The 141261-nt window shown below is 41.1% G+C and overlaps 6 protein-coding genes and 1 long non-coding RNA gene across 38 annotated transcripts in view; 5 read left to right on the forward strand and 2 right to left on the reverse strand.

Moving 5' to 3' along the window:
• Positions 1–287: 287 nt before the first annotated feature.
• Positions 288–20422, forward strand: TPM1 (tropomyosin 1). Of its 23 annotated transcripts, none has more exons than XM_032122768.1 (10): positions 288–639; positions 1309–1434; positions 1614–1739; positions 7911–8044; positions 9266–9383; positions 9822–9892; positions 10713–10788; positions 11335–11397; positions 11658–11727; positions 19479–20422. In XM_032122768.1, exons 1-10 carry the CDS (start codon positions 526–528, stop codon positions 19559–19561), a joined length of 981 nt encoding a protein of 326 aa, XP_031978659.1. In that variant the 5' UTR covers positions 288–525; the 3' UTR covers positions 19562–20422. The 23 variants fall into 23 exon arrangements, with proteins under 23 accessions (XP_031978659.1, XP_031978655.1, XP_031978652.1 ...); XM_032122764.1 differs by lacking the exons at positions 1614–1739; positions 19479–20422 and adding exons at positions 13014–13092; positions 14531–14736; XM_032122761.1 differs by lacking the exons at positions 1309–1434; positions 19479–20422 and adding exons at positions 13014–13092; positions 14531–14736.
• A 13719-nt stretch (positions 20423–34141) lies between these two features.
• On the forward strand, positions 34142–47406 carry LACTB (lactamase beta). Of its 3 annotated transcripts, none has more exons than XR_004242766.1 (8): positions 34142–34387; positions 35337–35403; positions 37664–37854; positions 38197–38542; positions 39848–40013; positions 42340–45406; positions 45957–46045; positions 46777–47406. XR_004242766.1 is itself a non-coding variant. In XM_032122736.1 (6 exons), the coding sequence occupies exons 1-6, from the start codon at positions 34142–34144 to the stop codon at positions 42881–42883; spliced, it is 1560 nt and encodes a 519-aa protein (XP_031978627.1). In that variant the 3' UTR covers positions 42884–45466. The 3 variants fall into 3 exon arrangements, 1 of the variants encoding a protein (XP_031978627.1); XR_004242767.1 differs by having other exon boundaries at positions 42340–43500; XM_032122736.1 differs by lacking the exons at positions 45957–46045; positions 46777–47406 and having other exon boundaries at positions 42340–45466.
• Positions 46043–58431, reverse strand: RPS27L (ribosomal protein S27 like). Of its 2 annotated transcripts, none has more exons than XM_032122779.1 (4): positions 58349–58431; positions 50008–50116; positions 47606–47716; positions 46043–46540 (listed from the first exon to the last, which is right to left on the reverse strand). In XM_032122779.1, the coding sequence occupies exons 2-4, from the start codon at positions 50024–50026 to the stop codon at positions 46512–46514; spliced, it is 159 nt and encodes a 52-aa protein (XP_031978670.1). In that variant the 5' UTR covers positions 50027–50116; positions 58349–58431; the 3' UTR covers positions 46043–46511. The 2 variants fall into 2 exon arrangements, with proteins under 2 accessions (XP_031978670.1, XP_031978669.1); XM_032122778.1 differs by lacking the exon at positions 58349–58431 and adding an exon at positions 50442–50597.
• On the forward strand, positions 58253–87977 carry RAB8B (RAB8B, member RAS oncogene family). Of its 4 annotated transcripts, none has more exons than XM_032122777.1 (10): positions 58253–58457; positions 74715–74775; positions 75811–75871; positions 77254–77331; positions 77738–77827; positions 78632–78697; positions 80784–80834; positions 81311–81335; positions 83751–83823; positions 87778–87977. In XM_032122777.1, the coding sequence occupies exons 1-9, from the start codon at positions 58334–58336 to the stop codon at positions 83798–83800; spliced, it is 606 nt and encodes a 201-aa protein (XP_031978668.1). In that variant the 5' UTR covers positions 58253–58333; the 3' UTR covers positions 83801–83823; positions 87778–87977. The 4 variants fall into 4 exon arrangements, with proteins under 4 accessions (XP_031978668.1, XP_031978667.1, XP_031978666.1 ...); XM_032122776.1 differs by having other exon boundaries at positions 87817–87977; XM_032122775.1 differs by lacking the exon at positions 87778–87977 and having other exon boundaries at positions 83751–85469.
• A 7345-nt stretch (positions 87978–95322) lies between these two features.
• On the forward strand, positions 95323–98734 carry LOC116450356. Its single transcript, XR_004242769.1, has 4 exons — positions 95323–95406; positions 97434–97529; positions 98217–98286; positions 98676–98734. It is a non-coding gene; the product is annotated as an uncharacterized LOC116450356 (long non-coding RNA).
• CA12 (carbonic anhydrase 12) lies at positions 95354–119935 on the reverse strand. Of its 4 annotated transcripts, none has more exons than XM_032122769.1 (10): positions 119692–119933; positions 116522–116542; positions 110279–110458; positions 106643–106785; positions 105731–105826; positions 103996–104059; positions 103387–103544; positions 102211–102337; positions 97747–97831; positions 95354–97063 (listed from the first exon to the last, which is right to left on the reverse strand). In XM_032122769.1, the coding sequence occupies exons 1-10, from the start codon at positions 119780–119782 to the stop codon at positions 96979–96981; spliced, it is 1050 nt and encodes a 349-aa protein (XP_031978660.1). In that variant the 5' UTR covers positions 119783–119933; the 3' UTR covers positions 95354–96978. The 4 variants fall into 4 exon arrangements, 3 of the variants coding, with proteins under 3 accessions (XP_031978660.1, XP_031978662.1, XP_031978661.1); XR_004242768.1 differs by having other exon boundaries at positions 96985–97063; positions 97645–97831; positions 119692–119934; XM_032122771.1 differs by lacking the exon at positions 110279–110458.
• Positions 119936–133081: 13146 nt separating this feature from the next.
• USP3 (ubiquitin specific peptidase 3) overlaps positions 133082–141261 on the forward strand; it is a 40977-nt gene continuing 32797 nt past the window's right edge. The window contains exon 1 of the mRNA XM_032122735.1: positions 133082–133277. Within this exon, the coding sequence (XP_031978626.1) occupies positions 133187–133277 (91 nt within the window). The 5' untranslated portion in view covers positions 133082–133186. The remainder of the gene's footprint in view (positions 133278–141261) is intronic.

Raw genomic sequence — 141261 nt, forward strand, 5'->3', positions numbered from 1 at the left:
CTCCTCCGCTCCCCGCGCTCTCGCTTGCTGGTTTTTTTTTTTCTCCCAGGAGTAGCAGCGAAATGTCCCGTCCTGCCTATTTGGAAATGGGAACAAATTGCTCCCCCGCCTTACCTCGCCCATCGCATCCCATATATAGTCATATCTACGGTCAAATGGCAGGCGGCAGCGAATGGGAAGGCTGTGCCTCCCAAAAAAACCCGGGGGGCAGTAAGAGAGGGAAAGGGGTAGGGACGAAAGGAGGAGGGAGGAAGGGCAAAAAAAAAGCCCTTTCCAAAAAAGTATTGGATGTCTTGAGGAATGCAGTCAGCCCCCTGGGAAAGTACATATCTGTGAGGCGCTCCCTGCCCGCCGCTTGCACTCGGCCGGCGCCCCGTCCCGCACGGATCAACCCCGCCGCCCGGCAGCTCCGCTCCGCTCCCCCGGGGGCCGCGCCTGCGTCCGGACTCGGGGCTGTCCCGCAGCTTTTCAAGTTTTTCTTTCGGGAGCAGTTCGCGCGGGGACGCGCCCTAGCCCACCGCCACCATGGATGCCATCAAGAAGAAGATGCAGATGCTGAAGCTGGACAAGGAGAACGCCTTGGACAGAGCCGAGCAAGCCGAAGCGGACAAGAAGGCAGCGGAGGAGAGAAGCAAGCAGGTCTGCACCGAGGGCCCGGGCACAGCCAGCGCCGGGGCGCAAGTCTTTCCAGACGACTCATCTCTTTTTTTTTTTCCCCCCCCTTCCCTCTTCTTCCCCCCCCTCGCCGTACCTTGTGTTCCACCCCTGCGCCCTGCCGAACTGGTTGAACTTTCCCTAAGGCAGAGCTTCAGCCTGGCAGCCGCCGGCTGGAGGTTCCCGGGGGCGCGGCAGGAGGTCCTTCCCCCGTCCCCACATTCCAGCTGGGGAGCAGGGCCCTGGGACAGCCTCGTGGCCTCTGCCTTTGTCATAGGAGCACGGCTTAGAGAGGCTGCCTGGAACACCTAGTTAGCACTGGACAGATGTGCTGCGATTTGGCAAAGGACAGTTAAAGCTGTGTTCCCCACTCCAGCATCACTCAGCAGACTTGTCCGATTCCAGCCGCCCCCCCCCCCCCCCCCCCCGCCCTTCTCCAGACTCCTGTCCTCTTTTTTTATCCTTCTCCAACCCCCCTCCTTTACACCTGGGGCTTTATTCGATTCGGGGAGGGGAACACATTGTTTGCTCGTTTCTGGGAGATCTGAAGGAGGAGGGAGGAAGGAAGAGAGAGTGATTTATGAATTAATTTCCCACTTTTCTAAGCCCAGGGAGAAACATATTTGTGTGTTATATTTCCTCTTGTGCACGTAGTTAGAGGATGACATTGTGCAATTGGAAAAGCAATTGCGTGTGACGGAGGATTCAAGGGACCAAGTGCTGGAAGAGCTGCACAAGTCTGAGGACAGCCTCCTCTCCGCAGAGGAGAATGCTGCCAAGGTATCGTGCCCTTGCTGCAAGCAAAGAGGATCTAACTGTCTCTCCTTCTCTCTCTCTCTGTCCATCTGTCCTTTTCTGTCTCTTCTGCACTTGCACCTCTCTGTTTGCACGATCACGCTGCCTGCTGCACCTTTTCCTGCCCGCCCTCCCCTCTGCACCACTTTCCACCCATATCACAGCTGGAGGACGAGCTGGTGGCTCTACAAAAGAAGCTGAAGGCCACTGAGGATGAGCTGGACAAATACTCGGAGTCCCTTAAAGATGCACAGGAAAAGTTGGAACTGGCTGACAAAAAGGCCACAGATGTAAGTTACCCCCATCCCTTTCACCACAAGCCCAACAGAGAAACCACACTCTTGCTCTGCTCAGGACAGCCTGGACTCCTACCCAGCAGCACTCCAAAGTTTGGTGATGGCAGGGTCCAGGCACCTCCTGGGCAGGGAGGTGGGAAACAGCACTTGCCTCCCTGCATGAGGTTTGCACACTATCAGAGGCGTTTGATTGGGTTTCTGCTCACTTGACATGTGCTTTTCATGTGTACTTGTCACTCTAGACACAAAAGCAAAGAACTGGTGATTCATCTGTTCAGGTGATGGGTGAAACAGCTCAGGCTGGAAGAACACTGTCTTGATAGTGAAACAGAATCAGAGAGTTAATAGCAAGTAAGTGCAGAAGAGGGAGATCCAGAAGAGCAAGGGCTGCTAGTTCTGTCTTCAAGAGAGCTGTTCCTAGGTATGCATGTGTTAGAACTGCTGCTAGATACTAGTTTGGCTCACTGGTCGCTGAGATAAAAGGTCCTCTCCTACTTTTTTTCCCTTGGAAACCAGTGGAACTGCTTCACTTGTCAAAGAAAAGTTCAGTCTTGTGTGACAGAAAATTACCTGGAAGATGATACTTGCTAGTTTTGCCATTTAGAGGACAGGGATCCTGGAAGCAAGCTGGGAGATATATATAGCTCAGCACTTTATATGGTAATAAGGCAAGAGCTTGTGCCTCTCCCAGGCCCTCATCCCACCCACCTGTCTATCCCTGACATGCATTTAATGGATTGTATGCATGGAGCCGTAAGAGTATGTTGTCTGTTAAGGTCCTGGTCTCTATCACTGCTCTTGGACAATGCAATTCTCCCTGAGTAAATCTCAGGTCTGAATTACAGGATTTGGTGAAACTACAGTATTTCCAAAGCAATGACCCTCCTTTTCCTTGTAGCTCAGCTTTAAAAGCCAACCTCAAAGCCATAATGAAAAGGAGTTGCCACGAAGCAAGCAAAGTATTTCAGGGGGAGGAAGGATAGTTTCAGAAAGGGAAATGTTACAAACAACAACTTTGCATGAAAGACAACATGCTTCTATCTTATTTTACTTTTAAAAGGAAGAAAGGATAAAAAAAAGGTTTAGCTTTAGTATGGCAATTAAGTTATATAGCTTTGAAAGAGAACCCAAGAACTTAACAAACAGAAGTGTGTGAAGGAACAGGGGAGAGGGTCCCGTGTATAATGTGGATCAGATGTCTGCTCTGTGCATGGCAGCTTCCTAGCAAGACGTTTAGTTAGCTTTTTCAAAGGAACTGCATATAGATCCAGGGGAGATATTCCTTATATGGAAAAGTATGCAGACTATTTGGAAATAGCTTGCCTAGGATGAAGGCAGGAGAAATGCTACTAGACTCCCATTCTGAAACTAAGGATCTTCCTAACTGATCCCCATGCCATCTTCCCCTGCTGGAAAACAGCATTTGGAAGCTAGTTGAGGGCAATTTTATTTGCAGTCTTCCCTCAGGTGGAGGGTGGGAGAGTGTCTGGCTTGTTTTCACCGAGGTAAATGCCATATTGATTTGTAGGCATGGAATATGTCTGACATTTTAGGGACATGTTTCTTTTTTGGCAGTGCAGAGTATCTTTGGGGCATTGCAGTTGACTCAGTATTTGCCTTATTGGTTTGGATAGTTCCAAGACTTAGGAAAAGGGCACGGGCAGGAAGGGAGTGTCGGCTCGCTGGGATGGACTCGCCTTACACTGGGATGTGGAAATCTTACCTGTCCGGTGTGACTCATCTCCCAAAAGCCAGGCACATCCGCGGAGCCACCCCACCTGGGCGTGGGCAGCTGCAGCCCCCTCTCCCCTCCCCGTGTCTCAGGAGCCAGGCTGGGTGCAGCAGCATCTGGCGGGTTGGTTGGTGTCAGTTTATGACGCTCATACGGGGGCGGTTTGCGGGAGGAAAGGTGAGTCTTGACCCCGGGTCGGGCCCGGCCCGGCCCGCGGGACCCCGCGCGGTGTGCCGCCAGGCGGCACTGTTGCCCCGGCCCATCCACCGGCCACGGCCGTGCTGCCGGTAGGAGCGGCCCAGCCCCGGTCAGGAGCGGCCCATCCCCGGCCGGACCTGGCCATCCCCGGCCGGACCGGCCCATCCCCGGCCAGGGGCGGCCCAGCTCCGGCCGGACCGGCCCATCCCCGGTCAGGAGGGGCCCATTCCCTGCCATGACCGGGTCAGGACCAGCCCATCCCCAGGACGGCTGGACCGTCCTCCGTGCCCGCCCCGCTCCCAGCCCGGTGCCGGCAGCCCCGCCCCGGAGCTCTGCGGCGCGGGGGTACTTCCGGGGCTGCGGCGGGCGGAGGGCGGCGGCGCGGGCAGGGCGAGGCGCGGGCATGGCGGCGATGAGCTCGCTCGAGGCCGTGCGCAGGAAGATCCGCAGCCTGCAGGAGCAGGCGGATGCCGCCGAGGAGCGGGCGGGACGGCTGCAGCGGGAGGTGGACCAGGAGCGGGCGCTGCGGGAGGAGGTAGGGCCGCCCCTTGGCCCGGCTTGGGCCCACGGCCCGGGGGTTGGGGGCGCTGGGCGCGGGTCCCGGGCCGCGGCTCCCTCGTGTTCCTCCCCGGCCGGTGGGGCGAGCGGCCGCTTCCTTCGCCGCCGTGTCGGACAAGAAGGTTGTTACCTGCCGGTCTGGCCGCAGGGTCGACCCGCAGTGTTGCACTCCCCGGCTCGGTAACCCGAGTGCTGCGTGGGGCGGGCCCAGGTGCGGTGCGCAGGGAGACTGCACTACGTGTGCTGGCCAACAGCAAAACCCCGAGCTGGAATGAGGTTGGACTTAGGCGAGATGTTTGAGATTACGTGTTTTGTATTAGGCTGTGAGCAAGGTTTTATGGGGTTTTTCCCTCCACAAGTCCTAGTTCTCTCATCCCAACCAGACGAGTTCATCTGTGGGTAGTCAGCATGGCGACTCTTGGGAAGTTCGTAAGACTGAACCTGAGATGGGCCGTAGTACCTGACAACCCCCCAGCAGTGTAAGCGTACAGCCCCAGACGCTGTACATCTGTAGCGTGTTTTGTTCATCAAAGCTGCTCGCCAAGAGGGGAAAGGAACAGTAGGCTTGGTTTTAGGCAGAGGCAAGATCAGTTGTGAGCAGCATAGGCTTACGTAGCAGAGAGATGTAATTATGGGCGGCAATCACAATAAAAAAAACCTGATAGGGCTGTTTGTCTTACCACCGACCTTTGGGAGTTCCAGCAGTTGTAACTTAATGTTTCCTGCTATAAAATGTAGTATTCTTTGAGGCAGTTTTAGTGTCTTCAGTGGTTGTATAAAAGCGAAGCAAAATAACAAATTTCCTGTGTAGTTTATTGCAATAGAAAAAATAGCAATTATTTGATTTCCTTATAATATGGACCTTTCTGCACATTCTGGGCAGTAAGTTCAAAGGAAGAGCCTCCTGATTACCTGCAGGTCATCTTCCTTATGGAGCAAAATATGGCTACTTGTGCTTGTGTAACTGCTGCATTCTTGCAGATCACTCGGCATATCCATTTTTTTTCAGTGTATGATCTAAGTCATTAACTTATTTCATAAGGGTTTCTGTTTTTTAAAAACTTGTTTTCTAAGCTTTGTGGAGTAAAGGACACCGATGTTCCTATTTCCAGTAACATGCGTTACTCTGAACAACGTACTGAGGAATTTCTATTGAAACGGGAAGTTTTGCTGTTACCTTTTGTGGCAGAAGGAATAGTGCTGGAGGAGTGATTACAGCTTTCTGGTGAAGTCTTCCCTTAAGAGCTCAGCTACATTGCAATAAGGCTTAGGACCCCTAAGGTTAATGTTTGTCTCTTCCCTGGAGTTGGTTTATGTGGATGATGTAGAATTGTGCAGAGTACGTTTACATGTTATTTAAGTCTTTGTGTGGAGGGGTCAGTGCTGGGGTGAATAAAGGCTGAAAACTGAACTCCCAGGCACATGTAGACGTGTGCTTTTTCTACAGTGCTGGCTACAGATGTTGCAGCTGTATTTCTGCATGCTTGAGGAGGAAGGCTTTGAGAGCACTACAGCAAGCAAGCTGTGTGAATCTGCCTCTTCCCTCAGTGTAATGCCTTACATGTATAGCATGTGACCAGCTAGAGCTGTTATGTGAGGTTTTTTTTTTTCTTCCTGTGCAAGGTACAGATACACAAACAATGAAAAAACTACAGCTGTGGCCAAAAAGTAGCGCAGCCTCCAGCTTTTGATTGTTAAACCAGATTGCTAAAAGTTTCAAGGCTGTGATTAGCAGCCATTCCCTTAAAAAAGAATCTTCTGTTTTGAGTATGTACATTTTAAGGGGCTGTTGGTCATTATGTTTTCAAAATGCATTTTTCTTCCTTCTTCTGAAAAACACAATCTCCCTTATAATAGTAATAATTAGCACCCAATGGTAACTTATCCGTGTCATCGCTCATTGTCAAAATATGTGGTGTATAAGTGCTATGGCAGAGATGCAGGTTATGTTTGCATGGTAGCAGTGGGAGTGCCTAATGTCACTGGGGTTTTTTCCTTCCTTGCCATATAAGGAGAGAAGTCCTGCTCTGCAGAAGAATAACTGGGGCCATATAAGGCTGGTTGGTAAATCCTTAGTGAGTTACTGGAGCAGGAAGTGAAAAGTTGAACTTTAGTCACCCTGTGTTTTTGAAGCACATTTTAAGCTCTTATCATGACAAGGAGTCTTGACATGATAATAATTAACTTGTAACATTACAAATTTCCCTAGGGTAGCCTTTATGAAAGGTTATTTTCTTTCTTAAATCTGGAAGTTCAAATTCTTACTGTTTTAAAGCCAGAAGTCCAAAAACACAGGTTTGGAATACTACTGCATGATTACATAGCTAAATATTTTATATTTGGATTAATGTGGATCTCTAAGGATGAAGTCTCTTCTCCTTCTGGGTCTCTTATGTTCACTGCCAATGCATATTAATGTTCAAAGATACAATTGCTTACCTGTTTATGTGTTGCTTTCAGTCCTTCTGGAGGACATCGTTATTTTCATGTCAAAGGTTGTTTTACTTGTCTGGCCTGTGAGTTTTTTTTTTCTTGTGTTATGTACTGCAAAATCTTTGCTCTGGACGGCTGTATCCAACTACCCCTGGTTAGAAAAGAAAAAATACCAAACTGATACTTTTGGTATCTGCTTTTGCCAGAGGATTGGTTCCCCCCTCAACTAGGCATTGTAGGAAATTCAGATGTGTACTTCCTCACACATAGCAAATACATATCGTATATGTTAGTGTTAGCACTATTTAGGTGTTATTCTCTGAAATCATTAACTTTTTAGAGTAGTTACCCTTTTGTATATACTTCGTGCTTAATATAGTTTTGAAAGAAGGTTTCATAATGAGGTTACCACAAGAAGGCCGTTTCAGAACTTACTCTGCAACTTAAGCAAGTGTAGATTTGAGATGGTCAGAAGTAAGAGCTTGAAATGGTAAGAGGCAGATGAGTTGCAAGTGTTATACAGAAGGTTAAGTAAACAGGTAATTCAGGAAAGGCAAATTTAGGGGAAGAGTGAGGATGGAACTATTGGAGGAAGAAAAAAAAAAAAGCTGTTTTAAGGGATTGCTGCCTGTACCAGGGCCCTTGCTGGTACCTTTTTTGTCAACTCTTGCGCAGCTTGCCTGTAAACAAAACTTCTGGGTATTCGGGCACTTCTTAAATGTTCTCATACTCTCTCTGTGTCAGCTGTCTCATTGCAAATGCTGATCCAGGTGTGTTTTTACATGTTTACACTGAATCCTTCTTATGGAACTCAAGGAAGTGTTGGGACAAATATTACAAAATATGGTGAAAGGTCATAAATAAAGGAATTAGGGTAACAGAAGAATTGAGTAATTAGTTTGTGTTGATTTGATTTAAAAAAGGCGAGGTGTGTAATTAATGTCTGCAAATACAATAACAGAAAATATTTGGGTAAAGGTGCATAATTCTTCCTGTGCAGCTCTTTCTAGTACAAATTGTACAGTCCTTGATGTGCTTCATTGAAAGGAAGCATTAATCACTTTTTTCCTCTGTTAAGCAATAACCTCACAATTTAATTATGTACGTCAATGATGCACTTTTAGTGGATGAAGTCAGAAATTACAGAAGTGCTGTTAAATGGCACTAGCAGGTAATGGGATAACCTTTTACAAGGGAAGATGTGTGCCTTACTATGAATTAATTTCTGTTCTTCCTGTGCTTAGGCTGAGAGTGAAGTAGCTTCTCTGAACAGACGCATCCAGCTGGTTGAGGAAGAGTTGGATCGGGCTCAGGAGCGCTTGGCTACTGCCCTGCAGAAGCTGGAGGAGGCTGAGAAGGCTGCAGATGAGAGCGAAAGGTGGGTGGGGCCACGCCTGAATGGATTGTTACCCTTATGACAAAGATCATAATTGCCAGGGTGTGGGTTAGGGAAATAAATTAAACCACTCCTAGGTCTCTGAATGTGTGTAATCTGCTCTTCTTTTGCCTACATGGACTTCAGTTACAGCTTGTCTGTAGAAATGTCTTAAAATATCTGGGCTTGGATTATTCTTCGTTGTGAAGACGAGATTTGAGTGTGGTAGGTCTTTTGATGTATCATGTCACATCCTGGGAAAACTACTTGGCCCAGCCCAGACTTCTCTCATTGGGTGACAACTTCTTGTGATACTCTTGTGCTGTTGGATGATTCTTGCTTTCATTGTGGGTAGAAAATCTCACCTGGAGAATAGGAAAGTGCTGGAAGAGGCTTTGGTTCTCCTGTTGGCAAGATTGGTACATAAAGGTGAGCGAAGGAAAGAGACTGATAATTCCTTCAGACCTCCAGAAGTCTGTAATGTAAGTTAGGAACTCAAGATTTGTGAGGTTGGAAGATCTTCTCTCTTCTCCAGTTGTAATACTGTAACACAGTTGTAACATATCTGTGATAGTACCTTTTATTGTGAAAGAAACCCACACATTCTGCATGTGTATTTCTAGGTTACTAAGGATGCAGTCTATTGAAAAGAAATGTGCCAGACACTCACAGTGTGTTTTGAAACATTTAAGATAATTTTGGATCAGATGTGTGCAACGCACAGTGTTTCTTGTTATGAAGGAGTTAAATTTTGCTTATGCAGAGCACAGAGAGCTTCTAGGGCTCTGACATGGTAAAACCCAGGGGAGTCTGGCCCATAAACATGATTCTTGTCAGTCCTGCAAGGGTTGTAACATGCTGTTGATGAGTATAAAAGCACAGATGTTTTCAGTCTCCTTATTAGGTCTTTATAAGTGATACCCTTAATTTACCTTTCTGTAAGATGAGTTTTTCCTCCAATTTAAAATGAAAAAGAATACTACAGCTGAACTACAGTAAGAGTTAACCAATCACACTTTTTCTTCCTTCCTGACATGTGTTTTGTTCCTTGAACTTCTGAAATGTGAATGCTCAGGACTAATCTATGGGGTGAAGACTCAACTGTCTGATGTGCTCCATTCACCTGAATACAATTGTCTGAAAGTCACATACCACGAGTAGTAGGGCTGGAGATAAAACTGGCAAGCCCTGAACCTTGCATTTCCTGTTTTTCACGTTTTTCAGAGGAATGAAGGTCATTGAGAATAGAGCCCAGAAGGATGAAGAGAAGATGGAAATCCAGGAGATCCAGCTTAAAGAGGCTAAGCACATTGCTGAAGAGGCTGACCGCAAGTATGAAGAGGTCAGTTCTTGAGTGCAGGTCATCTCTTTCTAAAGCCCATTAGGCTGTGCCTGTAATTTTGTTTTTCTCCTTTGCCTTTTAAGTTCAAAAGATCACAAACACAACTCTTCACAGCTGTGGAAGGAAAACTGGGCACCCAGATACCTCAGGGGACAAGGTGACAGGAGATCTCTGCTTAGATTTTCACACTAAAATGTTTGAGAGTATTCCCTAAGCTCTTAGGGAGAAAAATAGTTTTCAGTTGCCTTTTGGTGAATGAAAGGGAGGTCTTGGAAAATGTCTGATAACTAAGTCTCAAATGTAGATGTCACATAATCAAAACTCATGTGTTGACCAAAAAACAAAGACACCCAGCCCCCAGCTTTGTAGGTTCTAGAAACAGGTGATGTGTGGTGCAGCAATATCATATCCCTGATTGTCCCTTGCCTGTCCTTGTAGGTGGCTCGTAAGCTGGTGATCATTGAGAGTGACCTGGAGCGCGCTGAGGAGCGTGCTGAACTATCAGAAAGGTAAGTGTGGAACTGCTCTGAGACATATGTGAGGTGCTGGAAGAGAACTATAACTGCATGAAATGTTGGCAGTATACCGTGTGTTCAGCTCAAAGCTATATTTGTTCATTTACTGTAATCGTTGCAATAAATGATCAGTGCTGAAGTAAATGTGTTCCTATGTGTGTGCGCGTGTTTTGTCACTGCATGCTGTACCTGCACACTGATTTTGTGAATGGCTTTTGTGCATTTCATGTGTTCACTAACAGCCAAGTCCGACAGCTGGAAGAACAGTTAAGAATAATGGATCAAACCTTGAAAGCATTAATGGCTGCAGAGGATAAGGTACTGATACTAATAAACAGTTTTTAGGTTTAACTGCAACCCAAGTCTTTCAGCTTCCATAGCCAGTTAGCTCACTCAATAGTAACAAATAAGTCCTTGCTATGCTCTTTACTCTCTTTGCATCTTGCTTTGGTGGTTTTCTTTGGTCTCTTTTTTTTGTTTTGTTTATTTATTCATTTTTGCCTTTAAAACTGATCTCCTGTGCAGCCAAAAGAAGCTGAACTGTCTCAAGTGTAAAAGCTCTAAATGTTTCTGTGTAAGCCAAGAGCTGTAGATAAATTTCTGTCTGGTCATCCTCTTAATGTGCACTTGAAATGGTATTCGGCATCACAAAGAGTTGCTTTCAATCTGTGATGGATCAGCTGCTTTTGAGGCCGTTCTTTTGCCCTGTAATTGTTTTCATTTTTCTCTATCTTTTCCCCCTATTTTCTCCTGTTTCTTTTGCTTGACTGAATCTTCCATCCGCCCCTTTCCTGCCTTCCCTCCGAAATAACAGCAAATGTGCTGAGCTTGAAGAGGAGTTGAAAACTGTGACCAACAACCTGAAGTCGCTGGAGGCTCAGGCTGAGAAGGTAGGCTAGAGACTTATGTGAGAACGTGTCCCTTACGTTGCCATCTGGCCTGTGGGGTTTTCTTTGTATGCTGATTGCTTTGCAGCATTTCAGCAGGGCTGTTGTCAGTAGAGGCATTTGGATTTACTGCTCAGTTCGTATTTGGCTCCTATTGGAACATAGCATATCTTCTAGTTCCAAATAGGTCAGTATTATTTGGCCACGTGTTCTGTTGAGTATTCTGACAGGATTAAGTATTACTTACAGAATGTCCCTCAAAATGGCATTGTGTACTAACATTAAATTTCTCCAAAAGACATCCTCATTAAAACTGTAGTACTAATTTCTTCTCAAAGTTCCTGCTGTATTGCACTAGAATGTAACTCAAGGGAAGTTTGACTCTTGTAATAAACCGTATTACCACAGCCTTGCAAGCAGAATTAATTTAGTTTTACCTATAATAATTTCTTGTGTACAGATGATCTACTACAAGAGTTTCGAATGCGGGGGTTTTTTGGTATATTTAGAATACCTGTCTAATACCAGTGATCCTCTTTCTAATTACAGTACTCACAGAAAGAGGACAAGTATGAAGAGGAGATTAAAGTTCTGACTGACAAACTGAAGGAGGTAAAATTAGAGCTGTTCTTTGCAACATATCTTCCAATGCACCTTTGATTTTAGTATAAATACTACTTTGATGCTGTTAGGATTGACATACATTTTGGAAACAGTATAATGTTAAATATCTCCCCTAGAAATTAGTTTATACTAGCCTTATTATTTGCCTCCTCTCATTGTACTTCTTTCCTCATTGGAATTATTTCTTCTCAATTCCTAAGTACTCTGTGTGTGTTTCCTAAAGTAGTCTGTGTTTGTCCTGACTTCAGGCTGAGACCCGTGCTGAGTTTGCTGAGAGGTCAGTAACCAAGCTGGAGAAGAGCATTGATGACCTAGAAGGTATGGGGGTTTGTTTTTCTACTTACTGTGGAAATACGTATCTCTTATTCTTCTCTTGTGTGGAGGTTTTTGTTGGTTTTTTTTTTTTCCAGTACCCAGTTCTACTGGGCTGACTTGTCCCACTTTATATAAATGGGTCTGCCTAAAGAGTAAAGTAGACAAAATATTTTCCAAATGAAATGTATTGATAACTTAAATGCTTCAGATGAATGGTGTTTTGCTCTTGCCTGTTTCTTTTTCGCTCATTTTCTCAAGACTCCTTTCATTTTTTTGTTTTATACTCTTCTATTTGGAGGTATGTAAATGTATAGGGTAAATGATCACATGACAAGTGTTATTGTCATCTTAGCAAAAAGCTCATGAAGAGTTGCATTATGTTTACAGTAATTAGGAATGTAGCAAGCTAACCTAATTTATTACTGTGATAAGTGTGGGTCAGGGCAGGCATTTTGTGGCGTAGACCAGTTGTTGGGTTTTGGTCAAGCTAATAGATTGTATACATAGTCAGAAGGACAGTTTATTTAACTTCAGAGGGTTTGCTTGTAAGGTTCTGATAAATCTATCAGAGCTGCAGCAGAGTAGTGGAATGTGCTTTCTGCCTCTGGAGAAAATAATTCAGTAGGACTTTTTAATTAGAAGTTATATGAAGTTCACTATTTAGATGCATTACACTAAGTCTAGGATTTTAAGAAGCTTAATTGCATGGTGTGACGGGCTGGATTCTGCGTGAAGGTGATGAAATGCCTAAGTAGCTGCTGAAAATTTATGATCCCTGACTCAGGAAGGAAGCTGAGAAGAAAGATAAGTGTTTAGAAGGAACAAAAATTGCTGTAAGGAGCTGAGTTTGACATGACACAAACCAGAGTGGTTTAAAAAAAAAAAAAAAGTGGTAGAAAATGGTAACATCCTCCTTGAGCCCCGTTTTTGAATCTTTTCTGCCTAGCTCCTGTGTGCCTTCCTAATGTGCATTAAAACAAAAATCCAGGGCAGTGAAACATGGATTTTTGCTTCTTTTGTACTTTTTCTTTTCTTGGTTTTCTGTGTATCACAGGTTGCTCCACTGGCAGTGCAGTTAATGAACTTGTTGCATAGAACCGTTCACTCTTTTCTTTCTTTTATTCTTCTCTAACTTCTGTCTCATTTTGTCTGTCACAACCCTTCTTTATGTGCGTTCTTCCCATTTCCTACGGCTTCTGGATGGTATCCCATGCCGCCACCTTCACCTTCCATCCCATGATCCTGCTCCATTTCCTTGCACACTTCTGCCTTCCCTGCGGGAACATTAGATGAGCTCTATGCTCAGAAACTGAAGTACAAAGCCATCAGTGAGGAGCTGGACCACGCTCTCAATGATATGACTTCCATGTAAATGTCTTCCCAGCTTGTGCCCGCTCCTGCTTCCCTGCCCTCACTGATTGCGTGGTACCGGCCTTGTGAAATGATGCTCCCTGTGTAGTGGGAGATGCTTTCCTTTAGAGAGAATAGGTGTACAAAATACCATGAACAATTGCTTTACCCTGGCAAAGTGTGGGTGAGTGTTGTGCCGAGCCTGGTAAATACTCATGGTGATTTTGTAAGCTTGTGGTTACTCTTTCATTATGTCTGCAATCCTTGAGTCTTGTGGTTGCCCTTTGTTTGTAGCTCTGTGTTTATCCTTTCAGTTCACTTCTGTTCAAACATATCTACCAGGCCCATCATGTTCATTTTAACAAAGAAAATTGCCTTGGTACATGTTGCATTCAGATTGTATTCCTTTGCCTGCTGTCAAAGTTTTTGCTCTGGCAAAATTCCTACAGAAACCTCAGAGAAATTTAGGTTTTGCGATGTTCTCTATTAATGACAGTAGGAAGTGTTTATCTAAATTTCCATAGCTGCTCTGAAAATTTCAGCTGTTATCACTAAATTACAAGCGTGGAAATGGATTTAAAATACCTTGTCGCTTAAACCCATAAAGGCGACAATTGAATTGTAGGTTGCTGCTGCATATTTTCTGGATAGCAGTACTAATTTCATTTGCATACACCAAAAATGTGGTAATACCAACTTTAGTCATAAGGAGAAAAATAAAGAGTGGCAGGAAAGCAGGAGAGTCAGCAGCTGTAAGGTGTGACTCATTCATGCGGTGTTTGACACAGACTGGACTCTGAACAGAGGTGAGCTGTGTTACCTCCCCCTTCCCGTGTTCAAACCCTTCCCTCGCATGAACACTGCAGCTGGCACGGGGGAGGGGAGGAGCTGTGGCTCTCAAGTGCTTAGGAGGTGCAATGTTTGGTCTCAGCATTCTGTTTTGGAAGCCCAAGCATGCTTTCAGCAAGACATAAGGTTTGCTTAGAGCTTGAAATTTATTTTGTGTGCATCCGTATTTTAAATGTTTTTTTCTTCATGGTTTTTTTTGTCCCCATGTGTGTTCATTACTTTCCTCCCTCTCTCTTCCAACATTTTAATAGAGGTCTAATGTTGCCTGCTTTGTATGCTTTGGTTTTTTGTTTTTAAATTCCTTCCCAACATGTGGTTTTATTCAGTGGCTTATCAAGCAAATGGATTTCTTTTTTCCTCCTCTGTATACAGAGATTACAATATTTCTTCAATTTTGGATATTTCTAAGTGGAAAACAGACTTTAAATTGTACTCTACTGGTACATGAGGACATGACCGTAGCATTCCAGTCCCAGCATGGTGTGCTGTTTCTCTAGCATAGTCATCTCAGCATGCTGGGCTCTGCTGTGCCATTGCTGCTTTTTTGGAAGTCTTTACTGCACCTTTTTTCATTTTCTACCTTATCTCACTTTTTCTTTTTGTGCAGATAATTTTCTTTGCTTCACTTCTCCAAAGACATCTTCATCGGGTTGGATAAAACATCTTTCCAAGCTTTGGATGTTTCATGGGTTCATTGTCCTGTCTTCTAGCTTAGTTGACACTTCCTCTATCACCTGTCTCAGAACATGCTCTGTTTGTGCTCTCCTGTACAGAAACTACATTTCTCAATGTAAAATAAATATCCCAGCTGTATCCCTTTTGCTATTCCTTTGCCTTTTATTTATTTAAATAATTATTGAAGTTATTAATAAAATTTGCACTTTTTTGCCATTAGGGATTTCATTTTTTGGTGTTTTCATTTTTCAGCTGAAAGCACTTTTGCCTGAATGTTGACAATGCCAAGCCAGTGAGTGCAGTGTGTGGGATGGTGTGAAAACTGACCAGTTATTATCTTAGTTTTTCTAAAACTCTGCTGCAGATAAAATGACAAATAGCTGTAATAGGAATTTTTCCAGTTGTTATTATTAGGACAAAATTTGCAAGGACACTACTTCCTTGGGGTCACTTGGTCGTGGGAGCATGGCTGAGAGAGCAGTTACATCCTTGATGTAACAAGATTTTTCACTTTAAAGCCTGAAATCTTTTCCTGGCTTGATGCTGAAGATATCTTTATTTAAATGTATTTGTTCATTAACTTACATATTCGAGACAGATTTAAAGAGGCAGGATCAAAAACTCGGGATTCTTTTTTTCACCCAAAAATAATCCTTGAAATGTCTTGAAAAAAAGTTTTCCCATTTTTACACCTCAGTTATTCAGCAAAGATGTTGCTTGCTAACATTTTGGGGGTTTTACGGTATATTTTTCTTGAGTGGCATGGTAGGATTGGAAGTTTCATTGGGGAGGTTTTGGTAGCTTTCCACTTGTGCTTAATTCAGACTTGTGAGTTTGAATTGCAGACTCATGAGAAATGTTTCAAAACTGGAGTAAGAAAATTCTCATGATTATACTATTAATGAAATTATTCTGCTGCAAAGTGGAACATCATGGATTTCAGGTTTCAGCTGATCTGTCAGTGTCTAATTAAGGATGAAACATTAAATACTGACATCTGGTGGTTTTTTGTATTGTTATTTGAAACTAGAGAGTTGATTGCCTTATTTTAACTTTATTTACATCACAGCGAAAGAAGTTATTTTCCAGTTCACATTAAAGTGAAAACTGCATTGGTTTCTGGTGATGCTGTCACTCTATATATTGCTAAAGTTCCTGAGTCACCAAAGCTAAATAAACTCATTATACCATAGCTGAATTGTAGATTTTAACTTGCAGAATAATGTAAATGTCTCTTTCTTGTTCAGCTTCAAGATTATTCAGCAGTGCAGTCTAAACTAGATTTTCTACCCTCCTCAGAACTTGTTTTCCAAATAAGGCTTGCAAATGGATGCATTCCCTTCCTGGCCTGCCATCCTTGGATAACTTTGGCATATCCCAGTTTTCTAGCCTATGACACATCCTAATGTTCATGGCTGTGGGGAGAGGCCCAAATACAGGATATGTATCAGCAATCACAGATAGTTCAAGTAATAAAGTTCAGTAACTTACTACTGCTCAGCTGACAAACAGTAAATGGCTGTGTGTGAAGGGTAACCAAATAGAAGGGGATAGATGAAAGTTACCCAAATACAATGGGATGAGCATTTTTAAAATGACTGAGGCTAACATGGTTAACTTCGCAAATGCGAGAGTTAGGGGAAATGTGGTCAACTGTCACTTGTCAGCTGAGCCAGAGTAAAATATGCTACAGTAACTCCAATTTCTTAATCTATTGTGTTTTGGGTCATTGTTTTAGCAGTGTTTTTTGTCCACTCAATTCCTTGCAATACTGGTGTTTCTTAAGAAAAGTAAACAAAAAAGCAAAATCCATTGTAGGAACCTGTCAATTTTTAACATAGTGATTTTAAACATCAGTATTAAAATTTTGCCTTTTGTGTCAATCATACATGATCAGCTCTGCACTGGAGGATGACAGATTGCTGGACGTAGTACTGGAAATGGGCAGTGCAATGCAGATCCCCAGGTAGCTGCATGCAGAATTCCTGGCTGGTCTTGCTGCACTAATCTTCATTCCAGGGAGCTGGTGTGGTTCCCCGCTGCAGTGTGGTTCAGCACTCTTGTCACCCTCAGTTGTGCTGTTCTACCTCCCATGTCTGGCTGTTTCTGTGCCTGAGGCTTCTTGCTGGGAGTGCAGGGCTGGCTCTGGGCTCCACTGAGCAGAGGCTGAGCTTTGCTGGCTCTGCACAGAGCCAGAACTCACTGCTCGGCTGCTGGGGCTCCTGCAGTGCCAGGGTCTACCTCTGGAGCAGATGGATGCACAGCCCAGGCAGAATCAAGGGCTCACTGTACACTTGGGAAGTGCTTTCCCTGCTTTACTGGGGGATTTAGTTGTTTTGAAAGTTGAGAAATACTGTAAATCTCTGCCTCAATCAGAGAGGAGATTTCTGTGATGATGGTAAGTGTAAGTTCACATGATTCATTTTTGAATAACAGCTGTATACACTTTGCCTGACAAAGTGAAATTTTAGTTACTTTAAGGTTTTGATGGTTTTTTTCCACATATATGGGACATTATCATGATGAGAGAGACAAGATCCACTTGTTACTGGTGCAGGATCAGAGCTGTGAAATGTGCCCTGGCTTTACTGAGCTGGCTGTGGGAGTTTGGGCTGGGGAGGAAGCTGGGAGGAGTTGCTCACCACACAAGCATGTCCTGCAGACCAGCTCACTGCACAGCTTTGCCTTTGCTGTGTCCAGTGCCTGCAGGGGAAGAGGATTCCTGTGGAAGCTGTTAGGCAGCTTGTGGAAAAGAATCAGAAACAGTCATTTCCTGTAGGGGAATAATCTGGGATCAAGAGGTCAGGAGTGTAGTTAGGCTTTTGAGAGGAGCGTGGACAATTTGAGAACACAAGATAGTCAAAAGCCATTGTGGAACATTTCTTTCACTCTGCAGAACAACTCTCATTAAATGTGCTGTCACAACATGGCTGTGGCTGTTCTGTTTCAACATGAATTGTCCTCTCTGTTTGCTGTTTTTGAGCAAGGTGTTCACCCTTCCTTTTCATTTTCACCAAATGTGAGTCTTTTTTCTTACGAAGTAGAACTTGGAAATTTTAAAGGTATAAAAATATGTTGATTCTAGTAACACAAGTATATTTTCCTACCAAAAATAACATTTCAACCCATCAGATTTCCTAGGAAAGGAGTATGGGCTGAGTCAGACCTGGCAGTAGTTGCCTACTAGCGTCTTTCCTGCTGTTACTTGTGCTGGCTGTGGTGCAATTGCTTTCTCTCTACTGGCAGATGAGGTTTCACCACACCTTAAATAGTTTGCAAAGAAAAATGGCACTCATAACTGTACAGAAGACTAAAGCAGGACTTGGTACTTCTAGGAATATAGCTGCAGTTCTTCCATTTCTATTAGTGTTTGTGTCTCACAGCTGTTCCCCACAGCAGGATTCTTAGCCAGTTCTTCATATGGTCCCATAACTGTTCCTTGGAGTAGCTATTTAATTACTAGAGTTCTAGAAACAGAGGTAAAGTGTTTCTCTGTATGTTACTGAACTGTCTGTCATGTGACCAGTTTCTTTATTAACTCTTATTTAACTGTTTTCTCTGTCTAATCTGTCTTCATTCTGCCTCTTTTTTCCCTTCTAACGTGCTTGCTGCCTGTACAGACCAACTCTACCAGCAACTTGAGCAAAACAGTCGCCTAACTAATGAACTAAAGCTGGCATTGAATGAGGATTAAACTTTAGTGTGACTATATTGTTAACTTGTTTCAAAACACCTTCTTTAAAATTTCCTTTAAGAATGAATCAGTAAATGTAGAAATAAGCAAGAAACCTAGATTTTTTTTTTTTTTTGAGCTGTTCATTCTGTGATAAATTAATGAAAGAAATCCTCAGTTTCTCTTGGGAAAATATGGAAATGCTTCTTCTGGATGAGGCTTTTCATTATGTGTCTGCACACCTATTTTGGGGGAGCACTAAGCTTTTCAGCTGTGCAGTAGCTTCTTTCCACATGGGTAAAGAGCTACAGCATTTCGCTAACAGTATCCACAAAGTAACAGCTTGCCTTGCAGAAAGGCACTCAGTTTATCTGACAACATGAATTGGCCCTAAGATTTTTACCACAATGAGAGAAAAATATTCACCAGGATTCATATATCTGTATTTCAAAACCAACTTAAAGGATACTTACAGCTGTTTTGTCTGGAGACTTTGATGTGATAATTTTGCCTTACTATGAATTGGGCTTGTATTTGACAAAAAAAAAAAAAAAAGAATGGGCTCTCCATCTGGCAATACCCGATCAGTTCAAAGGTATGCTTGTGTAGTATGAAGTTACTATTACTGGATCCCAGTAGGATGCACCACCAGAACATTATGCTCATTTATTGTATCAAATACGTGTGTTAAATGATTGTCCTATAAAAGTGTGCATGCAACATAAAACTACTAACTTTGAGTCTATTTATTTTCTAGAAGAAATAAATTTCTTAAAGGTCACTTCACTGAAAACTATAATAGTTTTTAATTTTTTTGTTCTTTGTGTTCCTGAATTCTATGAAACTTTTAATTGTGTATCTGTAAAGAACTTACTTATTTTCTTTATTGCCTACCTTAAAAAAAGAAAAAAGCCACTTACGTTCCTACAAGCAAAGAGCTTCCAGAACATAGTGTCTCTGTTGGCAGTGCATTTTCTTAACAAGTGCAGCTGTAAACAGTTCTAAACTTGCATTACTTGCTGTTTGTTTTATTAATTTGGAGTGTGCTCTAGTTGTGTTATTTGGGAACATTGGTATTTATGAGCATGCACATTTCTTAACTTTCTAAACCCTCTGAGAGAAATGATGATTGCATGCCTTCATGTTCTGAGAATCAGTACCTCCGAAGAACTGCTATTCATGTTTTAATTTTCTAATCCCACAACAGAGAAAGTGGCGCATGCCAAAGAAGAAAACCTTAGTATGCATCAGATGCTGGATCAAACTTTACTGGAGTTAAACAACATGTGAAAACCTTCTTAGCAGCAACCACACTATTTGTTTTATTATTTTTACACCTGCTTGCCGTGAAGCCCCATAAACATGTCTTTATTTTAGTTTCACCACAGTCACAAGAACATCTGCTAAATTATGAAGCAGGGGTCAGGGAAACACCAAAATGGGCAAGCCATATGCGGGTTAAGCTACATTACATTATGGTTTAAATGTGCCATTTCCCAACAAAAATGTTACCTACACTTTGTAGAGAGTTCAGCAATTCGGTCTGCTTAGTGTTTGAAGAATCCTGGCTGTGGCAGAAAGTGTCCCACCTCAAGTGCCAACTACAGTTTTTACACGAGAAGAATGATTCATGTTCAAGAGAGATCAGGTGGAAATGGTGCTATTTTGAACAAAAGCTTCTACTTGAAGTCTTTTGTTTGATATCAGACAAGTTAGAAGTTGTCCAGCACAGTAATTTATTTTTATTAGAATTTTACTGATCTGTGAGAATTCGGACTTTCTGTGCCTTCTAATTCAGTAAAACAAAGGTATGTAAGCAAAGGAGACAAGTGAAAGCTTCTGAAGGTTTTAAATTGTATTCTTGCAACTCAATACAGAAGTGTAGGTCAGCATTTCACTTTGAGTATTCATTCGATTGTATTTTTCATGTTGAAATGAAAGATTCAATAAATTCAGGACAAAACATTAATTTGGAAGAGATTGTTTTAAAATGTATTTTATTTGTGGGGATTTGGGGTAGGGGAGGAATTTTTAAACCGGTATTCGCCTCACTTTTTTCACACTTTCTTTGAGCAGTCTTAAAAGTATACCTGTATGTAAACATTGTATAATGATAATAAATAAAATGCACATTTTAGGACATTTTTTAAATTTTGTTCTCCTGTGGTTTTTCATCACATCAGTTTCCTGTGCATCCCTGTGTCAACTCTGCACATGTGCAGTGTCTTTAATTGTGATACACTGTTAACACACTGGCTCTCAGTCTTTTCTGTGTTGGTGGCCAATGTATAGAAATGCAGTGGTTTGGACAGATGTGGATCTGTAGCTGCTCAGAGGGGCCCGGGGGGGGGGCTGTATTGCAAGAGCCTGTCCCTGTTACTTGGCTGCATGCCCAGGTGGTGCAGAATGCAATTATCCCCCTAGCAGATCAGAGAGCCTTCCAGAATTGCTCATCATTGACCAAAATCTTTTTGGTAAGACCATTGCAGAACTCCCATAGACCTCTTGAGGAAATGAGTCCTGAAGGCCATGCTCTTGGAAACACTATCATCTATTTGTATATCTTACCTGGTAATATGTGTTGATTTACTTCAGTGCAGTGATAAACCTTCTAAAATCATGTGTCATGTTCATAAGAGATACTTCCTCTCACTTCTGATTGCTAGTTTCTACATATGTAGATGTCTTTATTTGAATTGTGAGGTCTGTTGATGGGCAGCTTCAGGATTTGAAAAGTAATTTTTATTCCTTCTTTTTCTGTAGTACATTGCTGAATGCTGATGCTGTCCATCCCTCTAGCAGCAAGGAGCTTGGTAGGAGACAGGTGCAGATAATCTTCCAGATCACCAAAGAATTTCCATTAGTGGACCCTTAGCAAGCAACTGAAAACAGGTGACTTTATCAGCCACTGCTGTAAGCTGGTGAAAGGGTAAAGTAATACATAATAATTTCAGGTTAAGTGGGAGTCAGAGAGGGAAGATGTACTGGTACAAGTCTGGCTTTTTTTGATTGCATTTTAAAGGGAGGAACTTGGTAACATTACAAGCTTTTGTGTGATTTGTTGGCCAAGACTTCCTGATGCTGCCAAGACATCCTAAATGGAAAGGATTATATCCCTGGCTTTATGTTTCTCTTATAAGTGTTTTTGGGAGCAAAATACATGTTACAAGGCTCCTGCAAGGCCTTAGTTTGTACTAGAGGCTGACAGATAAAGCTCCAACCACACTGTGCACAGGTACGTTACTCTCATCTCTTGCTCCTTCCTTGCTTAGCACAAGGATGGTGTGTCAGGTAGTTGAGCTCCAAGCGTTCAAGTCCCCATGCATGTGTGGCTTCCAGTGGTGCTGCTGTAGTCAGGAGGGCTTCCCATAAGGAAGTGCTGTGCTGGGAATTGTTTGTAGAGTAGGGCTCAAGGCCACCCAGGGAGTCAGAGGCTGTGCAGGAGTAGAGCAGAGGAGCTCTTGGCACTGGGCCACGAATCTCACACAGCTGAGTGTGCTGCCAGCTCCACTGGATTGCTGTTAGGGTCCCGTGATATGTGCTTGAGTCCTTAACAATGTGTCTGGGTGAGGTCAGACCCTTTGTTTGCTGCTTAAAATTGCTTTTCAGGAGACCACAAACTGCTTTGTGGTTTGGGGAATCTGAGTTCAACTCTCACTGTGTCTAAGGGTAAGAGGAGGCTGTTGTTTTCATGTCTCTTAATATCATGTCACCATTAATAGGGCAAGCATGTGCAAGCAAGGAGATAAGAATTAATCTGAAAAAAATCTGTTTGCAGAGTAGACTTGCCCAAAGTGCACTGTTGCAGATGAATCCATAAAGCTTCACGTTAGACTAATAAAAGCTTTCCAGTTTTAAGGAGAGCTGAATGGAACAGTGAACATGATGATGATGAATCACACCAAGTGGCTTTTTTGCTGACTAGCAACAGACACATGAATACACATAAGGGTGTATTAGCTGGAGCAGGAAAACTGTTTCTACCATATCTCATAAGCCACTACCCCTCATGGGTTCTTTGCATGCAGTGTCTAATCAGACAAAACCCGGTGAAGCTACAAAGCATTGGCTTGTAAAAATAAGTAAGTTGAGCCCTGATTTAACCCCATTACAGCAAATTTGCAGCTACTTTGCTATGTTAACTAAAAATTTGTTAAATCACAGAACCCTGCTTCCTTCAGCATTCCTCAAAATGTGTGTCCTGGTTTGGAGATTTACTCGCCCTTTTTTTCAATGCAAAAACACATTTGGCAGTTTGAAATATATCCTAATCGTGCAGGCATGCTCTGTAATTGTCTGGGTTGGTTTTTGAGCTGACCTCTGAATGAAATGAGTAGTTTGGAGAGCATCAGAACTGGCAAAACCTGCCTTCTTGCAGATTCCTGTCTCATGGTTGGCTGTAAACTTGGAATGAATTATTTTCCAGATATGGAGACATTTGTGTTGCCTCCCGCTCCCCTTGGGATTTCTCTGATATCAAATAATATACAAGGCATGCAGCAGGGTGTGCTTTCCTACCATCAGAACCCTCAGAGGCATGTTCTATCTTAATGGTTCCTTATGTTCACAAAACTTGCAGAAATGTAATTTATCTTTTAGAGTTTGATCTGGTCAGTCAGTTCAATCAAGAGTGATTGAATGGGGTGAGAGATAAGAAAGAAAAGAAACTTAGTTTAAGAAATAAGGCTAAAGGAGTGGGCTGCACCTATAGAGCACTGCCTCTCAGCTCTAGCACCCAAGTGAGAAATGTGGATCTGTAAGGTGTTATGTGTATTAAATGCTACTCAAAATCTGTGTTGTCAGACTTAACTATACTGTTAATATCATAGGAATATCTGTTAACTGGGCTGTCTGCGACTGCTGTAATGTTTGTTAGTGGCAGCAAAGAAGAAAGTGATTAGCCAACTAAATTTTAAATTTGGGGGAGGAAATACTTTTTACATGTCTCAGCACATATTAAAATATAGTACTTTTTTCCTCAGGTGGGCTTCTTTTAATAATAAAACAGGAACATCAGTGAAAGATTAAGTGGGAATTGCTGAAAAAAGGTCAAAGCAGAGGAAACAAGGATAATGCTTTTTATCTTTACAGAGGGTTTTTTGAAAGCGTGCACAGGAATAGCTGTTTTAATAGAGGGAAGCTGTGTAACTTACTGTCTTCAGTGTGTGTTGTGTTCTTTCCAAGGTACAGGGAATCTGTACAAGTTTGCATAATCTTCTTGGCTTCATTTGCAAACCCATCTAGTTTTCTGTAAATCAGAGCCTTGCCAATTCAGCTGCTGCTGAGAATTGCATAAATGCAGGATACCTCTCAATGCCATCTAGATAATCCAGGTGGAAACAATGGGAAACAGAAGCAGATAGAAGTCTTACAGACACATAAAACCCCTCACTCCTTTCCGTTTGTTATTTCCTGACTCATAATGCACCAAAATAAAAGGACATTATGTAGTATTTTGGATTTGAGTATTGTGGACCTTAAGGACACCACAGCACTGGGTTCTTCCTGTCTCTGCTAGTTTGAGGAATAGGTGGATAAAGATTAAACAGCATTTTTTTTCATTAAAAAAACAGAGCAAACACACAGAAAAAAACCCCCAAGTCTGCAGACCCAGCTGCAACTGCCAGTACTGCACATCATAACACACTGACATGCAGGGTTGTGAGAACATTCATCTATTCTTCACAGCAAGAATATATGGATCATGGATATAAAGGGTTATGAATGTCTGAGGCCATAATCCAGCAAAGTATTTTGAATGCCTTCTACTCCAGGGCCTCACCTGCATCTCCTTCTTGGGGTTGTTCCTTTCTTTGATGTAGTTTTCATTCTCTGCCCTGAGACACAAAGAGAAATGTCAAGGAAGAATCCATGTGGTCTGTCTCAGGCAAAGCTGAGACAGCAGCTGTGGCAAACAGTGTTTTTCCTTGGCTTAAACCTGCAAAGTGCTACAGCCAGTGATAGCTGGCTGTGCCACTGAGGAAAATTATGCAGGTCTGGTGTTTCTACAGTACAATTTGTGAAAGAGTAATCAGGCTGGTGCAACTTGCAAAGCTCTGATAAGTTGTTTTAACTTGGGACACATTGGTATTGGTATTAACATGGAGATCTGTGTGAGTTTCCAGTTTAAAAATAGAGCATTTCTTTGCAGGCCCAACTGGTAGTTTGTTATGTTTTTCTTGACAACAATATTAGTTGGAGAAATAGCCTGGGAAAATGCCTCAAAATCTTTCCTGGATTATGATTTTTTGCAGCCAGCAAGGATGAGCCTGCCAGACTTCTTTCTACTTAATCTGGATTGCTGTGCTACTTCCCTATTTTTTATTGTACACATGTAGACTATGAACTAGAATAAAAGGGTGATGTAATCTGTGCAGGCTGTCCAGAAAAAAAAAAACCTGGAAGATTAGTTAGGTGAGAAAGTAAGAAGGGAAACAAGAAGATAGAATTGCATATGGGGGCTAAAGGCCAGTCAGGAGGGTATAGAGAACATGAAGGTGATCTACAGAGGGATGAATCCTCCCCTCTAAATGCTGCTGTGTTTTTATGCCTTATCCTGCTCCTACAGCCTCCATTTGTCTGTGCAGCCACCACATTCCTTTGCCACAGGGGAAGATGTTTGGCAAGGTCTAGGTAACAGGAAATTCTTTGTCACCCTTGTCTGCGTTTAAAGTATGCAGGAACTTTTTCTGTAAAAATCCTTTCAGTGGTTCCTGCCACACTGGCAGAATCTGGGTTAAATTTCTCCATGCTAGGACTTCATTATCAATTATCTTAACCAGGAAATTACGACACTTCAGAAAATAAAAATAAAAATGCAAACCCACCATTTTTTGCTGCTTTTCAGCAGATAGCAAACATGTAGCACACATGTGTGTGCTTTTATTACATTCACATGCTGCCATGTCTGAGTGCAAGGCATTTCCAGGAAATTAACAACTGCTGGGAAGGACTGTGGATACAAGAGACAGCCCAACTTACAACCCAAACTGGTTGTTAGTCCATGGGAGGTGCTCAGTGCTGAGACTTAGTGTCATAAATTGGAATGAAAAGCACACAGGCTTACATGTCTGCGTGCAGGAGGTACAGACATTATTGCCGTTTTGTGCAATTAAGGTGTTGACTCCTCCCTCTGCTTCTCCATCAGTGTATGAGCTGCCAGCATTAGGAACACTACAGCTGGCAAAAGGACTGTTAGGAAGGGTTTACTCTGGTTCCATTATATTTGTGAGTCACAAGCTATTAACAGTTTGGATTTAATTAAAGAAAAATTCTAAAATCCAAGTTTAAATTGAGTGCAGATTGTGTAGGGATTTGTGCCATTTCAGCTAAGTTGTTTTAAAGATCATTTTACCAACCCACCCAGGTGCATACACAGCTTTGGCCATAGACACATATGGAGTACATACAGCTAAAGCCTGCCTGTTTGACTAAGCCTTAGTCAAACAAACAGTTCCATTAGAGCAAAGTCTCAGTGTTGCAGAATTGAGCTTTAATAGCCATTGCACAATGAAAAGTTCTCTCTTGTGTCAAAGCTGCTGGGTCTTTAGCTGCTGTGACATTTGGTATGAAGGTTTAAAAACCAAACAGCTGCCCACAATGAGCATGGCAATGTTATTTTTCAATTTCTAAAGAAAAGGCTGATGTTCAGAGGTGCTGAGCATTTCTTTTTGATCTGAGTAGGACACCTGCATACTGTATTAAAGGTGTGAGATGGCAGAAATTCCTTTTTAAACTACTTTAAACCCAGAAAGCCCTGAAATCTGTTTTCCCAGTTTCTCTTTTGCCCATGTCTGTTTTGCCTGTGAATCAATAGCGACAACATTTCTCTTTAACATATGTGTCACTGTCAGTTATAGATACATTTCTCAGACAACATGGGGATTTAGCTTTGCTTCTATTTTATTTTCCTGGTTGAGAATTTACAAGAACACAACAGTCCACATAAAAAATGCTTTTTACTCACACCTGTTGTTTAAATTTGCCAGGCACTAAGTTGTGCAGGAACTTGTTAGCTTTCATTACAGCACCTGGAAAAAATGTCGTCATTCTCTAAGTAGAGCACAGCCTACCCTCCAGCACCAGCACACCTTGAGCTTGATTCTCCTATGATGGATGTGTCCTTATCTTGCTTACCTTCACACTGCAGATTGCTTTTATTGGTGATGAAAGGATGGAAAGAACCTAAGCTGAGTGGCAGACATTGAGATGAGTGTGCAGGTAGTAAAACTGTTCTCTACTGAGTAATGTTAATCACACTGAGGCGTAACTGTAAGGTAAGTGTGATGTACATTGCTACACACCAGAAAGTACAAGCATCTGAAACAAGGAAACGGTCCTGGTTTCATTCAAGGTAAAAGAAATAAATGATAGTATTTCCAATTCAAGCAGCTGTTGAGTTATTCCAAGTCACAAAAGAGATGAACTGTGTTACACTTAGTGCTTACTGGGGAAGTCACTCATCCCAGGCAGTTGTCTTCCCTCAGCAGCAGTTTTAAAAATTTTCTTAGTTGTTTCCCATAGCCCTGCTTGCAAAGATACAAAACAAATACCTACTTTAGTTTTTGCAAATATCCTATTGCAGTATAAATCTGTGCAAATATCAACTTGATTTATCCTGTATGGAAAGGGAATAAAGTAAAATCCCTGCTTACTGATTTCTGTAGCATATAGCAATTGTATACTTAGACATCTTTAGAGAGGCTCTTTTGAAATATGTCTGAGTTTAGGAAGAAAAATATGAAGAAAAGGAATGGACTTTGTAGTATGCATGGACTCACTCCAAAAAGAATATGCAAGCCCAGTGCCAAATGCCTCCACCCAAATACCCGAGACGTTACTAATTTGATAAGAGTCCTTTTCCTGTTTTTTACTAGCCTGTGCAGTTTCTCAAGCTATCTGTACTGTGTTCCCACGAAGAGCAATTTTAGTGGCATGGAACATCTCTGCAAAGCGAAATGAAGGTGTAGTTGCAGCACAGGTAGGTGAAAGCACACGGGAATGGATGGTCAGAGCAGTAAATGTGTGGAAAGTGGGCTGGCAACCAGCCTGCACGTATAGCTGGGTGAGTATTTGGCATAAACTGCAGAGAAGCCTTTTGCTTATGGCAGTAGATATTAGTAAAAATATATGCTGGGGCTTCAAATAATGTTGAATGGCTTGGAAAAATTGCTAGACTAGGTACTGAGCAGGATCTAGAGTCTTTTCTCTAGAAGAACATGTAAGTACAGTAAATGCAAATCAGGACTGTATTCTTCACACGGGGTACGCCTGAAGATTCACACAGAAAATTCGGAACCACGTTTTCCCTCCCACTGCTGTATCTGTCCAAGCAAATGTGCCTGTTGTCTTTCTTCCTGACTGGTAGACACCTGCTGTGGAGGTGGCACTTGGTGCTGGCACCTGAGGATGGCTGAACGCAGTCGCCTGGCCCACTTCTCTCACCAGTAAGTCAGTGTCAGGCTGTCAGAGTTCTCACAGCCACATCTTTGACTCACAGACTCTGGGACATGTTCATTTCATTAAGCTTTGTATTTTGAGGAGAAAGGGTAGAAAGAGAGGTAGTTACCACCCAGTTGTGAGGAGCTCTCCCTAGAGCAAGCCAGAAAGCTTTTCCCAAGTGCCTGCGCACGTAATTCTATCTTTGGGCATATGAGCCTCACAATACCTTGTGGTTAATATGTTTCATCTTTCTGGTGTTTTACACTTTCCATGGTTTGTTACTTTGTTTTGAACAACATAGTTGAGTCTCAAAAGATACACATAGAAGATTAAAACTCACTGATGCTGTGTGGTCCCTCTGGCACTGTGAGCAGTGGTGATGCACACCATCGTTTTCCATGGTGTCTTGTACCTCTGCCCAGTAAGTGAGAGAAAAGCTGGAGAGGGTAAAAAGGTTACACACAGCAACTGAATTCTAATGATAAATGTGAAGACATTCTCAGGCACAAAATTGTTCAGTCCTCTCTGTGTTGTTTTCCAGAAGAGATTGTTACCTGGAGAAAAACTTCAGGAAAAACAGAAAAAAATTCTGCATGTTTTCTTTTCTTTGGAGGGAGAGTGTGTGTGTGGTGGTTTTCTCTTTTTTACACTGATGTATTTCACAAATGTTCCTTCACCACATACTTTCAGCTGGTGAAAATTATTTTTCTTCTGAGTCCCAAAAAGTTTCAAGTAGACCCTGAATTGAAACTATGAGGAAATCACCACTGCAAAACTGGAATTTTAAAACTAATGTTTTTGCAAAGAAGAAAAATAAATGTGTGTGCCCTTTGGCTGATCTGTAACCACAGCATGGTCTTTTCAGCATTCCTTTTCTTAACATGCAAAATATTTTCCAGACTCCCATCCTGTTTTTTTAGGAACTGTGTCAGACCGCATGCAACTTCTGAAACTAAGGCAGTAACGGTATGGCACTATAAAACTTTCATACTCTATTTTATTGAAAGTATATAATGTCCAGGTGACACATCCTGAGTACACAGGAAAATGGAGTAGATTAAGCAGAGCTGATGATCTCACTGTCTGAAGACCCACTGCTTTTAATCCTACTCTTTCTCTTGGTCCAGACATCTTACACGCTTAAAGATTTGTTCCTGACTAATGTTTCTCAGCTGAGCTGTTGGGAAATTCACCTACCTATGACCTTAGTTTGGAAAAAAACCCAAACCAGCCCAAACAACTCAGGGAAGATTTTAATCTTAAACTCAAGCTGTGAGTATGTCCTTATTTCTGTACCTCTAGGGGGAACGTGCCTGGTTTTATGGCTGGGTCTGACTGTCCTAGCATAGAATGTTACTGGTGCACTTTGGTAGAGCAGCACTGTTACTGCAATGGTACATACATTGAGATCATGCAGCTCTTACCTTACTTGATAAATAATAATACTCTGAGAACTGCTATACTGACCAAGACCAAGCAAAAAAATGTATGTGGGTGAGAACGTAATAACTGAGTTAATTCTGTGACAACCAAGAAAGCTTCCACGGCAGTGGAACCGCTCCTTTTGCTAGCAACTGGTTGAATGGGTGAGGGTTTTTACTGCCATCTACTGTACAAATGCTTCAAGCCAGAGGGAAATAAAAATTCTGTCTCTTGGCTCTCAGATGAAATTGCTTCTGAAAAGCGAGAGAAAGCGGAGCTTGATTTCTCTCTACATCTAATATTCCCTTTATTTACCTTCTTTTCAAATTCAGAAAGAATTTGGGTCTTTTATATCCTTCCTGTGCTGAGAGTAGAATCATCAGGTTTGATCAAGGGAATTGTTATCCCTTCAATCTTTGCATTTTCCATCAACATAAATTTTCCAGATACCTATGTATATATAGATAATATTTTTATTGCTGTTTTCCTATTTTTCTTCATTTTATCTAGTACAAATATAAATTACAGTCCTTTTTGACAACTTTAGCTCTTGTCTGTTAATTATATTCCATTAGATTCAACATTTTAGATCCAGAAATCTTTACAAAAGTTAGTCTTTAATTATTGAAATCCAGTTGGAATAATGGGAATCCATTGGATTAATGGACCATTTCATTGTTCCACAATAAATCCAAAAAAGAAGACAAAGGAGCTTCCTTATACTACTACTTTCTTCATTTTTAAAAGCCCTTTCCTACACATTCAACCTACAAGCTTCAGTCTGGGTATTTAATAATATGAAAGAGCAGAGATGGGCTCATGATTTCAGGTCTGACCAGCCCTTTATCAGGGGAATACTGATACTAATCACTTGCTTTCTATCTTTCAAACCTTACATGTTTTTTGTTAAAAACATTACCCATTTTTTTCAATGGAAGGGTTACATTTAGGGGCACATCACTGGAGAGTTTGTCAGTGAACTCAAAAAGCAAAGGAGATCATCATAGCAAAAAATAACGTGATCAAAGTCCAGACCCTACAAGCAGGAACAGTCATAATAACATCTGTTAAACATTGCTGAGACATCAGAATCCACAAAAGCATTTGCAGAAATGGAGGAGGACTGATGGAAGTGATGAAGTTGTTTTCAAAATTCCTGATTTTTTTTTTTTACCCCAAGAGTTATGTTTTAGGAAATGTTGATGAAGCCTCACAATTTGCAAATGCCTGATGTTTCCACAAACTGGTGACCATCAGCAGCAGAGTGAGCATATTGCACCTTTTGCTGGTGGGCTACACCACGGCAGAACAGCACAAAAGCTGCTGCCCACCTTCCTGTGGTTCCCCGGCTCACATCATCACAGTGTTATGAAAAAGCCAGTGAATGCTGTAGCATACAACTGAAGAGCAAGGTAACTGGGAGGATACATCAGCACTTTGTTTGAAGATCTTGTATTATTGAGCACTTGGTGTTTGCCTTAAAGGCTCTAAAACCTTAAGGGATTCTTGATGGTGAGACTCCAAAGCTGGGCCCAAGTGGAGGTGAGTGAGCACAGCCCTGACCCATTGTGTCACACCATTCTTTAGCGTCTGAATAAGGCATATCTCAGCACAAATCCAGCAAGTATAGCCTGGCAAGGACGCAGAGCAGGGGAAAAGTCAGCTGGTTTAGTGTTAAACCAACTACGTGGAGTTTTTACGACCATGCCAAGGGGGTGTCCAGATTGACTTTTCTGGCTGTATTACATAAAGAAGATGGATTACAGGTGAGACTCTGTGCCTATACTTCTGAGTCACTGATGGACAAGAATAGAAGAAAAACATTGTCTTTTTTGTTAAATTAGAATTGGATCAGCCTCATTTTCTATTGCTATCAGTAGAAAAAGAGTAGAAAATCCTCAAAACATTGTAAGCCTGATACCTCAACTCAAAGTTAGCAAACCCAGCAGTTTAAAGGAAGATAAAACAGATGACAGCAGGCCAAGTTGTGCTACTGGACTTAGCACAAAGCTCTCCATTAAGGCAACCAGATTAAAATGGCAAACTCTGTTTCTGGCCCATTCAAAAGTGTGATGTCAAAGAGTGTTTGTGTGAGCAGGTTAATGTAAGAATGCAGAGAATCCTGCTGCAAAAAGCTTCCAGAGACAGTCTAACACAGTGAAAATGAGTTACAAGAAAGTAAATATATCATCTTGTACCAGTTGGGTATGAAGTTGTACTGTGATAAGCAATGGAGTTTTATTGGGAAACTATTAATGAGCAATAAATGCCTGCAGTGAAAAGGGTAACATCTGGTCTGCAGTTGATTTCACACATGAAAGCTATTTGGCCTGACTTTCTGTCAAATCCTGCAATTTTTGAGATCATCGGACATGAAGAAGATTGAAATCCCTAGGTTAGCATCTCAAAACAGTAAGCCATGCTTGTAAGCAGAAGTGGGGAGTCTGTCCTTTTAGAACTCTGCATATGCCAGCTGTGCCATCCGCACTGCTCCAGGCTGAAACCTGACACTATAGCCAGCGCTGGAAGATTCAGCTTTTGTAAGTAATTCCTGACAAACCTAGATCAAATGTACTCATCTTGCAGTTAAAAGGTTTTATCTGGGTGTTACCCTAGCTTGCTGTACTTCTGCCCTGCCATATGTTTAACAGCAGGCGTTTTTCATTTGATTCTGCAAACATTTGCTGGGGAGTGCAGAGTTAAGAAATTATTTTGTGGCTTGAAGTATTCTTCACCTTCTCTATCTTTTTCGTATACATCAGTGCAATGAAAGTGTTGGTTAAAACCAGGTTATTTTGTCAGAGCCACATTGGTGCTGGTAGGAGTTACAAACTCCATCAGGAAGAAGAGTGAGTGGTGCTGAGCCTGCTGGGGGCTCTGGGCATTCCAGTTACCCAGCAGAGAGGCATTATGCTTCAAAAACCTTTATTTTCAAAGAGTAAGACTTTGGGGACAATTCACAGGGATTTGGCTCATTTTGCCAAATACCACCTGTAACTGCACATGGACACAGCTGGTGGCTTTTAGTGGTTAACTAAAGGAGCCAGCTCTAAGTCCCCCGTACTTGGCACTGGTGAGGTCACCTCTCAAGTGCTGTGTCCAGTTCATGTGACCCTTCATGACGAGGACACTGAGGTGCTGCAGTGGGTCCAGAGAAGGACAATGGAGATGGGGAAGGGTCTGGAGCACAAGTCTGATGAGGAACAGGTGAGGGAGCTGGGGGTGTTTAGCCTGGAGAAAAGGAGCTTTCTAGGGAGACCTTATTGCCTTCTAGAACTCCCTACACCAAGAGGGTGTAGTCAGATGGGGGTTGGGATTTGTTCCCACGCAACAAGTTACAGGATGAGAGGACATAGTCTTAAGCTACGCCAGGGGAGGTTTAGGATGGACACTAGGAGGAATTTCTTCACTGAAAGGGTGGCATAGGAGTGGGCTGACCAGGAAGGTGTTGGAGTCACCGACCCTGGAGGTGTTCAGGGAAAGACTGGACGTTGCACTTGGTGCCATGGTTTGGTTGATAAGGTGGTGTTCGGTCACAGGCTGGACTCACTGATCTCAGAGGTCTTTTCCAACCTAATTGTTCCTGTGATTCTGTTCATCGCCCTGGCCGGCCAGTCGTGCCGAGTCCCGGGGAGGCGGCCCGAGTGCCGGGTGTCCCGCTCACGGAGCGAGCCCGTTTGCAGCCCGCGACGAAGGCGGCCGAGCTGCCCTGCGCTGCGCTGCCCTGCGCTGCGCTGCGCTGCCCTGCGCTGCGCTGCCCTGCCCTGCGCTGCCCTGCCCTGCGCTGCGCTGCCCTACGCTGCGCTGCCCTGCCCTGCGCTGCGCTGCCCTGCGCTGCGCTGCGCTGCCCTACGCTGCGCTGCGCTGCGCTGCGCTGCCCTACGCTGCGCTGCCCTGCCCTGCGCTGCCCTGCGCTGCGCTGCCCTACGCTGCGCTGCCCTGCCCTGCGCTGCGCTGCGCTGCCCTGCCCTGCGCTGCGCTGCCCTGCGCTGCCCTACGCTGCGCTGCCCTGCCCTGCGCTGCCCTACCCTGCGCTGCCCTACCCTGCGCTGCCCTGCCCTGCGCTGCCCTGCGCTGCCCTACCCTGCGCTGCCCTGCCTGCGCTGCCCTGCCCTGCCCTGCGCTGCGCTGCCCTGCCCTGCGCTTCCCTGCCCTGCGCTGCGCTGCCCTGCCCTGCGCTGCCCTGCCCTGCGCTGCGCTGCCCTGCCCTGCGCTGCGCTGCCCTGCCCTGCGCTGCCCTGCCCTGCGCTGCGCTGCCCTGCGCTGCGCTGCCCTGCCCTGCGCTGCGCTGCGCTGCCCTGCCCTGCGCTGCCCTGCCCTGCGCTGCGCTGCCCTGCGCTGCCCTACCCTGCGCTGCCCTGCGCTGCGCTGCCCTGCCCTGCCCTGCGCTGCGCTGCCCTGCCCTGCGCTGCCCTGCCCTGCGCTGCGCTGCCCTGCCCTGCGCTGCGCTGCCCTGCCCTGCGCTGCCCTGCCCTGCGCTGCGCTGCCCTGCGCTGCGCTGCGCTGCCCTGCGCTGCGCTGCGCTGCCCTGCGCTGCCCTGCGCTGCGCTGCCCTGCCCTGCGCTGCCCTGCGCTGCCCTGCCCTGCGCTGCCCTGCGCTGCGCTGCCCTGCGCTGCCCTGCCCTGCGCTGCGCTGCCCTGCGCTGCGCTGCCCTGCCCTGCGCTGCCCTGCGCTGCGCTGCGCTGCCCTGCGCTGCCCTGCGCTGCGCTGCCCTGCGCTGCGCTGCCCTGCGCTGCCCTGCCCTGCGCTGCCCTGCGCTGCCCTGCGCTGCGCTGCCCTGCGCTGCCCTGCCCTGCGCTGCCCTGCGCTGCGCTGCCCTGCCCTGCGCTGCCCTGCGCTGCCCTGCCCTGCGCTGCCCTGCCCTGCGCTGCCCGCTGCGAGCCCTGCCTAAGCCCATCCCGCCGCCGCGGCCGCGCTGCTCCGTGAGGCGGCGGCGCTCGATGCGCTCGGGGCTCGGCCCGGCGAGGCGGTGCCTGTGGCCCGGCGGTGCCATGTCCGCCCCGGCCATGTCGGGCCTGGCGCGGGCCCTGCGGCGGGCGGCGGCTCCCGGGCGGGTCCCCGCGCCCCGCAGAGGGGGCGGCGGGGCCGGGGCGCGGCCCTGGGGCTGGGGGCTGGCGCTGGGGCTGGCGCTGGGGGTCCGGGCGGCGCCGGCGGGAGGCGAGTCTGAGAGCGGGCGGGAGGAGAAGCCGCCGCTCCCGCGGGGCTTCGGCGCGGCCGTGGAGAGGAGCAGGGACCTGGTGCGGAGGATCAAGGTGCTGAGCGGGGGGACCGCTGGAGGCTGCCGGTGCTGGCGCGGCTTAGGCCAGCTTGATACAGGGGTCTGTGGAAGTGTGGCACAGTATGGGGTATCTGAGAACAAGGTGGGTCTTAAAGGCTGTAGGAAGGAGAGGTAAGAGACATACGAGGAGCAGCCGAGGGCACTTTTTTCAGCCTGGAGGAGGGGAGACCTCACTGCGGGCTGCAGCTTTCTCATGAGGGGAAGCGCAGGGGCAGGGACTGATCTCTGCTCTCTGTGACGAGCGAATGCCAGGAAATTATGTCTGGAGACGTTTAGGTGGATATTAGGAGAAGTTTTTTACTTAGAGGGTGGTCAGGCACTGAACAGGCTCCCCAGGGAAGTGGTCACGGCTCCAAGCCTGGCAGAGCTCAAGGAGCGTTTGGGCAACGCTCTCAGGCACAGGGTGGGATTCTTGGAGTTCTCCTGTGCAGGGCCAGGAGTTGGCCTCGATGATCCTTGGGGTTTCTTCCGACTCAGGCTATTGATATTCTGTGATTCTGTTTAAAAAACACGTTGTAGTTAGTTTGAAAATGCAGCTGAAGCTTCTATGAAATCTTGCCTGCCACTAGGTGATGCAGTTTGCCGGTTGCATATTAACTCGGTCGTGTTTTGTTTCTTTTGAATGTCCTGTTCAATTTAGTTAAATCCTGTTAATTTAGTTGCATTATTAAAGCAAAAATATTACATTGCTATTCTTGTTAGTTATGTTTTTCCCAATGGCTGAGTTAAAATGTCAGCTTTGCAAAAGCAGTTTGTACTAGTTCAGCCAAACGGGTACATAACAAAATTTCAACTATAATTAGACAACAATACACAGGTTTATTTGTAGTTTTTTTGTAGCTTTTGCAGTTCAAGGGTTTGGGAGGAGGTGTTTGTTAACTGTAAAGATCCTTCTAAATGTGTTCTGTCTGTTTTTTTGGCAGGATGAAGCAGGAATCCCAGGTATATTAGTTGGAGTTTCTGTAGATGGAAAGGAAGTCTGGTCAGAAGGTTAGTATGTAGGAGTAGTAGTTGTGCATGCTGTCAAGCACTGATCAACATTTGAAAAAGGAACAATTCAGACAAGCTAATCAGGCTGGGATTTCATCTATGTTCCATCTCCGGACAGTAGGCAGAAACAGGTGCCTGGGGAGTATCAAATAACACCTTCCTTGGTAAACTTCAGTCATTTCCCGGAAGTAATAATTTGTTAAGTTCCAGAATATGCTAGTATGTCTCAACAGTTAGATTGGAGAAGCTTTCTTCCATTAATTTTTCAGATTAGCCTTTGAATGTATTCTGGGCATAGAGCGGTACAGTGGTCTGGTAGCACTGTATGTAGCAGGTAAAGAACTGTTCTCCCCACAGGAACTTCCTTAATAGTCAAAGGAATAATGGCTCACATTTGGTGACCTGTCTCCTGTTTGTGGGCAGAGGTGTCGTTTTACTGGGAAGGTACTGGGATTTGATAGGTGCTATCCTTTCAGAAATTGCAATGGATTTTTCTGGTTACACAGTTTAGTTTTAAGTAGAGTCTGTTAGTACTTCTCCTGTCATGTAGACATTTGATGTTTAAAAAAACATCAAAATCTGTATCTGTTCTCAGAAATATTTTCATGAGTTTCAAAAGATCCAGTGTGTTTTGGGTTTTTTGGACAATGAAAATGGTAGTAGTAAATGGCAACATCTTTCATTTATGTTTTATAGAATTTGAAGAAAAAAAATCTTAGTAAGTAAGATTGTAATTTTCTTTCGATAGTCTGCTGTTGCATTAATTTTTACATATGTATAAAGCTGATTATGGGTTTTAATTGCTCTTTCACCATGACAGAAAGCTGGAGAGACTCTGATACCTTTTATAATGTGGCCTAAAAAGAAAATTGTGCTAAAACTTCATCACAGACTTTCTCAAATCAGATAGCTTTTTCTGGTCTCAAATTATCTAGCAATGAAAAAGGAAGTTTTTATAGGACTTCTGCAGAATCCCCTCCTTGACAAGCAGGAGAGTGCCTGAAGGATCGAGTGCCAGTGGTTTATCAGCAGGACTGCCAGATCCACTACATGTGGGAGCATAAGCCGTGGCAGAGCTTTCTGCTCCCTGCTGCACATGGATATAGAGAACAACAGGGCCTTGATAAGGCACCTGGGAGTGGTAACATTGCTCTAGCAGAGTTCTGGGTTGTTTGGGTCTCATCTTCCCTTCTTCATGGGGGGCAAAATAGGAACAGGTGTAAGTTGCATGTATTCAGTGACCACAGTACTAAAGCTGCTTTCTTGCTGATGGGAACAGGTGTGAGGTTTGGAAGGTTTTCACTGGGGGAACAGCATCTGCATTCACAAGCACCATGCACTTGAGTAGCATCTAAGTAAGAGAAAGGGTCTTGGGCAACTGGCATGTCATCTGTTTTATTTCTTGTATTTTGTCAAGGTTTGGGGTTTTTTTTGCCTGAGCAGTTCATTGTTAGACTGCAGTTTTATATATACAGAGGTGCTTGCATTGCTTGCAGGCCTTTCTTATGCTGAAAACTGCAAATATGTCATTGCTGCATTTTCTTGCTTTTATGCTGCAACATCACCTGCACTTTCTTCAAACCTGGCTCAAACTGAGGACTAGTTTGGCAGCTTGATAATGCCTTATTAATTCCAGTTATTGCTACCAGACTTGTGGGTTGGTTACATAGGAAAACACTGTTACAGAGACTGTTAAAGCTGCATTTTAATTGAAGTCCTGCTGATTGATGTTGAAACATTGTGTGTAACACCTCTGTTTTGTGAAACCTTACAGATCAGGTAATTGCTATGAATTTGTGAGTGATTTCCTCTCTCAATTTCTGTATTGATAAAATAAGACCCTTTACTGCTTCAGCCATTAATTCAGAACAATAAAAGGAGTGTTTATGACTGTTGGTCAGTTATTTTATAGTCTAGGTTTTGGTCTCTTCAGGTTTTCTACACTGAATATTTGACCTCAGGAGTATAAATTTTGGCTTAATCTTCAATCTCATTTATCATTATGTTTGTTGTAGTCTTAATCAGCAACTTGGGATGCCATTGGCTAATCCAGTGGGCTCTGATTAACTGCTACTACTACAGTATGTAGTATGTTATTAACTGAATTGAAGCAGAGGCTGGGATAGTCCAATACTTCATATCCCAGTTTAGCTGGAGGAAAAATATTTTAAAGGGCCAGTAAATCTAATTTATTGCAAATAATTAATTCAGCATATCTCTGTGCAAAGTACTTACCAGAGTGCTTTTATTTTCCTTGAAGGCTTGGGCTATGCTGACGTAGAGAACCGCGTGGTGTGTAAGCCAGAGACCATCATGCGCATCGCCAGTATCAGCAAGTGTCTGACAATGATGGCTGTTGCTAAATTGTGGGAAGAGGGGAAACTGGATTTAGATGCTCCAGTGCAGAAATATGTCCCTGAATTTCCAGAAAAAGTCTACGAGGGTGAAAAGGTATGTAGTTTTTTATTGGTAAGAGTTTTTTTGAATTTTTGTTCCTGTCACTACGTAGCTATTTGTGTACCGGTGCCTGATCTGGACCTATTCCTATAAAACACTCAAAATAATTTAGACAAGTACTGATGTTTCCTGGTCAAAAAAAGCAAATTTGGATCTTCAGTTTTATGTTGAGTGTGTAGTGTCTGCATATATACTCTTTTTTTTAACTGCGTTTAATATGTGATATTTAAAAGATCTTACACCTTTGTCTCTTCTTTGTCATGGTGAATTTTACTTTTTTGGTGATTTAATGTTCGTCTTTTAATGAAGAGAGCTCACATTATCCTGTCTACCTAGGTCACTATTACCACAAGACTGCTAGTTTCACACTTGAGTGGGATTCGTCACTATGAAAAAGATATTACAAAAGTAAAAGAAGAAAAGGAAAAGGCAAACAGAGCACTTAAGCTAACAAAATCCCATCAGGATAAAGAACAAAAAGAAAAAGAAGGTAAAGGGATGGAAAAAACTGATTGTGTCAAACAGAAGAAAGAACATGATGGTGAGACAAAAAGCCGAAATTCAAAGCCTGGCAGGAAAGACAAGGAGTTTGAACAGGAAGAGTACTATTTGAAGGAAAAATTTGAAAGTGTGATTGAATCACTGAAGATATTTAAAAATGATCCTTTGTTCTTTAAACCAGGTGAGTTTCTATTAATGTAGACCAAAATGTGTTCTTCTGGTGAGAATTTTGTTTCAAATAGTTTGACAATAAAGAGGATAGTAGAGTCCAGTAAAGAGTGTTTGTGTGAGGGTTTTGGTTTGTTCTGCTTCCCTTCCCTTTTTTTTTCTTCATGTGCCCCATTAAAAGCTCAGCAGAGAAGCACTTGGTCTGTTCTGCACAAACCATCTGGTCATGTAATATATATGTATAAGACTTTTCTCCCAGGAGCAGTAAGTGCTCTGAAACATACTAGTTACTGGATTTATAAATGCTAAAGCAGAATATAATTCTGGTAAGAAATTTGTATCTACAAAGTATTTTGTAAGCAGATACCAACTTGCTGTAGTCATGTTCTGGGCCTTCTAGATAAGAGCCAGAAATAAAAAAATTGACTGAGGCACTAAATCAGACCTAAAAAAAAAAAAGTCTACAGAAAAAACATACAATCACAGAATTACTGAAGTAATTTATTTTTGGGATTATTTAAATTAAGTTTAGAGAGGACTTTGAGGAACTTCAGGTGTAAGTTTTAGATGAGTTAGGTTAAGGTAAATTATATACATTGCTGATAAACAATAATGTGCATTTAAGGGGAGAGGGATAGGAAGAGGGAGAAGTTAAACACTGTCTTGGAGAGCTCTAGGAACCACTTCAAGTAAGAGATCTGTCTCAACTGTAGGCACTTCAGCAGCTGCTCAATATGTAGATGTTTCATAGAAGGCATTAGCACAAGGATGAGATTTTTAAAAAATGAAACTTTGTTTTGTAAATAAATTCTATTGTCTTAAATTATATGCATCTTTGTGTTCATATAATCTTTTGGGATATTCTAGAACTGGAAACACTGTGCTAAAAGTGATGAATACCGTTGAAAAACGTGAGTACTGCTGTTGTCTTCCCTTCTCCAGGGTATAGACACACAAACAGGTCACAGTAGCTGAGCGTCTTTTAAGCACTAAAACACAAGTCTTTTATGGCTTATGTCAGCTTTCCAAATCCAGACATCCTTGTGAGACCTGGTGTGGTAAATCTTGTGGAAAGGATGTTAAATGTCAGCGTTGATATCTTGGCATGAAACCTGACTGTGCATACAGATCCTGGAAGGTTTTAGTGCTGTTCTCATAGCAGGATCTGTGTCTGCTGCAGTACAGAATTTCCTAGGCCTAGGATGAACAATGGTTGATTATTCATTGCTATATGCAGTTTTATTTGCAGATATGATTCTATTTAAGCATCATGCACCTAATGTGTGTTTTTTTCCCTTTCTCATTGTGTTTCTTCAAGGTAGTCAGTTCTTGTACTCAACGTATGGCTTTACTCTCTTAAGTGCTGTTGTGGAAAGAGCTTCAGGACAAAAATTTACAGACTATATGCTGAAAATGTTTCGTGATTTGGATATGCTGTCAACTGTCCTAGATGACAATGAAGCAATGATATATAACAGAGCAAGGTAAACAAGGGTGGAACTCTTAATTTTTCCACAACAACTGTTGCCCTTTCTATATTAATTAAGTCAGCTGAATTAAGAATGTGTGATTTTTTTTTTTTCCCAGGCATTTGAATGAAGTGTTGTATGTTACCTCAACATTAGTCATGTAGCTGGTTGCAATGCCATGGTATTGGTTCTGTAATTAGCACGTAAAATTACAGAATAAGAAATAAGTATTTTCCATTCTAAGTTTGAATATGGGGGGTGAGGGGAGTAATAAGGGTGACTTTGAAGTTTATATTTACTTTGGGTACAAGTAAGCACGTAAATGCAAATAAAGTAAAACAAGGAGTATTAGGAGATTATATTGGAATGTATGGTTTGCTTAATATACTGGCATTTAAAGAGTTCCATGGAATTGTAATAGTCTCACAATAACACGAGGTTTTCATAAATCAAATTGCAGTGTGAATCTTGGCCAGAATTAAAATTCTGTTTAACACAGAACATCCTTTACCAATTGATTTTTAAAAATAATTTAACATAGAAAAGAAAAAAGAACACCCCCCTCCCCCAAAACTCCTACAAAAACAAAACAAGGCACCCACACAACAACAAACCCAGAAAAATTTATGTAACTGGATAATCCATTCCAATACAGTGGATCAAGCTAGGGTTTCTTGTCTGGCTCTCTCTTATTTTATTGACCTTCCTGTCTGGGCTTTGCAATTGGTTATTGACTCCCCTGTTAAATTTTGGTGTGGGACAAGAATTCTGTTGAATGACAAAGCAGGTTGTCGTAAAAGTCTCATGAAAATGACACTCAGACTTTTTAAAAGTGTGGCTTCTAAAATGCTCTCAAAGAATGATGAACATGTTGAATCTGAGGTTTGTAGTACATACAAGTGTATATTGAAAGTGTGTGTGTGCACAGCTTTACTGCTCTATTCTAAGATGCTTTGTGCTGGTGTTTAGTTTGCTTGCAAAATTTCAGAGGCTCTCTGGGTATAGACTCAGAGGCTCATCTGGATGATAGTGATGTTCTCATAAGTTATCATAAGTTGTAAGTTACCTTGTACAGTCAAGGCTTTTTAAAATGTGTGTATGTTCATCCTTTTATAAACTGAAATATGGGAGGGATCAAAGAATTGGGACAGGTGCTGTTCTGGGAGTCTTTTTATAGGTACTTACTGTTAAGCAAAACTGAGATGCTGATTGATGCTGAAACTGTGGGTTTGCTTCCACAAATTGGAGCTTGGTGCCTCAAAATAGAATGTATTGATGTGTTGAGGTTTGTTTAATGGTTTGGTTATACTATATTTATCTAATAGGAAAATGCTTAAAAATCCATGTTCTAGATATTTAGAGGTATAAGTCAATGTCTTTGTAACAGACTTTTTCCGTGATCAAAAAACTCATTATGGGGATAATAATACACAAGATAGTAAATATAATAATAACAAGATACTAAATCACTGTCAGAGTTGATGATAGTCTTGCATCCTGGACCATTCATCATTCTTCCTTTGTTTCAACCTCTGACTTTCAGTGTTATAAGTTACTCAGAAGTCTGTTAAAAAGCTTTCCAATACAGGCACAATCTAGGTAGGGCTTTTCCTTTTCGTAATTCTCCAAGTAGTACATGGACCTTATTTGGTCTAAAGACCAAAGGTTGAAATTCCTTGGGTTATATATTTATTCAACAGTCCTTTCCATATGTTGTATGAAATTAATCAAGTCATGATTGGATTGTTTCTTTCAAAAGCATAATTTGTTCTGCACTTCTGTTGTATTTTTCCTGATAGTTTGTTCTGCAATTCTGGTTGGCAGTTTCTAATTTGTGTTATGCAAGACTTTAATGCTCCTTGCTTTGTTGTAGAGTATGGCAACCATAATGGGGCAGTGGGGGGAAATCAGCCATAAATGGAAACTACTGTCTCAGAGCAGTCACCTAAGCCTTAGTTGTAGGATTCCTTGTTCTTTAAAACACTTAATATCTAGTACAGGGATTTTAAAAAAATCAGTGTTGGCTGATCTATTTATTTCTGTCACATCTCTTATTTGTATACTGTCTTTATTCTTAGTATATCCTAAGATGCAGCAGGATTAGTACTTTTATTGAAGTTAAGCTTCTAACCTAAGAAATCACCTTAATTTTTGTTTTTCTGTCTGAATTCCTTGTTGATTTTTCTGCAATAAATATATTTTAAAAATATATTTTAAAAACTCTCTAAATGTTAGTGAGAACAAGCTAATACATGCTCAATTTGCTCTTTTAAGGTAGGGCAGCTTAAAACAGTTGTGCACAGGATATGAGAATGACAAGTTGAATTTTCTTGAATTTTAGGTGTTACGTTTACAACAAAAAGGGACGGCTGGTAAATGCACCATATGTGGACAACTCTTACAAGTGGGCTGGTGGTGGCTTTTTGTCATCAGTAGGTGACCTCCTGAAATTTGGAAATGCCTTGTTGTACAGTTATCAAGCCGGACAATTTAAAAACAGGAATGACCAACTTCTTCCAGGGTACCTCAAGCCAGGCACAGTTGCAATGATGTGGACCCCAGTGCCAAAAACAGAAGTGTCGTGGGACAGGGATGGTAAATATGCCATGGCTTGGGCTGTGGTAGAGAAAAACCAACAGTATGGCTGCTGCAGACAGCAGAGACATTACGCATCTCACACCGGGGGGGCCGTGGGGGCCAGCAGTGTCCTCCTCATTCTGCCTGAAGAGCTGGACCCTGAAGCTCTTGGGACTTGGCCAGTGGCACCCCCAAGAGGGGTAATTGTCACTATTATCTGTAATATGCAATCGGTTTCCCTCAACAGCACTGCCTTAAAGATTGCAAGGGAATTCGATAAAGAAAAATGGGCACAGTATACAGACTAAAAGAGATGTATGTGACTCAACTCACTGAACTGAAAAACAAAGGAAGAAGGGTGTAATTGGACTTCAGTATCACTAAGAATATGGGAAGAAAAAGCATAAGAAATTCACTTAACCTCTGCTAGTGGTGCTAAACTTATGTCTAACTGGAATTCATCTCTCAGGGAAATTCCTAACTTACAGAAAATGAGAATGTAACAGTCAAAGTTGACTTTCTGTAGTACCTGTGTAAATTATCATTATATTAGCAGGTTATTTTTCTCAACTAGTGAAACACTTGACAAAGATTTTAAAAAAATAGCTTTTTTTTGCACTAAGAAGTACAAATTATTTACCATGAATGTTAAACTTTAGAAATATTTCACATCTCAATTTGAACACACAAATATGTTGCTTGTTATTGTCACAGTTCCAGTCTGCCAAAACTGTTCAGTATTACTTTTTAAAGAAAAAGTGTATCACCGTTGCTTTTTGTTTTCACATAGCACTTTCCTTACTTGCTTAAAAAAAACAACAAAATCCAAATCCTGAAGCTACCTCCAGAATGCAGAGTTATACCAGAAGCAGGCTTTTGTCAGAGCTGTGGATTAAGCATTAGAAAAGAATTAATCTAGAGCAATGTAAGTAAATATCTTTTTGTTGTTTAGATGTTCTCCCATCCATTTTTATTGGACACAGAGAATGTGTGAAATTAGTTTACTGTGCAATGAAGGTATTATTTCTAGAGCCAGATCCACCCAAATAGCACAATGTGGCAAGCTGTCAAACTGTCTCATTGTTTTTGAGTGATACACATGCTAACTTGGTAGGCAGAAATGGCACTGTATTCTGTAGTGTCAATATTCCTTTATAAACACAAATTAGGAACTTAAATAACTCAGTACAATTTAAAGCCCATTCTTGAAGCCAGGAGTAGAAGTCTCACCAACCAAACATGGTCGTGGCAACTGTCATCTCAAAGATTTACCTCCACCTCACTTCCCCTGTGTTACATCAGACAATTATTTCCAGGCTGAGACAAAGTAGAAGTATCTTTCAGGAAAGGTTTCAATACTTCCTTTCCTGCACTGTTTAGCAGCTCTGCTTCTCTGAATTCAAGGAGCAAGATGTTTTGGACAGCAGCTAGCAGAAGGTAGCCCTACCTGCCTCTTTCCCGAACTAATGCTTTTAGTATTATCTTCATAGTTGTTACCTGCCCTGTGATGATACAGCATGCTGCCATGTCTGTTCCCACTATGCCTATGGTAATATTTATTACCTAAGACCAAGAAACCTGGAAATTTAGTATTTTGAGGGGTCAGTGTTTCACCTACATTTTAAATTGAAGCTAGTAGGACTAGTTTAGTATACTCTTCATAATTATAACATTTTGTGCCTTAAAAATTGTTTGCTTGGGGTTTCTGGCCCACTCACCAAAACTTCACTTTTTTGTTCATTAATAATGTATTGTCTTTATCTCAAGAGTATCCAATCAGTAAACACAACAAAGAGAACCCTTCTGAATGAACTTTCATTGGTCAGGCAACAAATTATCTCCTCTTTCTGTGAAGTCTTTGGTATTGTCTGACAGTTCCAATACAGAAGTACTGGGGTTCTTCCCCCAGTCCTGAGCACCTGCTAGCTGGGGAAAAGCAGGAGTGCTAGCTTTAGGCAGGGAATAAGAATAAGAACTTCTGGTTTTGTGTTGAACACCTGAATAGAAATAGATCAAACATAATGTTTTAAATGCAGAAAATCTGAAGAGTAACACTTTTAGGATTTTTAACATATTTGTCTTGTACAATACCCTATTTTGCAAATGGTATTTCTTGTTTTTGAAAAACATTTTGTATACTTGGGAGAAAACAAGTTTCACTCACTGTTGTGTGTGAATTTAGACAAAGGCTGAGAATGTAGAAGGTGTAGGTTTACTGTTACGCTTGTTTGCATATGAGCGAACACTAACAAATGTAAATATTTGATGTATGAAAATGAGTAAGGGTAAAAACTAAGGCATTGCTAATACCACTATATTAATGACAGTGTCTCACTCCCCATTTAGAATATGTTTAGCCACCAATTTTTTATTTGCATACCATGTTCTTTATACTTGATCTCCTGTAATAAGGCTTTTAAAAAGCCTCTGATGTCACATGCGCAGTACTGGAGATGCTCTGATTTCATCTTCCAGTACCTGGAACAAAATGGGTCCCTGACAGTCTCTGCTATGGTATTAAATTAATCATGAGTTCTTATCTTTTAGGGTAGAGAAAGCAGAGATATGAGCGAGTAGGAATCAATCTGGCCTTAGCGTATGTATTCAGGTCAAAATTAATATTGCTACTTTGTTCTAAAACCAGTGATTTGATGGGCTGGCATTTCATGTGGGAAACTGTCTGGTCAATTAAGAGCAGCTTTCATGATAGACTTAATTGTGAGTGAACCTTTGTTGTGAGTGGCACTGACATAAACCCCTATTTTTCTTAGAAGGCACGTGTATTCCATTGGTACACCTGTTTCTGTATCAAACACCTCCTTCTGCATCTGGTAATTACATGTTCACTGTTTGAAATAACTGAAATAAAACTTACCTTGCAAATGCAACGAGTTGCAGTATCAGGTTTTTGGTTTATTTTAATGACTAGACGTATATGAGTTTTCAGAGTCATAAAAAGAATACTAGTTAATTAGAAAATCCCAACAATAATTACCTCACCAAGACACCTGATACTTTTAAAGAGATGTTGATACATAACTTGAGATATTATTTAGTAAAATAAGATATACGTAAGATTTTGTTTGAATGTTTTGTCATGGTTAAAAACAAAATCCATTTTTACCAGCAATTTAGAAAGGCATGGCTTTCAAAAACTAATTAAACCCTTTTCCTTATTGCAAGAAAGCAATTATTTAATGCCAGTATTTAATACTGACAATATGCATGGGTTTGCTGTACTGGTTTTTTAATGACTAGATACCATTCACATCTCTTAGTGTAGTTGCATGACTTACAATTTCTTATATGCCAATTGCCTTCTCTATACTGAATGCTTTCAGTGCTTTGCAAAGGATTCCTTTTTTTTTTTTTTTGGGATAGAAATCTCAGTTTAGAATACCAAGTGCAGTCCTGAGATCAAATTAGTGGGAGGAAAAATCCAGGCATTCCAGAGAAACAGCTGAACATAGGTAAGTAACTTTACATTTTTATTTATCACCATATTACCCAAGATGGGGAAGGGACTACAGCAACATTGAAAGCAAATGAGCCATTTAAGATCCTATCTAGCTTTTGCAACCCTTGCAGTTAGGGTAGTTGCAGTAATAAAATACACTAAATGTGTTCTTAAAGCAGTTTCTGTTGCTATATGCATTACGCTGCAGTAGTTTATGATTAACAAGAGCAAGGATGCAGAAGTCCAAGGTTTTTACTGTTTAAATGCAAAATTATAAAAATAGAGCTCAGTTGTCTGCAAACTTACAGGAAAAACTTGCAGTTCAAATCATTTATTGAGAAAGAGATTCCAGCAGATTAGTCAGGAGTAGCATGTAATTTGTACAAAATCAATCATAATTACATTGTTGTTGTAACAGGCGTTTTTAAACTGGTAAGGCTTTCAGGAGCACAGATCCAAAAAATCACATGCTGAACCATTCAGTGTTGCTTTCTTCTAAATGAACAGCCTGCAAAGAAATCACATGAGTAGAGATATGAATAGTCTAGATATTAAAATTGTTAGACTGCCTTGAAAAATTGTCCATCCAATGAAAGGAAAATTCAAGGATTAAATTTAAATTTCATGTACCACAAGAGGAGAAGATTTAGCACTGTAAGTCTTCTCTAGCTCAACCTGAACAACATGGCTCTCATGCAATTCATCTTAAAATAAGACTAAGATGTACCATTTCTTTTCTTCCAGATGCCTTTTAAAATTTCAGTCTACTGTTCCATTCCTTAGTGACAAAACCCCCAAACTGAAACAGCTGCTAGGTGTGTTGTTACCATTTTCAACTGCTCAACAGCCTTACTTCAGGTATTGTCCTCACATTTACTACCCCTGTGTAGTAGCACATTATATAAGCACTGCTACGTGTAATTTCTATACATGTTCACCTTTTGCACTTTGAACAAGAAATTAGTAAAATCTGGATTAGTTTTTACATTTTTTTAAATCCTAAAGTGTTTCCAGTGCCTTTCATATACCCCAGACACTGGGCTGCATTCAAAGATACTGGTGTTATACCAGTTATCTGTATATACGAGTTATCTGTTTATAATTATCAGTGGTTATTTATTCCCTTATAATTTATACAAAACAATTTTTTTTTTGAGCCAGAGAACTGCTTTACAGTAGGGCTGTTTAAAAACAAACAGGCAAGCCATTAGTGACTAGAAGTGGCACAGAATTACTTTAGCCTGGCAAAAGTACCCTACTCCTTTCATGGTGCTTTTTAACGCTCTAAACATAGCACGGAGTTAAACAGCAGTATTCATCATATAAGCTGAAGGAAATGACAAGTCACCTAAAATAAAGTGTGTTTGATGACAATGTAGGTGTTTAGCTGCCTGGCATATCTGTATAGCCATTTAAAAACAAAGAATCTGAAGAAAAATTCACAATTCTGGGCCCATTAACAATGTTTCTACTAGCCAACTCTAAGCAATTTGCAAAGTAAGTGTTCCAGTATCAGTTTCCAAAACCAAAGCTAAACTATTTGCAGGTTATAAAATGCCTTAATTGCCCTTACCTTCTGTGAGCCTGGCTTTGCCCCCAGTTGGCTGACACAGGACAGTTGAGCACCCTACACACAGGACTACTGTCTGAGCATGGCTGAAGACAGTGGTGATCTTGTAGCACCCTGAAAAACAGCATTATGAACCTTTCCACTGGGTATTTCTAGCGTCATTTTTTTATGTGTTAATTGAATCAGGTACTCTAACTACCCTTGTCCAAAAATACATCTGTATTTCATGACACAACACACCAAACCAAATGAAGCAAATAGTTGTGTTCCAAAGTGCTTGCCTTTATTTAAATGCATAGGAAAGCAAGTTAGATAACTGAAACTGGTATGACCCCTATACAAATATCAACACAGCCTGCTGGCTGACAAGCCCTAATTTGCTTATCACATCTCCTGCAAAGAAGTTGAGCAGCTCTAGATTAGCCTTCTCTGCTGAACAGAAGAACCCATGCAGCTGGAGAAATATTTAACTTGTAACAGTAGAACACTGCTGTTGACAACGCCTGGCAGCTCGGAGTATAAATACTGCTGTTCCAATCTATGTTTGCTTTCTGTTTAATAATTGGTACATGTAAGGCCTGTGCTTGGTTGCATTCTATAAAACTAACATAATATTTAAATGCAAAGACTGGCACAGAATAACTTCACTAATTCCTTATGCAATGCTTTTGTCTACAACTTATAAATTCTACAACTTAAGAAAGAATTAAATCACTCATACATGGCTTAAAAATGGAATTTTCACTGCTTTTCAATTTCTTCCCCTGAAAAGTATTTTTAATTAGCCAAGAGGTATTTTTGGAGGGAGAAAACCTGTAAAGGGTTTAATCTGGATGTGGATATACAAAATAAATAGGCAAAGGTGAGCAGAGATTACATTTTCAGCACATGTAGATCAGAAAGCTAAGATAGAACATATGTTGCGAGGAGGGTCCTCTGACAAAAGGACTGCTTGGTAGGGAGAAGTACTATTAGACAGAACAACAGATCTCTGCTTTGTTTAAATTACAAAGAGTAAGTGTACAAATCTTTGTGAAAAACTGCTAACAGCTAAAATTTAATCACAGCAAATGTTGTGTTCCCCCTGTTGAATGTGAACTTCCATGTTGATGAGTTTTTAACGTTTGTGGGTTTGGCAGGGAAATGAGCCCAATCCAATTCAGTAATGAGGCAGGAACTTCCAATACCACTGACCCAGGGACACATAAGGCCATCTGCTGTTTTCAATGCCTTGTGCATAGGATTCTATCATTGAAGCTCTCCTGCTCTGCTCGATATATCCCTCAAACACAAAAACCAATTAACCCAACAATAATGAAGATAACCAATGACCTATGGGCCTATGTTGACACTAACTGTATCACAGTGTATGCACTCATGTATACTGCTTTGAAGAAAGTGTAAGAAAAAAGCAAAAAACCACTAGAGGCTTAGCCTTCAACTATGTTTAAAAGTTTACTTTCAAGCTGTTTAAATTAATTTACATCACTTTTAGATGGAATACAATGTCTCAGAGCTTCTTAGAAAACTAGGCTACTAAGATAGAATAAGATAGTAAGAAAACCTGAGTACATCAACAGTTCCCTGCTTCTAGTGAGGAAGATCACTATTGTAAGCAAGTCTATGTGTTTTCTTACTGCTACAATCTTCTTAGGCTACAGCAGTTTCTAGGAAGTTGCCACACTGGGCAATATGGATGTAACTGCTGAACAAAGAAGCTGTTCACTGGTAGAGCACATTCCTGTAATGGTGCTAGAAAATCCCATGGTTTACTTTATAAAAGAGAAGTTGACTATACAGATGTCTCTGAGCCAAAGTAATGAAGATCTGTGAAAAGTGGACATAGGCAACATCTTATTACCCTTGTATGTGAGCTAGACGGCAGCTTAGTTCTTAACAGCAATATGCAAAAAAGGCAGTTGTTTATGTTTTACTTTCTGTGCATATGTGCAGGATACCTGCATATATCCTTGTCAAAAGTTTTTCCAGCTGCTCTTCCAGAACTAACTTACAAAAGGAGGAAAACAATGTTGGCTTCTGTTTGAAACTTGTGCTATGGATGCTTTAAGGCCTCCATTTAATCTCACTTTTTATACGTGCAAATCTGGGGGGATGGGTTTTTCCCTACTTGCAAGGGTTTTATAAAGGAAAAATCCCAACTAAAGAAGGTCTCATGCCATAACCTCCAGAAAAGAAAAGGCGGATTGTTTGCATTAACTTTTTCCAAAGACTGAAACACTTCTATTGTTAAAAAACGGAAAGCAATATACAGACCCTTTTCTCTACAGAATAGATAAATGAAACTCAGATAAAAAAAGAAATAATAATCAACCGTTATATGAAGATGAACAGTATACAAAATTAGTTTGTTCCTTCCGTAACATATGAACATTTAAAATATTTACCTGGACATTTTACATCCATGAAGTAGGAGTTTGGGCTCTGCACAAGACGTTTCTTTTTGTGCTTTCTCTTCTCATCCTCTAAGGAGGGATGCACTAGGTCTTTGGCCAGCTAGGTGGGGCAAGAGGAAAAGCGCACTGCGCGTTACGCGGCCACATGGGAGCCGGGCTGGCGCCCCGGGGCTGTCCCAAGCGCGGCTGCAGCCAGGCCGCAGGGCCGGGGGGCCGGGCCCCGCCGGGGCCTTCGCGGCCGCCTGCGGGTCCCGGCGGCTTCCGGGGGCCGAGGACAGCAGGGAGCCCGAGCGGCCGCAGCGGCGGCCGGAGAGCGGGGACAGTCGCGTCCGCTCCGCTCCGTTACCCCCCGCGCCTCAAGGTCCCCGCGGTGCCCGAGGACAGGCGGCACCGGGCACGGGGGTGAAGGGCTGTAAACAACTCACAGGCATGTCCGCCGCCGAGCCGCCCCTTCTGCGCGCTCCCGCCCGGCGCAGAGCCGGAGCCGCGCCTGTGCTGCGTGTCGGGGGCGGGACCGTGCCCGCTGCAAAACAGCTGCACATGTGCCTCCAACACGCCAATACGTGACGCTGGCCTTTTCAGGCTCTAGATGCCGTTTAGAAGTGCATCGACTTCACGCTAGATGCTGACTAAATCATCACTCACATGGCACAGAATCATAGAATTGTTAGGGTTGGAAGGCACCTCTGGAGGTCATCCAGTCCAAACCCCCTTCCAAGGCAGGGTCACCTAGAGCAGTGACACAGGAACGTGTCCAGGTGGGTTTGGAATGTCTCCAAGAGAGGGAGGCTCCACAGTCTCCCTGGGCAGCTGTTCCCGTGCTCTGCCACCTTACACACAAGTTCTTCTTCATGCTGAGGTGAAACTTTTTGTGGTTTAGTTTATGGTTATTGCTCCTCATCCCATCACTGGGCACCACTGAAAAAGGTCTGGCACAATCCTCTTGGCACTCGCCTTGAAGACACTTATATGCATTAATTAGATCCCCTCTCAGTCTTCTCTAGTCTAAACTGGCCCAGCTCCCACTGTCTCTCCTCATAAGAGAGATGCTCTAGACCCCTCGTCATCTTTGTGGGCCTCTACAGGACCCTCTCCCTGTCGTTCTGAGGATCCCAGAACTGAACATATGTATGTTGTTTCACACTAAATGATGCATTGCATGAAGCTGTACCTGTGAGCATATTCTTTTGCAGTTTCCCGTCCCAGTCAAAAAGAAAAAGGCAGAATAATTTCTGTTAGTTGTCATTCATATACTTAAATCAATTTAGACAACTTATGAGACATAAAAATATTGCAGATAGTGGAAATTTTTAAAAAAATCACTAATTTTTTTAGTAAGAGACTGAATATTTTTTCCCATAAGTCAGTAATCACAAATGTAGTCTGTAAAATCACATGTATTTATCCTGGAACACTTTTAAAGTGTAGTTCAATAGAAATCCTCCTGGTGGCACAATAGACCTTACAAAAATCACTTGATATGAAGGCTCCCCAAACGTCCAAAGGGAACATGCCTTTCTAAGAGGGAACTGATGCATTTAGCAAAGATTATTTGAAAAGTTTGCCATGAGCACAAGTGAGGATATAATTTCATAGAAGCATACCTTTCTGACAACAATATTCTCAAAGCTGGGCTTGGTCCCTCCAGTGCTGACACTGTAACAACTTTCAAAATACTTTCCACCTCAAACTCTTCCATTATTCTGCCAGAATAACCCCATGTGTTGTAGTGCTCCAAGCCATTATATTGTTTTTCCTCTTCTCACTGTCACAGCCTTTTAACACTGTAATGCTGTGTTAGCACTTTTTCCTTATGCGCTGTTGTGGTGATGACACACAGATAGAGGTATTTTGGAAGTATTTCTTGTATCATGGGGAATTTAATAGGAAGGGCTCTGACTCATACTTTCCTCTGCATGCTGTCCTGTGAAGCTAAGAACATAAACCAGTTACCAGCACAGAGTCAGTTCTTGGGTCTTAGCTGTTCCTACTACCTTCCCATCCTTTTCAAATGCATGTTATTTATCTGCAAGCAGAATGGAAAGTGGATAATCTCTTAAGGCTTTTGATTCAGCATTTGAAGGAGAATTATGTTTTCCTTTGTTAAATAAAATACCTTCACCATGTATAAAGCACCACCTGCAATAAAATAGCCCTTCTTCACCTCTTCCTCCTAGCTTTCCCTTAGATGTCTTTCCTGCAAAGAGCCTCGGTGGCTGAGGAAGACTTTAAAGTCACATTAAAAATTGGCTTCATTGGAAGGAGGGGCACACAGGATGATCTGAAAACAGGATGTGTTTTGGACACATTCCTCTGGTTCTCTATTTTGGTTTTGCTTGGAGATTCATTTCCTTTTTGTAACTGCTTGTAGTTCAGTGACCTGCTGTATGAGTCAATTCTAATGCATTACCTTTAATCTTACAATTGAAGCTTTTTTTGAAGTGCACTCTTTAGAAAATGGAAATGCAGTGCTGAGTTTAAGTGTCAGTTAGCAAGGAGACAAATGCTGCTGTCTGCTGTCTGTGGCTTGGCCTACTGAGACACAGATAGATTCAGGTCTAAGAGAACAACTCTTTCCAGCCTTCTCCCAGCAAGCAAGGACTTTGATCTCATTTTAGAGAAAAGATCAAGAAACTTTATCTGTCATAGAATGACAACAGAAAAATTCCAAAAGCTGATCTGGAAATGTTTAAAAACAACATAATGACAGTTGGGTTTTTCCTGCATTGCGAGTATCAGTCTCTTGTGTTTGAAAGCTGAATCTGTGTCTCTGAGGACATGCATTGTGGGTGGGTTCCTGCTGGGCTGGGACAGCCTGCAAGCCCTCACTGTGATGAGCACCTGCTGTCCCTGGTACTGCTTCGTTCTGCTCCATTTGTGGCCTTCTGCACCTAAATTTGGGTGGCTCCTTAGGATCTGCTTTGTCATTGTGAGAAAAATGGCTTTTAGGAGGTTTTACTACAGAACCTTGTATAAACTGCCTGTGGTCACTGAAGAAGTGTGTAGTGACTGATTAAAAAAAAAAAACAAATTCACCCTACTAATGCTTGTAGTAGTTGTCTAGAATACTAAAATGGGGATGGGTGTCTCTGTAATACTATCGTTAAGACCATTTAGATTTCTTTTCACTAACCACCTCGAAGCTGCACTCAAAAGAAGTAGGTTCACTTCAAGTGGTATGTTTGATCCAGAATGTGACCTGTCTGTGGTTTTGCCTGTACTTCAGAATTAAGAGTTATAATTTTAATTGATTGTAAACTAATGGTGTAAACTGTGGCATGTAATAATTTGGTTTAAATATACTTATGCTCAGACAGTTTAGATTAGCAGTGGAAACTGAAGAAAGTCCACTTTTAGTGCTATTGTAGTAGCAAACTTTGAAATTAATGGATTTTACAGATAAGAATCTTACAGTGTTTTTTCTTCCTGGAATTGAACTGTACGTACTTTGTGTAATTTCTTTTCCCAATAATGACTTGATTTAACTTCTTCTATATAAAGTTCTGATATATACATTGGAAAATTCGTACATTTAGATCACTACAGTAGAGTACTGTTCTTTGTAAATTAAACCAATGCATTGATCTTAAAACTACGAGTTAAAAGCAGGACATATCAACCTATCAAATGCAGTAAGACAAAGTGTAGAATGAGCACAGAAGTATCTACCTTCAGTCAAAGATTTATTTACTGGAAACAGGGAATAAGTGACTTTTTTTAAAGGAGTGTCACATGATGGTCATCAACAGTAATGAATTCCAGAGGTACCTGCCAAAGTCAGAGTTGTTAGAGATATGCATCAAAAATATTATTATATTGGCTAGCAGAGTTCAAAAGCTAAGGGGCAAAGCTCATGTTAATGACTTGTGGTTAGGTGGCATTCAGGGCAGGACTACCTCATAAGATTCTTGTTTGTAGGACTTGGACCTGTTGATTCCAGTTAGTGCCAAAATAACAGGCTCTTAGTTCTACCAACATGTTTTAAACTCTATTGTTTTTTTAAACCTTATACTTAAGTAATTAAGATGCAGAATTTTCTACAATTTTGTATGCATTGAGCCGAAGAGCTTCACTGAAACCACATTTTCACACAGTTGTCTTTTTACTTAACCAGTCTCACCTTTGAACTGAGGGGGGAAAAGACTTTTTGAAAGCTAGAAGTAATGATGTGTATTATTTGAGAAACTAAAAATGAGAGTGGGAATGAAGTAGCAATATAATCTGGTTTTTTCTTTAAAATGTAGGCATTGGTAAACAAGAATTTTCTGGCATTTTTTATGTGTATGTAAAGATTTTTGAATTTACTGCATATGAATAGCAGTAGTAATTACATTTTGCTATTCCTGTTAGTTCCTTTCTTAAACTGAGGGCTTTAACAGATGCACTTTACCTACACCCCAGTGACTAAAGGAATTCTGCCATAACTTGATTAGGACTACTTGTTTATCGGACGAGCTTGAACTGTGGTACTGATCTCCTTTTATGGCCAGGCTACCTGCCTAGTGGGTGAGAGAAAGGCTGTGAAATCTGCCTGGACTTCAGTAAAGCCTTTGACACCATCTCCCACAGCACTCTTCTGGAGAAGCTGGCAGCCCATGGCTTGGATAAGTGCACTCTTTGCTGGGTTAAAAACTGTCTGGATGTCTGGGCCCAGAGTGTGGTGGTGAATGGTGCCACATCCAGTTGGGACCAGTCACTGGTGGTGTTCCCCAGGGATCAGTACTGGGCCCAGTCCTGTTTGAGGTCTTTACTGATGATCTGGATGACAGGATTGAGGGCACCCTTAGGAAGTTCATGGATGACACTAAGTTGGATGGGAGTGTTGATCTGCTGGAGGACAGAAAGGCTCTGCAGAGGGATCTGGACAGGCTGGATCTAGGAGCCAAGGCCACTTTCATGAGGTTCAACAAGGCCAGATGCTGGCTCCTGCCCTTGGCTCACAACAGTGCCCTGCAGCACTACAGGCTGGGGCAGAGGGGCTGGAAAGCTGCCCAGCAGAAAAGAACCTGGGAGGGCTGGTTGACAGTGGCTCAACATGAGCCCAGGTGTGCCCAGGTGGGCAAGAAGGCAAATGGCACCTGACCTGCAGCAGCAATGGTGTGTCCAGCAGGACCAGGGCAGTGACCATCCCCCTGTGCTGGGGGGTGCATCCAGTTCTGGGCTCCTCAACTCAGGAAAGACATTGAAGTGCTGGAGTGAGTCCAAAGAAGGACAACAGAGCTGGGAAGGATCTGGAGCACGAGTCAGATGAGGAGCAGCTCAGGGAGCTGGGGGTGTTTAGTCTGGAGAAAAGGAGGCTCATGGGTGAATTTATAACTCTCTACAACTACTGAAGGGAGGGTGTAGCCAGGTGGGGATCAGGCTCTTCACCCAGGGAGTAAGTGACAGGATGAGAGCACATGGCCTCAAGCTGCTCCAGGGAGGGTTTAGGTTGGACATGGGGAAGAATTTCTTCACTGAAAGGGTGATTAGACGTTGGAGTGGGCTGCCCAGGGAGGTGATGGAGTCATTATCCCTGGAAGCATTCAGGAAAGGAATGGACATGGCACTTTGTGCTCTGGCTTAGTTGACAAGGTGGTGTTTGGTCAAAGGTTGGACTCAATGATCTCAGAGCTCTCTTCAAACCTTAATGATTCTATGATTCTATTCAGGCAAAATGGTAGTAATTTAAGGATCGTAAAGGCTTTTAAAATTCTGCTTTTTTTGAAATGTACAAAACAGAATCAAACTGTTACAGTACCATCTGCTTTTGCATTGTGACAAAAGGTAAACCATAGTTTCAAATCTCTTCTATTTCCTACATGTTCAGTGTTCCCCTCAGTGGTTTTCCCATGCCAGAAAAGAAAAGAATTTTTGATCTATTTGACTGTAATGCAACATAAACCAAATGTTAACTTTCCCAATTTGGTGCCATGACAAAGACTGGGTTCCAAAGTGTTTTCATGGAACAGGTATCGTAGAGGTGTGGTTATTGAACCTTAACAGCTTTGATAGTACTCCTCAAAGTTTTACTAACATATTACAAGGTATATAATTGAACAATTTCAGTTTTTTCATATTCTAGAAAATCAAAAATTGTAACTTAATTTTTATATCTTGTTTTTAAAGTTCATAGTTAAGTAAACATCTGTCCCTTGAATGTGGCAAACTGGCACTTTTTCAAATCAGAGCAGAACGCACTATTGCAAAGCACCAGTGTAATTGAAGAGGGAAGTAATTTGCATTATTTTTCTATAAAAATACTCTTGAGTAACAGATGGCATTCGCAAACATATTGCTCCGGAGACATATGAAAGCCTATGTGTTCCATAAAACTCAAGAGTGAATATTAACCCCAAAATTTCTCTCTTCAATGCTGAAATGTGTTTGTGTAGTAATCTTCAGCATGGCCATAATTACAGTACACAGCAACTCATGTCTCAGAAAGTACAGCTACATGGAAATGTTTCAGAGATTAGTTTTTCATTTTCAGTTTCCTATAATCCAATTATTCATGTTAGACTGAATAATTAAGCAATTTGGTCTGTCTGCTTCAGCTGCCAGGTTGCCATTATAATTTATAAACTCAATTCCTGTAATAAGTAGTGTAACAACTCATCTTAACATTTAAACAGCCCAACTGCTAATTATACGGTACAAAAACGATCCAAGCAGCCATGTTTCCAAATTCTGGCCTGAACTAGGCAGAGGTCCTCAGGTGTGTTAAAAAAAAAAGAACCGGCAATTCCCCCCATCCTTGTTTTGCGGCTTTCATTCTCCTCTATCAGATGATATCCTGGTCTTCCAGAGGTCTCAATCAAACAATTACTATAAATAAGAAAAAGAATTTTTTTCACTTGAATTATGATGAAGCATATAAAAGTATAGATATAAAATTATATTGTTATATTTTGATCCAATTAACTGAAAGTTAGATTAGCATTCATGACAAGCTCTTGCTGAATTCACCTTGTACAGAGATTTACATCCCATCTGTCAATGGATTTTTCATGATTTGCTACCAAAAACATATTGGCCAGGAATACCACCAAACTGAGACTCTTAACAGGGAAAATTTGCATAATTAATAACTAGGAGCAGAATACGTTTTGCTTTTTCAAGGATTATAATGGCTGAAGGTATTTGTCTGGAGTGATTCCTCAGTGCACAAATATAGCAGTAGCCAGGCATTAGACTAGCTTAGCCCAATTTCACCCCATCAAATTGTTGTTTAATGTCATGAGGTGATTTTTTGTGTGCTTGCAGGAGGCTAACCATGTATGAGAGAGCTTTAATATTCAAAACTAATTTTGTTTGATTATCTATAGAACTCAGCATATATATTTGCCAAATTAACATACATAAAAAAACCCCAAAAACAAAACAAAAAACAAACAAACAAACAAAAAACAAAAACAAAAACAAAACCCCAAACCAAAACAAAAAAAAACCACCCCAGAAGTGAGAAAGGACCTTTTACAGTCGTCAGCTGGGTTATAACTAATAGAAACTTTGATGAATGATTTGGGGAAAATGTCTCTTTTCCCTGTTTTTGCTAAGAGGAAACCGAGCACTGTTCTAGTGATTTATAGTGTTAGAGAGTTCTGTTTATAGCTTGTCTGAAGGCTACAGTCTTTAAATTAAATTAAAGCAGTAACTCTTTGTTGTCATTTCGAAGTGTTTCAGTAGTGCTATTTATTTTTATAGTGCCTTGTGACATCCTGTGGGGAACATACTATAATGAATACATAATGAGGCTGCCTCACACCAAGAGATAATTATTAGTGGAAAAAAAGATGGGGGAAAGTGTTTGAACTGTTCTAGAGTAGATATCTTGTAGAATATCCCCATTTCCAGTGTTATGTGAGACCGCATGAAAATAATTTTTGTGTTGTGTGCATAAGTTTCTTTCTGAGTTGACATGCCCAGGGCAACATGTAAACTTCTGAGGTCACACATTACACTCACTTATTGGTGACGTGGAGTATTATGCCATTATTTAATGTGCCACTAGAACACATAACTACCTGACGCTTTTTACAACTCTTGTCAGGATCCAGAGAGAATTGAGCCCCGTGGGACGCGGCCCTGTGACCGCGCAGTGACAGCAAAGCCCCAAACGTCCCTCAGTGAGTGCCGGGCCCGCGCACCACAGCCCCCGTCGGGCCCGGCGGTTCCGGCGCCGTGACGCGTCCGCGGGGCCGCCTCCTCCCGCCTTTCCTTCCCTTCCCTTCCCTTCCCTTCCCTTCCCTTCCTGGCCCTCCCGCCGTAGTCCCGCCCTCCTTCCCTCCCGCGTTCGCCCCCTCCTGCTGCGGCGGCGAGCCGACCCCAGGCGAAGATGGCGAAGACTTACGACTATCTGTTCAAGCTGCTGCTGATCGGGGACTCGGGCGTGGGCAAGACCTGCCTGCTCTTCCGCTTCAGCGAGGACGCCTTCAACACCACCTTCATCTCCACCATCGGTGAGGGGCGCTCCCGCGGCCGGGCGCCGCCATCCCGGCGGGCGAGGGGTCCTGCCCGGGGCCGAGCAGGGAGGGAGGGAAGGAGGGAGAGAAGGGCGGCGGGCACCGCCCGTCTCGCCGCCCGGGGTCGGGGCCGCGTTTGGGCCGTGCCCGGCCCAGTGCGGGAGAAGGGGCCGGGGGCAGCGGGAGCCCAGCGCCGCCGCGCTTGGGAGGGATTATCCGGGGGGGGGAAGGTGCCGCGGCCCTGGCGGGGCCCGCAGGGTGCGAGCCGGTCCCGCAGCGGCCCCGGCGCCTGCCGTGCCCCGCCACAGCAACAGTTGTGCCGGGTCGGGCCGCGCCGCCGCCGTTGTTGTGCCGCGGGCGGAGCCCGCAGCCCCTTCCCGGCGCGATCGGGGGGGCCCCGCGCCGAGCCCGCAGCGCTGCCGGCCTGTGGCAGAACGGCGGCTTCTCGGGCTCTCCCGTTGTGGGGCGTCTCGTGTTTAGGTGCAGATTTTCGGAAAGTGGTGGAGGGCGGGGGTTGCTCGAGCTGCCTGTGGCTCATGCCGAGCTGCGTAGTGACACTGTCTGAACGCTCTAGGCAGGTGGTTCAACTCTCAGTTCTTCCCTCAGCACTTCCAATGCATGCGTGTGTGTTCGTGAACATAAAGATCACGTTTTTGAGATTTGGAGTAGTTTCGTTCGTGCTCCTCAGTCGACTACAGAAGCCCCTTAGTGACTAGGTGGAAGAACCTCCTTGACGAAAGTTGAGTTTTGTCCTAAATTTGGTTCTGAAAAGGGGTTTCTAAGCTTCACTAACCTTTTTTAATGACAGTGAGGTGTGATATATCAAAACAGGTTGTTGTGACATATTTTTGTAACATCTGTCAATTTTAGAATACTCTGCTGAAATAAGCAAAATTTTTAAGGCCTTCGCTGATACAGAGTTGAATTGAAATTACAGTGTGGCAAGACTTGAGATTTATGGTTAGCTACTTGTAGCTGAGGTCACTTTTAAAGTGAAGTACACTGTTTTGGGGATGAAGGGATAAACTGCAGTGGAGGTTACTAGTATTTAGGAGGGCAAAACTAATGCTGACTTTAAAAAATAACACTAAGAGAATGAGTAGACTCTATTAAAAAGAAATTGATTTCAAGATGAGGTGGAATAGTGTGTAACTTGTTTTATGATACCCTAATGCCCTATCCTTTTCAGACATTTTATTGTGCGGAACTTGGTGCACAAGGAAGAAACAATATTTAGGCACATGTGATTGACTAAATTAGGTGTGCTGTCAGTTCTAATGCTTTAAGAACAGTTTATCTGCATTTTTCTGGCACATTTCTTCTCTCGCTGCAACTGTTTTCAAAATGCTGTATCAGTAACACCAGATGATTAAGGCCTGAGTAGCATTTTACCTTAACTAGTATTTTTCTGTACTTGTGGTACAATAAAAGGCTTAATAAACATTAATAAATGCTGTATCATTGAAAAAAAAACCTACTTTGGTACTGTGCTACTTCTTTATACTTCTAAAGAGACAGCTAACATAAATGGGTGTGTCTGTCTTCCAACCATTTTCTTGATGTTTCTTGAACTGCTTAGCCCTTGATATATTTTTTTTCCCTCACTGATTCACTTTGAAGTCTTGAGGACTGTGAATATGCTGTTGTTTTTTCTTACTGTGTTCAGTAAATACGGGATTTGCTCTCATTTCCTTCCTTTATATTTGCTTTTGCAAGGGCCTTATTTTCAAAATGAATCAGCTTAAGAAACTTACTAATAACTGAGGCATACTTCTAATTCCATAGGTAGTAGTTGTGATTTCACAGTTACGTTTTCCTTCTTATAATTCCAGTCCCTTTTTATTTTTCAGCAAAGAACCTCCAAACAGGAAAGTTGACAATGCAGGAAATAGTGAAACTGTTCATAAAAGTGCTGACATATGCTTGAATAAAAATACTTGGGTTTTTTTTCAGTCTTCCTCGTGTATTGTGTATATTACTCGTAGGTCAATCATGTGGCTCTAACCTGTTCTTGAAGATGTGCTCGCATGCCCTTTCTTTGTCTTTTAGTGGCTTCTCAATAGTAGTTGGTTTTACAGTCAAAACTGGTCCATCTGATGAGCTTGGGGGAATTCCATTTTTAACAGCTCTGCTTTTTTTTTCCTTGACTGATAAGTCATAGTTAACCGTGGTGTGGAAGGAGGTGCAGGGAAGCAGCATTTTTCCCAAACAGGCTGCTCTGCCAGTTCAAGTTTTAAGGTCCCCAGATTAGCATTCCTCATTGAGTACACTGAGTGTTCCTGGAGTATGAGCTGCTAGGCTGTTTGGTTTGTACGTTGTCCGTGAAGTGGATTCTTCAGTAGAATGGTACCTAGGATGTGTGTTCAATTAACAGTGATTTTAATTAGTTTGTGTGACATTATGTGCCCTCAGTCTCCTCTGGTCTGTCTCTGCTAACAAGATCAGACTTGGTTTTACTGTAGAAGTCTAAGAAGGTGTGTGTTTGAGATGTGTTGACATCAAATTTTATCATTTAATCTTACGTACTTACATGCTATTTGTGAGTGAGGCAAGTAATTTTTTTTATATATAAAGACTTTTTTTAACTATGCGGGGTTAAATTTTTGACAGTTTCAGCTTTTTCTTACATTTTAGGCCCAAAAGTTAAAACAATCTCTATTGCCATGATGAAAGGGCCCACATCATATCGAAGTACCAGATAACTTCCTTGTAATTTCCCACTCCTATTGTTCTTCAGTAGTTTAACCAGGGTTAAACTGCAACACTCCAGTTACCAGAGCAATGGAAACAATTTCCAAAAGGAAAAAAGTAAAGTAGGAGGGAGATATGGAAATACTGTTTTATTCTAAAATAATTGTTTTACTTCTCAGTGCTCATATGATAGAAATAAGTCAGTAATGAATTGTAGTTACTTTGTCATTGTGCATGGTATACTCCTGCCGTACTTTGCAGATTCCTTTCTGTTTTACTGTCTTGCAAAGCATGCATGTAAGGCTACAACATCCATGTAGATTGCTTGGAGGTTGGGAAATGCTTCTTTGACTTTTCTCCTCAAGACTTTGGTCATGCTCATAATCGTAATCAATGTTGTACTGATTCAAAGAGCAGGGACTTCCAGCCTGGTGTCCTGTGGCCAACAGTTGCATAAGAAGTGTGATAAAAGTGCAATGCATATGTATTTGTAATTCATCAAACTTCTTTTATTCTTTTTTTACTGTTGGTGCAAGAGCTTTCATGTCTCTTTCTTCACTACCTGGCATAACTAACACCTTCAGGAGACTTTGCTGCCCATTATGAGAAGTGAACCAGTAATCTTTGGGTTACTCAAAGTGAAGCATTTTTACTCTGTGAAAGCACAGATTGGCCTTGAGCAACTTTAGACATGACAGGTCCTTGCCCTTCAGCAGCTTTTAATTTTTTATACAGGGCTCGGGAGCTCTCTTAGGAGAATTTCTAAAAGTGCTGCTGTGGTCCCTAGTGAGGATCAGCTTTTCACTGTGAACATGGGATAAACCTTTTTTTACAGTGGGAGTGTATTGTGTAAGGTTGTGTTGTTTGGTTTGCTTCCTGAGTGGAAACTTCTGCTTTTGCACACTTCTACATGGAAAGTAAAATGCAGTTGAGTCAGCTCATTTTCATACTTAACAGCTCCTAAAGCAAAACTTATCTTGGAGTATCTCGTGTGCATTTTGCTAGTAGTTTCAGTACGATACACAAGAATCAGAAGCATTAATTTAGCAGTCTTTAAGTATCTTAACTTGCTGTTCAAGTAGTGTGGTCTGGTAAAACTGGATTTGGTTTATAATTTCAAATAATAAGGTTTCTTTTTTGCAATCCTTTCAATTTTTTTTTGTATCAACTGGTTTCTCTGAGAGTAAAGTCGAATCTTTGTAGCTGATAGTATTTCTGATTTAGTAGAAAGGCTTGCTGACAGAAACAAAATTTGTAGTATTTTTTTTTTTTAATCCAGGATGATATCAACATTTGGCAGGAAGTTGCCCACAAGATAGTACTGTATCTGAGAGTTGAAGCCATTTGTTGATTTTACAGAAGTAACTTTTCCTTAGCCTACATCTTCCAAAATAGGACACTACTCTGACAGGCAAGCACGTGTGTGCTGACCTTTGAACACTTCGATGAAAATCCTTTGTCAAGCAAAATTATCAACTTCCCTTTTGCAGTGAAATTTCCATGTCTGTAATGTGTAATGGAAATTGTTTTAGTGTATTCAAGTCAAATCATGCCTCATTGAATATTTCTACTCTTCTTCTCCAGGGTTACTTATTTGTATGATGGGCAAAGGATTGGTTGTTGCTTTGTTGGGGTTTGGGTTTTTTCCCCACCCTCCCAATTAAGCTTCAGCATTTCCTATCCTTATTCAATCAATTTCTTTTGGGCTTCTCCAGATGGTTGGAGCTGTAGAAGAAAACACATCAATGATAGATGAGCAGAGCCAGGGAAGCATCAGGAAAGCATTGTCAGGAGTACTTTATTAATGGTCATTACTACAAAGAGATTGTTATTTGGACTTTGAAGTGACTGAGACGAGTTCACTCACACTCAGGTGGCACCGTTACATGTATCTACAGAGTGGAAGTGTGTGTTCAAGGCTTGTAGGATCTGGGACTAGAGTTCCAGGACAGGGTTTACATGGAATAGGGAAGACAGTTTTGTGGAGGTAAGTATGAAACTGGAAGAATGATTCTGTTTTCAAGGTCTGTGGTGGGTGGTCGGCAAGATGATATCCTGATGTTGGACAGGAAGTTTTAGCTGAAGGTATCGCAGGTTAAAAGCATTAAAGTTTGTGTCTCTTGTAACTTTAAATTTGGTACTAACACATAGCTGGTAACAAAGGACATCTTAACTTTGATTTTCATCTGCTGATGAGGTTGCATTATCTTACTGTATTCTGCAACAAGCCAACAATGGAATTGAAGTTGTTTGGCTTTTATTAAAAATGCTGCTGCTGCTTTTGTGTTTCGTGTTTTACTGTGAAACAGTGTGACAGATGTCTGACTGTTGATGCCTATTCCTAATTGGCAGATGGAGGTCTGTCTTGGTTATGTGTTATTGGTTATTTGAGTGACAGGAGGGCAGTTTAGAGCTGGTTTTGTGACTTGGTTTGAATGCAAAGTTAGGAACACAGACTAACATTGAATAAGTGTAGGAACAAATGTCTTGGTTGATGGATACAGGCTTTGAGAGAGGTATTGAAGACAAACGGCTTTTGTTTGGGAATTTTTAATGTACTTTTTAGGAAGGATTTCCTTGTCCTTCTGCAGTAGGGCATCCTTTTAGTAGAAATACATCTTGGACTATCTTATTTCAGAATTTACTGAAATTAATAATAATAATAATAATACATGCGGTGTTTATAACGATGCTTTATTTCATGTTTTGTGGTGGAAGTTAGGTGGTTTTAATTCAAAATATATTATATTGCTCTTTAATTGGATGTTATGGTAGCTTAAGTGCCAAGTCATCAGGCTGACTAGATATATAAAATAGCTCTGATGCTTTTCTAATGTGGGCAAACTAGGAATAATAGTAACATCAAAAAAGTTGCACTGTGTACGGCTTTTGCACAGTTAGAATCATAGACTCGGGATATCCTGAGTTGGAACAGACCCACAAAGATCTTCGAGTCCAGCTCCAGGCTGAACAGACCAAGTGCCCTCAGCTGTTCCCCATAAGGCTTCCCCTCCAGACCCTTCACCACCCTCATGTCCCTCCTCTAGACCCTCTCTAAAGCTTTGTATCTTTCTTTTGCTGTGGTGCACAAAACTTGACCCAGAGGCTTCTAGTTACCAGACTTGCAACTCAAAACTTAGGTCGGCAACTTCCTGTCCCAACAGAGGCTGCAGTGGGTTGTAATTCAGTGCCTTTTACAGGGTTTTTGACCAGTAATTGCATCTAATATCAGTCTAATCATGTGGTTTATAGTAAACTTTCCTGTTAAATGTAAGCTATGACACTTCTGATTAGATTGGATGTAGGTAAAGGGAAGTAAAGTACTGTATGTGTCAGAAGGCTTCTCTTCTAGGGAGAACAAACAATTGACCAAGTTTAACATGTGTTAATTTTGCTGCCATTGCACACTCTTCTGCTTTGGGCACCAGAGAAAAAAATCCTGATGTTGAATGTCAGTGGTATCCTCTTATATGTATGGCAACATTGAAGAACATGTCAAGCAGGCTGGTCACTAGTAAGAGTCTGGCACCACATCTGGACCCACACCTCCCAACAAAATCCTCCTTTCTTTCACCTACCAGAGAGAAATAGCTTTCCTTTACTGTATCAAAATATCTTGTCTGTATGGGGAGACTTCTGATGGGGTTAAAGATGGAGTAAATTCTCTGTGTCAACCCAAGCATGGAAGGGAGGAGGAAGATACAGTTAGAATAAATGCCTGGGGGAACTCTGGCTTAGCAGAAGTGATGTAGTGAGGAGTACTTAGAACATGCAAAGCAGGAAAAGCAGATGAAGAAATTAAAGAATTAATTAAAATGAATTCATTAAAAGAACCTTGTGTGATGCAGGAGAAGAAAACAGCTATGTGCCAGAAAGACAAGTATGACCTTTCTTAATAAGTTAGGTGGCTTTGCCCATTAATATAGGTAGTAAAAACCTTTCAAAAAAAGGCCTGTTTTGTCATTCATGTAAGAAGTTAAAGCAGCCCTTCTTCTCTCATGTCCTTTACTTCCCAAACAAACAAGCAAAAAACAAACCAAAACCCCCACATGCTTACTTACTCCATGTTAAAATATGGGTTTAAAAAAGCCTTTGATGAAAATGATGTTTTGGGGCTGTTGAGAGTGCTGTCGATAAAAATAACTTCAGTAACTTTAAACCTTCTGCTTTGACTTTTTGGCCTGATTTTGCTCCCTCACTAGGTACTTTCTACACTTGCTTCTAAAACACAACTATATTTCAGATTCTAACTGAAATTCCTAGATTAGATTATTTATTTTAACAAAGGTAATTCTTGCTGGATGAGACATTTTGCTCTTCTTGGATCCTTTCGGACAGAGTATCAGTTAAAGCCAAGAACTGTCTTACTGATATTATTGATATGTGCTTTTTTTTGTTGCATGTTTATGTTCCTGGTAATACCCTCGTTCTCTGTACTTCTTCTTCCAGTGTAAGCAGGTCTGTACCCTCTAAAGTGAGTGCAGTGTTTGTGCATTCCTGTAAATCTTCCAAACATTTAATCGCTTCTGTCTTTACTGTGGTCACATGTCATTTATACCTGCTCTAACATTGTCCAATTTAACTTCTTTTTACTTCTCTGATGCTCTTGTGGCATCCCTGAACCTCTCAAGGAAGTGCTTGGCAGTCTGAGTTGTTGGGCTATAGCAGTGATCACCTGTCCATACCAACTGTTCCCATGGTGTCTTCCACACCTGTGTTAAATCTGCAGCTGATGGGGTTTGTATGTGGTGCCACTCGCAGGCACAGCTGGAATAGAAGGTACAAAGTGTTTTGTTTGTACTGTGTGAGGGCATTGTATGTGTAAGTAGTCATGGACGTCCCAGTTCTTGCTTTGCTTTGTGAATCCTGGGACACTCGCTGTGCTTGTTTTTCATGTAACACCTCTTCTGTTTTAAACAAACAATGTTCTGGCCCCCCAAAGTCTTTATTTCTTCACTCTGAATAGCCAGTTCATGTAGAGCCCTGAAATTTTTAAGAGGTTTTTTAAAAAAGAAGTGGCATCTTTGTTTCTCACTGGACAGACATATAAGTTTACCGGGACCCAAAATTAGGGAACAAAACCAAACCTAATCTTTTTGGCCTGTTCTTTTTGTCACAACTGGAGCTTGGTATACAAATAATAAACAATGAACTTTTAATGGTGGCGGCAAGGCAGTATTAGTTGCATGGGACTTCTTTAATAAGACGTTTTTTCAACCTTTTGAATTCTTCAGATGCTGACTTTGGACAAAGTAATTATTTTGTCTTTTTGTCTTTTTCCTGCCAGCAATATTCAGTTAGAGTTATTTTGGTTAAAGACGTAGTTTTCTATGTTTTCTACACTTACAAGCATAGATCATTTATGGGCAAGAGTTTTGGGATCATTTTTTCTTGTTCTTGGGGGTTCCACTTTGGGGTTGGGGTTTTTTTGTGCCTTTTTTTTTTTTTTTTTTTTTTTTTGTCTTACCTATTAATTTATGCTTTTGATAAGGACCAGTCACATGTCATCTTGTATTAAGCACTAGACTTCTGAAAGAAGAATCAAATATTTGTATTCATAAGCCATCTTCTGGATGGGGAAATCTGGTGTTCTTATGCGTTAAAGCACATGGCAGAGGTATTTTTTCATGTTGTAGAAAGCTGTACACCACACATCCTGGAGACCTGAGGCAAAGAAGAGCTTCAAAGTAGATGAGATATGCACAAGTCTCCCATAGCTGCATTACAGGTTGAGTGAATGTAGGGCTGGGTCCCTGGGAGGTCACTGCAGCTGTTTCTCTTCCATACCTAGCCCTAGCTGAAGTGTGACATAGAGAGCAATTCCTGCACTGCCATGGAGCTGCAGCTGGTCAGGTGATAGCCTGCTCTAGAATCCACACTGGAGCTACTGGCAAGCTACTTGTGGGCTCCCTCTGGGTCTCTGTTAACTAGGGCTTCAGTTTGCCTGGTTCAACAGAGTGTGTGCTCTGCTACTCACAGGAGGAGAGATGTGGCTGGGAGTACCTGTGCTCTCAGCTTATGCTATCAGCTGTTGTTACAGATGGTGGTAAACTGAATTATGGAACTCACACAGATGAGTGAGTTCAAAGGAGAAAAGGATTTGGTTGTGACACCTGGTCCTGGCAGTGCCTACCCCAGTTTCAGCGGTAAAACTGTAGCCTCAGTTCAAGTCTGTTGGCCAGTTTTAACGTTTGCTGCTCTCCAGTTGCATGTTGGCTTGAAAGGAATATGTTCTCTAAACAGCGAAGTTAATGCATTCCTCTTAGAGACAGGCAGTCTATAAATAATCCTTAAAATAAACAAACTTGGGTGTCTGTATCAGTAGTACAATTTTAATCTATTTAAAAATTATTTTAGATGAAACTGAATTACCACCAAGTGTAGCTTATCTTACATTCAAAACAGAATGAGAGGTAGACCATAAGTTAGTTTCTGTGCGCTTTCATTGTATCTAGATTGTAAGCTCTAAAATACATTCTGCAGGGACTCAGCCCTTTTAAAGTTGGTCTCCTGTGACAGATAATAATTTCACTCATGTCAAGTAGTATTAAGTTTCTAGTGTTATGTTGTTTTGTAGTGTTGAATTTTATATTGAGTATTTTTAGTGTTTAAAATCATGCATCTCAAAGGTTGCTCAAAGCAATCTGTAAATTGAATTCGAAATGTTGAAAAGAGAGTTTTGGTGTTGAGGATGTTGCTGTGTCCACACTGGAGCACTGCAGTGTACTGCTGTCGTGGTAGAACTCACAGGAGCACTGGTGTGAACAAGTGGCTGGAGAGCACTGGATTCAGATCTTAATGTGGTAGTCAGATCACACTGTAGGTTATTGAGCTGTCAAAAACATGGATGTTTCAAAGGTTGTTCTAATTCTGTTGATTATAAATTGTATTCTGAGTCCCTTGTTCTCTTTTAAGTAGAAAGTAGCTTATCTTAAGAAAGGAAGCTTAGGGTGGCAGCTGTGCCGTAGCTGGGGGACACGTGCTGGAGGAAGTGGCAGTTTGCTTGGCACCCTGAGTATTGAGCTGATCTTGGTCATAAAGTCTCCAAGGCCTTAGGAGCAGGAAACTGCCTTATGTTACACATGCACATGGCATCCCCATTCTTTATTGCCTTACCTACTTTAGCCATTTATTTGTATATATTTGTTTTGCCAGTGTTTAAACTTTAAGAGCTTTTCTGTATTAATAACTTCCAAGGTGCAAGACATTGCTCTGTGCCTTGTTGTGTGGGACACTGGTATTGGGTTCTTTGTGTGGGTGAAGAGTTAGATGAAGAAAGGCCAGTTAACCTGAAGGAGCCTATTCAGCCCACTCGAGGTTACTAGTGCGTTGTGGATTCTTGTGGGCTGCCCAGAAGGAATGGAATACAGTTTGTCCCTTTAAGTTGTGAAAGAGTAACTAAAACTGGTTGCACTTGTGTTTAATTCTAAAATAATTAATTTTACTACTTTTGAAAAAATGTTGACCTTTACCCTGTTGTATTCCCTCATGCTAGTCTCCTGTATTTTTGAATGGGTGCAATGAAAGACTGCTGCCTCTTTAATTTAGGTACTGTTACAAGACATTGCTGAGATCATCTGAAAATTCTTTGCAGATGTTACTAGGGACTAAAGCCAAACGTTCAAGTTCAAAATGATTAGACTTTGTTCTTTTGTATGAGGCTGTATGACACACTGGTATGTTGCAAGGGTTCCCCACCCTGCCTTTTACAGTGATCTTGACTCCTACTTTGTCATTTTTTATTTTTTACTGTAATTATTCTAGAAAGATCTAATTTAAAAGCAACTTTCTGAAGCTTCATTTATCTACCTTTGTAGATTGAGATAGTATACTGACGTAGCACAAGAAAATTTTCTCTTGAAAACCACATTAAACAATAATTGTGTATTTAATCCAAACCCTGCAATACCTCCTGCTGAGAACAAAAAAAAAAGGAGTAATCTCTGGGTAAGCTTGTGGGGAAAATCTGTGGGAACAAATTGATGTCCCTCAGCTGTTGGATATAAATGAAAAGAACAAGTTTCTGCAGTACTGATGTGTAGATCTGTCCATGGAAGATGATGAAACTCTTGAGCTCTGTTCCTGTGCTCACGAAACTTGTGTGTGATCAGTGCTGACATCTGGCGTGTGTCACCTGGTGGTGGCAGAGGTGTGTGACAGGGCCCTGAGTGCTCACAGCCCCTCAGAGTGTGATGTAAATGCACTGGCAGCAGGTGATGCTGACACTGCTGCTGTGTCTCGGGGGTGACAGGCTTGTGCTGTGCTCTCAGACTCCAAGGCACCCTTGGAAGGATGAGCAGGACAGCAGCAGCTGTAGGAGCTCTGCCATAGGAGCACTGCTGTTTCCCAGCTCTGCTGTTCAGCCGTGCAGCTTCAGCCACTTGCTGTTCACAAGCAGCCTATAGGGAGAAGCCTATAGGGAGAAGTATTTTCTGAGTAATTCTCTCCCAGGATTCAACAAACTGAGGATGAAGCATATTGATTTTCAGTTATGTGCCTCTTCTCACTTCCTTTTTTTTTGAAGGTAAGTTACAAATCTGCTTGCTTGGTTCAAAGTCTATTTTAATTCACTTAACTGGAGTGACTGCAGAAAATGTTTTTCTTTCCTTTTGTATATCTTAAGACTCTTACATGTCTTGCAGTAAAGAATTTGTAAGATGTTCTCATTTTCTAGCTCAGCCCGTTGAAAAAAATCAAAACCCCACAACCTCACATATAAACAAAGTAGGCTGGGAAGGACCAATGCTGTGAAGTTGGATCAAGCCCAGCTTGAAATTTGATGCATAAATTCCAAGTTTTCTCATGCTGATTTTCTCAAAAGGGTAACAAGACTTTGTACCTTGACTCCTCCCCCCATCTTTTAATGCATTCCTTTTTATTGTAGTCTATGTCCCGTGGTGGTGAGTGCCACAAAGTTCTGTTTATCAGGGAATCCTATTTTTAAAAAATGTTTTATTTCATTCTTCCATTCTTACTTCAAAGGAGTAAGGTAAGATTTAGTCAAGTAGGAAGAGAGCTTCTTTAAGAGGGTGAGGCTTTTATTTTATGCAAGTCATGCAAAACAGTTTCCTTTTTGTTTTAATAAATTATGGTGCATCTTTTATGTTCTTTGATAGATGGGACTAAAATAAGACTTTTCTAGCAAGCGAATCTGGTATTCCTTTTTTCACAGCTTCTTTGCCAATTTTTGTGCTCATTGACTTCTTAAGATTTCTTTGGCTTATATATTAAATAAAACCAACAGGTAAACAATTTAAAATGCTAGTACATTGGATATTTAAAAAAAAAAAAAAGTATTGATTTATCAGAGATGGAGCAATACTCTGCTGGGGTAGGTATATGGGCTGGTGTATGCTATCAGAGATTGATGTTTATTTACATCCTGAATGGTGCTGATTTCCTGTCTGATTTCTTGCTCCAGCTACACATGTATGGTCCTGGTGCTGCAAACTAGTGTTGAGCCACGTGAAAAATTAACTTAAAATACTGGTGAATTGGGTAATAAAGGTAAAGATTAAGAATTCTAATATTTGCCCGCCAGTGGCAAGATTTTTTGTTTTGGTTTTTTTACACTAATTTGTATAAGTTTATTTTCTGTCTGCCTTTTACTGCTTGTACAAAGCATTCAAGAACGTTGCCCTTCCAGAAGTATTCTGCTAAGCAGACTGAAGTCCCAAGAAACCTTTACCTGCAGGAATTGTTTTCTGGTACAGTTGGAACAGCTTACTGGCTCCAACCAGTATACTTTGGTTTGGTTTCTTTGTGCTGTAGCATTTTCTGCAACAGCAATTTTGTAGAAAAGAAGAAACAAGACAATCTGTCCAAACACTGGTACTATGTAGGGAAAAGTTGTAGTGGAGTCCTAGCTGAACAGATACTGTAGCATGAAAAACCTGAGATACTGGCTCTGATGGCTACAGGGTTAAAATTGGGGTGAGGGGAGAACAAAAGAGTAACAGTGATGCCCTGAGAGCAAGCTACTGTTCTAAAAACTAAAGTAACAAAATGAACTTTTTCAGCCTCCCTGCTCAGTTCGTCCTTACATTCCTGTAAGAATTGCGTCAGGCTCGTTTGTTAAAGTTCATGGTAGAAAACCACAGGTACTAGACCTGGAAAAGGAACCTCTCCATATGTGTTGCTGGGCAGTCCCGGCTGTTTACTATTGTAGTATTGTGAGCTCTTTGTAATATTTCACAATGTCTCTTTAAAATGATTGCATTGCAGCTTGATTATGGGTAAAATCTGCCCGGGTGGGTTGAAATAAGAAGAAATGTAGCTGGCGAGTGGAGTAGGGGAAGAGGTAGTGGCAGAAGAGCTTTGGGATATGAAATGGGCATGACTTCTTGGCTTAAACCAAAAGAGGCCAGGTGAAGCCAGTCCCCCTGGCCTGTGGCATTTGGCTGTGTGGCCTTGAACAGTGGCTTGCCCTGAATTTTATTAGCTTTGCATAGCAATGCAAGGTAGACACAGCAACCTACAGCTCCCATGGTTTTCTGTGAGAGCCTTTGTGTGGCACTGCCCAGTGTGTTCTTAGACACAGTTTTGTTGGAAGCTATGGAAGCAAATACCCTCAGTAAAGTGAGGAGAGAGGATGCATCCCTGGCCTATAGTTAGCAAGGATCTGGAAAGGATTTTGGAGAATAATAAGCCCTCAGCTACTTTTAGCCCGTGCTGCAAGGGAAATGCCAGCAATTACAGCCCTAACTAATGTGCAGTTCAAATTGCAACCCGGGCTCCATCCTTGCAGAATGCAAGTTTGTGATTCCTGCAACAAATGCTTCTGTATAGCTCTGATCTAATATTTACTGACACGCTAGGTGGGCACCAGTGTGTCAGACTTTCATGTGACAATTCCACTTAAGCAGTTAATTATCCTGTTAGCATTTGCACTCTTAAGAATTAATCTGGGTCTGTGTTTTCTAAAAGCTTCTAAAACTTAACTTCAGATGGACATCCAAATGTTTCTGGGCTTTTTCTCCCTACTGGAAAAAACAGCATTTCATGTTGCATTTAAAACTGCAAGCTATGTGATCCTTTGCAATCAGACTTTAATTCACAAATGATTCCTCTTTATTTGGCCTGGGTAACTTTTCAAACTTTTGTATCCCAGTGTGTGGCTGTGCAAAAGAAGAATGGATTAATAAAGGAAATCTTCTGTCAAGAATTAGTGTTGAAAGGCTATAGTTGTTGGAGTGTTTTTTCAATGGTGTAATTTCAATGTAGCTGTAACCAGATCGTGGCTTGTACTTAGCCATGCAAGAGCACTTGGCCGGAAGTGGCAGCACATGTCACCAGGCTTGCTCTGAACGTGTGTAGCTCACCACTTCCTCATACTGACGTGAAGGAACAAAAGAAACATCAGTTTCTAGTTCATTTTAACCTCCAAAAAGTTGCAGTGGCAGAGGTACTTACAGCCTTTCCCTTTATGTTCTTTTTAGCTTTGAAATGAATCTTTGAGAATTTTGATGAAGTTCATACTAGAAATCTTAAGTTCTGAGAAGATCTTTTTTGTGCAGGTCCTGACTTTTAGAAGTGATCAAAGGAATGGTTGTATAAATCATTTCAGTGCTGCAAGGGAGATGAGTAACCACAAGAAACCAGTCTGTGCAAGACCTGGATTGGTGCACATGGAAAGTTTGCACTGCATTCAGGAGTCCTTCTCAGAAGGCCACCCCTCCAGAAGTCTGTCACTGTCTGTGCTGCTGTGTCTTAGCTTCAGCAGTTCACAGGACAGGCAGAATTCTCTTTAAACCACAGCAGTCTCTGAATCTAGTTTTCCTGATAGTTGTTGTACTAAAGCTTCAGGCCTAGACACAAATGAACTTTTAAAACTGATTTAATTTGCTGTTGCCACGATACAATGCTCTTTCCAGAGAAATCCCTATTTGTGCTTTATAACCTTTGAGGCCAAAACAAAATCTATTCAGAGCAAAGGTTATTTGTTTTCAGACCTGAATACAATTATCTGTGGTTTCAGCAGCTGTGATTGCATCTAGTTAAGAGAAAAATCTTTACAACAAGGGAGGCAGATTCCTCTCCAATGTGAAATGGAAACACTTGCCAAACTTACATTACATAGAATAGGGATTTTTTGAAAGTACATGTAGTTCTCATGTCATTTTTAGAAGAGTGTGAATTAATGAAAGTATCGTTTTTCCTGTAAATCTACCAGTGAATCTTGTGAAATTGCAATTGTAGTAGTAATCATAGCATTTTAAATTAATGCAATTAATTTCATACGCTGTTAAAGTGCTGATGTGATATTTTTGCTCATAATTTGTATTCTAAATAATGAGCTGAACTACATATCCATGGCACATTAAGTGGCTGAAACCTGTTATTTTCAGTATATTAAAATAGTAATATTGCATGTGAGAAGAATGAAATTCAAGTAGCTAATGAACATTGATATTTCATATTCAGTTTCTACTGTGGTTTATTAAAAACTCCCATAGCTTCCTGTTTAATGGATAGATGAATTCTTAAAGCTAGAAACAGCATTTTTCCAATTAAAACTCTTATAATTATAAAACTCTTGATAATTATCAATTAAATTACATCTTAAGAAAGTTTATTTAATTTTTTCTAACTTACCCCCATCTTTTACAAACTACAACTGAATATCAAGTAACTATTTAGGATGCCGTGAAGAAAAGTGGGCCATTTGTTTCCAAACTGATTAATTTGGGGGCTACTGTCACAGGATTGAAAAATCTGGCAGTCATGTAGTAGTGAGACTTGGGAAGTCTCAATTTGACCTGTGTTGTAATACAGATTTAGAGATGCAAAAGTTAAAGTAGTTAGGATTAAGACTAGTCTGTTTGGAAATCCATTTCACCCCTCTAAACCTTAAAAAGACATTATTAAGCCCTTCTGAATTTATTTTAAAAATCTTTTTCTAAAACCTATGGCTTAAAATCTGAAATTTGGTGTCAAAAACAGTCTGAGAACTGGTGGCTACCATGTGGAAGTATAAGGGGGAAAAGGAGAGAAGTGTTTTCTTGATGCTTTTTGGAGCTTCCTAGAAAATCTTAATTGCTCCCAAATGAGTGTTCTTTAAAAAGGAGTCCTATATGTCCTGTGTTGTATTGCGATTTACTGTGATGTCTGATTAGATTGCATCAAACATCAGTTTTCAAAAGTAGGTGCTGGCTTTGAAAAGGAACTAAGGGGTCACAGGATGTATTTTTAACTCTGAGCCAGAGGTACCAGGGAATTGACTTGAACTGCAGGGACTAGTCAGAAGTTCAGGAGAAATGCACATTCAAACTAATGACCTTATTAGTGTAAAATGGAAAGATTTGGAGATCAAGTCTTCCTCTAATGACCTTGACTAACTAGTAGTGAGTCTGAGTTTCGTCTGCTTTCATTGTGCAGAATAATTTATGCTTGACATGTTGGATGCAGCTGAAAACCTTTGTGCATTCTCAGCACTTCCAAGTGTGTGGAAGAAATGGCAGCTTCAGAATAGTTCTTTTGACTAAGTTTGCTCTTACCAAATTGCCAAAGGAAATGGAACACTTCATTAATTGCAAAACTTAAGAGTATCTCTTTCTCTGGCAGGAATCGATTTTAAGATCAGAACGATAGAATTAGATGGAAAGAAAATCAAGCTACAAATATGGTAAGTATTCCAAAGTAATTCAGGTTTTCAGTGACTTGAATTCACTTTGAGAAAGAATACTTCATACGTTTTGAGCTTCAGTGTACCAGAAGTTTCATACCTTTTATTCATTGATTGTCCATAAGTTTTATGCTTTCTTCTAGCTTGCCCTTGGAGAAGTTCTGCTTCAGTAGCACAGGAAATAGCCTGTTCACATGCAAGCATTACAGCAACTTCCTATTTTATCAAAAGCTGTCCTCTTAAATGTGCTTTTAGCTTTTCCGTGTGGAGGAGAAATATTAACTCAATAGCTGCAAGCTAAAATATGCATGCCAGTAAAATGTAATCTCCTCTGATACTTTGATACCTGGTTGTACTCACCAAGGCACAGGTGAATGATAATGCTCCCATTCCTTGCATGGTGGCTTAGTAGAAACTGAGTCTCCTGAGCCAGAATCCTTGTGACTAAGGAAGTGCAGTGCCAGAAGTGGCTGGTAAAAATTTCATGTCTGCAATATAGGTTAAAAAAGCTGGGTTTTGTTGGGCCTTTGGGGTTCAGCTCCCCTGAGGTGTGACTGGTAGCCAAACACTTGAGTCTGCTGGTTCACTCACAGACAGGTACTGCTTTCAAGTCACCCAGGGCAAAACACCAGCACACCGAGGTGTAGTGGCTGACCTTAGCAGCAAACTGTATGCAACAGTGCACCATCCTGATGTATTTTATTGCTGTGTGTTTTAACTTTTGTTTAAGATGGGACTTGGATGGATCAGAGCTTTTTTTTTAATTACTGGAGGGCAAGCTGTGTGGTGCTGAGTTTTATTGCTTGCATAAAAACTGGAGTGGTTTTGTGCTGTGTTTTTGGTGCTGCTCTAACTGCTGATGTAAGGAGGGTAGCTTGGGAGTGAGGAAGCTGCTGAGGGCTGAAGAAACTTACACAAACAGCCAAAGGTGTGTTTTCCTAGTGAACAAGTATCAGTGCATTGTTACTCTGTTTAGTAAGACATCTCTAAGTACAGATGAATGTAAAACAAATCCTTTTTTTCACTGAATTGTAGGGATACAGCAGGCCAGGAGAGATTCCGCACAATCACGACAGCTTACTACAGAGGAGCCATGGTGAGTGCTCACACTTGAAAAAACCTAAACACAACTAGTGGAACTGGTTTGCTGTTCCTAAGGTTGTGTCGTGTAAGTCTTCCACTGGAGGACTGGATAATTGTGGCTTGAGATGTGGGGAATGAGGTCTGTGGTTTGGTTGGGGGTTTTCTGTTTGTTTGTTTTTTGTTTTTTTAAACGTGCTGGTACTTCGTCTAGGCCTGGTTTTTGTGATGAAACTTCCAGCCCTATTGTCTTTTTTAATATAATAAAAATTTCTGCAGGTTTTAATAAAATAAGTTGCCAAGCTTTAATCAGATAGGTTTGGTTTTTTTAAACGCAGTCAAGCCCTTTAAACACTTGAAGTGTTTCAAAAGTGGATAATGAATTATTTTAACATTAAAAGTGTGTTTCACTGAGTTGCTTTTCCTTCAGCCAGTAGAGCATGCAAAGTCTGGGCTAGAAATACAATCACTTGCAATGCCCGCTGTTACTTTTTCCTCCACTGACAGTGACTTGAAGTCAAATAACTGACTTAGAGCCTGCACCCTTGTGGTACAACGCTTCTAATGGTTCTTTATGCTATGATTTGAGATATTTTATGTTGGGACTTCTATAATTTTGACTTGGTGGTTGCTACCTGTGCTGCTGTTACAGGTTCTTGCTGCTTTGCATGAACAGATCTGTGACATTCATAGGCTGTGGATCCAAATAACTCCACTGTTATAGAAGACAGGGAGAAATAATAATGGTTGTGGCTCTGTATTAGAGCTTTCCAGTGCTTAAAAAGGCTTTGGCAGTGACCTGGTCTTCTCCCCAGTCCATGGCCAAGGACTTCTATTTGTCCTATGAGGAATGATTGGAAAGGCCTTAGGAAATGGAGGTGAACCTTGCAATCTGTGCTTTATGCAGTGGCTCTGTGGCTTCCCATGCTTTGCTAACTGTTGAGGTCCCATGCCAGTGTATGTACAGAACTGGTGGAAAGAGCTAAAGCTTCTGGGAGAGCCCCAGGGGCAGCTTTGCTGGAAGTGTCTGCTGGCCCCAGGAGACTGGAGCTCACAGGTTTGATACCCTGGACTACTTAAAGCTGCTGCATCTAAACCTGACTTTAACCATAGAGTCCTGGTTGCTGGTGTGGTAGAATTTCTAAACTTATCCCGACTATAGGCTAATAATTAAAAGCTTTGTATAGGTGGTGTGTTTGACATCTAACAGTGGCAAAAGATGTTAAATAGTAATGTTTTGGGTAAATTCCCAGCCATGGCATAATGCCTGGAGAAAAGATTTATACACCTGTAATACTATGTTGAATTTCTTTGGAAGTATAATTAAAACTACAGCATACATCAAAAGTCAGCCAATAGTGCTAGCTCATCTAACTAGATTTTCCTAACTTTATTTAGGGAATTATGCTGGTGTATGATATCACAAATGAAAAGTCTTTTGACAACATAAAAAACTGGATAAGAAACATAGAGGAGGTAAGTGCTTCGTTCCATCTTATGATTTCCCTGGGACAAATAAAAGTCAAGTAATTACTTTCATTACAGTAGCCAACATATATGGCCATGCACCACTTGCAAGTAAAGTGTGTGCTGTTACATTTCCAGAATAGCCAAATGCCTGTGCATGTGTGCAACCTGCTACAGAGCTCATGGTACACATTTGATCTATTACAGTATTTGGGCAAATGTAATCTAGGAGTATTTATTCCAGCCTATTTTAATATTTTATTGCTTGTTTCAAAAGTCAGCATCTCTCAGTAATGCCTTCACATTAGATAATTTCTCTAAAATAAAATAGTCCATTGTGGAGGAGTTTGATACACAAGTTTCTTTTCAACGATGATGCACTTTGTTCCTGAGAGATTACTTTCTCTTCTTCCAGCATGCCTCTTCAGATGTAGAAAGAATGATCTTGGGTAACAAATGTGATATGAATGAAAAAAGACAAGTCTCAAAAGAAAAAGGGGAGAAGGTAAGATTTGGTAACTTACCCTATTTAGAAGCCTACTTCTTGTAGGATTCTAACTTCTGGATGTTCGGTATGTTTTAGGCATGTGAGAGAGAATGGGTCTCAAGTCTCTTGTTTCGGAAACTTTTATACATATAGGATACCAGGTTTGGGGTTTTTTGTTTTTAAATAGCACTTAACTTCTTCAGGTTTGAATAAACTTCATGGTACTTTTACCTTGAGGGCAAGATCCTGTAAAGAACATTGACCTTTGCTATAGCATGATGTATTCTAGATCTCAATATAAAGTTTTGTGTACACTTTGATTATGTTGTACTCAATTCACTGTAGTGGTCACTTATTCTTGTTTTAAGTACTGTTACTAAAGCTTAAGTAATTGATTGGTTGTTCTACAGAACAAACAAGCGAGGAATAATACTACAAAATCTGTCGTGTACAGCTGAAGTGGTGTAGCTGTTGGTAACACAGCTTATGGGATGATTGTATTGTAGTTATCTGGTCCACAATCCATATCAATTAAGATTCTACCTTAATGTTCTTTTAGAACCTAAATAAGTATTTTGGTGAGAAATTAATGTCTTTTGTTTTGTTTTGACTTTATGTGAGGGTATGACCAGTTCTAATACTTTGTCTAATTGTCTTTAATGTTCTTGCAAGAGAAAATAGAAGTGAAGCTTGCTTGGTTTTCAAAGCTTGTTGAAGCATGCAGCATCTATTCTGTTAAGAACCTATTGTGAACCTATGTGTGAAACATTCCCTTTACAAAGGAACTTCAAAACCACTGAAAAACTTTAACCTCTCTTCCAGTTAGCAATTGATTATGGAATCAAATTTTTGGAGACAAGTGCAAAATCCAGCATAAATGTGGAGGAGGTAAGAGATGGGTGCTACACTTAGGTGCTTCTTGAATTACTTCTGTGGAGATATGTTCCATGATCTGCTGGGCTTTCTCACCTGACCTGGGACCTGAAGTCCCAACTGTGCTCCTGGCTCTGCTGCTACAATCCAACTGTTTCTGATTTTCTGGTAATGTCTGGAATTGTTTTATAAATGGGTGCTCACAGACTGGTTTACTATTGCTGTAGCAAACAGTTGCTTTAGTGTGTGCCGTGCTACTTAAATTTCAAGTCCTTTTGGACAAGGAATAGGTGTAATTTTAGAACAGTGCTTTGTGCAGGAAATGGGATTCTTTGCTGTCAGGATAACATGCTACTGTGTCACGGAGCCTTCAGGTTACTACTAAATATGTGCTGTGCAGATGAGACTGAAAACTTGTGTATTAACCTGGAACACCAGGTCATAAGCTCATGTTCAAGGAGGAAGAAGACTTACAATGCTATCTATAGATTTATAATCTGTTTTCCTGCAAATAAATTTTGCACTAAAACCACAAGCTCTCTATTTATGAGAGCATAAGGAAATAGAGTCGGAAGGAAGAGTGGCTCAAGTCCAGTCTATCTCACCATAAATCACTTGTGTCATCTCAGGGAGGGTGGGGGGAGGATCTGAGCTGTATGAAAAGTGTGGACAAAAAAATAACTTTATCAAAAGGCAGTTAAATTAAGATTCATTCATCCAACAAGGTAGACTTGTTCTTAAGTGTTGCCCCTATACCTAATAATTTAAAAGTCTTTCTATGGGGTACTCTTTAGAAGTCCTGCAAACACCTACGTAATTCAGATCAGGCATCTGACAAATTAACTAGAAACTGAAGACATCGGTTCTTTAAAATAACAAGAGGGACGTTGTGCCAGCCAGATGTGGTTTTTTCTGATTGCAGGGTGATTGTTACACAGGATAGAGTTAGAATGGACTGATCTGCATCATGCTGCACCTGGACTAGCTTGACCTGATTTTCAGAGTGTCCTTGTGATTCTTAAAGCAGACACTGGAAGTGGGACCATGAGCAGTTAATACCAGAGTGGATAGCTGAGCTCCTCTGGAGGGCTGACTTGCTCTGTCATGTTAGGGCAGTTTCATGTTAACCCCTGCAGGTCATGAAATGCACAACAGTAGTTTGTGCTTACTCCAAATATTTGGCTCTCTGAATATTTTTTTAAATATTGACACGTGAATGATGAAGAAAGCATTAAAAAATGCAGCTGGTGTAGGCATTTGGCAATCACTAATGATTTCGTTTACTTTCCGCCAAATACTTCACTTTCGGGGAATTACACAATTGTGATATTCTTGGGATCAGAAGTGAATTAATTTATTTGTTGTGATTTATTTACATTAAATGAGTGTCTGTCTTTGGATATATTCCAAACACAATGAGAGGGGAAGTGTTTATACTTCTTACAGTCTGGAACTGTCCTTAGATTATTAGGGTCTCCAGATAGCCTAAAGTCTTGCTTTTTCCTGCTCCTGGAGAATTGCAGAATTTTTCTGCTACAGAAGTTTCATTGCTCCTTTGTACATTGAAATCTGGGATGCTGAGATTTGCCAGAGTAATTATTTATGGGTTTTTTCCTGTTTTTAATAGAGATACTGGAAGCTTAAATAGCCTTATAGGTAGTCCAGGAGTAAAGCTTTTGGAGGACAGAAAGCGAGCTAACCTTAATGTGAATTCCCAGGGTTTCCCTTCTCAAACCTCTCTGGGTTTCTAATTGTGATGCACAGTTCAGTTTGGGGGAGAAATAAAATCAGGATTAGTATATGCTCTTCAGCTGATTTTTTTTTTTCTCCGCCCAGATGTATTCAGTGGGAGGGTCTGTTGACTTGCTTCAAAGATTGGTGAGATGGAGACTGAAAACATAGTCTTTTCTTCTAAAGCATGTTTACTGAAGTTTTAAATGTACAGCTATTGTACATAGAGTGTCTTGCAACTCAGAGTGCTTTTAGTGGCCTACAGAACACTCTGTTGTTAATGTGTCTGGCTATTTCAAGTTTATCATGTCCTTCATGTGTCTTGCTCCTAACTCTTGTTTGTTTTTTCTTTATTTCCACTCCTCACCAGGCATTTTTCACACTTGCACGGGACATTATGACAAAGCTCAACAGAAAAATGGTTTGTATTTCCAATTAGCATACAAACTAGTTACAATGAGAGGGCAGCTATCATAATTGGCTGAGTAGTAGCCCTACCAAAACACTCCTGGGGATTACAGTAGTTGCTAGATCAAATTTGAGCAAACAGTGATTTATCACGCTCTATTACACATCAGTGCATAACTACTCAGTATTTTGCATGAACATTAACATTGGGCAGCCTGAAACTGATGTGTTGTTCCAAAATGCAATAGTGTGATCCGTCTTTTGTTACGTAGCCTCTTCTCCAGCTAATTCTTAAGATCTGGATTGTTACGTAAATGTTTATTTTTTTTACCAAGTGATTAACAAAGTCTGGATAACTGAGGAGGTCAAGTTGCAGCAGATCTCTGCTCTGGTTATTGCCTTGCAAGCAGGGGAAGTGGGGAGGAAGACTAGAAAAGCTGGAGATCTTTTTTCTGCATTTTATGATGTTGACACTCTTTTCTCTTTCAGAATGACAACAGTTCATCGGGGGCAGGTGGGCCAGTAAAAATAACAGAAAATCGATCTAAGAAGAGCAGCTTCTTTCGATGCACGCTACTTTGATGAACTTCTAATGATAGACTGCAGCACACTTAGAACCTTTTCTGCTTCTTTGAAAGCACAGGGTCACAAAGCCTCAGAAATAATACCACCAAGCTGCTGCTGAGAGCTCCATTGAACGTAGACTGCGATACACAAATACCAAGTGGATTTTGCTCACTAAGCCTATTGACCTGTCAGGCTCTTCTTTCTCAGATATGGAAGCTATGAAGTGGAGACACAAATGCAAGATTTAACTTGTTTTCCTTTTTTTACTTTCTGTTTTATTGCCTGTTGCAAAAGCTGCTATGTTTCTTTTAACTTTGCACATCCATATTGGCCTCTTACTGCCTGTTACAGCACAATCTTACATTTGTATTTGCACAGTTTGACTTGTAAGTAAGATTCTTAACAGATTTGTGCAGTTTTCTTTCTCTTTTTAAAAAAAATTGATTTTCAAGCAGAAGAGCCAGGGGAAAAATTAAGTCTCATTTCCTTTATTTTCTATGCTGTATACTTGTGGCCATGCAGTATGGATGTTGTTGCTCTAGTAATGAGAATCAGTGTAACAATTGGCATTTAACAATTTGTACAGATTTTGTCTCTTAGATGCACAAATCTGTTTATGCAGAAGCTATGGCTTCTATTCTGAATGTAGTATGTTGCTTTTCTTTCTTTACCAGACTTAGCAAAGTTGTGTTCTGAATTGCCAGTCACTGTCTGATTCACAGATGCACCTTTCAGTTATTTGAATAAACACAGTGTCTTTCCTCACTTAACTTCCCTTTGTTAGCTCAGACTGTCTGCACTTTTTTTTGTTTCTGATGAGGAAGTACACTCTGGATTTGAAATCATCACCACAAATTGGCCTCGTCACTATCACTTAAGTGGCTTGTGGAAGCTGAATGCATGAGTTCTGAGTAACCTCTTTGTGGATTCACTTGTTCAGAAATGACTGCTTCTAAAGGTGACTTCCATTTCTACTCTTAATTCTAAGGGTAGTTCGTTAACGTCTGTAAGCATCGACCCTTGACAACGGAGGTGTCCAAAACCAAGCTTCCTGCGCAGTTGCTAAAGTAGATCAAGTTTTGGCACTAAGGAAGCTTTGCATTAGGGCTGTAATGTACTCCTAGTTATGCAGTTAATGCTGAACGTGTGTCTTTGGTCTGCTCGAGCAGTTGTTTTTTCATCAAAAACTGGTACAGTGACCTAGACTGTTAGAAGTAGAGGTGAAACATAGTTGCCTTTTTTACTCAACTGAGCATTGTATAACCTAGTCTTTGTTCTACTACTTTTTTATTGTCTTCTGAAAAATTTCCTCAATGAGCAATTAAAACAGGTGCTTTAGTTCTGTTGGTGTGCCAAACGTGGACCATTGTAAGCTTTAACTACAAGTTTGTGTCCAGCATGTTTGCTGTTAGGGGATGGGTGTGTTCTGTCATTGTCAAAGGAAATGTCTGACGTGCTTGCTTTTGCTTCACTTTGTTGTCTGGAGTTGTAAACAGTGAGTTGGTTGTTACCACAGATAACCACTTCATTTTGCTCTGTCAGGTACTGAATTTGTCTGGGTCTGTTCTAAATAGTTTGAAAGGGAACAGGCCAATAGCGTTAGACGTAAAGCTTTTGATTTTAAAAGGTTTAACCTTAGTAGCTGGTTCCATAGTTTTAAGTGGTTATCAGCCTGTCCTTGTGTGTAGTTTAATAGAAGTAGTTCTTGTAACTAGTTGGTGGATCTCATAAACTGCTGTTGCTGCACTAGAACAGAGAAACCTTAATGGCAACAAGGTTTAGTGAAAAAACAAAGCAACCCTAACTGCTCTGGTGTCTACCCTTGATGTTTTTCTTGGACAGGCTAAAGCAGTTATGTTTTCTGTATGGTTAAAAAAAGTGCTTCTATACAGAAAGTGTTGTGACACCAATTATGAATGTTGTTTATTTTCAGTAATTTACCTCTGACTTATTTGGTGTCGTAATACTTTGATTTTTATCTCAGGGGTTGTCTGCAAACCAAAACTGACATGTTCTGTGTTTGGCACTGTTTACAGAATGCTTTGTATTGTTTTTCCTGTCTTCACTGTGTGGTAAATGTTCATTCAATATTAGTCTCCATGAACTTCCCTTTGAAAGAGCCTGTAAGTAGTAGAGTCTATGAAGTGCTTCTTGAAGCAGCAGCAAATTGGGGTATCTGCTCTGTATGGGGGAGGGTGGGAGGGAGAAAAAAACTTGCTATTTTCTTACACTTAGCTGTGCTAAACTGTACATAAATGTGAGGTAAGACCATAGGAAATTCACTTTATGCATGAGAAAGTACTGCAGTAAATATTTCACTTTGCTTATTGTTCATGTACAGTTCATCTTTTTCTATTTGTAGAAGAATTTAATGCAATTTTGTTGTCATCTGCTGAAACTGAAGAATTCTAATTTCATGTGGTCTTATGGATAAGGTAAAATGCAGATTTCTTTCTGTCTTTGCCCCCACCCCACTTCTCCAGCAGTATTAGATGGCTGAGTGGCTGCACTTTATCAGTGTGCTAACTTCTGGTCAGTAGAGACCTTTCTGTGTACAGTCTGCCCTGTCAGACGTGGAAAAATGTGCTGTATCTTAGCGTGCAAATCAGCTGTATGTTCTACTGGGATATTTTAGCTATGTTTTCCTCTAGTCAAGCAGGTGATGATAATGGCATGTTCTGCCTACGCATCAGATGCTGGGTATTACAGGCTTTTCTAATATCACTATGATTGTTTTGTGCAGTCTCTGTTGCTACTTTGCTCAAGACTATATAATCCTAAGTTTTGAAGGACTCTTAACTATACCTCAGTCAACTAGTTAGTACTCTAATGCCCATTAGAATTAAAGTCATATACTTATTATTCATTAAGCAGCAAATGTATTTCTGTTTTCTTCCAGAAATTGCCATTAACCTTTCAGGAAACAGACATTTTTTGGTGGATTTCAATAAAACAAAAATGCTGCTTATTCTTTGGAGTTTTAGGAGAAGTTCCCTCAGCCCCGTGCCTGTGCGCTCTATCTTGACCAATATTTTTCTAAGTGGTTTTTAAAAAAAGTCAAATGAAAAACAAACTGATCTCAGTGCTTTGCAATATTAGCTTTCAGTCTGCTCAGCAAAACATGCACAAGTAGTTTTTGTTGAGTGTATATAGAATATGTAATTGACTTATCTGGGAGTTCTAATATTGCTAAAGCTTAAACCGCTCACGAAACGTAATGCAGCTCACTTTTCTCTTTGGGGGACAGTCTCAAAAATGCTGATTGACTTTTCAGACTGGTAGTTCTTTTTACAGAAAATATTTCCCATTGTAAGTAACTTTCTCATACTAGTCTGCTGAAGTTAAGTGAATTACGTGGATCATTTTCACAGGTGAATAAAGGAGTCTTGAATGTACATATCACATTAAAATATTGTGAATGCATAATGATTTGAAAGTACATCAATAATATGTAAAATGCGTAAATGTGTTATTTGTGAAAATGCATCTGTTGTTTGGTTACCTGTTAATGTAACAGAATTTTTGCAATGTTAAACTTGCTAAGGATCGGTCTGTAGGTGATAATAGGTCTTTTTTCTCCTCCATTCACTGAACTGCTTATACCATTCTCATTCTTAAAAATAAAACTCGTATTTCTTTCTTCCAAAAAAAGCAGGATTTACATTGATTTTTCTTGTTTCTGGTGAATTTAACTATTTCAGTGCATTCCTATGGCCTTACAAACATTTTTGCAAATAAAACTTCAGTTACCATTATTTTAATGCTATATAGCTACTAAATTCAGAATAAAAAGTATAGTCTTTGAGAAAATGCTTAATTTTGAAACAGAAGTGTTCTACTGTGTGTGTTTAAGCACATTTTACCTCTGGTATAAAGGTGTAATGTGAAAAGCTCCTGCAGATAAAAGTGAACTTGTCATGTGGTTAACTTGTAAACCTAATCATTAATCGTGTATTGATATATATAGACAGAAAAACCAAACCCAGCTCCTAAGAAAACCTTCATAGTCCAATAGTTTTATTATTTCATGTGAACTTTTTTACAGTGTGTGTCTCAAATAAAAGTTACATAATGAAAAGCATTTTGGAGTATTTTGTACGAAATATTCCATGTAGTTTTTATACAGTTGGCATCTCCACTCTACTTTTGATACATTTGTGGAAAGGTGTCCAGTTGAGTTGCATCTGTAAAACTTAGTTTAACTAGTGATAAACCACAAGGGTTTTTGTCTGGCTTTGCTTGTTCCTAAACTTGACTCTTCTTTAGAGTTGTCCAGAAAAATCCTTTATTTCTGTAGTGATTGCTTAAATCTAAGTATATTATTTTGATGAGCTTCAGTTTCCTAAGAAACCATTTTTCCAGACATTGAGTGTCATGAAATGCCCTTTCAAAGTAACTTTTGAGCAATGCCTGTAAAGGTAACATGAGACACCATTTCCAATTTGATTAAGAATTAGCTACTGACTTAAGCTGTTAGCATTTTCTTTTTTGTTGTTGCTTTAAATCAGCATTATATGAAAGGTATGACTCTGAAATAACCTGGAGCACAAATATCATTGCATCAATATAGCACATATTGTTTGTCCAGCGTCCTTCAACACTGAGGAATATTCCCAAATTGAGGAATTTGACAAATACTTGTTAGCTGTTACATTAGTAATAGTTTCTGCCTTTCAAATTATTGTGGTTTGGCAGTAGCTTGCAATTGGTACAAAAATTAGCAAACCTAAGGAAAGAAGGGTTTATCTACCCAAGACAAAAGCAGGTTAATAGTTGAGACATCCTAAGGAATAAATGGAAAACTCATGGATGACAGATAGCTTCTAAAGTGTGTTTTCTACATGTTCATCTCACCAGCTGTATTTAGCCGAAAGGATATATAGCAACACAAAGCTAGAGTTCCATCCTTGTTACACCTTACTATTTCTTGATTCTGGTTTGCTTTGTTGTGCTTGTTTTCACACTTCGGCAGACAAATTTGCTGCTTTAGGAGCAGCTGTTTAAGCATTATCTTACATATCCCCTAGGTATGAACTGGGTTTATATGCTCAGCAGTCCTTAGGTCCTCGCAGTAGTTAGTGACATTTTAAGTGCATTTGCATTCTGCATTTGTTAAAAGGAAATACCAGGCATGCCTACACTACATAAAAATGGTGATTTATTACAGCTTCTGTCTGGATCTATTTTTGGTTGCAGATTAGCAATTATGATACGAATACTGCACACTTGTAGATCAGAGGCAAGTTGTTGGTACACATGTAGAATGTATCCAGTTTTTATAATCTGGTAAATTGCCTTTTTCATAAATTACTCTTTTTCCTACTTGGTTGACTAGTGGCTCTTAAGAATTCTTGAACTATACCAAAGTCATCAATATAATAAGATTTCATAATTTTTCTTTAGAAAGATCTAATCTTCAAGAGATGAGATACATAAATGAAGCTTTTATGCTGCATAATGTTCTCACCATCTGGAGGTTTAAAGAAAGGGCATGGCATGGAATGCGAAACATACTGAAAAGTTGTGCTCTTGGATGTGTTGTAGTTGCTTCAAAAATTTTTTACTGTCTTCAGCAGAGCACATCAGCAATGAGCTGCCGGTGTGAACAAATGCTCCATGAATTTTCTGAGCACATAGTTGGTACTTGTTGATAGTTCAATTTGTGAAATTAAGTTGTAAGTTATGAGCAGGATATGAGAATTTTCCCCATCTGAGGAATGAACAGATTAATGAATTGTGGAAAGTTGTGTAACTTAAACTATGCTAGTGAATACACTGTACTGCCTTCAGAGTGACGAAGAACTCTGAACATGGCACTAAGTCTTGAGAATTTCACCCTAGTTAATCTTAAATACCTTCCTTGAGTAAGTGGCTGAGATGACTTACTGCAGTTGTGACCTTTTCTGCCTATGCCACCCTCCAGAGGCATGTCCATGACACACAGCTCTGACTGGTGTTCCAGGGCCTTATGTTTGGCACTGGGCAGTCAGATCCATGGACTGGCTTCAAAACAGGTTTTGATTTCTCAGGGAAATGCTACCATTGTGCTCACTGACCTTTCTGACTTGGTTTAACACCTCTGCAGAACAGCATAAAGCAATGATGCTCCTGTGACACTTGTTTTGGGACAGGAGCTGGCAGAGCCCAGGGCTGATACCCTTCTCTGCTGCATCCTCACTTCCAGTTCTGCCTCACCCACACACATATTTTTGTATGCAGTGGGAAAGTGCAGACTTCACTTACCCAATTAAATAGAAGTGAAGTGGAAATTATATTTCTTTTTAAGAAAAGTTGAATGTTTATTTTTGTGCTGTTCACAAATCTGTACTGCTACTTTTACTTACTTTTTTATTTTTCCTTTTTTTTTTTTTCTTTTTCTCCCCCCCCAGGCAACATAAGGAACTAACTAGCTCTGGTCTGTATTCTAGATGAAGGACAGAATTTCTTCAACAAGGCTGAACAACTTCTGTCCCTGTCTTAATGCTGCCGAATGCTGCTTCTGAGCTTCCTCACCCAACTGCAATGACTTTGTAACCCTCATCCTCACAATTGTGCTCTGAACCAATAAAACACGGGCAAAAGGCAACCACATGTGTCTTACATACTGTTTATATGTAATTTTCCAGAATAGCACTGGTAGATGTACTTGAAATTAGGAAATGACTGAGCAGCTCCTTGTGCCAAGTGTGGGGAGGGGACCGGCCTTTAAAACCAGGTCTTGATTAATTAATGGAGTTCAATGTGCTGTTTAGGCAGACAGGGCTGCGTTACTCTGCGGCTGCTTCGTCTGCTTGAAGGGAGGGCAGGGGCAAACCCGATGCTGCACGAGGCAGGGCTGGAATCCTTCCCCTTCCTTGTCTCCCGTTTAGGAGCAGCGAGCCCGCGCTGCCCGCCTTGCTGAGGGGATCGGCGGCGAGACCCCTCCTGAGCGGATCAGGTGCGAGACCCTTCTGCCCGCCCCGCTGAGGGGAGATCAGCTGTGAGGCCCCGCTGCCAGTCTTGGTGAGGAGATCGGCGGCGAGACCCCCCCGCCTGTCCCGGTGAGATCGGCGGCGAGACCCCCCTTCCCGCCTCGCTGAGGGGACCAGCGTCAGCCCGCGGGGCCGCGGGCCCCCGCGCCCTCCTCGCAGCGTGAGGCGGGCGTGGCCGCGGGTCGGTGCCGGCGGCAGCCGCACACCCAGGGCAGGCACTGCGGGAGGGTGGCGCGGCCCCGCGTTCGGGGGCAGAGGGCACGGGGGCCGCACCAACTCGGAGCTTTCCGCGCACGGTCGCGGAGGGAAGGCCGGGGATGGGGACGGTCCCGAGATGCGTTTTTCTTAGATGGCGCAGGCAGCTCCCGCCCGTCCCGGCCTCTCCTCAGACGCTCATGTGGGTACCCCACACCCCCGAGGTGCTGGCGGGGAATGCGGGCACTGCACCCCGGGAAACCAGCGTGGTCCATGCCCTCGCGGGCCCAGGCGCCCCAAAGCGATCCTTGGTGGCCACAAATGTCCCCAGCGCCGTGTCCCACGGCCTCGGTCACCCTCTGGGCGGTGACCCCACCGTGCGGGGTACGCCAGGTGCGGGCTGTGCTTGTGTGCACCTCCTAGCCGTACCGTGGTGCCTGGGGATACAAAACCCCAGTGATCCACACGTGATGGTCGCTGCGGTTTGGTTACTCCTGGGACGTTCGTGAGGAAGCTCCCAGTGCTGGGTTACGGTGAGCGGCACGGCCGGGAGAGCGCCCTTGGGTGCGGCGGTGCGCGGCCTCTGCCCTGCGCAGGTGACCGGGGTGTCTCAGGAGGGGAGGGGTGTCCCAAGCGGGAGAGGGCCGGCCCCGAGCCCCGGCTCGCCAAGCTGGGCCCATTCCGGCTCTGATGTCTGGGCGGGCCCTTCATTTTCATACGTACTATTTCATGTGCACTTTCGTGCATACTCATTTCAAGTTCCTGTTGTTTCATTTCTGGTGCCTGGCAGGTATTCCCAAGAACCGTAGCTATGTCAGAAAACAGACTATTACCGGAAGTGTTTTTAGAAGCTGCTCATACTTTTCTCTATTTTCCTACACAGTGTAGTTAGGCTAGTAGTCCTTTGTCTTTCCCTATTAATGAAGTTTGCTTAAATGGGTAATAGGTAGGGTTGTTTAAGTGGTTTTCAACCACCTTGTCCATATCAGAGATGAAATTGCTAGTTTAAATTTCTCTTAAAGTTAAAAAATAGTTTCTTGTCATGGGAAATGCACACTTTAGCACGTATTTGTTTTGTGGTATTTACTCTGCAACTCTAACGAATTTAGTTGCCTCGTGGAGATCCTTAGTAGAAATTTCAAATGCTAGTGGAAAATGCAATATGTGTAACTGTTTTTAAGGTTTTTTGCCCCCTCTTTGGTTCAAGGCTTTTGTCTGGCTCGTCTCCCTGATGCTTTCTTCTCATGTGTGTTTTGTTCCTGTGCAAACTGGGGCTAGCCATTAAGCATCAGTATGGAAAAATGTGCTCATCTTTGGAGTGGTGTTTTCTATGCTGCTCCAGGAACTGTTCTGATTTACCTAGGACAGAGCTTTGAAGTAAGTCATATGTTATTTCTTATTCACTGGAGATTGCTTAAATGTAGAATCATGTTGGACAAACAGCTTACACTATTTAATATGAGTAGTTCTCTTGTGGCAACATAATTTCTCAAAAGTTAGTTTTGATAATAGAAAATAAAATTATGGCAGCCTTAAGCCAAATAATGAAACTTAGGAATGATAATTTTAAAATTTGTTTCATTGATGCAAATTGGAGATCCAACACAACTAATAGGATTAACTCTATTAGTTAACCCTTGAACATTCTTTCATAGAGAGGGCCACCTTTTGGAAAAAAAGAGAATTTAAAACAAAGTTTATATTTCATTCATCTCTGAGGCTATAATTTCAACGTGCCCCACTTTTTAGGGTGAAACGCCCTAAGAATTTAGAGTGGTGGGGTCTGCTAGAGACCTAACTTTTCCAGCAAAGCAAGAAACTGTTCTTTGTATTTATTAAATACACATGGAAAGCAAGGAACAAATGAGGAAACTGGTGGAAATTGTTTGCGCCACCTCTTGTGCTCTTTCACTTTGTGTAGCAATTCCGAAAGAAAGAGCCCTCCTTGATAGTCTTCCAGAGGGCACATTACCTCGGGTTGAAGAAAAAGGTTACTAAGGTTTTGTTCAGTATATTCCTTCAAGAAAATCATAGAAGGAAAAAAAAAAACCCACAGCAAATATTTTGCTTTTGTCTATATTTTTCTAGTGGATGAATTCCTGGGAGATTTTATAAGACCTATGCAATCTGTACAGAATCAGTTGAAGTTTAACTCTGCAAAAATAGCTTAGAAATATTCTGTGCTGGCAGCCTTTAGGCATTCTGCTGGAAAAGTGAACCAGTGAACATAAATGCATAGGATCATGGTGCCTGTGCAAATATGAAGCGTGATTATTAACTGAAGAGAAGGGGCCGCTATTTGAATTTATCAGTGAAAAAGATGCATCCAAAGTGACTCAATTTTTTTTCATAAGTTTTGACAGCTGTGTGTGTTACTACCTGATAGAAACCTCTTTAATAAGCTATTGTTGCCATTGCTTAAAAAGCATTTGGTGTTCCTGGGAAGATACTTGGGTCAATAGTATGTAAGTATTAAATTTATATTGTATGTGCCTCCAAAAATATTTTAATATACTAAAGACCATAGGTACCTGGTTTGGTAGAAAAATAATCCTTGAGTATAACAGTTGACTTTCAATTCCTTGTTCCGTAGCAAATGTTCGGGCATTCATGTTTAGTTTTACATTTCCTTTTGCTCTTGTTTCCGAGCTTGACTGTATGGTGTTGAGAGGAAGTAAAAGAAGTGACTTTTCTGACTTTCTCATTTGTGAGTCACTAGATGGTGCCATTTCACTTCTCTGGAATCAGAAATTCTCTTACATATTTTTAGTACCAGTTGGTGGTTGTGCTTTTAAAAGAAAACAATTGGTCTTCTGAGTTCTTTTTTTGAAACTATTGCTTTTTTTTTTCCTGAGACTATGCAATATAGATGTTTTGATTGAATCAAACTAATGTATTAGTAAACATGTGGAAAATGTTAAAGTTCCGTTCTTTTAAATTTTCATCAACTTTCAGTTTTATATTTGTTTATGTGCTTTACTGATGCAACAATGAGACCAGACTTGACGAAAATACACATTTTAAATGTAGAATTGTTTGAGGGTCTTTAAGTATCTGCAGCTTATGTGAATTATGATTCACATACGACTTCAGTTGAGGCATAGTGGTTTTCATCCACTGACAGCTGCTCTGCATTTCTCTGTGTACTAAGAACTGAAAAGAACAGAGTTAACAGTGGCCCATTTATATCTCTTGCTGTAATCCTGGGATATCACAGAAACCACTTAGTGCAGTTTCATGTAACATGCTAAAAGTTGTTTGGGGAACTGTTATTTCATAATTTCACATAGAAAATGTATGTCACACAATTCATGTGCTGACTGCCAGTTAGGTATGAGTGATGGATATTATTTCCAAGTTTAACCACTAAATTGTCTGTTTATCTGGTCAGAAATGGAGAGGCTTCCAAAACAATTTTTGCAAAATGGCTTGGACACCTTTTTTGTGAGAATGGCAAAGTAGAGCTTTACATTCACAGGAATGCTTGTTATTAATAAAATTATTTACTTTGAGAGATCCTAATACTGGGTTTGACTTGCTGGCCATCAGTTTTTCCTTGGTGAGAAATGATGTTATAAAACTGTAGCTACTGTATTGTGGTAGAAAGTGTTTTACAGTTTGACAAGGTGCAGTGAGTTAGGTTCAGTATGGAACGACTTTATCAGTTTGAGAAGAAGCAGTGAATACTTAAGTTTTGTAAAGCTGTGCAGTCAGTGGGTTATGGTTCTGAGTTGGACCGTGGGCAGAGCCTCTGGAACTTTTACCATAATCAAGCAATCTAAAACCACCAAAGGGTCTGACTGGTTGTGTGAGCTGCTCGGTTTCCTGAGGCTTCCAAGTCACGGTCTCTTTGTTACCTCTTACTTATTTTATAAAGAGCACGCACATCCTAAACACGTGCGGTAAAGAAACAGAGACTTCAGCATATCCTGGTGCTGGATCCTTCAGTTGAGTCAGCCTGCACGTACTTGGCAGTCGGATACCTCTCCCCCAGGGGTTGCACAGCCCTGTAGGGCCAGCCAGCAAATCATCCACTTTGAAAGATGGACACGGTGGGAAATTTTGTGGGTGTGTTACAAAGTCTCCTGTTTGCTTTTGTTTGGCTTAATTAAAGTACAGGGAGTTTGAAATCTATCTGTAAACATTTCCTGCTGAATATGCAGCCAAAACTGAAACAAGGTATCAGATTTTACTTTTTTGGTAATATTTCTGATTATCTTACATTTTTGAAATGTAGAACATATAAATATTGCCTTATTTTTAATGGTCTGTGTGGTATGTTAAGCTCCAATTTACATTTTCTAGTGATGAAGGAAAATGTCTTTTAAATAGAAGGAAAAAACAAGAAAAATAAAATAAAGTGAAAGTCTTAATAAGATTTAAATATTCCTTGCAAGCTAATAATAAAAACTTCAGTGTCTTGTTGAATTTTTATGTCCTAAGCTATATTTGTGGTTGAACAAAAGCCCACACCACAATTGAGTTATAAACTTAATTTGATTTTTCAAAATATATTCAATATGTAAGAATAGCTATTTATAGTTTTCTTTTAGAATTTCAGAAAATTTGATTACTTGTAAATAATAAAAAAGCATTGCCAGTGGTGCCAGTTGTTCAGAGTCACTTGATGGCATCTGCCTAGTGAATTCACTAGTTCCATTTCCTTAAAGTCTTGACAGAAAGCAAGTGAAAAGTGGGGCAGGTCATGTAGCCCCTATAAAATGCACAGAGCTACAACGTGGTGATCTTCTTGTAGTGTGGAAGTTCAAGGGAATATCCCACCCAGCAGCTGGCCAGCTATGGGTATCCAGCTGCCCAGCCGTGAGATATAAGCATTTTCTCTGTCTTTGGTGTTTGCTGTGTTTCTGGGTCTGCTGATCCTGTGACTGAAATGCATGAAATGGGGGCACACAGCTGCAGCCAACAGAATAATTATTACAGCACCCTGGCTTTTTTAAAACCTCTGATTTCTTTATAATGATGCCTTTTCATTTCACCTCTCCAGCTCTTTGACACTAGCTGTCTCTTCTCATGTGAAAAGCTTTGGATGTTACTTACATTCCTGGTACTTGGTTGAACTATCTTTATTTTTTTAAATATCAGTATTTGTTTACTTTTTAACTTTTGTCAGGCAGCAGTTTGAAATGCACAGTTCAAACCTTCTCATGGGGACCCCACATCTGAGCATCTTAACAGTTCAGTTGTAGCTTTCTGCAATAATAAGACAAATGATTCAATATTACATTTTTGTGTTTGATTAAGGGTAACAGATTTAATTGAGGACTAGGTCTTAAACTCAGATGACAATTAGTGTGTTGATCTTGCTACAGAATTAATGAACATAACGTTTTACTTCAACACATTAAGCTTTGCAATAGCAAAATTATTCTGTTTTCTTTCCGCCATTTTAGCTGAAGTCCAGAAGGCTTTTTTTCCCCTACAGCTTCTATATTTAATACGCTTTTCAAAATTTGCTTTTGTTGGGTGTTAGCTTTTAGGTATATATGTTAAAAGTAATCATTTGGGATTTGTTTTCATAAATTAGAGATGATACATGAGGAATTTTTTGTGATTCAGTATTTCCTTGGTGAATTTTGAAACACAGTCAGTTATCCAAGATGTGTTGTACCCTTACACTCTTCATGGTGGAGAAGGTGTAAAAATAAGGTATTTATCATGATTCCACTGCACACTTCTAGCAGTCTTGTGACTGATCAGCCAGTTCTGACAAAGTTCTACCAAGTTGACTTCAGACTTTGTTATATAAACTATGATAGGATGTCCTGGAGTAAGCTCTCCTTTCTGAACTAAAAAAGAAAACCTGATAGCTGCTGTTTTGATAACGTCTTCCTGAGAGGAGGAATTCTTGCCTGAACGAGGAAGTGGAACAGTCAGTAAAGCACCTCTGTGAGGATATTTGTATTTGCTGACAGGAAGTGAATACTCTGAGATTACACAGTCACGCTGTGAGGGTGTTGTCACACAGAACAGAAGGGATTTCCTTCTGTCACAAGGAAATGGAAGGAGAGTTCTACATCCCTTGTGGCATCTTATTCTTCCACTTCATTGACTCAAGTTATTTAGGCTTCATTTCTGCTATTGGAATCTCAGAAATGGATCATTCCATTTAAAAAATAAGTGAATTGAGATTTTTTTTTAACTTGGTTTCGTTTATTATGGTAGCGTGTTAACTACATCTGTCTTTCTGATCATGCCTGATTTTTTCCTGGACATATTGTGCATGTAAGAGTGACAAAAGAAAGCTGCTGGAAACTATTAAAAAAAAAGTGATCCTTCAATAGGTTTATTAAATGACAGTGGCTACAGAGACCAGAAAACATATGAGCTTAGATTCTTTCAGCTTAGGGACCACTGGCAGTGCAAACTGGTAATACAATATTAAAGAAAAACAATAATTCCCATATGCTTGCATTTTCAAAGGCAGTAGGGATTTTATAGGAGGCGTCCGTGCAACTTGAGTGTTATAAGTGGGAATAGCAGGAATATGATTTGTGTGAATTCCTCTTCAGTATGTTCTTTTGCTTAAGAAACAGTTCTGAAGGAGACATTTTCTCCCAAATGTGTAATGTGTTTAATATGTTTCCCTTGCTGGTACTGTGAGATTTTCCTCACAGTAGGTATGTAATGCTTGGCTAAGGTTTTTATGCTTCTTTTTACAGGTGTCAAGGATGCTACATGCAAAAGAGAGTGATTGATGGATATTTCTAATCAGCTGAGGTGAAGATTAAAATACACAATAAAATGTTACTCTTCTAGAAGAAACAAGAGAAACCAAAGAAACAGCATAAAATTTATTATGTAATCATGTCTTTAAACACCTTTATTCAAGGAGTAAGTTATGTTCCCTGTAGCACACAAATGCTGCTTTTTATGTAATTTCAGACATTTCAATGAGATGATCTTCATGTGCTTGTTTTTGTGGGATAAAAATGCTGGCATATGCAGTGTACTCAGTTGTAAGATGTACTCCTAAATTTCACGTACAGTAAGTATTAATAAGTTATTTCTCCTTGCACTCAAAAGCCTGCTTTTGACATCACACAATTTTCTTGGGGATGGAAGGGAAAGAATCTAAAATACTCTCTGCTGAAACAGTCTGCATCTGCCATCTTGAAAGGAGATAACACATATGATAAGTTTATTTCTTTAAAATCACAGATGTGGTGGTGCTGCAATTGAATGTAAAAGGGATCTAAGTATAAAGTTCAGACTGAAATTTCCCTAGTAGTGTTTAGCAGCATTCAGACCTGAAGTTATTTTAGGTATGATCCTGTGGTCTGTCACTTCCTGTGTGCATACTGAAGTACAAGTATTTCAGATCCACGCTGTAGATGTCAGATTTAAGAGGAATTCTGTATGCATTGGGGTAGGCTGGATACACCGTAGTCTTCCTGAAGTCAATGGCATTCCACTTTGTCTGCAGTGGAAACAGGTTTATGCTTCTCACTTCCAAAAATGCATAATGAGACTCGAGTATCTAGCTTGTGAGGTTTGAAAAGATAATTTAGATTTCTTTCTAGGAATTAGATTACTAAGAGAACTAAATCAGAAAAAACATCTACTGTGTAATTGCAACTGTAATATATACTGTAAAATCTATCAGGTTTTCATGGTTAAATGACAAGTCTGCTTAAAAGCAGCAGCAACTACATTATCTTCACTTCATTCATACACACACTATAAATAAGAGCAGGATAATAAGACAATCTTCTTCTCTAATTCTAGTGACAGTCAGGGGCTGACTTCCTTAACAGATTTGTGAGGCTGTGTAATATCTAGACAGGTAACTGTTCCTCTAGCAGTAGTGTTTTCTCAGCACTGAGTTCCTGGGCTTGAACGCCATTAATAATCCATGTGGCTTTCATTGGATTTACACTTGTCTTTTCCTCTAATATTACAATCCCACTGGTGAATGCACTGGCATCGTATCCTGTGCTTTTCAAAACTGTATCTGTTGAACAACCCAGTTCAAATACTGATGTCAAATACAGTTTTCCCTTTATCTTTTTTATATTCATCCTGCTAAAACCAATACCTTGTTTTAGCAGGGAAGAGTGCTTGTAGCTTGATGAGTGTCTTCAGATTTGAATACCTGTGGGAAAACCTGTGCTAAACAAACCGTAAAACTGGAGTTTAGGATTAACTGTAAAATCAATTAAAACACCCAGACTCAGTAAGCAGCAGACATGAAAAGAATGTGGTGAGGAATTCAGCTCAGGGGGATTCACTGATCATATCTCTCTGGAAAACAAGAGAACAAGGGCTACAGAAAACTCATGGCTGGTATGTGTTTTTAGAACTCTCTTGAGGCTTATCATTAGCCAAGAACAGGAGATGTATTTCACCAATCCAAAATAAATCAGTGCTATGAATGAAATGGGGCTTTTGTGACAGAGCAGGGCATCAAATTTTGGAGATGTCATCTTCCTCCTTTGACATGCCTGGTTTGTAGATGACTCCTCTGTTGTCTTCACCTCCCTTTTTGCAGCTAAAATAAAACAAATTTATTAAATAATTGTAATGCCAGTGGAGGAAAAGCACACTTAGTTACTTAAAATTGTCCATTATGCATGTATGTATGAGATTATTTTTCTCTGTACTAGTGCAAATGTCACAGTAGCTTATTGTTACAAATATTTCAGGAGTACACAGTTTGTATGCAAGGTCAATTCTGAATGCAAAGGGAATCAGGCTGTAGGAAAATTTGTAATCTTAGATTTTTTTCCAGGATTTGCCTTTGTTGGCAAACAGTGGCTTAATGATCTTTTGGCAGTACATATTTCTTCCTCTAAAATGTTGTGACCTTTGGGAGAGGTTTTCCTAAATTTCCATTCTCCTTGTTTCACTTACTGTTCTAGGAAAAAATGGAAGGATCCAAAAAGCAATTAGGAGCAGCAGTGCTAGCAAAAAGAACAAGAAAAGAGCAAATGGCATTTGAGAAATAGAAAAACTGGGTAAGTCTGTTATTGACCCAGTCTGATATCACACAGGGGAAATAATGTCTACAGTAATAAAAACAAATCATAGTTTGTAGGAAGAGATCATGTCTTATAAAAGATCAAACCTTACCAGTATAAAACAATGTGCAAAGTTTTGGACACACAATCACTTCTTCGTGTCAGAGGAAAAATACGGATTTTTTTTTTGTGATATGACAGCCAGACATCTTACCTTTTCTTCTTCAGTAGCCAGAAGGTTACTGCAAGAATGATGAGAACTCCCAGAATGCAGGCTATCACAACAGAAACCACAAAACCTAGGAAAAGAGGGAAAACATGCAAAACTGTTGATATCATTGTCTAGAGAAGAGAAGGTGAGTCTCTGGTCTGTCATAACATTTGCATTCTGCATCTGCAACTTTTCTACAGCCTGGTCACATCACTTTGTGACTGTGGAATGGGTAACTTTGCACAGGTGTTCCCTGGAATGTCCCAGTCCCACAGCTGGATCCACAGTTCACAATGCTGTGACATGAGACACATGCTGAAGTCACGATGCCAGTGTGGAGGCACCGGCACAGCAGGTCATAGCAGGAATATGATTTTTGTGCTGTAATAAATAAGAGATCATAAGCAAATCCAAAGAACTAAACCCAGGCAGCCAAGGATGTTAAATTTGATGCCTTTTGTTTTCTCAAACAGAACACCATTGAATGCGGACAGCTGAAGAATGATACGCTTTGCTGTTGATTGCTTAAAGGCATCAAAGAAGGTAAAAATTAATCAGGATATTAGTATGAAGAACTGAGTGATCACTTGTTTGCATAAAGATTTAAGGATTATCATAATGCTATATTTGGTAGTGAGCTTCACGTACATTTTTGGCAATGGAAGTATTTTTTATTTATTTTGGCCTCCCCAAAGATCCGGGAGGTGAGCTCTCTTTTCTTAACTGCATTTTCTTAATTTATTTACACATTGTTTTTTTTATTTTATCAAATGACTGTTTCTCTCTAAGCAACATCAGAGCTGTTTCAGAGTAAAACTGACAGGTTTCATGTTTTCCATCTAAATATTTTCTCTTATTAAATCAGTTGTTAATAAAACACAAATGTTAAACATGGAGTTTAACCTTATTCCATTTGACTCATTAATTTGAAGCCCAGCTGAATGGAAGAAGCTTACATCCATGGACTTGAAGAAGATCTGTTTTACAAAAGGTGAGTTTTGTTATAGTAAAGGTGTGTCAAATGGACACAAAAATGTAACACCAAAGAGATAACTGTAGAAAAAGAGCTTGTAGTTTGAAGAGGAAGGGTAGGGAGTACTTCTTTCTGATGAGAGGCTCTTCTTACAAAATTTAGTTAGTATTTCAGCATGGTACCCTAATCAAAACTAGACATGCGTTCATGCGTTCCTGTTTAACTCGTGGGCAATGAGTGGTTTGAACACCGAAACAAATTCCAGCTGCATGTATGTGAAGCTGATTTTATTGAAATAAATTGCTGACAGACAAAATATATCATAAACACGTGTGAGTTTTGCTGTGTAATCATTAAAGATTAGAGGCTTTTTTCAATGTGGTTCTTATTAATAGTGAGTATGAATTTAGATACTCATTACTGGCATCAAAAATGTGGATGACCGAGCACTTCAGTCATTTTCAATTTTGATGCAAAACACCGTCCAGTGGCCCCATCTTGTGGTGTCTGTGCTCAGGTGAAAATGGCAGCTCTCAGGCTTGTCACTGATAAGGCAGAAAAGTTGCTCAGAAAACCTGCTTAGTAGGGGCCTACGTGTGCACAACAGGAGTTCTTTTACAAATTTCTGTGGTTGCCTGGCCCAATCCTTGATTCTGTGCATGGCCTCTCCTTTCCTTCTTAATAGGTGTGTTCTGTTCCTATTTGAGGTACAGCTGACTGCATCAGGCTGGATACTTGCAGCAACCAGGTGTACTTCATTGGGCTTTGACAGGAGCCTTTTAATCTTCTTTTTCCTTTTTTTCTTTTTCATTTCTTTCTTTTCTTGACTTTTTTGCCCTTTAGGTGAGGGCCTGCACCTGTGAGGGAGCTTTTGTGACTGCAGTAAGTGGAATGTGAGATTACAGGGGCAATGAATACCTTTTTTGAAATGGGTTGAACATTTTTTCTATGGTTCACTGATAGAGTCAATGAGCTTTTGTAATTAAATGTACTTAGACTGAATGGGAGTTTCTATTAAAGTAACACTGAGCAATGTCTTTCATAGCCATAGAGACTGGTTCTGCAGTATGAACAGCAGGATGGGCAATAACCCCTACAATTTAACTCTGCTAAGTCATGCTGGCTTTAAAGATACATTGAAAATGCTTTTATAGCTGCTGTCCTCTCTGCGTGGGAGCCAATAATGTGGCTTAACAGAGGAAGAACCAAATGTTGTTACTTGGTTTGGCTCTAGTTCACAGCAACAATTTTGAGAAAGTCACATCTGGATCAAATTTTCCCCCATAAATGGAAATAATGATACTTACACTATTTCTGTGAAGTGTTTGGAGATTCCTGGATGAAAAGTATAGTGTCTGATTTTCAATTATTGAGATCGTGGGTTGTAACTCTCTACTTTCTACTATTAAATACTGAGTGTGATTTACAGAGAGAATATAGTCAGGTCCTGGAGGGTCAGCTTAAGAAACAGATGGAAAACTGCGTTTCTCATTTCTGACTGACCACTCTGACTCAGCAGATCAGTGGCTCGTAGGTGTGGTTAGGAATTGACAACGTACCCTTGCCAAGCCCACCAGGTATTGAATTTTGATACACAGAGGATGAGGTTAGAAAATGTAAAAGTTGGATTGCTAGGATTGCATGGTGAACCTGTCTCAATCACAAGAGAGCTGCTCACTCGGGAACTTCTGGTACTTCAGGAAGTGTTTCTGCAGTGGCATTGCTATAGTAGATTGTTTGTGCAGAGATTTAAGATGCTGCAGAGGAAGCCTTAGTCTCAGAAACTTGGCAGCTGTATTGCAAATTCTGCTGGTTGAAATCATTGCTCATAATCTGACTTGAGCAGAGATTTGAAGAGGATTACTGAAATAGCCATCCTGGACCCAACTAGCTCTCTAGCTGGCAGCCAGTGTTTGAGGCTGGAGGTTGGAGAAGAAAGTTTTAACCTCTTTGTGGTCATATAAGAATGCCATGGGGGGCATTCCTCTGGTTGGCCAATCCATAAAAGCAGAAAACAGACTGACATACTTTAGTTCTTCTCCTCTTTCACTATTCAGTCAGCTTTTAGTTTACTCAAAATATTGTTTGTGCAACCAGTATCCATTTGTATATTAATCACAGAGATGTTACGGAATGTTAGTTCATTAAACGTGTAATTTTCCTATGTATTGTGTTTAGAATCTAGCAACAAAAGAACTACTAGTGTAATTCTCATTTTAAGAGATCAGTCAACTTTTGGTGACAAATGTAAATCATCTCTGATTTCAGAGAAATGTTTTGCCAGGATTTGTTTTGGCTGATCTCTAATTTTCACTTTTCTCCTTTGTAGCTTTATATTAGAAGAGATATGTTATGAAAGGGTCTGTCTGCAGAGGGGAATGGCAGGAACAACTACTGCAGTGTGCCTGCAGGGAACTGTTTCTGCAGTGGCTGTTGTGTGAAAGTGTCCAAAACAGACAATTCCTGTGTTTTCTGTTCTTTCATCTAAGCAGTGAAGAAACTGACAAGCAAAGTTGAAATGATGTGCTAACACATTTTATTAATTTGAAAGTTTACTACTTGGCTAATCTTTTTTATGAAGTCTGCTTTTTCTTTTAGAAGTATTTTATTCTCAATTTCAAATAGTGTAGTGGCTTGCCTAGATTCATCTGCCTTGAGTGTACATGCCACCTTCACAAGTCCTTAAGAGTATTCGTTTGCAAAACAAAGAAGTTGGAACAATACATTTTGCACAAACAATATACTCAAAGGCCTTTCTGTGAGGTACAGCTCAGCTTCTCACCATAGATGCGGACTTTTGTGCAAAGTTCCCCACCAAACGTATGTCTTGTCATTGTGTAACACTGCAGATTTAAGCCTTTGGATCAGTTCTTCCTCATAAAATGGGGTTGTTTTTTAATTTGTAACGCTGAACCATAGAATCCAATGTTATGAATTATATTTATTTGCCAAGTGTGAATTCCTCAAGGACCTCTTCTGATTCTGTGTAATTTCCCCAAAACAAGGTCCCTGAAAGGCAAAGTTGTGACTCTCTTTAAATGTGTGGTCTGCATAAGATCAGGCCTAACATTGCTGAGAACCAGCAAATGTCACTGGTGAGACAAGGCCATCTTAAGCACTTACACTGGCTGAAACAGCTCAGCTATGGAGCTGTTTAGTATTTGGAGTGACAGCAGATACTTCTGCCAAGGGTGACAAGGCCAATCGTGTCTTCCTTCTTTTATATCCTTGCCTTTGATCAGAAGGGTTGCAGGACTTGCCTGACACCCACTGTGGAAAAGAAGTCTTATCTACCCTGAGAATACCTTATTCTTGTGCAATTGCCCATGCATCAGTGCAATACAAAAAGAAAAGGCAACAAAGTGAACTACAGGGGAAGGAGATTGTTGTGTTTCTGTAGTGGTACAGTGCAGCAGGACTGCCATTTCAGTACTTCACATTTACCCAGATCACTGTGCACTGTTTCTTTGCACAGAAGCATTCATACAACTCACCTTCACGGAAGGAGATAAAAACCAGTCTTTCATGGAATTCCTGAACGTTTCTGAAGTTATCAACCATTTCCAGGGGTTCTGGGTCATCACTCTCTGTGCAGTACATGGCTGTTTCCAGTGCCAGTAACTAGAAAGGGAAGCACCTGTTCAGCTCCCAGAATACAGAGAAAGCAGTGCCAGTGTGGGATCACTGGGAGTGTTTGAAATCAAAGGGGTAGTCAAAGGGAAGAGGATACATTAAGTAATAAGTCTTGTGTGGCCTGTAAACCTAAATACAGAATAATGTGTAAACAGTGTGACATCTCCAAGTCCATACCTGTATTTTGTTTACATCCTGATAAAACTACTCCTTACTATCAGATTATCTGCCAGGAAAACTGGATGAGAGGAAACATGGTAGACTTTTGCAGCATGCTCTCCCTGGCACAGTCTAACTCCTAAGTGGTATTAAAGGCTACTTTTTGAAAGAACTCTTTATTTTGGTAGAGACGTGATCTGACAGAATGGACAAAGGTGGGAATGTATTTTCAAAATGAGAAGCATGCAGTAATTTGATCCGAGATTTTGATAATAATATTTTCCCCCTGTGTCTCATCACACATGAATCAGAAGATAGTGATTGTGAGTTTATAGTCTATGTAAGTGGCCACCTAAGAGCAAAAGAAGTTAATTAGATGAGCACAAAAAATGTAAGCTGGGAGAAAAGCTAGGGGATTCAAGATTGATAAATAACACAACACAAGCTTTTTAGAAACTTTCCAACCCACCAAAGTCCATCAATCAAAGTAGCACTAACATACTTGGTGAATAGCGTTCAGACATGGAGCCCAAACAAAATAATCTGCAGGTAACTCATGGAAAGACTTAGAGCAGGGAGTAAGTACATAATGAAAATAAAAATTCATTTCACTTGACTGTGATTTTTTCAAGGTCATAGTGTACCAATTGCTGGGCAGCTGGCTGTCTTTTGATCTGGCCAACTGAAAACATGCGAACAACGAACAGAATGGGATATTGATTTATGTCAGTTCTGTGCTGTTCTTCCCACTCAAAGGATTTTAGCAATGGTCACCTTTCAGTTTTACAGGAACATAAGAGAAATCCAAGAAATAAGAATATGTATTTACAGTTCTTTAGCAGACACCGATCAGGAAAATGTGCTCTGTTGGAACTTGCCTGCTCTTGAGAAATTTTAACAGGGTGTCGGAAAACTGTCCAGAGAACACTCGGGTAGCAGGGAGGAGTTGTCAGGGATCCTTCATAGCGATAATACTCATCCAGTCCGTCAGGAAGCAGTTCTTGAATATTGAAACCAGGGACCAGGACCTTCTGATCTAAAAAAGGGAGTTTGTGTTAAATATTGCATCATGACTACACAGGTGTTTCAGTCAAGTGAATTTGCTTGTCAGTAAGTAGGATATTTTCAGTGTCATATCACTAGGATAAAAAAAACCTTTTAGCAGAGATGATCCCAGTTTAATAAGAAGTATGGCTTTTCAAATTTCCTATGTATGCATCTTGTCTAAGATACCAGATCAGAGTCCTCTAAGATAAACTGTGGCCATATTAACTAAAAAACACCATGTGGAAGAAATGAGGCCCAGTCAGAATCACACGGGATGTCCTAGCCATATGCTCTTCCCAGAAATGCACTGCATTTGGAAGCCTTTCACAGTTTGTGACAGGTTTGCCTGGGATCGCTGGACTGTTTCTTCAGCCAGTTCAATCCCTCTCAGGGTGACATCTGATACTCTCAGCCATTCTCAATCTGATTTAGCCACTCACCCTTGTATTTCACATTCTGGAAGTGCCGGAAGATCTTTTCATAGGATGGGTTGAAGGGTCCAATCTGCAATGATCACATTATCAACAGCTGTGCAAATCACCAGTCTGAATATGAGTCTGTACTTCTGGCCTGTCTTAAGGCAAGTGCCTTCACTGTCCAGATATTCATGTGGCATAAGTATTTTATAACTCAAACATTCCCTCTGTCCTCAGAGCCATGATTATGCTCCTGCTCCAGGGCTATCTATTAGAGCTGCTGTATCATAATGCTGGCTTTACAACTGCAGTGCAGACCTTTTGTGTGCATGTGAGAGACCCTATTGCCCTTGCCTGCTCAGAGTGCTGTGCAAATGAAGAGAAACCCTTTCCTCTGACAGCATTGCAGGCAGAAGTTCTCAGCTGCCAGGCTTCTCAGATCATCTCCTGGTTTCCAGTCAAAGCCACATTTTTCCACCCACAAACATTTTTTAATCTGCTGCTCTTCATGGTCCAGTGAGGTAAAGAATGACACTGTTGGGTGCTACAGGGCTACAACTCAACTATTTGGCAAAGCCTATAACTCAACTATCACATAAGACTATGTTTTTCAACTGCTACCAGCAGCTTTTCAGTCTAATAATCAATGCCTTTTTTATTAATTCTTCAGAGCTGGTGCTGAGCAACTCCTCTGACAACCGGACATAGTAAACTTGTGTCCTTACATCAACTGTAATAGCCACCAGCTGTCTGAAAGCATTTCCAAGACCTAATCTCCATTGTTCACTAATTTGATTTTCAAACACCATTGCTTAGAAATAACCAGAATCCCAGTATTATTCCCTAGCATAATATACAATACTCTTGACACTTTCCACAGCTACAACTTCCAAATGAACTGAAATTTAACACAAAATTACTGTCAGAATCACCTCACTAGGAAGTGAGCTTGGGTAATATTAATGAGAGCTTTGTTTGCTAACTAGAACATTTTGCTTTTTTGATGGAAATGTGGAAACTTGTGGTTTTGGTTTGCTATGCTGGAGAAAATCCTCACATTTAAAAATGGTCTTTACAGTTATTGAGGAGTTTTAATCCTCAAGAAAAAGGAGAATTATATATGTATAAGCTACTAATTTTTTTTTTTGTTGCTTAAGATCATTATTATCTTCATATGTGGAACTTTAGAGAGGAAAATTGGAAAGCCGTCCTTCTGACATCTTAAAATGTCACTGAATGTACTCATTTACTGTAATCTGTGATTCAAAGAATCTGGGAAGTTAGCAGGGAGAAGACTGTGGTTAAATCCTAATTACATGTAGTGGTCAAAGGCAGGGTTGTGCCTGCCTGTGCCTCTCTTCTGTGTTCAAACTGCTTCATGCTACAGTAGGCAGCTTTGAGTAAATGAGCTTCAAATTCACTGTTGCCTCTTGTTTGATAAAAGCTACCAGTCATTAGTTTGTAAATGAATGCAAGGATGGATTTAACATAGCTGAAGTTAATTTACTAAAAAACATGAGGAAATACTCAGAATTTCTCTTTTCTTAATATTTCCTCCTGGTTTGGTATATGCTGGTAGAATCTAACCCTTTTTTTTTTTTTTTTTTTTTTTTTTTTGTGAAAGAGAAAAGGAAGAACCTTTATTCAGCCACTGTATTGTTAAATAATGTAGGTAATTTTGTACATTAAAGGTCTCTCATAACTGAATGATTGAAAGCATATTCTAAACAAACAGGAAAAAAAAGATCCTGCATCCTACCTCAAGGAGAACAGCCAAAACTGCCAGCCCATCTGCTTTGTCCATTGCTGCTGTTACATCTGGGTATTTCTCAGAGTTGTAATGTACAATATGCAGCTATAAAGGAGGAGATATTTTGTTACAATAATGCCTGGGTCGTGCTCACATTTATGCTTCACAGCTAAAAAGGACCAGTGCAGCCACCTCAGGATAAGACAATGCAGGAGGGTCCTTCAGTGATTTCTGGGTGCAGTGGTAGGATCTTTTTAGAGAAAGGCAGAAGGTCCTGGGACTCCCAGCCCTGCTGTAGCTGAGTTACACACAGCCCACATGCCCCATGATGAGGGGAGAAAGAGGATCCATGACTTCAGCTTCAAGGCATCTTGACTGGAGTACTAATACATTTTTCTGAAAAAACACCTTAGCACTCCAATATTTGGAATGCAAACCCAAGTGTTAAATGTAACTAGAGAAGAAATGGATTCCTAAAGTGCTGTTATGCAAGCAAATTATTCTGACTAGTTTATTTTTTTAATAATTTAGAGGTAAATATCTGATTGGTACTGCTTATCAAAATGTATTCCAAAATCCGTAATTTAGAAATTAGAAAAGATAAATAATTTGTCACTGGATAGAAGAAGGTGAGTAAAGGTAAACAGAGCAGCAGTGTCATGCAGGTAAAATTTACCTCAAGCGACCTGGTGCCAGTTCTGAGTTCAGAATCTAAATTCCAGCTCCCTGACTTAGCACGTCCAAGTTCACCTTTTTTTGTGGTGCACAACCCATTTTTTTAGTATGTACCCAGATCATAAATACTTGGCTTAGAACCTTGCAGCCTTTTGTAGTCATTTACCCAAGACACAGATCCCACTTTGAAACAATGGGACCTGCCCAACCTTCTTTGCTTCTTTCCCTGATCTGAGCTGGCCTTACCTCTGCTGCAAAATGCTTCCCACTGACAGTGTGCTCGGAGCCTTCAGACTTGTTTTGGTTTCCCCAGTGCAGGTGAAGTTGAGATGCAGTGTATTCAAACGGGAGGTTTCTGATGGACATAGTCGGTGACAGATACATTTTCACTGTAAGCAGATCAAAACCAGATAGGAACAAATGATACCACAGCTCTCAAGAACAGGGCAAATAAAAATACTGTATATTATATATGGAGCATGAAAAAAAAAGATTCTTAAATCCATTTCAGTCTGTGTTAGGAGATAAAACACTTCAGTTCTCTTGAAGCCTTTCTTAGTAGATCAGGATTTAGAACATTTAGAACACACCCATTTCTATTTTCTTAAATACATGAATTGAATGTGACAATTGTTGCTAGTGAAGATCTTTCTTCTCCCTGAAGAATGCGAATTTATCTCAGACATTGAAGAGACAATTATTGATATGTCGAAGCAAAATTTAGGCTCATGTACCTTCTTTCAATACCCTTATAATGGTTGAAAATGGCTCAATAAATTAATATTTATCGCGGTAATTTATATCTTCTGTTATATTGAGCTCTGCTTGCCTCTTAATCTTCTTTTAGGAGCAGATGACAAAACCAAATAAACTCCCCCCTCTCCTTGCTGCTCCCCAAACTGATGTCAAGCAAAAGATAATCCCAGGCCTTAACAACTAGCATTTCCTCTCTTGACGTGCTGGAGGGAGACCTTTGTATGCATTACCGTCCCTTCAGCTCACTAAGGCTCTCCAGTGGGGAAGGCAGGCTGGCTGTTGGGGTTTTTTTGGTGTAGAAATGATAGTAGCAATTTTCAACCCAGCAGAAACTTCTCAGTTGTTCACTTGGAGCATTTGGTACTTAATAAAGCAATGGCTTATGTCAAGAACGGATCAATTTCTTTGCAGTTTATGTGTATTATTTTCCAGAGTGAATACAGTTTATTTCTGGACTGTCCTGGACATGCTTTTCAGGGGAAACAAGGCTCAAAGCCGTAGTGAAGTAGCTGTGAGCCTATGTATTTTTAGGCTCCTACTAAAGAGGGTTTTTTTGAGCTCTACTGTTTTCAGTCTAGCTGAAGTAGGTAATTGTGTCTGGACGAGATGGCTGGTGAAGAACATTAATTATATATAGGAATGACTGACAGCACAACACTAAGCATGCTACTGATTTCCTGTAGCTGAAAGAGAAGGTAGCAGCAGATGGTATAACAATCACTCCAACAGAGGCTAATTTTTTGTTACTCAGGGCAACTAATTTGTATCTAAATGAGGTTTCTAGAGTAGGATGCATCTCTGCTGCTTTCTAGGAGGGCACTGACCTTGGAAATGAATTCCCATTTTCCTGAGGGTGTTATGTTTTTGTCTCGGCTTTCTTTAGGAAGTAATCGAATTTTGTATTTTAAGGGTGAGGTCTGACAGTGGTAGTGACTTAGGTTCTCCAAGGAATTTGTTTTTACCATTGTGACTGTTTTGGGAGGGACAGGCTCTTGGTGCTATTCTTTTAGCTCCTTCTGCACTCCGGCACCCTTCGAGTACACAGTGACAATTTTTCCTTCTCTGCCTATTCCCTGTCAGGTACATCAGCCTGGTGCATTCAACTGTGACAGTCCAGTCCTTCACTCAGGACCGAGAAGGACTTTTAGGAAAAGAAGGCTCACAAGGAAAGGGTATTCCAGCCATTCCTGGTTTTAATGGAGAAATTGATCAAGAGGAAAACCAGGAATCTCTCCTAAGAGATTGGCCCTTACTGAAGAATGGGCTTATTGTGAGGAACGAGACAACTCTTAGAAAAATTAAAATAATTTATTAAAACAGAAAAATTGAAAAATTACGAAAATCAGAAAAATATAAAAATTTGGGATCCTAGTGGCTCAAGAGGTTATGCCCAGGAACGCAGGGATTAGAGATCTTTGGGCTTAGACAGCACTGGACCTCTGGTGGAAAACTTGCAGTGCTGGGCTGACTTTTAGCTAACCCAAAAGTCAAAGAAAAATTATTAAAGGCTCCTAAATAGGAGCAAGGCTTAAGTGCCCAGCACCCACGTCCACTACAGCTGAAATCTGCAGTGTTCCGCCCCTGCTCGGAGGCTGACTTGCTATTTTATAGTGCCTTTGCTCCGCCCCAGTCCGCCCACGGACCGCCCACAGCCCGCCCACAGCACACCCCTTTGGTCCTAAGTGATTGGTGCTTCCCTTTTGACAGATTATCTCTGTCTACCAATAGCTCGTCGTTGTCAGGGTTGGGGTAGTAGCCGCTGGGGTAAGAGTGGTAACATGTCCTCATTAAGATTCAGGTTGCCAAGGAGCTTACTTACAGACCAACGGCTAAAGGTCTAAAACTCGCTGTTGGCTGTTAGAAACTGGGGTTTGGAGCTGGTTCTGAGACTTAGGGTGCAAAGTAGAAACCCTTAAAAAAAATATTAAAATACATCCAACACATCTTAAAACATTTGTAAAAGTATACAGAGAACATGAGAAAAACAACTCTTACAGTGTACAAGTGGTTTAAACTTGGAAAGGGATTTTTAACTGGGACACTTTTAACTGGGGGATTTTAACTGGAACTGATGCAGACAAACTGCTTTGAACAAGTGAAAACACTAATAGCACAACTTGATTTTTGTACCTGGACTGATGGGTGAACATTAACACTCAATTAAAAATTGTGTAACCCAAAATTAACTAATTAAAACACTTAACATGCAAAGACCAAGCTAATTAGGGAGTTCATGTATGACACTTACGATGTTCAATAGAGCAGGTCAACCTCACTGAAAGAATGTTTAAAAAAAAGAGATTTTGATCAACTTATAACCAGGCATGTGAGAGCAGAGGCCATTTTACAATGCAGGTTATTTTGATACTTATGCAATAAAGGAGGATACAGAGAAGGAGGGTTTTATAACTTACTGTTTCTATGTCTTCAAGTGTTTCAGGAAGGAATGAAAAGTGGGAGGGCTGACTCACTGGTGTATTGTATAGTGTGTAATTATAGGAGACCTTTATGAGACAGCATCATCTCTGCATTTACCTTCTGTACTGACGCTGATTTAGTGCTGCTGTGGGGAGGGCCTGTTTGTACACTGTTTCTAACTATTTTTCTGTCTTCTTACCTATCCCTACCTATCACTGTCTATCTTACCTTACACTAAGAAGGTTTCTATCTCAAGTCAAAAGAACAGAATGGTGCTCCTACATTTTTTCCTCTTCCCCACGCCCCCACATAATTCAGTTGAGCTGCTTTGATGAATGTAAGAGACCCATTACTCATATTTTATCAGTTAATCTCTTTTTAGCAGAATCACAAAGTCTGTTTCTGTTTTGGAGCACCACAACCAAAGTAAGAAGAAAACCTTGGGCACTAATTCTGACATGCCTAGGGTTTATTTTAAATTTCTTTATTTAAAGTTTGACTTACTGGGAATCCATTGGTACTTAGTACATTCCCAGGTTTCTCTAGCCTGTTCTGTAGATGTAGGTATGCTGATGTGAAGGCTTCCTCATGTGATTAGCAGCTTAATTTCATCTGATAATCAAAGTAATCCACCCATGAAGTAAAAAAACCACTGAGTTCCTGCAACTCTTTCTTTTACCATTTCTTGCTGTCCATGAGCTCCCTTACCTGAATGGCCATTATTGATCAATGTAAACTGGTCGGTGGAGGGCACATTATAGCCTATGAATTCTAAAGGCAAGAGATTAGAATCATACTGGAGAATATCTTTGTGGAAATCAATTGGTGATTGGAATACTCCTCCACAAAATGGGTATTTCTTTGACCAGGCCTTCTCTCCATCAGGACCTGTGTGAATTAACAGAGACATGTTTGTGAAACCTTTACTGTGCAATTAACACAGAAATTCCCCTATGTCAGCCTTCTCACAAAATTTGGAAAAGAAGCCTTTTCTGAATTTTTAAGACTTTTTTTTTTAAAAAAAGGACCTCATTAAAACTGAGGTAATGAAGGATATGATCATTTTTCTGAGGGTGTTGTGACCTAGAGACAGGTCTGATTATATCAGACCCTCACAGACTTTTCCTTACTGAACAAACTGTCTGGCTCTGTCTAACAGGATTGCATAACCCACAGTGAAAAGCTAACTTGCAAAAATGGAAGGTGTTACGGTAATTTGACCTGCAGTAACTTGCTCAAACTCTGGTGAAACTTTTCCTCATCACAACCTTTTGCCTGAGGTAAGATCTACAAAGAGTAGATAATATCAAGAGAATTTTAATTGTGCCTTTAATTACACATTAACAGCTAGCAGCTGTTTGCAAACTGTAAGATGAGATGATTTGGATTTAAATACCAGAAGAGGTACTTGCAACTTGTGTTCCTCCTTGTCTCTGAACATTCATCATGATTCTTTCCAAGGCAGGAAGGTCCTTAGGGATCACCCAGCCCAATCTGTGTAACACAGGACACTGGGCCTCCCTGGATCAATTTCTACTTTGGTGAGGCCATTTCTTTCAGAAGGGAAGAAACATCTATTCTTCCTTTAAGCATTGCAGACAAAAGATACTTCATTAGTGCCCGATGGATAATTACTCTCCTTGGCAGCTTGCTTTTCACTGAGAGCCTGCTGTTCCCATATTTTTGTTCCTTGTTGAAGTACTTCTAACATAGAGGATATAGTTTCTCACTTCTCTTAAACTAAGTAGATTGAGTCCCTTGAGTCTTTGATTAGAAGGCTTCTTTTTCAAACCTGTAATATTCCCAGTGGCTTCTTTGAAGATCAGGTCATCTTGCAAGTTCAGATATTTTCTGAAGGAAATTAACAGTCAGGAGGATACTATTAGTGGCTCACTTTATTTACATGAAAGACAATTGCCAAGTAAATGGACAGTGGAGGTGAGTCTGACTTAAACCTAGTGCATGTGTCAGAATCAACAAGATCAGTTCTGGTACTTAAAGACAGACTTACTTCCTTGGTGAAGCTGTTTAAGATTATTCAAGACATAGGTTAGCAGGTGACTTTGTTTGCAGTGTGGATACTCAGACTCAATCAGTGCTTTTCAGTATAAATAGGCCTTGCTGTTGCTGTAACTTAAATTTTTGACTCCAGTTCTCTGACAATCACATCAATTTCTTTCCACTTACATCTTTGTGATACTAGCTTAAAGTTGCTGAATTTCTTTTAAAAAGGTTATAAATGTTATGCTGACATTATAGAAGCCTATCCTCTACCTATTTTTGGCAAATAACAAATACGTCCAGAAGAGCATAAATTCCATACTATGGAATACATACTGAAATATTTCCCAGGAAAAGATACAATAGGATATATCAAGAAATGATGGTTTCTTAGGTTCAAACGTGTTGTGCAAGACAATGACACTGAAATTTAACACTTTACTAGGAGCTAAGATTACAGCAATGTCAGAAAATTGGTGAGAAGCCTTTATTGTAAAAAGACTTCAATAATTTTAAAAGGTTTGATAAGGTAGTGAGTTTGCAAGAAGATTTTAATATATTACATAGCATAGCTTTGGAGACTTGATAATTAAATAGGTGATTGATGTATGAAATAGAAGTCTGGTCCCAGCCAGGAAAAACCATGTCATGAAGTACCGATCATTTTTTCAGTACTATGTTTGGGTGACTTGAATGTCTGGAAGAGTTGGCAACAGAATGTGGTAACTTCCACACCTACATCACCAGTTCAGAAGGAAAACTTTTGTCTTTTCTGTCAAATGATGCAGTTATCACAGTCTTTATGTACGTTGATCTTTACTAGCATTTATCCTTTTCTTGACATAAATCTGCAACTTCACTCACAGACGTTTAAGCTACAGAACGTTTTGCTTGTTTCTCATTCCTGCTCAATTAAAAAACCCCAACAAAACCAAGCGAAACCTCTTTTTTTGGTACAAACCCAGTTTTTATAGAAATTCTGTCTTCTGTCACATAGTCTTTCTAATTTCAGTGCCTCAAAACTCCTGTCTCAAAGAGCTGAGCTCACTGCAGCTTAGTTTTGCATATGTGAAATTGAGATTTCCACGGTAGATAAACCACACAGCTGGAAGGCATTTCTCAGCTAGGTCTGCTGAAAATGAATGATTGATTGTGAACCAGATTTTCCTTTTTCTGTGCCAGTACACTCAGATAAATTCAGTGGAAATCACATTGTGTTTACAAAGGCTTTGTCTGAGTATTACTGAGTAAAGAACAGCATGTGGATGTAAGATTGGCCTGGGCTGCAAGTCCCAAAAGATATTAACATAAGTACTGCAAAATTATTTTCAAAGTTAATTTCCTTTTTGTATGACACATTTGTGACCTAGGCATTTCAGAAGTGTTTGCTGCTATGAGGATCCCACCATGACTGTGTCAGCAGAGCACTAATTGTGCCATGGGCCTGTTCCGCCCCCTCAACACTATAATTCAGCTGTTGGAGTGAGCATATTAAGGTAGAGAGCTGTTGGAATGAGTGGAAGTAGGACCCTTCCTGCTACCACTGCTCCCAGTGCTGCCAAGAACACTCCCTGCCCTAGGGGGTGCAAACCGAGGCTGCCCAAATCCAGCTTGTGGACTGCCTTGCTTGACACGAGTTTGCAGGACCGTGTTCCCTTACCACATTGAAAATAGCCCTGAGCCTGACTGTGCCCTCATGGCTATTTCATAAAAGATGTCTGTAGATAAAGCAGGAATAATTCTCTGGATAGTCTGGCTGCCCACTGCCCAGTGAGCTGAGCAAAACACCCTCAGCACCAAGGCTGCGCATGTCCATTGTACCATCTCCTTTGACAGCTTTTAGCTTTCCAGCCAGCCCCACAGCACTGGTGCTGCTGGGCAATGCAGGACAGATGTTCCTTCAAGAACAGTGGTGTCTGCTCCCAGGATGTATACATTGGCCCATTTAAAATAAGGAGAAAACAGCACTGTGAGACTCCAGTGGTACCAACAGGCTGCTGCTCTGATGACCAATTAATGTTTGTGTTGCTCCAGATTTTCACAGTCTATCCAAGTTCTCTTGATTAGAAGCAAACTAGTGTAGTAAAATGCATTGGATCAGTAACACAGGGAGTGTCTGTGGTATTTTTGCAGCCAGGCAGAGCACTTTGCCCTGTTTTCAGCCAGCTGGAAGCTGTAAAGTTGCTGTTTGCCCAGGGCTGAGATAGTGGTGAAGGCTGAGAGTCCAGGCTCCCTGCCATGGTGACACGACCACATGGTTTCCATTTTGCTCAGAGCTCAGTCATACCATTCTGTGCACACAGAGCCAATATGTGTGTATCTTCCACACATGCGTCCAGAGGGAAGCTTGTGAGATAGAGGAATCGCCAAAGGGCTGTAGCTGTCGCTGTTACTGCATTCAAGTGCTGTATGAGAAATCTGGGGCATGTTCAAGTGTGTTCACTAAAGCTTGCATTTCTGAAGGGGAAGTAGAAGGGTCTTAGCACAGGTTCTCAGCACTTCACTGAATTGGAGTATTTGGCAACAGCAGAATAAAAGAGTTTGCAAGTACAATTAGCCTGATGTCTGTTAGCAACAGTTCTTGTGTCTGCATTGCAGCATGAAGTTGTCTCTTCACATGCTAAAGTACATGAATAATTCTGTTGGCAATATTACGGCTAAAGCATGTTAATAATTCTGTTGACACTATTACCTTAAACTTGTCTGCAAAGCTAGTTTTCTCTATTGTAGCTGCTTGTCCACTCTGAAGGGATGATTCTGGTTCTTTGATTTCATTCCAGCCCACTTACACTACAGAAACAGAGCCAGAATCCAAATAACTGAAGCCTCACATCCACTTCTACCATTTTTTTCTGGGGCAGAAGACTTCAGCCTGCACCTCACAGCCACACAGCAGCATTGCCAAAAGCTGCCTGCACATGCTGTCCTGAGCTGTGGGGCATAGGAGCCACTCTTTTAGTTCTTTAATTGAAAACACTTTCCTTATGATACACTTGATCTACTTGATCAAAGCAAGCCTGTGTCACGGGGGTCTGAGGGCTCAGGCCTCACTGCTCCATGGTGTTTCCTCCAGGCACTTTTTCTTGGGCTATGTACGAGGGTAGTGAAAAGAGGAAGAACAAATAGCATTGCTGCAGTTTGGCTAAGGAAGAAGCAAACAGAGGAGAGGTTTAGCCTTTATATTTGATGTATCTAATGCAGTAGTTTCCATTACAGGCAAAGCAAACTCATTTCTTTGGAAAGCCTGTGCTGAATAGATAAGGCCTGATCCCATGCGGCGTCATCTTGCTTTGCTACTGTGGCCTGAGGTACTAACACTGTATCACCATTCAGTTTTACATATCGTCCTACTCAACAAATAGAAACCTCTGACAGTGAGCACCCAGATTTCTCCTCCACCCTTAAGCTTGTACCTTGACCCTCATCTTGACATCAGTCTGCACTGTGGTTATAATGGCTTGATTTCCTTTCCATTCTTATTGACTCAATTTTAGTGAGAGGCACTGCAAAGTGTTTCGGGGACAGAGGTAAATGGTGGAAAGTTTAGGATGCCATAAGGAACCAGGATCAGTAGAAGAGTACAGAGGGGCTCTTTCCTGGGTTAGCACAACCTCTCTAATAGCTGTTTTTCTCTGTGGGGATCAATGCTCCACCTTCGCTTTTCTGTACTATTCTGTACAAGTCCACTTGCCACTTTACTTATTTGAAGTTGCTTTTATGTATTTGCTTTTATATGTTTTTCTAAATACATTTTGAAATCAATAGTTGAAGGAAAAAGACAACCTGTTTTGTGAACCTTCTCTCTATCCTCCATACATTTAGAATGTAGAAATCAGACCGCAGTATGGAAGAGCTTAACAGGAATTGATGAAGTTGGGCATTGAGAATAATACACTTTGAAATCATCATTGGTACCCAAATTTCCAGGAAGGGAGAAGTAACTAATTTAAACAAGGATTACCCTGGGAAGAAGGGCAAAACTTCTGCTTTGATGGTAGTAAAAAAAGTCTTGTTTTCCTTACTACCCAGCAGGGTTAGATTTATCTGATGGCTGCTGTCAAAGTGGAAGACCCAGGCTTTTGCTGAAGCTGTGTCAAGCTTTCTCCCTACTGGGAATGTGAGGTATATGTATGGACACTGGCAGATAGACATGCAGCTGATAGTTTTCCTTCTGTGTATGTGAAGCAAGTCAGGTAAACTGGAGCACAGCCAAAGGGAGGAGTTCCCAGCAGCAAGTTCAGTCTCAGAGGTTCTTTGTGTTGTCTTGGAGCAGCACCAAAAGCTTAAGAACAAGCATTTTTTTTCTGAGATTCTCTGTACTGCCTAGTTCTGTGGGGGTATTTGGCATGTAAAATGCTACTCTGAATGAGGAAATACCTGGCGAGAGGATTTGATAAGTAAAAGAAAAATGCTAGATAATTCTTTTTCTGAGCAGCCACCAGGTCCTCCTGAGTTAGTAGATGACTAAAAGGATTAGTTACAAATTAACACTGCTTTCCTGAAGATGATTTATTTTGTCACTGCTGGGATCTTCGGGGACCTGAGTCTCCAGTAACATGATACAGGTGACTTGCTGAACTCTGACTACTTGAAAAAGAAGATTCATGTGGGCAGGGAGAGAATGCTCTTTGCAGAACTAGGCTGGAATGTGCTGCTGGCCTGTGACTGGTGAGGAAACAGAGGGCTTCAGGGACCCTCTGCAGTTGTAGGGCCAGCTTTAGTCTGCTGAAATTCCTGTCATTCCACATGGAAATTTAGAATTCAGTAACCAATTCTCAGTCACTTAGATATGAAACCTGATGGATGAATAACAGATTTCAAGAAAATTGACCAGATTCAAACCTGGGTAAGGATTATGATCCCAGTAAGTACTCACCAGAATACATTTGGCAGGTTGTCCTTAAAGTATAGAAGAAAGCCATAACTTTGTATGTATGAATTAGTACTTACCAATATAAGACCATTTTGACCCTGTTTAAAGACAAAGGAGATATTACTGTGAGTAGTTGAAATTGATCTTACTCTGTAAAGAAACAAATTGCTACTTAAACCCATGTATTGAATTTTGCAATACTTTTGTCTATCTTTCTAGTCCCAGCTGTTGATCAAAACATAGCAAAACATAGACACTTTCAAATTTTTTGACACTTTATGAACCTTTCTCACTCAAATTGTAACTATAATTATCCCTGTGATCCTGCCCATAGGGGTGAATTTCTTGTGGTCACTTAAATCTTGGGGCAAAACTGCTTTTTAAAAAAATATTTATTTATTTATTTATTTATTTATTTAAATTTGAATATCCACAGTCTTTGTCTGTAGGTACATCCCTGGGATTTTTTTCTGGTTAGGAAGCTAAGGAAAGTAAGTGGAGTGTAACTACAGTGAACCCCTGTATGCCTTGTTGAGGAGTTTGAAAAACATCAGTGGCTTGCCAGTCGTTACACTGAGGAGTGATGGACAGAAATGAATAGATGGACTTTGAAAAAAGGGAGTATGATACATGAACCCATATAACTCAGAGAATCCCAGGGAGGGTGTGTGAGAGCTAAAATGATCAACACTCATCCACTGCTTAAGGAACTGAACTTGGGACAGTATCTCTGCATGTTTCTGGAAATGTCTTGACTTATTAAATGCTCTTTTTAGTAATTTTTTTCCTGGTCCTGAAATCTACTTAAAAACACTCAGCTTGCTGCATAATTAGAGGTACTCGTCTTGACAGACCTGAACAGTTTGTGTTATCAGGCTAATGCTGATCTTTACTCTCTGCAAATTTAATTTTATTTCTGCTTAGAAAATAGTCCTGAAATACAAATCTTGCAAACACTCAGTGTGCCTGTGAGTGTCTATATGCATGCAGGCAAATATTTATCATTACATGCACCTGTCTGCTCAATACATGGTTCTTGGCAGCATTTCTTGTGCTCTGAAGTGTGGTCACAGATGCAGCTCTTTCCCTAAGAATGTTGTGTGAAATGTTTGGGATTAATTTGTAGGGGTATGCAAACCAACTGAACTTAGCTCTTTTGTATTGCTATGTGCTGGGAACACGAAACTCTCTGTTTTCAGTTTGTTAGGACCAGTGTGCCTCATTCTTTTACACTGGAATTTTCAAAGCAAGGTCTGTGTAATCATCCTGGCTCAAGTCCTCAGGTTCTTCTCATAGAAGAATTAATGTTTTAGATTTCAGGATGAGAAACCTCCTTCTCCTCCTGCCTTCTCTCTGCAGGGGATTACCTCTTACTGGGTTTTTTGGGGGTTGCTTGTGTCCTTTGGTCATTCTGTAGGCAAAACTTGCATACAGATAGAAACTGACTGGCAGTAGGTTCTAGAAACATCCTCATTTGAGCAGGGTTTGAAGAAATACTGACTTAACTACTGTGTTCATGCTCTTTTTGACCATTAAAATGTGTATGAGTTGTCAAAACTATGATTTTTATAATCTACAGCAACCTTAAAACCATCACTTTAAAGTGTTTACAGTATTTTGGTCAGTAATGCCACTAGACACAAAAGTAAGTGAAAGCTTCAAGTCTTTTGCCAAGTGAAGTATTCCTTAGCCTGTGAGTAGTTTGATGATCTGCAGGTCACTGCTGTTATGACTTTATGGTGAGCACAACCATAGCAACTACTGTAGGTAGGGCTGAGGCACTTTATGCTCATTTCATCTATCTTGAATCAGGAGATGAATCAATTACCAGATGGCAGAACCTCCTTGATTTTGTCTGAATGAACACAGAGAGCTGCCTGCCTCCGACTGCGAGCAAGGTTGCTTTTACCCTTATTCTGCCTGGTAATGGAATGAGGGTTAGGCAGACTGTCACACAGTGTCAAATTGGAGGATTCACATCTGGAGGGGAACATTCAATGGCTCTGTGTCTGTGAACACCCTCCTGCCTCTTGGTTCATGTTGGGATGAGTATTGATGAGTAACACAGTTACATGCCGGTGCATGGCAGAGGAGCTTCTTAGAGCCAGTGTACCTGCATCTGACTGATCAATAGCCAGGGAATAAATCCATTTCCAATGTCACTTGAGAGCTGGGAAAGTGTAAATGGTTGTAGGTGTGATAATCTACTTGGAAAGATGTCTGAGACAGGCAGATCTTCTAGCTCTTGCCATTTCTTGCTACTAGGTTTCTAAGTCTGAGATACGCACTCTCCAGAATTCCCTTCAGGATGTATCGTAAGATATCTTTTCAACACATCCTTTCAATTCCAAACCTTCTGTATGGTCACAGAAAGCACCTGGAAAACATCAAGCTTTATTTATTCTGTTGTTCTGGAAAGCACCAAGCTCCAGGAACCTCTGTCCTTCAGATGGGAGATTCTGCTAGAGAATATAGGCATTTTTCAGAGGACATAGGCACAAAACAAGACAATGACCTTAAAAGCTTGAATTCCATGGCTTATGCTGCTCATGCAAAAAACCTGGTAAAATGCTTGTCCTGACAGAGCTCTGCATGAACCAACAGCTCTGGATTATGGTTGAACCTTCTGGATTTTTGTCCCATGAATATACGTGCTGAGTAAGTCCTCTCACACAACACTTTAGAACGATTCCCCTCGTATCCTATAATAACACTGGGTAGATTATAATTAGTGTGAAAAAATTAAAATTGGTTAGAATCAGCTTGAATAGATGAACATGGACTCCTAAAAAGAGAGTGAAGAGTGCCAACCTCCTAAAACTAGTCTTGTTTCAATATAAGAGAATGACCTCTACTATGTGGGGTGCTTTACAGGCATTGCCTTTTTTCTCTCTGGTTTAAAAATAAACAGGCAGAGGGAAAAGTGTGATGCTTCCACTAACTCTGAAAGGGCCAGTCTCTGCTTCATTTTATGAGAAATAAAAGGATCACAAAGCAAAGCATACTGAGCATGGAAGAAGTCTAGAATGCCAACTAAATCAGAGGACAAATTTCTCTTCCCTGTATATTTCAGAATACCTTTTCTGAGAAATTGAAATAAGAATACTAACTCCAAACAACTGTAGACTACAACAATATACAACTTTGAGTGTTATTGAATAGTAATAATTAAAATATGCCATCTTTCTGCATAAATAACTGCCCTAAGGTACAAGTGACAATAAAATAGAAAGCTGAAAGACTTTACCATTCAACGGCGCTTGCACTGAGAGCTGTATCTTTAGGAAGAAAATAAGCACAGTAGCCACTGTGACTATACTGAAGCTCTTGGCTGACATCTCAAGGAAAGACTTATAATATTCCAGCAGTTCACAGGTTTCTTTGCACTCTGAAGAAATTGCCTTGTAGACATGTGACAAATAGCAGAATGCACATATACAGAGCTTCTGCTAATGAGTTACTGCCCTCCTCTCCCCTTTTCTCTCTCCTTGCCTTTAGGACTGCTTTTTATAAAGCTCCTGAGACTCAACCCAAAACAAATGATGTAATCAGACCTACCTCTATGTCACAACAGCCTCAGAAAACTGATCATATCCTTCATTACCTCAGTTTTAGTGAGGTCCTCACAGGGCAGACTCCAGCACTTAGAGAGGGAATTTAAACATGGAATTTGAGAAATTATTTAGCAGAGACAAAAATGCTTAAAAAAGCTGTCCTCTTATGGCCCATACCACAGTAGAGTTTTTCTAGCCTGTTTCAGAGAGTCTCTCTCAGCTCCCATTTTTGGATGAGTCTGATGTAGTATAATGGCCCACTGTGAGGACTGGAGGGAAGGGAGGAGAAGTGAGGCTCTGTGTGGGACTGGTAATAACTCAAAGGGACCATGGACACTTCCCACAAAAACCGTCCAACCTGTCAGGAACAGATTCTTTTTGAGCTGAAGGCTCTTGGAACCAGGAGGACACATGAGGTAGGGAGGAGTGAAAATTCATGAAGCAACAGTCCCAGAATCTGGTATTATTCAGGACGTGTATGGAGAGGGATAAAGAGGAGCACAGGGTGTAAGTCAATGTCCTCTTCTGTCAGTGACTGAGGAATAAGCTCTTAAAGTGAGGATAGCTGAGGAGCAGAAGGTGGGATTGAAGAGACTATTGGTTTTATTACATTATTTAGTACATTATTATTTATAATTTTTATTAATTGCTTGCTACATATTACTAACAGCTTTATCATGTATTAGTATTGATTGGTCAAACTTTATTTTCAACATCTTTATTTATCAACTACTGTTTAATTGCTCAATGTTACTAGACTTGCTTCATTTTTCCTACCATTTATGAGGCTGATAAGGGGAAAGGAAAGTTAACTGGAGCATGGCTCACTTCTGCCTAGATCCCAGGTAGCGCCCTGCTGTAAAGCAGGATTCTGGTCTATTGCTGCTGTTCATCCATAGCCCAGTCCTCCCAGTCTAGGTGGAGGGAGGCTGCAGGGAGCAGCAGCAACTAATTAATGTCCTGTAGCCTTTTAGAAAGCAGCTGTGGTTGAGAACACTTCCTCTCATACTTCTCCTTAGCATTTGGTAAACCTAGATTGTAATTCTGCTTGTTTTGGTTCAGACAGATGTAATCAAGAGGAAGAGGGTGTAAGTTACAGAGAAAATGTTTTTAACATGACTTTTCAAGTGCCATTGTCCAAAGCAGAGGGCCACTGTCTACCACATTTGTACAGAAGGTATGCTGAGTGTTTTAAGCATATGGGCTATCAGCACACAGCTGTTGCTGCATGCAGGACCTTCCTAACCTGATGGAAATTTGGAAACACCATTTTGTAGGTTTCTGTAGAATAAGTGGTTTTGTCATCAGCCTTCACATAGCTGGCAGCCTGTCTGACAAGCTGCTAAGGTTGGTATCAACAGCTGAAAATTACCTCCTCTACAAAAAAACCCTGTTGTGTAGGAGGGTATGGACTGAGCTATCTGCCAAACTGTGTTTTCTTATCTCCTTCCTTCATCTTTTCTGATAGTGTTCTTGAAACATTCACCATGGTGAAGTATGCTCTGATTCTTAGAATCTCCCTCAGACCATTTTTGCATCTTATCAATCTGCACCTCTCCTCCCCCAGTTCCTGCAATAGCAAAAGCCAGTTTGGCTTCACATCTATGAGAGGAATTCCAGGCAGTGCTTGTGCTGTCAAGGCTGGCTGGATAGAAAGCTCTTTGCTTCCAAAATATAAGCCATAGAAAAAGAGAAAAGAAGCTCCCTGGCATAGTTACCTGCCTGTGTTCTGCACAAACATCATAGAGACTGCCTTTTATTCTGGATTTAAGAAATTTTAGGTTGCTAGCAGTTGGTTTTCATTCCTGCACCAGGCCAAGGCAGAGACAGAGCAGCATTTTCATGGACATGGGGAGCTCATGAGAAGCAGTAGATTTGCATCCCGAGTGTGAAAGGTCAGGCTGAAATTCTGCAGTGTGGGTTTATCAGTCTTTAATTTGCACTGTCCCTTAACTTTAATGGTGTTTTGCCAAGGCAGTAGTAATGCATAGACTGATGTGATAGTGGAAAGTGTATAGGACAAGTTCAAGGCAAACGGGTAAGATGAGGCATTCTCATTAGAGAGTACGTTTGGAGTTTTCACTTGCAAATTCTGTGAGCACTTGAGTGACCACACTCACTCCCTCTTCCTGGTGTGTTTAACTTCAAAGGTGAAGCTGTAATAAAACAGAAAATAAGGTCCTCTCGCCAGCCATTCAGGCGCAGGGCGGGGCTTCCTCCGGCCCTCGCAAGTGCGATTAAAAGAAGGCTCTAGGGAGCGCGGCGGGTCGGGGTGTGGTACAGCAGTTCGCGCGGCCGTTCAAGTAGGCAGGGTTGCAGTCATCCTCCTGCTAGTGGGCTTTTTATTTTGTGTGGGCTTGGTTTGGTAGGTTGGTTTTGGGTTTTTTCAGCAGTGGTCTCCAAACGATCAAAAGCTATAGCTAGTGGAAGTGTACCAACCCAAAAAGAACCCCTCAAGAAGGCCACATCTGTCTAGACCCCTTCCTGTATGGAGTGTTTGAGCTTGTCAGTAGTACCAGGGGATGCTGCAAAAGATGCCCGCATGCGGTGCGAACAGGTGAATGATCTCCTCTGCCTGGTGGTTGAGCTTAAGGAGGAGGTAGAAAGACTAAGGAGTATTAGGGAAAGTGAAAGGGAAATAGACTGGTGGAGTTTCACCCTTCCATCCGTGAGAGAAGCCGACCAGGAGTCAGGGGACTCCCATGCCTCCTACCATCAGGCAGAAGGAGGAGACCTAGTAGATGAAGGAGAGTGGAAATGGGGCCCTACTCGGGGAGTTAATAAAAATTCCTCCTGACCCCCATCACCTACCCAGGTGCTACTTCAGGATAGGTGTGAGGCCCTGGATCCAGAGGGTCAGCCAGGCGAGACTGAAGAAAATAATCTGCCTGCAGAATACTCAAGATCACATCAGGCACAAACCTCAAACTCCCTCTGAGTGCATATATTGATTTTGTTCAGTGTGTGTCTTCAGAAGGATTAATTTCTCTTGCATTTCTGGACTGAAGTTAACCAATTACAGTAAAACATGACTGTAAAGCAACTTGACTTCAGGTCCCAGCTGTTGGGAAAACAGTAGACTAAACTATGATGCTTAGAATAGGTTAAGCAGCACCCATAAAAGAAGCAGACTGAATACTGTATTTACAGTGTCTGTGACTATATTACAGTTAGAAATATTGCTAATCTTGGCATGCAGGTGAATCCAAAGTACAAATATATTGCCAGTTAATTTCAAAGCACTGCATTCAGTTTCTGAGAAAAGGACCTGTTAAGTATCTACTTAGTTGCATGTGGGGAATATATGTAGTGAATTACAAACTGATTATATACAAAGGTAATTAGGCTTTTTGGTGCTAATAGATTATATGACTTAACAGAGGTTCTCAGTCACAGGGATGAGGTGGACATTTGGCCTGTAGGGCATGATTGCTGCATGCTCTGCAAGGGCACGGCTCATTCTGTTGATGAGGGCAGGAGAGTCACCTCAGATGTAAGTGGGTTCCTGGGGCCAGCTCAGGGGAGTGGGCTGTGTTGTTCATAGTGATGACTGTATGAATGATGTGCAAGAAGATCTGTTGTCTCAAATAGGCTCCAGCAAATTTCCTTGTCACCTTACCAGGATGGTGACCCTGCCACCACATGAAAAGCACAAATGGTATCCTGTATTAGGAAAGGTTACCTAGGAAAGTTGCATGAAATAAGAATTTCAAAGGCAAAAAAGTGACCATGTTTTTTGTGGTCACTGCTGTGACTAACAGTGCTTATATGTAGTAATTTAAAAACAAGCTGAGGATTTGCCTATGTGGGGGGGGATGAGAAAGGATCCTTGCAAGGTGGCAACAGCCCAGAACAAATTTCAAGCAGAAGTTTCCAGCAAACCTAGAATGTGAATTCATGGTGTGCTCAGGTGGGCTTTATATAACAACTAAATAATAGGTATATGCTTGTGAGTCACTATATTTGTCCTGTCTGCACACACTGAAAAGCCCAAAAGTGTGGTTAAAAAAAGGCTCAAGCAAACAAGTCACGAAACAGAGTACAGCAAAGTGAGGCATTCCGCTAAAGATGGAACACAGCTTTCTCCTCATTTCTTTGCACCCCTGGATCCTGCCAGAAATACTCCTCAGAATAACAGGATCATTTGTGTTGCTGGCCTCTGCTGTCTGCTTCATTCACCACACATAGTCATGGTGTTGGCTGGAGCTGAGAGTAGCCAGACTAAAGCCTTGCTATAGAGAAGACAGAGGCATTACATTGTCAGTTCTGGCCTTGTCTAGGTTCTAAGCTGGCAGGCTAGAAGAGAGTGAGCTGGGCAGAGTGCTGGGAGTCCCTATGCTGGCTATCTGTTTCTGACTCTGGGAATGACATCCTTCTGCTTTATTTCTGTCCCTATACCTCTGTAAAAATCTTTAGGTGCTGCATACTTTCCACATTGCAGCCAGCCAGACCCATAAGGCAATATGAACTGGGGAAGTTTGGAAAAATGGCCAGTTTTCTCCTTCCAGTTCTGCCCTTTGCTCTGAGCATTGAAGTTCACTGCAGTTGCTGCTGCACAGGATGCAGAGGCCCCTTGTCACTACTGCACCAGCTTCATCAACACAAGATGGCCGGCTAGAGTCCAACCAGAAGTCCTTCCATTTCTCTTGGAGTCACTGAGGGATGTTATGTGCTCATTAACTCCTATTCAACTCTAGTTTTTCTATTACAAAAAAACCCCAAATAATGAAGCCACATCTGCTTTTGACTGGGGGGGGAAAAAAAAAGGAAGAAAGATAAACAAACCCAAAACTCACTTTACAGCTTTTTCCAAAATATCTTTAAATTGTCTGGAGTGACTCACTGACTCTGCTACACATCAAGAGACTTAAAGGTATACTTTAAAATAAAACTAGAGAGATGAATATTAATTCTGCTTCAGCCTCAGCTCCAAATGTATTTATGGCTTAGTGTTCTGGGTTGAGCCTGTTCTAAATCAACAAGAGAACCTATGCTTAAGAAACTACAGGATGATTAAAATAGCCATCTCCTTTTGTGGAGCTTCGTGCAGAAACTCAAGGCAAGCTGTGCTCCAAGCACTATTTTATTATCTTTGGAGACATAAAAAGCTTGTTTGGTTTGTCTGGCTGGCAGACACCTTGCCAGTCATATGTTACCTTTAAAAGCCAATGTGAAAGAAGTCAGTGTTGTAGTTTTCCAGAAATGTAAATCCTTAATAGTGACTGCAAAAGCCAGGGAGTTAGGAGTGGGGAGAGAGAGAAATGGGGGCCAGTTTTTTGCATGAAGGCATGAAAAGGTTTTAAATTAAGTGTATTCTGCTTACATTTTAATAATATGTCCCCAAAACTCTTTCAAAATATTAATTGTCATTCAGGGATGCAGGGAGTCCACATCTGCTGGCCTGTGTTCCCTTTGGGAAGGCAGTGCACCAGTGGTGCAGCTGCTGGTTTGAAACCTCCCCACAAGGGGCTTTTCCAGGGGAAAACAGGGACATGGAGCTGTTGGAGTTGTCCCACCAGCTTGTTTGCTGCAGCAGTCTTGTGTCCAGAGCTGCAATTTGATAGATATATCATACACAGTGATAACCACATTATCATAGCAAACAGGGTCAAAGGGACCTGCATAGCCCAGTACTGTAGATTGAGAACATTCCTGAATAGCCTCTCCTATTACAGAACCAAGAACTGCTCCAACTGTTTGCCTACCGAGGTGAATGGGAATGACTTCTTCACTGACAGGCAATGCATGATGAGTTTTTCCAGATTATTTGCACAAATCTGTTCAGATGACATCAAGTCAGATTCATTCTTTAATTTCACTTTTCAGCCCTTAGTGATGCCTCTTCACAACCCCATACAACTTGTAGTCAGCTGAGTTAATATAACCTCAAACTACAATGTTTGTAGGTCTCTCTGAGAACAGGATGATTTGTAAACACTTTTAAGTAGCATGTCCCAACAACAGATACAAAAGATATGCAGTGTACATCCCTGCAGGAAGAAGTTTGCAGGTAGTCCTATGTTCCTTTTACGCAGATACCTTGCGATTTAATATTGCTAATGCTTGTGCAGCACCATCAACAGTATCTGCTCCTTTTCCCATGACAAGGTGATGGACAGTTCTCTCTGTAGGAACAGCTAGGGGTGACTCTGGGCATTGGCAAAAGAGCTGCCTGGAACAGCAGCCTGCTGGCAGCGTAAGTGCCAATGTCCCAGCCCCAGCCAGCCAGGCTGGTTCTCGCTATGGGTGTGTTCAGGCAGAAAGAGGGAGGTATGGCAGGATTGGGTATGGCAAAGTTTGGGGTCAGACGGATCAGCAGCCCAGTAACTTGGGGGTGTTTGGAGCTTGGCAAGACTTTCTAATACTTAGTTCTGCTCACAGGGCCTCCTGGCAGCTTCTTATTTCAGAACAAGCTGAACATCTTCCTCTCCCTTGAGATTTTGCCATCTCAAGTTTCAAGTTCCAGCTAGACCAGAAACATTTCAGAAGGCCTTGTTCAGTCCTTGAATTCACAGATGTTGAGTGAAGGGAGTGAGGAAAGGAAATCTGGACCAATGGTCTCCTATTTCACAATTCAGATTGCTACTCAACATTGTGAATAACTAGGCCTGAAGAGTAACATAATAACAAATAATGTAATCCTAGTGACATGGAAAGAAAATTCCTGCTTCCCTGGTAATGAGCTGATCTCCAAACAGGATAAAATGTGCCATTGTGCTACCACAAATATCGCTCAACTTAGTTATCAATGAAGTGTATATATACTGTCTTTGTGTATAATGGCAAGTTTTTTCAGGGATACTTTGCTTTGGAGTCAAAACACCTCAGAACCAAAATGCTGAGACGCTGGCACCTTTTGTGTTAGCATTCACAGTTCTTTGTGGACAGTAAAGTAGAACCAAGATATGTGTGCAGTACAGTACAAAATTCCTTGTACAAAACTGGAAGCAAGCACATGCAGCAGAGTCAGGTGGGATGCCTTTGTAGCTTACAGCAAACGAAGCAGAAATAGCTTGTACAGTGTTTTGACTGTCAACAATCTTGTTTAATGTAGCAGGAAAAGTGGTATCATTTGTGTAGAGTTACAGTTCACAGATACATATGATACTTTTACTGTAGCAATATTCTACAGATATAACTAATATATACATTTAGATATTATAACAGGTTAGAGGTGAAAAAAATCATTTTAGATCACCCAGTTCATCTTGGGACTTTCCATTTGTAAGTCTTTGAGATGGGAGTATAGAACTTAATTTAAATATTTATTTTACAATAGTTTCCTTACATGTTCTTTTCACTAGCAAGTAGATTTTGCATTCTGATTCCTAAGTTTTATCTGAAATAGTATAATTCTATAACATTTCATTATCTTCCTAATCCTCACGGATTATTACCAGAGTAATATTTCTTACATTTTTTGTGTCTGGATTATTGTCTTTTGATTTGTTAACTAATCATATTGGTGAAATTGAAAACCTGAATGTCATTTAAACATGCAGTACTTGCAGCTTAGGAACAGCTATGGGTTTGCTCCTTGTTACACAAGAAATAATACTAGTGAGTTTTAGGTTCTGGAGTTACTCGAGTGCTTTTGAACAGTTTTCCTTTCCTTGATCAAATGGATAAGCTGGTCCCAACTATGATATTTTCCAGGCATATAGGTACTACTAGGCTTTCTTTCAACAGGATGCTTGGAAGTTCTTTTCTGTGCTCTGATACAGTATGTAAGCTGAGCTGCCTATTATTTCTTTTAAATATACCTATAGTTCCCTCATTTGCCAAAAAATTAGTGAGTAAGCCTTGTTCAGTTGCGATGAAGAGAAATTAGTTATCCAGGCTCTAAAATGTTCTATTCTGATGGGATGAAATGAAGTCTGCTGATCTTTAAAGCAGCTTAAGCTGAAGTACAGACTCATTCTTTTCAAGACTGCATTTGGAAATATATAATATAAAGTTTACGTAACAAATACAGTAAAAGCTAAATGCCAGTGACATGAATTAATACTCCTTGATGTCACCCTGATCCACCTGCATTATTGAACAGTCTCTGGAGGACACTAAACAATTGATGAAGCTGGTGTTGAAAGCTGCCAGACATATGAGAACTTTAAGGCATTTGTTTAAAACATGAATTAAAAATAACTCTTTGTCTGTATGAATAACACCTTATGAAAACCATTCAGTTTATTTGTACCATTTGTTTGTCTCATCTTCATTGGTTTGTTCAAAAAAACCCATCACAGAGATTACTCACATTCACCTTTATTTATCCCCTTACATTGTATCTAAGCTGGGATAGTGCAGAACAGGTGAAGTTTGGGGCAGAATTAAAGCTCCTGGAATCCTTGGAAAAGTGATGTAAAATTATTATAGGCTCTTAGAAATTAAAGAAATCAGATCTCAGATACATATTTGAATTATACTTTAAAAAATAAACACATTCTTCTGTTCTGATGGAATCTGAATCAGCCCAATGCCATTTGTACTGCCAAAGCCAACCTTATTTCCCAGAGGAAGCAACTCATTAAGAAATGAGGGACGCCTCCATATAACTGGAGAGAGCCATAAATCCTGTGGCAGTAGATATCCCGGGAATTTCTTGCAGTGCCGGTGTAAGCAGAAAGAGTGCAGAACTCGTCCTTCGGCCCCCCGGATCCTTTGCTCCATGCCTTGTGTCACACCGCCCCCTCAAGGGGTGTGCTCGGCAGTGTCCTGGGCGTGCTGGGAAGGAGTCCTGCCCATTTACACGCTTTAATCCCATGCTCCAAATTCTGTCACGGATGCTTGCTCTGGGCATTTGCCTACTTTTAAATTCTTTGTCCTTCATCTTAGAGATCTTGTCCTTTAGAGAAAATCTTGAACCCTGTAAAGGGATGTGCTTGTGTTCTTATGATCAAACACTGAAAAATTGCTTGAGCTTTATTTTCAGAGCTGTTATACAGGAAATGGAAATAGATTTGTTAATGAGACAACGTGCCAGCAGAAATGTGCTTGTGGTATTTAATGTGCTCTAGTGTAGTTTCATACACAGCTGCCTGCAGCTAAGCTTCTGTCCACTGCAGATGGCATAGAACTCACAGAACTGCTTGGCCAACCCTCAGTAGAGGTTTTGTTAAGCTGAGGCCTTGTGTTAGAAATTACCTATATTCTGATGCTTTCTATTGATATTTTGCCTGCCAGCATCTGCCTCAGAGTTGCATCTGCACTGAGTAAAGAACTCGCTTCCTTGTGGTGGGCTTCTGTGGTCTCCATCACTATTGCCATCATACCTGAATGTTTCAGTTTTCCTTTGGGAAATTAGAGGTGAAAGCCCACTATATCAAGTTGTTACTAGGTCTGGATTGGCATGTAGTGTGTTCAGAGTGTTCACTGCAAGAGGCTGCGTGGACCTTAGTTGCCACTTGGTGCTCAGAGCAAAAGGCTTGCTAATACTCATATTTCAGCTGAGTGCCAATCTCCATTCTGAATAAGAAGAAACATGCCATGGGAGATGGTATTATTTCTATCTTTATGTATTTAATCTAGAAGTGGAGGATGGATGTGTATCCATAGAGATAGGAAAAGTCCAATGTGTGTGCCTTGAACAGAGCTGGCCTCTTTCCACAGCTGTAGCTGAGAAGGACATTAGTCTTCAAACAAGCAAACAGGTCTACTTTGTAAAGAAATTGGTTGAAATAGTTTGCCAGGTGACATGCAAGAATCGTCTGGCAAAGACTGAATTATAGTTTTTCAGGTCAGCATTCATTCCACTTCTACAGCATCATCCCTTCTTCATTCCATGCTCTCCAATTTCTACAGCAAATGTGGAAGTCAGCTAAGGCAACAGTCTGCTTCACTTGATCCACTGAGTGATGTTCATCTGGTGATTTTGAAGGAAGCCATCATCACAAGGAAAATTGCTGCTACTCTATCATTAGACCATATCATAATACATACTCATGGCAAGCAATGTTTTCAATGTTTTCAAATATTTAACACCACCAATTTTATTTCTGAGGAATACAGCAGAACAAAAGAACTCTCCAGGCAAACTTCCCCACTCCCACTGTAAATTCTTAGTATATATGCAAGATACCAATTCAGGACCAAATTCTAAGCTCACATGCTCTCAGGTGGAACCTATAGCATAGATGAATGACTACATATATCCCAGAAGGGGATTCTATGTGAAGTATCTCTCTTGTAGTAGAGATGATGATGTGCTATATTAGAAATTTCTAATACACAGTGCTAAATCACAAGCTCCTGTTCTGCACTGATTGCACCCATTATGAGCATGTGCCTGTAGGATTTATATTAGCTATCATCTAAATTATTCTGATCTGAGGAAGGATGGGACCAAGAGCTGAGACTCTGGTTCCAAATCAAGTCATTTGTACTGAAGAAATCTTACTCACAAAGCAAACCAAAAAGGAAAATTATACCCAGAGCTTCTACTCCAGTTTTCCTCTGCATTCAACATGTACACCTCACTGCAAGCCACTTAAAACTACCCTTGTTGTAAGCAAAGCTTTTGAGATCTGAGTGCTGGGAGTTGCATTAGTGATCAATTATTTTTCAGTAGGCCAAGAGGCTGCATTACAAACATGCTTATACTGGTCCTTATGCATCCTCACATATGTGATAACTGCTATGCATCCTGACTCCCTAACAGATAAAATCATCCTTACTTAAGTATTTATCTTGGCAGCTAGAGATAAAAAAATTTAAAGGCTACCACATCTGCTGTGGGCATGGCAACTAAAACAAAGAAATGAGCACATTTTTGCACAGAATTACACTGTTCAAAGAGTCAATGAATGGCTGTCAACCCACAAATGAAAAAATTGAGAAAACTCCATTATTATCTTGCAAAAAAACAAGGCATAAAGTCAGTAATAACAGTGCTAAAGTGAAAGTAGACAACCAAAAACATATAAACATGTTTATTTTACCATATTTAATCTTGTTGATATATTGTTTCCTTACTTCTGAAAGACTAAATATACCGCTAACATAATCCACACAGGTAAGAACTGGCTGTTTCGGTTAAATTCTGGTTTATACTGCTTGGAGAAGGCCAAGTAACGCTGGTACAAGGGGAAAATGACAAAACCAGATCTAGTTGAGGTTTCTTACTCATTGTGTGTGTGTAAGGATGGGTGGGGCACAACACGAGGATTAAATGTATGCATTGGTGAGAAAAGACAGCAACTGCAGTCAAACTGCTGCCTTAATTCAATGTATTGTCTTCATTATACATTGTGGCAGAGGGTGGAGAGTAAACAAAAGGATCCTTTGGCTAATGTAAAGCATGTTAGCATGACCACCTTTTTTAGAAGCTCCTTGAATTAGTACAAGTAATTCCTAGATGTGTATCAAGGTTTGTATGTTGTATGAAACATATTTAAATATTATTTTCCCAGTTATTTTTTTCTCTATTTGTACAATGCTTGTTAGAAAATTATATAAATATATGGTTTCTGTACAACCTGTAAAATATATGTTGGAAATGTTACTTACCTAATAGATCAAATATGACAAGCTTGAAGGATGAGGGTTATGTGAGGAAGATCTATGGTTTTGTGTCAAGGTAACATTTGCAGCCATTTAATTCACAGTTTGGTATCTATGACCTAATGCTGCTTGTAGCTACACAGTTAGAAATGCAAACTAATTCCATGGAGTGTAGTCAAAGTAGTTTCTGATGCTGTGAAGAATTGGATCTTTCATGCTCTGATTTTTTTCCCCCTTGTGTAAACAGGGTGAAAAAGAACAAAGGGTAAAGAATGGCATTCTGCCAAGGAGATTAGTGACCACCAAGACATCTTTGATATGAATATTTAAAGTATCTCATCTGAAAATCCATACAGAACTGTCAGTTTCTAAAATATTCTTCCATGAAATAGTGCAGTGCCACATAAAATACATTGAGAGAGTTGCTTTCCATGTCTACTCAAAGGTCACACAACAGGCAAAACCAGTGGCAAAATTGTGTTTCTCACATTAGTTAATGTAAGAGAAAAGGTCTAAAACTCCTAATAATATTCAAGAGTTGTCACAGCCTTAGACTAAAAAAGTCCCCACTTTTATGCTGGTGGACTTTATTTGCTCTATTTGAAAAGGAACTACATTTTGGTTTTGCAAATTGCTGAGTTATAAAACTGTTATTCTGCATTGTCTGGTAAAGCTGTAACACAACATCTATACTTTTATTACCACTTAAAGGTTACAGCCATAGAGTAGGAAATTCAGTAACAAGCTAAATTTGAGGCCAGGTAACTCTTTAAAAAAAAATCTGGCACATACCTCAGACCGTGCACCTTACAGAACAGAACATTGGATGACAGGCTAGACGTGAGCTGGCAATCAGTGCATGCAGCCCAGAAAGCCAAACGTGTCCTGGGCTGCATCCAGATTCCTGTGGGCAGCAGGAGAGCGGGGATTCCACCCCACCTGCAGAGCTGCCCCAGCCCTGGGGCCCAAGACAGGAAGGATGTGGAGCTGCTGGTGTGAGTCCAGACGAGGCCACCAAGTTGATCAGATGGGTGGAGCAGCTCTGCTGCGAGGAAAGGCTGAGAGAATTGGCATTGTTCAGCCTGGAAATGACAAGCTTCAGGGTGACCTAATTGTGGCCTTTCAGTACCTAAGGTGAACTTACAGGAAAGATGGGGCACGACTATATGGCAGAGTATGAAGTGATGGAGGACAAGGGGGGACGGGTTCAGATTGAAAGAGAGCAGGTTTAGATTAGCTATTAGGATATTCTTCCCTGTGAGGGTGGTGAAGCACTGGCACAGGTTGCCCAGAGAAGCTGTGGATACCTCATCCCTGGAAGTGTTCAAGGCCAGGTTGGATGGGGCCTGGAGCAACCTGGTCTAGTGGAAGGTGTTCCTGCCTATGGCAGGCGTTGAAAGCGGATGATCTTCAAGGTCCTTCCAACCCAAGCCACTCCACGAACGCCGGCGCTCGCCTCTCTGCAGGCCAGCCGGGCCACTGGCCCCTGGGGCGGGCGGTTGTCCGCAAAGCCCGGCGGGTGGGGAGCGACGCGGACGGGAGGGAGGGAGGGCGGCTGCCCGCAAAGCCCGGCCCGGCCTCACGCGGAGCGGAGCAGGAGGCCGGCCTTAAGATGGCTGTTGTGCGCGGGGCGCCGCTGCTGTAGCGCCGCGAGGAGCCGCCCGCCCGCCCCGTTCCGCCGCGCCCGCCATGGAGTGCCCGCACCTCGGCTCCAGCGTCTGCATCGCGCCCGACTCGGCCAAGTTCCCGCAGGGCTCGCCCTCCTCCTGGTGCTGCAGCGGTGAGTGCGGCCTGCGCTGCGCGGCCCTCCTGGCCCGCGGTAGCCCGGCCGTTCCTTTGTCCTCTCTGCCCGACGGCGTGAGGGCGCCCCGCGGGCGGGGGAGGGCCCGGCGGCGCGCGGGAGGGCGGCTGCCACGGTCCCCACCCGCCGGGGCCGCCCCGCGGGACCCTCTGAGGGGGGCTGCGCCTTCCAGCCGCCGCTGTCCCCGCGGGGGAGCCGCGTGTTGAGGCAGGAGTGGGGGCTGCCCTCCCACCCCCGGCCCTGCGCCGGGCTCCCAGCGCAGCGCTGTCCGGCCCGGGGCAGGCAGCGGACTTTGTCCCGGCGGGGCCCGCGCCCCCCGCCCCGCCGCCGCGGAGCTCTGCGGGGCCACGCTCCGCGCTCCTTTTGTCTGCCGGAGAAGCTGCGTGCTCGGCTCTGCCCCGGGACCGTGGCTGAAGGGAGACGAGCCGCTGGCAGCTGCAGGGTCAGTGTGTTCTTTAAATCTGCCTGAGATTACTTTCCTTTTTTTTTTTTTTTTTTAATATACGTTTTTGGAAGGACTTTGGAGAGTGTAGTTTTAATAAGACTGTTGCGGTGGAACGCGTCGCTTGGGACTCCCGTTCAAGCCAAGGAGCATCTCAGTGAAGGTGGTCTGTGGGGGTTTGGGGGTCACGCTCACCTACCTGTGAGTCGGTAGGATTGTAGAGGTCATCTTTTTTTAGTACTTTGCTCTTTGATTTAATAATGCAAATATCCTGTCGTCACTACTGTACCTCGCATGATCTTGTTTGTTCAGGGGCTTTCCCTTTAAACGTGCCGTGCGCCAGGTGTTACAAATTTAGCTTTCTGCACAGATAACCCGCGATGTTTGCTGTCGTTGTTTGTTTGCTGTAGTTGTGTTTAGTTGTGCCCCGTGCGAAAGCAGACACAACCACCTCGGTTTAGAGTGGGAAGTAGGCCCCGCTTAGAGGAGCAGCGGGACTTGTGCCGGTGGGCGCTGGAGAAGAATCCTCCTTTGGGAATGACCGACCGGGGAGCACTGAAGGGCTAAATGTATTTTAAGGTGTTCCTTTTTTTTTAAAGGGAAGATGGTTGTCCTTTGTCTCGCAGTGTCAGTGCCTTCGTGTGGGAAGGCTGCTGCTTGCTTAACTTCTTCCCTGATTGCAGTTTCCGGGAGCCAAGGTGTGGTAGCGTTGCTGCTTCCTTTGGCAAAACCAGTTATTTTTCTCTGTAATGCTTTTGATTTAGAGGGTGTACACTTTACAGTGGAGTCATGCAGGGAAATGATTAGGAGGAAAGGAGAAGTACAGGAAAAATTGTTGTCCCTAATGGTTTTTTACAAAAAAAAAAAAAAAAATTATTGTCAAGGAGTTTAACTTTGAAAGTCCATCTGTTATCTTCAGAATATCAAGGGTAAGCAAAGTTGTCAAGAAGAAGTGTATGGCAGTAGGGAACCAACCTTCAGAGAACTTAAAAAAGATAAAAGTACCAAAACTAAAAATACATGCTAAGGTATTAATATAACTTCCTAGCTTAAAATAATAGCCAGTTTACAGCTACCATGTTATGCATTCTGCTTCTCAACAAAGAAGTTCAGCAGTTAGAACAAGTTTTTCTTTGTTGTTCAGAGGAGTTTCTCCCAAACCAGCACTTACAGAGAGAGCCAGTTGCTGGGCAATCACCTGATTTATTTTACAGCACTGAGGCAGGAGGAAGGTGTAAGGGCTCTTCAGGCACTGAATAATGATGGCACCATATCTGGGGGAGTTTTTTGTTTGTAATGCTTTTTAAGAAAAAAAAGGTAAGTCACACAGTACTCGCATAGATAACTGTTGAAATCTTAACAAGTGGCTAGAGAAAAAAACTCAGTAGATTGAATTTAAAACAGTCCAGTGAACAAACAGCAGGCTTTTGTTAATTTAAAGCAAATGAAATTGTGGGGTTTTTTTAAAATTAATGGTGCATTTCTACTAGTATAGTAAAGCTGTAGTGCCTCAGTTCTCACTTCCAGCTGGTAATAACGTGATTATTGTTACATTAACTCTGTAATAGTATGTAGAGTACTGTCATCTTTTTGTTTGTACTCACTTTAGTGACGTCAGTTTTTTTAAAGATAGGTAATACGGGTTTATGTCAAGTCACAGTAAATACTATGTCTTATTTGCTGGGTTTGATGTAACTTTGTAATATAAAATTAAACAGAAAATGCTGCGTGTAAATTAATACCTTATTAAAATTTAATGCATTTCCTATTAATTTTGATGCTGTTTTCTAAGGTTGTATGGTTTTAGTTTGGTTTGTTGGTGGTGGTGTCCCAGTTGTAGAAAAATATTTGGAAGGCAGTTTTCTGCATTCTGTAATTACAGGGCATCTCTCATCAAGTACATTGTCTTAAACTAACTCAGAACTTGCCTGTCCTGTTCCTAGTTGCTGCTGACCTTTCCAGAAAAAGGTAGTGATCCAGGAAACTTTCTGGCAGCCACCTGATGTGCCAGTGATAGCAAAACGTTGCAGAATAGGTTGGAGAGTTGAGTTTTAGTTCAGATTATCAGTGGCTATTTTTATCATTATCTGGTATTCTAGAGATTTGTGGGGCTGCAGTTGCCATGCTGAGTTAAGTACCTTTTCCTTGTCTGTCCGAAAAAACTCCTGGTTGCAACAATAACTTCACAAGGTAATAATGGAGGCACTTTTGAGTATTGTTAATTGATCTTGAATATTGTGTCATTGTGTAATGGAGGAGTGTTGCATTTGGTGCTGGTGTTTGGAAGCCAGGTTTACTGAAGGTACGAGTTGGTTAGAGGAGCATGTGCATCAGCCTGAGCTGCTCCTTTTGCCCAAATGTTTCAAGTTTCCCTTGAAAGCTTCCTGCCGGAGTTGTTTTGGAGGTCTTGTGATGAGGGAAGATTCTTAAAAAAGCACTGAGAGGAAGCATTGACAACAAGGGTGTGATCCAAATATGAGTGGTTTTGTTTTCAGGTAAAAAGTAATGCTGTATGTTCATTTTTCAGTGTCTAGATCTTCTGTTACGTTACTGTTGAGTAGTTTGGAGGTCAGAGAGTTTAAGGCCCCCCATTTAGAAAATGGTGTGCTTTCCCCTGAGTATTTAACCAGTTAGGCCTGCTCTGTACAATCAGCAGTGCAGAAAGCAGCATGTATTTGCTTTGAGGAGCTTCAAGATTATCAAAATAGAGCACAGAATGATTTTTTTGCAGATCTATAGGCAGTTCGTTGTTGTAATGGGGCATTTAGGAGGAGAAATATATGCAAAGTAGAAATGGTATAGAAACTGAAAATGGCTTGTCATTTCACTGTCGTGAAATTATGTGTGCAGATATCTGCTAATTCCAACAGGATTGCAGTCTTTCCATGCACTTTAATTTCTGAAGCTTCTGCTGAAGTTGGAAGCAGAGTAGCTGGAGGCATTGGCAGGACTGTGTCACAGACTGAAGCTGTTGAATTTGTATGATGTGCCACACCTTCAGCACTGTTGTGCAAATCATGTAATTATGAAAAGTACTCTGGAGTAGGTCAGATGTGGTATTTCTTAACAACTTTTCATAGACTCATCAAACCACAGGGAGCCCTGCCTCACCTAAGTGAGATTGCAATCTTCTAAGCACACCTGTGGAAGTCTGGAGAGGTTTTCCAACTTTTTTTTCTGTGTGGTTGAGGATTCATTAATTGTTCTCACTGGGCTCATTGGTTGTTCAGTATAGAATTTGATGTTCTGTCTTTAGAAGAATAACTGCAGAGTGATAGGATTTTGTCTGCTGAGATAGAGATTCTGTGATTTTTGGTTTTTTTAAAGGGGAATTGCATTTGTGAAGGATGCTTAAAACTTACTTTTCAGATCACTGTCAGTTGAATAGTTCTTTTTTCCCCGTTAAAAAGCATGATTTTGTTAGGTATTGGAGAGCAGTTCTGGCTGTAGACTGGTATTTCCTGCAAAAGCTGAATATATGTGCCTGGCATTTGCATTCTGATTTCTGTTGTATAAGAGTTGTAATTGCACCAGTGGTCAGAAACATACGTTGTGGGATTTAGAAATGACACTGGGAATATGAAAGACAGGAGAGCCAGCATTGGAAGCTGTTTGAGGCCTAGTGAACAGTGATTATGGTGGAAATCCACATGCTGAGTTAATGACTTTTTTTGTGTGTGTTTAAGTTACTAAAATATTTGGTAAATTCAGTTTGTTCAGAATAACCCCACATATCCCTGAATGCTTATTTAGATTTGAGACCAAATGTTTTAGGCTGAGTAGACCTTTCAAGAACATGACTGCACTGGGTCAGGCTGCTTGTGATGGTTTTTTTTGTTAGCTGCTTCCCTGCCTGCCCCCCCCCTCCCCCCATCAGGTTTTGTTTCCTCAGTTAAATTAGTCGCACTGTTCTGCTTTCACTGGGGTAGGTAATGCTGTTCTGCCACGCTGTGATTTTTGGCTTTGGACTGTTGCAGTCAGTGCAAACACAAGTACAGTGTAAAAGACTTTAACCCTCTTGGCTTTCCTTTTCATCCCAGCTGCTTCTTAGTGTTGCTTCTTCATTTCCGTAAGTATTTGTGTCTCTGTCTGCTTTTCCAGTTTTATTACTAGAGGTCCTGATTTCTTCTGTCTTTTTGTGATTACTGTGATATAGGAGGAGGGAAAACTTGCTGAAACTGGAGAGGGGGTAGGTAGGGACCTTATTCCTAAGAAAACTTCAGTTCTCTGCGTGTAAACTCAGGGTAAGATCATGGACAGTGTGTGGACCTAGTGGTCTGTATTGTGTGTGTGAGGATTATTTGTCACCCTACATCTGGAAAATTAAATTGGCCTGGAAATTGCCAGATTTATTCTGAAATTTAAAGGACAAAATAAGTATATATATATTTTTTAAAAATTACCCCTTTTTATTCAGTCACATTAAGTCCAGAGTTGGGTAGTCTTTCACCTTTTTATTTCTCTGGGTCACTGCTATGCAAGAATGCTTGTTAGTAACTCTTTATAGGTTGTTATATCTCCTTAAATTCATTCCCTGGCTGTTGTTTTAAGTTAGCTTGTTAGATTTGGTTTTTTTTTTTAGACACAGTCTTGTTTTCCTTAAAATTGTTTTGGTGTTGGCTTTTTTTTTTTTCCCCGTTTGAATTGGTTACTGATGTGTGAGCTGACCATGGGTCAGCAGTTATCTTGGCCTGTGAGATAGAGCACAGTGCTTTGGAACTAGTTAGAAGATGCACATTTATTGAGATAGGATAAAAGTCTTAATTTTGGTCTCATAAATTAGATGTAAATTTCCTTTTAATTTAAAAAAAAGGTGAGTCTTTGTTTTCAGATACTTAGTATCTTTTAAAAGTAAACTTAAATTGGTGGTGATTAATATTTTCTAGATTTTCTTTTCAAAGTTTTGTTTATACTCTACTGAACAAAACCATAATCCATCACAAAATTTGAACATTAGCTGGGGGAAGAGATGCTTCAGAGGAAAGAAGTAGACATTTAATATGTTGCCTTTGAGAAACTAGATCTAATCTTCATGATGATTTTGAAGATAAACTTTGAAGGACAAATTTTACTACTGACTGTTCTAAAGTGTCCAGTGTTTTGAAATGACTCTTTGAAATGTAGCAAGTAAGGAGACAGTATAGTCTGAGGCATTGTGGAGGCAGGATGAGACACTCATGTGTGCATGGCAGACTCTTGATTTACCACAGATTAGGGCAAATCTCATTACAGCTGGTTTCAATGTAAGCAGGATGATTTTCACCTGCCTTTCCCAAACTCTTCAGGATATGCAGGTGTTAAACAGTATCAGTGCATTATACTTTGTTTGTCTTATCGTGTCAAGGTGTTGAGGCTGACAGACTTGTTAATTTTTTTTTTTTGTCATGTGTGTGTCTGAGGTTGACAGAGTGAAAGTTTCAGACCCAGTGTCTGGAATGAAATTAAGCTTTGAGCTATTTCTCATTTGATCAGTACCACTCACTTCATTTAGTAACCTGCTCATGCTTTGCTTTCTGTTTTACCAAACATTCCTTACCTAGGTAAAAAGTAATTAAAGGCCACTAATTAAAATATTCCATGAAGGGTAGAAAGTGCAATTTAATAAAAAATTTGGCTCTGAAAACTAGTTAAGGCTGTTCTGATTTATACTCCAGTATTGTTGGAGGAAACATTTTATTGTAGAGTGAATCGGAATTGCTTTATGGTGCCCTTGTTATGGGAGTAGTGTAAGATTTTGTCCTTAAAAATTCTTTTCCTTGATTATAAGAGGATATGTTAAATGGTACTTGACATAATGACTACACTTGCCATTTAGCAGTCTTATCTGGTATGTCAAAGCAATCCTCTGGTGTTACCCCCTTTGGAATACCTTGCATAATTTTGGATCTTGTAAACCTAGTTTGAGATTTCTGTGGAAGATTAAATTACCCGTGTGAATCTAATCCCAATACCCCCAGGCAGCCTGGCAGAACAAGGTGGTGGTTCTGGAAGTTGGCCTGCCCCCAGTACTGCAAGCAGACAGCTTTTTGTAAAGCAAGGTATTACTCTCGGATTTGGGGATGGGGGTTGAAGGTCCCTATCAATATCAAACAGGGAAATACTGATTTTTGGAGGTACTTGGTAGGTGGGAATATGCGCATCTGCTTGTCTGTGTCAAAATAGGTGCATTTTCTCAAAACAGCCTTGATCCTTTTAAATTTTTTGGGTTTTTACCCTTCAGTTCATGTTTTGATTTGGTAATGTTTTCATCCACCAAGCATTTCTTTCTCTTTTTTTTTTTTTTTTTGTCACATGGATGGTTTAATGTGTCTTTTGCTGATATTGGGGAAGTAGGAATGCAACAGTGGCAACTACAAACAAACAGATTATTCACTAGATTATATAAAGAAAGCAAGAAGACTTCTTTCTGTCTTTCCCCTCTTTTCCCTCCTATTCCCAGCTTGAATATTTTGACCTGCTCTTGATTGCTAACTTGTCAAAACGACATTACACTGTTGGCTTTGCTGTGTTTTTTCTGGCTGCTGTCTGAAAATGAGCGTTTATGTGTCTTGTTCTAACAAAGATTGACTAACTTTTTTTTTTTTTTTTGTGGATGCTACTGCTATACTGAGGAATAATAGCTGTTTTTCTGTGAAGGCTAAAATACTCAAATTTAAAATATATGTATTTAAATTTGTATGCTAATGAGTTATCAAAGTAGCCAAACAACTAAAAAATGTTTTTGGAGTGTAAAGGAGAAATAGAGGCAGTAATTTTTAACAAAATGCTTTTGGCTGTGCTTGTTCATTAAGATCAGACTGTCTCTAATGTTTTACTTTTTCCTTTTTTTTTTTAAATAATAATGCATACTTTTCACTTTGTTTTCAGGTAGGATGTGCTTTTTCTGGTATATGCAGGAAGATCAACTGCTGACACATCTACATTGTCCTAAAGTTTGACTGGACATGTAGAAAAATTAATTTATCAGAAGAAATCGCAGTAGTGTAGCCTGGGAGCTGAATGTCTGTGTGACTGGCAGTGCTGATTCTTTCTGTCTCTCCCTCCCTTACCCAGAGCAGCAGGGCAGCGAGCTCGGGGTGTCTCTGGATTGCTGCTGTGAGTGACCTGACTTTGGTTTGGCACCTCCTCCCCCCAGTTTGTTCAGCCACTTCCTGGGGAACTGTTTACACTGGTTAGAAGAAGTTTTCCTGACCTCCCTGTCTGCTTTTTCTATCACTGCACTAAGAATACAGGCAAATAAAAACGCCTGCATTTTTGTAACATTCCCTGTTTCTCAGTGTGGAATTCTGATTGCATAATCCGAATGCCAGACTGAAGCCACTGTGGTCGAGTGTAGGGGAGGGGAATTCCATGCAGATGAAGCTGGTCACGTTGTTCTCTGATATTCTTCAGCGTTAAGAATGTGTTGGGCACTTCAGCGACCTACTTATTCTGTGAAAAGTTGTTCACCTACCCGTGTTTTATGTTCTCACTCAGTTGTTGTTCAGTATATCTAAACTATCTGTGGTTTTCCACTGTAAA

This window comes from Corvus moneduloides, chromosome 13 (assembly GCF_009650955.1).
Source record: "Corvus moneduloides isolate bCorMon1 chromosome 13, bCorMon1.pri, whole genome shotgun sequence".
NCBI lineage: Eukaryota > Metazoa > Chordata > Aves > Passeriformes > Corvidae > Corvus > Corvus moneduloides.

What these genes read in the sequence shown, in the direction of transcription:
- RPS27L (XM_032122778.1), bottom strand. Translation starts at nt 50,558, where the DNA reads ATGTGCAGCTGTTTTGCAGCGGGCACGGTCCCGCCCCCGACACGCAGC. An exon ending in CATGGATGTAAAATGTCCAG is followed by an intron (nt 47,717 to 50,007) that starts GTAAATATTTTA and finishes GCTGTTTTTCAG; the next exon opens with GGTGCTACAAGATCACCACT. An exon ending in CAAAGCCAGGCTCACAGAAG is followed by an intron (nt 46,541 to 47,605) that starts GTAAGGGCAATT and finishes ATTTCTTTGCAG; the next exon opens with GCTGTTCATTTAGAAGAAAG.
- TPM1 (XM_032122747.1), top strand. Translation starts at nt 526, where the DNA reads ATGGATGCCATCAAGAAGAAGATGCAGATGCTGAAGCTGGACAAGGAG. An exon ending in CGGAGGAGAGAAGCAAGCAG is followed by an intron (nt 640 to 1,308) that starts GTCTGCACCGAG and finishes TTGTGCACGTAG; the next exon opens with TTAGAGGATGACATTGTGCA. An exon ending in GCTGCAGATGAGAGCGAAAG is followed by an intron (nt 8,045 to 9,265) that starts GTGGGTGGGGCC and finishes CACGTTTTTCAG; the next exon opens with AGGAATGAAGGTCATTGAGA.
- RAB8B (XM_032122774.1), top strand. Translation starts at nt 58,334, where the DNA reads ATGGCGAAGACTTACGACTATCTGTTCAAGCTGCTGCTGATCGGGGAC. An exon ending in CACCTTCATCTCCACCATCG is followed by an intron (nt 58,458 to 74,714) that starts GTGAGGGGCGCT and finishes TTTCTCTGGCAG; the next exon opens with GAATCGATTTTAAGATCAGA. An exon ending in GGATAAGAAACATAGAGGAG is followed by an intron (nt 77,332 to 77,737) that starts GTAAGTGCTTCG and finishes CTCTTCTTCCAG; the next exon opens with CATGCCTCTTCAGATGTAGA.
- CA12 (XM_032122769.1), bottom strand. Translation starts at nt 119,782, where the DNA reads ATGTCAGCCAAGAGCTTCAGTATAGTCACAGTGGCTACTGTGCTTATT. An exon ending in CCAGAATGTGAAATACAAGG is followed by an intron (nt 103,545 to 103,995) that starts GTGAGTGGCTAA and finishes TCCCTTTTTTAG; the next exon opens with ATCAGAAGGTCCTGGTCCCT. An exon ending in TTAAAATTTCTCAAGAGCAG is followed by an intron (nt 102,338 to 103,386) that starts GCAAGTTCCAAC and finishes TTCCCTTTCTAG; the next exon opens with TTACTGGCACTGGAAACAGC.
- LACTB (XM_032122736.1), top strand. Translation starts at nt 34,142, where the DNA reads ATGTCGGGCCTGGCGCGGGCCCTGCGGCGGGCGGCGGCTCCCGGGCGG. An exon ending in AAGTCTACGAGGGTGAAAAG is followed by an intron (nt 37,855 to 38,196) that starts GTATGTAGTTTT and finishes CTGTCTACCTAG; the next exon opens with GTCACTATTACCACAAGACT. An exon ending in ATGATATATAACAGAGCAAG is followed by an intron (nt 40,014 to 42,339) that starts GTAAACAAGGGT and finishes CTTGAATTTTAG; the next exon opens with GTGTTACGTTTACAACAAAA.